The sequence below is a fragment of the Enoplosus armatus genome, chromosome 3 (genome assembly GCF_043641665.1).
Source record: "Enoplosus armatus isolate fEnoArm2 chromosome 3, fEnoArm2.hap1, whole genome shotgun sequence".
Classification (NCBI taxonomy): Eukaryota; Metazoa; Chordata; class Actinopteri; order Centrarchiformes; family Enoplosidae; genus Enoplosus; species Enoplosus armatus.
Genome location: NC_092182.1, coordinates 16,798,696 through 16,920,591, shown reverse-complemented (window position 1 = coordinate 16,920,591; position 121,896 = coordinate 16,798,696). Strand labels below are relative to the sequence as shown.

The window sequence follows — 121,896 nt, the reverse complement described above, 5'->3', positions numbered from 1 at the left end:
CAGTTAGAATACAACTGCAGCCAAGCAGAGGCTTCTAATTGGCCAGGCCACCTGCCAATCCATTTGGATTCTGCTTCCCGCGTTCGAAGCAGTTCTCACAATACATTACATTATGCAGCCTATATTTAGGTGTCAACAACCACTGCAGGCATGTGAAAACAAGTCACAGTGACCTCCACTATCAGTATGCCCGTACAGTAAGACAAACAGAGTTTCTCACGTTCATGTTTTAATGACAAGTGACATAATGAAAGCTGTCAAAATAATGAGCAGGCAATTTGTGGAAAAACTACAATGAAACAAAAATCAATTTAATCTCATTTGGAAAGCCCCTGCAGTGATTATCCATATTGTGTTTCAGTGTTGAAGAACAAAAGGGTGCCTTTCATTGCCAACTAAGAAAGACAAAGGAAGACAATACGCTATCAGAAGAGAAACACCCTTGTGTCCCCTAGGGAGAATGATTTATCACTAGTGACTGACTCCTTGTGCCAGCTACATTGGATTAGCTGTCTCAGTAGTGCCATACTTATATGGTGGGCAGTGCTGCTTGCAGGATGTAAGTGAACAGGGCTACAGTCAGTCTTTCATAACAAGAGGAGCCTTGACTTGAGCTGCAACCTCAGCCCCCATAAGTTCCTCTACAATCGTCAGGGCAAACTCGAAACTGGTTCCTGGCCCACGGCTGGTGATGTAATGTCCATCCTTCTGTACTCGAGCCTCTGAATATTTATAGTGGTCTAAAAAAAGACAAAGAGCAATACCATAAGGATAATCACAATACAAGAGCTTCAAACTATGGATTGAAAGCCACACGTGTCAGACATCACACTGCACTATAAGCACTTTCACATAGACAATCTATCACCATTTCAGCTGACCCAGTTCTAGTATGTTCTGTCAAATTCCTGCATCCGCTTTCACCTGAGTGGTGTGCTCTCCTCTGCTGCATAGTGACATGATTTTCTATAGGCAAGAAAGAGCTAGTACAGCACCATCTGCTGCCCTTTACAAATAATTACATCTGAGTTAAAGCTGCAAATGTCAAAGCCACTAGCTGTACATTTCAACACATTTTCTACCCTTGTGTTTGCATGAAGTGCTTTCTTTTTTCTTTTTCTTTTTTTACCTCCAGCCATCATCTTCTCCTTCATGGCTGGATGTGTAGTGACTGTGCTGCCGTAACCGATGCCATGTGCCAGAAGTGCAGTGGGACCTGCAGAAGGGCAAAGCTGTTTAAGGTTCATTTAACAGCTTCCTGTTATAGAATGACACTTATGAACTTCTGTTGCTTGTGTCAGTCAAGGTTTTCATCTTTATACATTTAAAAAGGATACCGAGTCAAGGGTAAAATACTGTATCCTTGAATCACTTCCCTCAAGCTGAACACAAAATATGAAAATCATACAGCCAAAGAAAAATTCTGCACTTAGCATTAGGAATTACAGTAAGTGCTATAAGTACAAAATGTTTGATGACAACACTATGTCCTAAAGGTTTCCTCAGCTGTACCATTGTTTCTAAGAATACACACATACAGTATACAGTTTCAGCCTCTCTCCAAAGACTCTGCACCACATTGAAAAGAGAGAAAAAAGGAGAGGCTGAAGACGTTGAGTGCTGCTGCATTAACTTTGGCAATGTCGTAGCACTGCAGTGAGCTCATCCAAAAACTGTTAATAAATAGAAAGTTATTGATTATGCTCCTTGGCTGCCTTCCCATGCAGTCTAAAGATTACACTTTCCCCTGGCAGTACAGCAGACTGCCAGTTAAAGCCAAGCTACTCCTGTTACAGCCAGTCCCCACCCAGAGGACGCCAGTCTGGGAGAGAGAGACCTTCTGAGAACCAGAGTCAGACAGTGAGGCAGGCGTGAAGAGAGGGGATGAAGGGGGATGATAACCATCTTTCTATCATCTGATGAATCCTAAAAATGATGTATCTATGTTTTGTGGACATGACCTTACATGCACGTAACACATATTAGCTCAAAAAGAGAAATATCCAATTTTTACACATTATTTTGGTGGTTGATGGGTTTTCCCATCAAGTCCATTTTGAATGGACCTTTTTCACATGTCAAGATAATAACTTTCATGTTAAGGCAGAATAATAAGTCTTGCAACTGGCCCTCTTGCTGGCAGGTTCATTAAACTGTATATTCCTGTGAGGATTTCAGTCATTTTCTAGGACACCCTTCAATCCACTTTGCCGCATTGGTCCCCGTCCCTATTCAAAATGTCCTTCCAGTGTCCTTTCTCAGCATACGAAGGCTGTCAAATAAAATGTCAGTGCTTGTGGATTCACTCAGGGACAGTTATTAATCAAACCCTCACACTTTCATTCCAAATGCCAAAAAGGGGTCACACATGACCATACATTAATGAACCATGGCGTCTGTTAACAGCCTATATTTTTCAAAATGTGGTTAAGCTATGTGATAAACTCTTTTAAGGGCACATCCAGTTACTAAAATACCATCCACTGGATCCACTGCCATGTGCATAAAAAACTGCACCTTTTTTCTGTCCAAGATCTTTTAATTCTAGTTGCGAGCAAATCCAAATCCCATTTACCGGCACAACATTAGCTTGGTGTGTTTAAAACCACAACATCATATCTTTAGAGTTGTTTCTAGTTAAAAATGTTTACAGGTCACATGGTAGCATAGTGCATGGTTTATTAATTTACAACACTGGATAGTCAAACTGGTTTGATTTGATATGGAAAATGACTGAGTACATTTATTGCTCAGTTACTTATGAAGATGCCATTTTAGAAAGCAATAAATTGCACCGTGTAGGTTGGGTAATTTACATCTATTTGATTAAAAGCAACAACATGATGGTAAAATTTGAGGTCATGTCATATTTAAACTTTACCCTATGGAAGGGCATCACCATTAGAGGTTGGTCCTGTAGAACTATGACTTTGGTTTGTTTTCACAAACTGTACCTGCACAGATGGCTGCAATCAGGCCTTTCCTGCCATCTTGATCCTTCAGCACCTCCTTCACAGCAGGAGACTGCAAGAGAGCATGGAAACCAGGTGCACAGTGAGTCACTTGCAGGCCATGTGACTGCACAGTGTATATGCTGACTATGGTATAATCATTGAAACAAACTGGCAATGTTTTAAACACAAAAATAACCCGTCACTGTTCCAATACAAACACAGATTTATTAAACAAAAAAACAGTAACAGTAATATTTAAACTAAACAAGGTCTTTGCCAGATCTCATCTATCTGATGAATTTGATTAAAATATTGACTTCCATAATGTCAAGTAGTTCTTACTTTTTGAGAACATTAAGAGTGAGCAGATATTCCTCTATGCCACCCCAGTAGCACAGAGGGATAGAGACAGTCCTTATTATCACTCTTCTTATTATTATTCTATTGTTAGATATTGTTAGTATGTCTATGGTCATTTAGTAATGCTATAGCTGGTCACTGATTGTGCATTTCTTGCCATATAATAGAGAATATGTCAATTCTTTTCTTGTATTCTCAATTCTGAAGCCCCAAAATGTATTCTTAAAACACATGCAAGTACATCCAATGACACCAAAAATAAATGAAATATGAACTCTTAAATATAAATAATGGTGACATATTCTTATATTGCTTTTAGAGTAAATTATTTTAGAGGTGTAGCCTATCCCAGCATGCACCAGACAAGAGGCAGTCATTAATTAATTAACATTTAACTTAAAAATAAAATAGCTTCAAATCACATCCACTCAACTAAATATTAAGCAAAATATAAACGCATAACGCTCACAACGTCACAAATATTTATACAAAATGACAAGTTAAAAAACATGTTTTCTCAATCAACGTCTTACTATGAGGAATGGGGTCCTACATTAATACATTTTCTGCCATAGGAGAAGAACATTAAGAACATTTTTGTTTTTTCACATCAAAGATTTCTGTCTTTCTGTTTCTGTTTTTCTCTGTGCTCTTTTCACTGGTTTGAAGTGGGTGGGGCTCAGCTGGAAGAAGGTGATGTCACATTCTTCCACACACCAATCAAGATTTAGCCAAATTTGAATCAGAATCTGATGACAGCTGGAGAGGCAGGTAAAGTTTTTGAGAGGTAAACAATATTATACACAAGGATGTTTTTCCCCCCAAACTTCCAAATTAACTTTGCTGATTATTTAGTCAGTATTTAATGTTATGGAGAGATATTATGTACATATATAAAATTTGAAATCAGGTTTCCAGGCAAATTCAGACAATTCATGTTCCTGATATTGTTATTTAATTAAAATAACATTTAATTTGGCTTGTTTTGTTCTTTATTTCCACAATATTATTAATTGATGTAAGAATGTATTATTTATGTGGAGGTTGCAGGCATTCTTTTCTGCTTCCAAAAGGGGACATAGTGATCCACTGGGCGAGTCAACGCAGCTATCCCCGGCTTTTGAGGCAGTAATGGAAACACGCGTCATCTAGGCTTGGCACGGAAAAACCCTACATGTGGTTGGTCCCTAGCAGATCAGAACATGAAGAGATTGAGCCATTTACATGCAGTTTGTCTGAGTAGTTCTCACCTCTGCCAGATTCTGGGCCCCTGGCATTCCTCCTGGCAGAAGCACCACATCATATGGGCCCTAGGAGACAAACCATGACAGATAACGAGAGACTGCAAGGTTTGAAATTGCAGGATATAATGCAAAAGGGTTTGATTAAAGGAAATACATGTTCACGATTCAAATATGCTGATTGATTTTCAAATCAAATCGTATATATTACAAAACATTAAATATGGCTTTGACTGGCTTTAGGCTACAGTTTCAAGATGTAATGAAAGTGTTAGTAGATGGAGCCCAACCTGTTTGCTAGCATCCTCCAGGCTAGCATCAGGGCAAATGACGACGTTTCTGCTGCACTGGACTGGCTCTTTGCCCGTCAGTCCTGCAACCGTCACTGCAATCTTCAAGTTTGGATAGGTAATATAAAAAGCACAGCATTAGCGTAATGGCACGACATGGCATCCTGTCTGTATATGGCTGATGAAGACTTTTATTTTGAAAGCTATCAAATGGCGAAGACGTTGGACTTTGACATTTAACTTGGCCTCTTGTCTGCACTCACTTTAAAGGTTATGAGCGCGTCAACAGTTAACCAAACAGCATATTAGCTACAGCTTATAGTTTATTATTGTTAAATACAAACAAAGAACGGTCAAGTAGCTTTAGTAACTCTATTGCTCGTGTTAGTTAGCAAGCTCATTTATGTTAACGTTAACTAATAGCTCGTTACAAATGGCGCTTATTACTCAACGCTGTGATTTCCATCATTATCACAGTGACAGCATGTCTTGACGAATCATAATAGTGTTGTGGACTTACTGAAGGGGTGGCTAACGTTAATATAAATTCAGGCTAGCTAAATTATGTTGGTCTGTGGTATTATTAGCTAGCTCACTGCTAACATACAGCTAGTCAATAAGGCTGCAGACGAGTCACAAACCCCAGCTCTGCGCATGATGTCCACAGGAATAACAGTTTCCATCTCCTCTGCACCTTTAGACAGGATTACTAACGCCCTCTTGCCTGCCATGGTTAGCCTGCAGTTATGCTACTGCCAAGTGCAAAGACGCTAACTTCAGTGTGCAACTTCCAGCAGCAACTGGCACGCTTCGCAATGAGGTTTTGACAGAAGCAGGGTTGCCAGGCTGCGTCCGTGTATCCCCCTTTCAAAGACGGTGCTTCGTATCAAAAGTAAAAGTACTCATTCTGCAGTAAAAGGGTTCCTGTCAGTGTTTTACTATTTATGTTATGTTTTTGGATTAATGTTACTGCTGCATTAATGTGTATGAGGCATTTTAATTCTATAGTTGTTTATGGTTGTGCTATTTTTAACTTTTTTATATACTGTTGGGTAGTTTAATATACAGCAATGCATCATATTCTACAAGATCATCATATGTTTGCTGTCCTGTGAGAACTATGTATCTCTTACAAGTCCACTTTTCATGAGCTCAGAAAAACAGCTGTTTGCAGCTTTGTGACGATGCAGTTTCAAGCTAATCCAAGGTTGTTTTTTTTAAATAGTTTATTTATCTGAAGAAGTAGAAGAATTTTCTCAGCCCATAAAGGAACACTTAATCATTCAGCTAATGAAAAAAAATTAAAAAGTAAAAATTGTATAAAGTTGCATAAAATGGAAATACTCAAGTAAAGTGCCTCGAATTTGTTCTTAAGTACAGTACTTGTGTAGATGTACTTAGTTATATTCCACCACTGTGTACATCAATAACAACACATGTCAAGTATGATCCCTAACTAATAGTGTCAAGGCTTAAACCAATCTATAAACCAAGGACACATGAACTGCAGAACGAATACAAATGCACTTAGTGAGAGCAGAAAACGAATGCAATGTGCTTCTGCCCGCTGAGGGAAACAATAGTGGAAGCTCAACCATCCCGCTCAAATTGTCAGTTTGGAACTGTTAGGTTTATAAACGGGAACAACTTAGAACATGCAACTAATTTAAAAGTGGCTAAACTTGTTGAGTAGATGTTTTCTAGGCGAGGATGATTATTCAAACTTAATTAATTGAAAACAATAAGAATGATGATTATTTTTCATGAAAACATGCCCTGTCAATTTCAGTGTTCATTTTAATAAACCGTAAGCAAGGGACATCAGCATTAAAATGTTAAATGTTAACCAGTGTCAATATATGTGTACGTTAAAAAAATATCAGCACCTGTATACAAGCTACCACAACATAGCTTGCAGTCTAAAAATTGGAACCGCTTTTGTTTCCATTAAGACCACACGTATAAGATAAAAAGATTATTATTACTTTGTGGTATACCACATGAAACAAGAAGTTAGTGAGTCAGTCAGTGATAGTTAACCCACAAGCAGGCATCAAAGCAAGGTGCTTATAATGGTCTTTAATAACAGACAGTACATCCTTTCTTCCAGTAGGTGGAAGCATTAACCAAAGATTCTGGAGGGGACATCGAGGGAAGCTTGAGAAAGAAGTTTACATTAAACAGTGATGTTTCTACACTGTCTCGAATCCAAAGGAATAATGTTACTCACACATTATGGAGACTACACCAAAATGCTATTGTTAAAGAAATCCACGTACCCTGCCAGTTAATCACAGGCTTATCATCAGCTGTGAGGTGCAATTCAAAGAGCTAATTCAGTAACGTAATGAATGTGGTTATGCAAACAACACCAGGCAGCAGGTCACCAAGTTCACCAACTTCTTCGAGATCTGTCTGAGAACGTCTGCACCAAAACTCTTAAGACATTTAGGGAATCATATTCCAGTGTAAATCCTAGACTTAATGTCTGGGGCTTTAGTGTGCAGGCACCCATCCTAGTTAATGTGCCTCTGTGCATTCTGCTGCTGAGACTCACTTTCATATTTGTGCGACAAACTAGAGCCCAGTGAAACGGCAGATTAGACAAAAGCGTAGGGGGTGCTGGCAGCAGGTTGTTTATTGCGTGCCTGTGAGTGAATCCAAGAGGCAGCGGTGATTACCAACATATGCAGCTGAGGATCAACTGAACCAGACCCACGGTGGCACTCGAGCTAATTTCCATACATTAATTCACTTATGTACATTTACTAATTCCTTTCAGTATGTAATCATAAGGTGCAAGATCGCACTGAGGAACTGTTTCAAAGTGACTGTCGTAACGATGACAACTAAAGTCTGAGACAATGAAAACAGGTTCTAACTAATAACTGACAAAATAAAATGATATAACTGGGCTTCAACTTCTCATCTCAAGCAAGGTTCAATTTTAATTATAGTAAATTTCTATACAGAATAGATTAAAACAATGCCTGGTTAAATAATAAAAACACACTAAAGAATAACACAACTAACAAGGATTGTCAAGCCTGATATATATTATTCTTTTGTGCCAGAGATGATCATTGTCCAAAAAAACCCTCACATATATGAGCCACACAGCTGCACTTGATGACATGTTCCTTTATCACAATAACCATGGGCACTGTAGTTTATTCAGTCAGTCAGTCCCACATACACCGTCCTGCTGCCATGAATACTAATCCACATATTAATCCATGGCTGAAAATAGTCCCGAACATACTCACTGTTTTCTCCTGTTTAAGTAACATTTCCTAAAAACCACAGTGCCCAGCTCTTTTAGGAAATTACTTAGTCTTTTTTTAGTGAAACTTTGTATATTTGAGGCATGTTTTTAAAGTTTTACGTCTTCAGTAGGAAACAATGGTCTTAGGGCTGAGAGCCACAGAAAGAATAGGGAAGTTGGAAAGTATTGAGAAACAAACTAACACATTTGGTTTTGGTCTTTTCATAGGATTTGTTGACAATAAAAACATTTAAAATAATGCTAAACTTATCCTTTAAAAAGTCTAAAACACTGCAGAATGTTTAGCTAATATACAAACTGGGATGGTCCATAATGGCATAGTAGAAAATGATCATTCAGTGTGTATACCTACAGTGTTATGCATGTTCTTGGGGTATGTGAGATTGGCCTGTGGAGTAAAAGGTTGCACGTCAATGGATTCCTTTGCGTATTATTATTTCTCCCATGCGCCCTCATGCCTGCACCACCAGGCCTTGCTCTGCTTTATCTGGCCTTTCACAGAGGTCTGCTCGAAAACCTGAAGGGCTTCTGGAATCAAACCTCCAGGGGGACGAGAATGCAGAAACTTTATTTTTTATAAGACGGGGACAGAGGAAAAAGAAAATCCTCAAACTGAAATGAGGGAATTCCACAAATTACCATTTGTCACAAAGTAATCCTGTTACTATTGCAAAGAATATGGAGCGGTGTAAACATGGAAATAGACTGCTAATATGGATGTAGCTTACAAGCAGAGGCTCTGTTCCGTTGAGATATACAGCTGCAAACCCTGTTTCAGATCCCCAGTAAGGAAGAGTGCCACAAAATTTAAAGTGGTTACAGAAAATTTGCTTCTACGGGGAGAGATTAAAATTTTCAGATGTTTTTCTTTATGTATTCTTTGCATTGCTACATTTCAACTCATTTTGGTCCCACCCTTCGCTAACTGGTTACTCGTCCCCGTGATCTAATGGCAGCACTCAGGGCTTACATTGCTGCAGTCAGAAAACTGATGAATATTTAGAAGCATTTTATCTTCCCATCTGTGCACAGGCTTTATCTTGTGTCTGTTTCACACATTGTAAGCCACTGAGTGCATGGAGTGAGTGACAAGCATATAATCTTGATTGCATCTTGATGCTATTACCTTATGCTGCCAAGCGCTCAGGTGACAGCTGGGAGACAGTGAGGAGATCTGGGGTAGAAAAGGTGACATTGGATTTTGTGCACCTGTGTCAGCGGCCCTATGCAGACACAAGATGGCGCCAGTTGAGTGAGTTCAACTTTGAGTATGACGGTTCAAAAGAAAGGCCAACTGTGTGAGAATATTTTCAACAATAATCTCTGCAAATAATAACAGGAAAATAATACAAAACAAATGTTGACTTTGTAAGGCTATAACAAAGGCAATCCTTTGTCCAATCATCAAATGTTTATATAGTATATATATACAGTACACTATATTGCTAACTAAACAGATAAACTGAACAAAGATACATCTGGATGTATGTCTTAACATCCATTAAAAAATTTGCGTTAAATGCTTTTAGAATTATCCAAAATGAGATTCCTACAAATTCAACGCATGACAAATTGTTTTCAACTACAGAGGCAGTATTACAAATTAAGGCAGCACATTAATGTGTTGTTTAGACTATTGAGTGTGTGTAACAACATGAACCAGAATTGCCTCACAGTCATTTCTGGTTGCAATAATCTCCTATCCTCAAATTATGCCCCCACCCATACTATTTTACAAGGGGGGAGCAAAAGTGACTCTCCTTTTTCTTTATTCTCCCCCTCTGTCTCAGCGAGTATCAGTCTGTTTTGCTCTCAGCTTGCCTCTATTAGATGCCTTAATGCTGTACAGCGTGGCCTATCTTCAAACAGGAATGCTGATGATACTACCCCTGCAGCAGTGCTCCCCCCCCCCCCCCCCTCCCAGCCCCAGCCCCGGCCTGCTCCTCTACACAGAGGGCAATAAAGACACAAGGAGGATTAGTGTTGTGTGCCTAACAAAGTGGTTGCCAGAGAGTGAGAGGGCCATGCCCATGGGCTCAACCACAACCCTGCTCAGCTCCACTCGGCTCTGTCGAGGTCCCCCCCTGCTTGGGCTTCCCTAAGGTCCGCTCTCTCTCAGGGAGCTCTGTGGATGTGTGATAGACTCTGAGTGGGTGAATTCATGTTGATGCAAAAGAGGCAGAGGACGCAGACAGATAATCCATGGCTTAAGCAGTGCTGTAGTAACTTTCCCCCCTTAAACAAGGGAACATATGTGCAAACAGTTAAATTTAATTCAATCACATACTCGCGCTGTGCATATTTTTCACTAAAGACTTTCCCACACTGGACTCAGACAAAAAGTTCCAACTTTCTGACTAGTAGGCGCTTGAAAATTACCACCAATAAACCCACGATCATGTAGTTTAGCCTACACAGCAACCTGATGGTCCAATACAAGGGTAGTACAGTGTCTTGTACTGTGTTGATTTATCCCACTCACCGTCCAGTGGAGAAAACATGGTTTGATTCAGAGTATAGTCTGGATAAAGGCCTTACAGTATGTTTATGGATATCTCTCCCACTATAACCAGTGTGCTTATACAAATAGAACACCATATAATTGTACAAGTCTGATAAACAGAGGGTCCGTGGTCTTGTAAATGTTGTCACATTAGATAGGAGTGTTACATCTGAGATTACTGTGGAGGAACATGTCTGTGGGTACAGGCCTGTGAGGACAGTAGCCTCTGGTTTGATGGAGAGCCGTGTACAGGACAGGACAGGTGAACCAAACAGCTGCTACCCCCGTTTTTCCTTAAAAACCCCAGCGTGACAGATCAGGCCATGGCTCTCACACATAACGGCCCGCTTTTCACACGGTAGCTGTCTCAGGCCACGTTACACACGTCTTTTAGACGGTCCATTTTGTGCGTTGGGTAATGAAATTTACGCTGGAGACCCCAGAATATGCAGACATATGGTGGCTATTAATGCTCCTTTCTCCCTTTTCAGCTGCAGCTCTCTGCCAAACAGTATGGTCTCTTACCGCCTGTCTGTTTTGGGTCCTCTTCACTCCTCAAGCTGTTTGCCTTTTACCTCTGTCACGCCAACCGGGATTCACGCAGCAGCATGAACTGCTGTGTGCAGAAGAAAGGCCAAGTTCTGTTAATACTTGGCTAAGTTTACATGTTCATTCACACTTGATTATGGGGGAAGCCCTGAGTTCTGAATGGTTTCAGCATGTCAGAGAGGCACAATGAGGAAAGAGCTCTCCCTTTAACGGTAGATACGTAAATGGGAATCCAATGCTTAACAAAAATATTGTAATATTAATTTAAACTACCTTTGCTCAGGGATGTATATAAAAAAAGAACAGAACAGAACAACATAGTTTATAGGATTTTAAGAAAAAAGAAAAACTTCACAAAATACACTTAAATACTGAATGCTGCTGATGGAGAATGGTGTCTGAACTTATCATAGAACAGTTTTATTGCTATGTGGTATTACTTCATATGTTTACAACTCAGAATAATTCATGGTGCAAGGTTTTTTTCCCACTCCGGCCTCTGAATTGATGGCAGCAGTACGCTTCATTCTTTGAACAATGTACCGAAGCCACTCCAAAAACTGATGGTAAAACATCCTTTTTCCATTCCTTGGTAATGGAAATGGATGCTCAATAGTCCCCCTCTGCAAAGTATTATGGAGGTAAAGAGGCATGCAGGTGTAGTCTATTTTTACCTGCATAAGCCTTTATAGATTAACACAGTTTACCAGTCCCTGCTCAGCTTCCCGTACACTCTCCTAACTCTGAAATTAACCGGATTCTACTCACTTAATCTCCCACTTTTTATATGAATGCATACTGCATTATCTGACTCAATGTCTGAGACGTTTCCAAACAATTTTCCTTTAAAACTTCTTCAAATTGGTATGAAAACATTCCCACGAAAATGATGGCTTCTTTATTGTTGTCGAAGAGGATATTTGCAGCTCGGAGTGTAATTTTTCAGGGTTTTGGAGGAGACAAACTACCTATAAATAAATCCTATGCAATCTCAATTATGTCTGTTTTTTTTTCTCCTCTCACCATTCCCACACTTTTGATTTCCACTTTAAAAGCAGAGTGATATATCCCTATGATTGGAAATGTTCAATGCACTTCTGGAAGTGGGTGCACTGTCCTGTGCAGATAAGGTTGCGAATGCACGATCTGTCTCTCTGAAATAGAAGCCTGACAAACAGTGCTGTCTCTCCCAGACACAGTGGGAGAGGAGTGCGCTCGGATGGAAGTCTTTGAGACCAGCCTTTTTAATATCGGCGCCGCTGTAACATCAGTAAGGTGACATTTCGGCAGCACCATCAAGATCCAACAGTGGCCATGCTGCTTCGACAATCAATTATCCATGCATAACATCCCACCAGTGTGTGCGACATGAATCAGTCCTGGACCAGGCTTCTCCTCTGCCTTGATTCTCAAGAAAAGAGAGACCTTTCATTCGACCCTTAAGAAAGAGAGAAATGCTCTGTGTGCTGATAAGGGTGTGAAGAGAGGAAAGTAATAAAAAAAAAACCCGGGTAAATCAGGGCTGATATTTATTTGCATTATCTTGAAAGGAGCTCAAATTGGTTTCATTCCAGTGACTGTGTATTGTGAACCAGAGAGCACAATGACCATCTCCAAGCAGAAGCCAACGTTATGACTGAACGGGCAGAATGCATTCTTTGTGTTGCTTAGTGGACTACAGGGATGAATGCATATTATCTGTTGCCCAAGGAGAAGGAAATACATTTCACAGCACATATTGCTCATATCAGTTTTTGAGACCTGTTTAGTTGTTATATGATTGTTATCAAGGTAGTGGCTGTATGTAATTTACTTTCCTCAAATAACTGACATGAATGACATCTCCTCAGCAGGCCGTGAGATCTTCCTGTACTTCTTCTTCGGCTCAAAATATGTTGTTCTTCATAGAACGAATGGAGGGCATCCGAGGGAGAAAATAAATTCTTGTGTATACATCTTCAGGCCCTTTAGGCCAAAAAGCACTGGCACTGTAACATAATGCTTTATCATTGCTTATAGTGATGTGTGTCACATCTGCATGTTTTTAATGGTAGCAAATGGATGTTTAAGGGTGTGTTGCTGTCTTGCAAGAAGCTTGTGGTAAAAAGTGGGATTTCTTTTTGCTCCACAACATATAGATCTTGTGGCAATCAGATCATACTGAGTTCTAAGTTCAGCCTGCGTACAACATGTATGATAACTGTGGTAAGTATAAGATTTCGGGTGCTGAAACCTCACACTAAGAGAAGTCAGAGTCAGAGGACCCAGTTTGGCGCAGCAGTCTACTCCCTGAACCCAGAAGCCTCCTCCAGTGTTTGACAAACAGCACCATTCCCCCGCTCGCCTTCATTTCCATCTGTATGCTATCACTTGGCTGTCAGCGGCCGGATTGGCCTGTAGTTCGCAGGATGAAAGGGAGAGAGATCCTGTTGAGTGAATAATCTTGCCAGTTTACAGAAGAGAGTGGATGTCAACTTGACAGACTGTGAGTAGCACACAGATTTGGGATTCATGGGCAATCCCATAGTCCCTTTAAGTCCGGACGTGTGAATGTGAAATCAATAGTACATCCATACAACAGTTTGTTTGCTGGACCCTGGAACGCTTTGTTATGAAAATAAGAGTCATGGATCTTCACCTTACGGATTGAACACACAGAATAGGGGACTATAAACATGGGCTTTCAGCATGAAAATCCTGATCTTTTTTTTTCTTTTTTACTGTAAATGAAAGCATGCTCTATTCAAATACGTCTATTTATCAACACAATGCAATTTAAAAACATGAAACCAGTACGAATGATCGAGTACAGTGTTAGTGTTAATATGAAATCCCTCTTGTGTAAAATTCCTAATTATATTCTCTGTGAGTGGGTTAATTTTAATTACCATATTCACCTGTGATGCTTCAAATCAAAAGTGTCACATCCTGAAGGTAAAGCTCGCCATTTGAAACATCTCCTCAGGACTCTATACATGCCACATACAAACCACTTCAACCTCAGACGCTATGTCACCATGATATGTATCATAGGAGACATTCAATAGACTCCAATGGCACCTTTGTAGACGTGTGCATGTGCATCACCGTGTACATATAACATAGCTGTCTGGGTTGGCACCGCCATCATGCCCTGCTGTTTATTTGATATGCAAAGGAGTGCTGTGGAGCAGCTCCACGGTCTCTGCTAAAGTACTTTACTCCTCACATAACCCAAAGTGGCAGCAGCAGCATCAGGATGAGCTCCAAGAGCGAGGTGGCTCCCTCTCAGTAATTTATAATGCACTTAACTCCTCTACCCTGTTGATTGTCTGCATTACCAAGAATCAAACACGAGGCAAAACAAATAAAAAATGCCACTTTTTATTCTGGTTTAACACCGTCGAAAGCACAAGTCTTTCATTACGTTCCCGCTCATTCACATCAGGGTCTGTGTGGAACACAAACAGGGATTACGGTGGCAAAGGAAAACCACTTCAAACTGCTTCCATAAACACCATCAAAAGAATGGCATCTTGAAAAGCCTGGGAGAGAAAAGAGCAAAGAGGGGGACAATAAACACAAATGTGTCAGTTTAAGTGTTGGTTTTAAATTCAGTAGTTTGGAAAAATATCCAAAATATCATTATTGAAAACACTACAGCACTGTTAGATTTGAGAAACAGACACTGCAGGGACTCTAACCACACCCTTACGGCAAGCCCCAGCCTTCCCAGAATACCATGCTGCTGCCTCAAGCCTGGAGTCATATGGACAGCCCATCGCTCGGGGTGGAGACCATTATTAAATGTGCTCTGTGGAGGGCCTGCAGGTAGCTCCCAGGATCAGACACAGGGAGAGCAAGAGGGGGGCTGTTTGGCTTAAGTGTTTTTTATTAGGATAGATGGAGACCTAAGCTCCATAACAGAGCTTCAGCCCTTTCTCCCAGACAGGGGCCCACTTTCCCTTCTCACTCCACACAGGCACATATCAAAACACCGGCCCCTCACAGACATGCCGCTCAAAAATGGCATGTTCTCCTTTTTTTCCCCACTTGGCTCAGCTTTCTCCCTGTCTAAATACAAATGTTCTATGATGGAATTCTGCAATTTCCTTTATCATCATGCAACAAGCCCATTTCTTGACTGTTAAACCCATAATTATTGTCACTGAAAACAAAACTGCACCGGGAGGATTGACAGGGAGACCGTGGGTGTCCTTGCATGTGTGTGCAGTGTAAAATTAATGACGCACTTAGGAGAACTTGTGAGACTCTGCTGGAGATCTTATTGTGCGTCTAAGCTGAAAAAAAATAATACTGTGGGCTACTCAGCCCCAAATGTGAGATTTGGCTCCACCCCTGCTCTATATTTTTCACACAATGCTGCAGCACATATTAGAGCCAGCTGGCCCGATGACATAACTTCCTCCTCCGGTTGTAACGATACGACGACATGTGTAAGCCTGCTTTTACACTGCCCATCACTGACACCAGAACACCATGAACATCTGCTCCGAACAAGGACAGTAAGTCGGGCAAGAAGACTGCCTGCAAACGCCTCCATCCCTTAATTTGATGACCAGGAGCGGTTGTTAAAAAAAATCTCTTTGATAGAAGAACTTTATGTGAACTTCACAATATGTTAAAGGCAGTGCACGTGGAAATGTTACAGTAGTTTTATATGCGTTAACCAATTGTGTTATGAGAAACAGGATTTCTTTGTCTTTCTAAAAAGTGTAATCAAAGGTATGAGCAAATGTTTTATAGAAGGGTTTTACCTTGTCTTGACCCCGCTGTTGTCATCAGAGGAATGCTGTGAACCCTGAAAAAAAAAACGTTCCCATCTGGCTTGCCATCACTCCAAATGCTGCTGTTATACGGGTGGGAACTACAACGGTCTCGCACTGGGCACAGAGGAGGAAGAAAAGAAGGAGGAATGGTAGGAGAGAGGGATGGATTCACTTGAAAGATCCAGCTGTTAGGCCATCCGAACCCTGGGAAAGTCTGATGCTGTTTTTAATGTATGGGTGATCACCTCGCCAGCACATCAGCCCGACTTATAAAGCCTCCTAAAAAATGTAGGGAACAGGTGGACGGAGAAGTTTGGCAAAGAGTGAAAGAGGCCGAATGCCAGGTCAGTTCTCTCTGCCAACATTATGTGTTGCTTTGAACCCCAACCCCTCTTTTTTCACCTCCTGCAATGCAATAAATCACTTTTATTTTGTTAATTTCTCCACTTACTTTTTTAACATCTATTAAATCACAGTCCCTTCACACATTTATTTCTCCACCTTTAATGGACAGATCTCTCTACATTTTACCACACGCTCTGTATGTTGTATGCAGTGGTTTGTGTCAGTGTCGGCAGCTAAATATGAAAAACTCATTCCAAAGCTTTAATGTGGTGCAATGCGGGTGAGGACTGTACAGCAGTGTGTATATTGACTTCTCTGTTTCTGTAATGTTTCATTGAATAAAACAAACAGCCAGCCCCTCAATCCAGTTTTATCCATAACCTCTGAAATGAGACTTTATGTTTCATACAAACGGCATCTCGGTTACATCAATAATCCTGCAAATGAAATCGATTTCCCCTCCCGCTCTTCCAATTCTGATCACAGCTGGGTTCCCCATATGGAGTATTAATGGGGTGGAGCACCCCGAGCCTGATCTAAAGCTGGAGAATTCTGGGCACACCACAACATCAAATCCCACTGTAATTACCTTCATGCAAACACAGGGGCCCTCTCCGACACAATATGGGTTGAAGATTGGGATTTGTGTGCATTGTTTTTGATGCTGGAATTGATCTTGAAAATTGTTTGGTGCAATTTACCAAGATGCTTAAGAAAATTGAAGAGCACTGACTGTGCGGCATACAAATGTCGTGTTGTGATGAGCACAATATACAGGCTCTAGGTGGCTCATCTACATTTTTGACAGCAATGACTTTCTGGTACAATACAACAATAGCCGAGCATTGTGTTTTCCATAAATTCAAATTACAGAGATCATGGATCTTGACAATCGTCACTCATCTTTTTACTTAACAAGAAATTCTCCAAATCGAAGATGAAACCAATTTTACCCATGCAGATGGCTAAGCAGCTGGTTCTTCTCAATTAGCTTACACATGTATTTGAGCCCAATTTTGGCATAGCAAATAAAATGCCATTTTGTCACTAGATTATGCTATCTGACATAAGGCTATTGTCTTAATTCCCTTAGGCTGTGGTGGAGAAAAATCACTGAACATACAGAGGGCCAGGCTATATCCTGTCTTACAGACGTCTCCCTATCCCATCATGCACACCCCAGCCTTCTCTCTCCAGCAGGTGGGGGTGGTCATGCACCACGCAACACGGTTATGGGTTTAAGTCTGAAATCTACATACTGAAATGACTTCAGCTCTCTCGCACAATGCCAAACTTGCTGGAAGTCTGATGAGTTTATTTCATCAATTCCAGAAATGCTGCAGAGAGAGAGAGAGAGAGAGAGGGGAGGGGAGAGAGACAGACAGACAGAGAGAGATGGACAGAGTGAGAGGAGAGAGTCAATTTCTACATACAATAGCCTGTGTCCATCATCCTCTGAGTATGTGTGTGTGCATGTGTAAATGTGCACTTACATCCCCTCTGCATACATAGATGTGTGGAAGTAAGTTTGATGTGGATCCTCTCTGCCCTCTGAGTAGCACAGTGACTGCTGTCCATCTGCTCCAGGGTCTCAGGTGTGTGTTATCTCTTCCTGTGCCCCTGGGAACTTTCAACAGATATGCCAGTCAGCCTGGGCTGAACTGCTCTTGTAAATTACTCACTAAACAGCCCTGCCCTGGATTCTGCATTCGGGGGAAAATCAATTATTTGACCCCCCCTTACATTTCACAGTCCATTTTCAGCATGCTGGGGCCAATTACACCCAGCAGAAAGACTACTCTTTATGTCATTCCCACGATGACCTCCATCTTGCAGCTCCACACGGAGCACTGTTAATGCACCAACTACAAGCACTTGTGCCACGAAGGAGCGTGCTAATGCACTGGTTACCCACACTTTAGCCACACCAAGCACACAAATACAGCAGCTGAGAGGCAGTACCACGGCCTCACACTGCCAGCTGTAGTGTCTCTCAACTGGGAGGTGATCATCCCGTGTCCAGTGCACTGAGCGAACGCCACTGACGGTTTGACAGCCCTAATGAAAGCTGATTACCAGGAGGCATCTATTAATTTGTCCTTAATCATGACAAAGAGAGTCTGTGGCTAACAGCTGTGAAATGGCAGCCGCCGCGCGGAAATGAGGCTCAGGGAAAGGCCGGGGACAAGGGGTTAGGCCCTGCGCTGTCATTAACTGCCTGCCATTGTGAGTGCTCGCTCAGAGCTTAGCTACAGGTAACTCAATAAGATAACACGGACAGCGCTCTGCACTGGTCTTTGTGAAAAGCTATTGCTGTGAATCCTGGGCGGCTGAGCAAAGAATAGGAGGATATTGGTTTGCATGCTCCGAGCAGGAGCTCTTATGATCCAGGTGAGAAGCTGACAGTAACAGGTTTAAGCTCTGTTCCTTCATCTGCTGCAGGGGTGCTGAGGGAAAAGTCAATCACGGACTGAACAGGTTGCTGAATAAGGAACTGAGCTGGCTTTTCAAAGAGACACAGTGCAACAAATGTGTGCTCAATAAAGCCCTAATTTTAGATTTTTAGAATATGAAGACGTAAATGACAAATCTGTCTTGTGTTTGAAATTGACCAAAAATAAAGCAAAAACAAATACTGACTCCAATATACACAAATTTCATGCAGCGAGGGCACATCGTAATGAAATCATCATATTTGAATATTTACAGCTGTGTCAAATTCTGGATGTAGCTTCTTTGGTGGATTGGTGGAGTGCTTTTCAGAGGAGGAAGCCCCTCATGTAAGTCTAAATGATCTGCCTGGCCAGAGTGGCTAATGTGCCCCTTAGGAAGCATTGGGAGGGGACGTAATTACAGTGGCTGTCACAAGGTCTGTGATATAACAATATGAGTATTTAACTCATACAGTGATTTATCATGAGACTAATGATCTTTGAATTTCTCTTCTGCTGGTAAGCACAATAAAACACAAACACATGCTTTTGTGTGTAAAACAACACCACACATCAACCACAAACACACTCACATGGAACCAGTAATAGCTGATACTAGTGGAGTATTTTACTGGCCGGTTCCACCTCATCTCCAGACGACCATTGGAGGGCCTCCTGCTAACAGTCTGCAGCCTTCCTGTACATGACACCTGTTAGCTGTGAAAGCACACTTTTTGCTATAATATACACTTCCTCTCTTTGGCCAAAACTACATTAATTCAAAGTTAAAGTTTGCCTTTTGTTGTATCAGACTGTTTTCACTGGAAATCACACTGCAGTGGAGATATTTCTCGTTCCTGAGACAAACAATCAACAGAAAGTCTAACAGAAATACAGTACGCTGTTCATGTCTGACAGACCCACTTGGATTCCTCTTGGATCAGACTCACCACCAGTAGGATGTTAGTTCATCTTAGTTGTGGCAATCAATCAAAAATGGACTGAGTTTGATTTGCTGTTTTCATTTCCCTCTGCTGTTAGCTGATGTCTTCATCCACTGGACACTCAGCTTGACCAAATGTCCATGCATCACTAATGTTAAATAATCTGAATAATCCACTTAATTAGTGTACTACAACACAGGCAGATTTGTGCAGTGATGTTAAATCTGTTCTGCTTTGGGAGAGGTTTGGTCTTACATTGTTCCTGTTCTTGATTATTGTTGCCTTTTTTCTGCATCATGTCTAATCACAACTAGCCAGATACGGTTTGACCAATTGGATGCAGCCAAAGACTCACGTTCCCAACATGTATACACACAAAAAAGGAACAGATTTGACCCCAGTTCACAAATGTGGAGAAATCTGCACAAGATAAGTGCCTACCTATGATTTGTGAAATCCTCACTGCTGTTGTTCTACTCCTTTTCAACATGAATGGCAGTGAGTGGTGCTTAGTTGAAAAAAAAGACACACAAGAGGTGAACAATTTCACTTTTTGAGATCAATTCATTTAGAACACAATTTTACGGTTGGGATTGTGTGAAATGATGAATTTTGATTACATACACCTTTGTGTTGTGTCGCTGCCACTGTAAACCTGCAAACCACATTAAATGTCTTTAATGTCGGGGTTTGATATTTAGGTGTAGATATATAGACATTATGTAGACACTATATGATAACATTGCAAATTATTATTAAATTATAAAAAAATAAATAAATTGAAATTTACATGCAGGAAAACGCATCACTCTGCAAATCTGATTTAAATCTAATCTAATTCTTGGATTAAATTATTACTCATGTGAATTCTCTGCTTTAAAAACATTCGTTCTGAGAGGGCAAAGACTGCCGGGCTCGGATGTAACATGACAAACAAGGCAGAACATTTCGTTTGGCTTCGTATGAATTAATCAGTGGAAATGGGCAGACATGTTGAGCAAACAGTCATTTAAGACTCTGCTGAGACACTGATGGAAGCCATGATTCAATTAGATACTGAGCTCTTAAAGATGCAACAAGTCTTTCAGCTCGGGAGGGAGGACAACAACCACAGCTGGCTTCAACAGAAACCCACAACTGTGGCTGACGCTCACACTTCTGTAAAGCTCCAGAGGACGGGTTCAATCAGATGAGAAGTGAAAACAACTGCAAAAAATAATAACATTGGGAAATATTGTGTATTCAGGTCAGACTTTATTTTTGTATGCAAATTAATTGTGTTGGAAATAGTATTTATCATTTAGAGGAGCCAGGAGGAGAAAAATCTGTTAGACCTTGTACACATGTGGAACTCGGTCACTTGGCCCATGTGTGTAACTACTTTACCTCTTTTTTAATTTATTGTACATGAGTACATTTTACATCTGTGAAGCACATTTTGTAGCTCCTTTGCACTGCAGAAACTGGCATTAAAGCTGTGTGATCATATAAAGGAAATAAGACAGTTGTTGTCTATATTGTTGGTTGGCAAGTTAATCACGAAAATAATACCAGAATATTGTTCTTCTAAAATATCATATTTATAATTACACTCATATTGTATAAAATGTACAATATTGACCTCAAATTAAAGCTTAAATTCAACATTGTCTGTGTGTTTCTTCTTAAAGTAACTCAGCAACATTTACTCAGACTGTAATATACAACTCTTATAATCAATTTCTATCAATATTTTTAGTAATTTTACTTAAATGAAACCTCTGCAAAATGTATTTTGCCTGAGCAGGATACAAAGTGGTTTATTCCCCTAATTCACAAATATTTGCATGTGTGTAAACCTGCAGATTTTACGAGCTACAAAAATATAAAAGTCATAATTATATATATATATATAAATAGAATTGTGACAGAATAATAAAACAACCACTATGCTTTACTATTATTGAGTACATGCATCTGATGAATACTTAAATAGTATAACATCTTCATCACCCCCCCCCCCCCCCCATCAGGTAAAGCCTGCTTTCGACTATATTAATCAGGCAACTGCAAAAGCATTCTTACTGCTGAAGTGCTCATTTGCATAACCTATAAGCCAGTGGGTGAATGTACGTGATCAAGTGACGCATTAAAAGAGAACTCATATCTCAATTGAAACAACACAAAGTAGATTTGTACCAGACATGACGTATCTTTCTAAAAGTCTGTTAATGTTTGATTAGAATTTGATTATTATATATTATTATCTTTGAATCTGAAGTGACTGAATGATGGAATGCCGCATGGTGAGTTTTTCTGTGTTTTTGTTTGGCATTTGGCGGGTGTTGTCACTTTAGGGTTGGGGCAGCAGGGAGTTGAGAGGCACCGCGAGCCTCATGCTGAGTCCCCTGGTGCTGCCCCTCTCTCATCCATGAGAAGAGTCTCCTCTCCCCTGCTAAGTTTGCAAAGTCCAATTTTCAGCTAATATGGAGGTCGCAACAGCAGGCGCAGAGGGCGTAGTAGGACATAATGGCTATGGGATTGTAAATATTGGTTTTAGAGAGACACAATTGGAGGGCAAGCGGAGAGAAATTTCCATAGAGTATGTGCGAGCACCATTGGAGGCCTTGGTGCGGCAGAATAGATTTTCCATTCTAGTGTGTCACATTAGATTTTCGGAGGTGCTCAGTGGCAGGTACATGTCATTAGTAACACTTTAGCACAGTAATGAACCTTTTTATTTATCCGGTGCTTCTCTCATGAATGAATAAGGAGCTGCTCCCCAACTGTGCCCAGCCGTGAGGAGCAGACAGAGGAGGCAGAGAGAGAGAGAGGGGGAGAGAGAGAGAGAGAGAGAGAGAGAGAGAGAGAGAGAGAGAGCGAGAGAGAAAGAGAGAGAGAGAGAGAGAGAGAGCGAGAGAGAAAGAGAGAGCGAGCCTTGAGCATTATGAAGTCGAAAGGGGAACGTGGAGCCCTGGGGAATGCTGAGGAGGGTTAAATGATCATTATTGTGACACTCACATGCACACACATATGCATCAGTGAACAAAAGAGCATACACACACATGCACACGCACACACACATGCACACTCCCCACCTCCGCTCCCTGGGGTCCTGATCTGACACTCTATTTACACACACATTTACACAGTCTACTCCCTCCTTTATAAAGCTGACAGGTACTTAAGCGGTACATTACTCTGAGGAGCTCAAGCCTCACGGCGGTGTAACCAAACTGTCCATTCACTGCTAGCCTTGTCTCAGTGTTCATTCAATAATGGCCTCGGAGAAATGCACCAGTAACGAGCGCTTGTAACTGGGCAGGCCGGCCCGGGAGTCTGACGCTAAGCATCAGGAGACTTTTAAGATGGCCCCGGCTCATTGAGTGGAAAAGAAAAAATCTGTCAGGGTTCAGTAGCTTGTGGAGAAACTGAGAGCCTCAGCTGACTTTAAGCCACATGGGAGCTCAGCTCTCCAGACCTGCCGACACCAGTAGAGTTTCTGCATTAGAAATCAATAGTACAGGTTTATCAGAGTCTTGACATCACCGAAAACCAATCAGTGAGAGTCTGTCTTCGGTCAGTGACTTAACCATCATTATACAGGTGGTAAACCTCAATCTTAGCGCCTCCTCCTCGGCTCCTCTCAGCTCCCTGCCTGGTGCAGTGAAGCGGTTAGAGTGGCAATGGCTGGCGTGGTCAGGGCCCCATGTCACCCCCAGCATCCTCAGTGTTCATTTCCCTTTCATCTTGAGTGTGAAATCGCTGCCGGTGCAGCACTGACCTCAGCATTAAGAGGTCAACTATTGAAATCTGATGTGCGCCTCTCTGGCTGAGGGACTTCAACAGATGGAGGGAAAGAGAAGGAAGGTAAGAAATGGAAGGAGAAAGGAGAATCATGTGAACAAGTCGTCCATTATAGCATGAAGTCTTTAAAAGTTACTTTGTGGAGTGAGAAATTATTATTTATCTTGGTTTGTTTCAATTTTGGAAGATTTCTTTCAAAGGAGATCAAGATTTTAAAAATAAACACGAGAGTAGATGAAGTTAAGATTGCAAATTCATCACTGCCTGAGACTGCAGTGGATATAAGAGAAGTGAGGTAAAGGTTTGATTATGAATTTGAATATTACAATGAAAGTCTGTGTTCAAGGTCATGTTCAATATGTGGACATACCTACCACTCATGCACTACTCATAAATAAGTAGTTTGTAACAGTTCACGCGTTACATCTCCATTTCTTTTTCTAGAAACGTCATGTTTTACTTTCATGTTTTTCCTCACAGTTAAGGACACTGATATCTCTGAGCAGAGAAACTCCCAAAAACTCAGAACTTTGCAGCTTTTGGCAGCTTTCTACAAAATACATGCCAGAACTTCCTGTCTCTATGTGTTTCAAACATAAGGTTCTGCATTTAAAGTCAATTCGACACCTCATCTCAGTGTGAATCCCCTCCGAAAGCATATGTGATATGAAGCGTCAGAGAAGTTTGAGGTCTTGTCTCATATTTCCCATCGGCTACACTTTCATCCCTCTCTCTGCAGCAGACCACCCCTAGCAACCCTGCCCAAATAAGGTGTTCTGCCTTCAGTACTCTCCTCTCTGAAGAATCTGAAGAGTTCAGAATCTGCCGAAACTTTGGATCTCAAACACAAACATCTTTTATTCAAAGGGTGTCTGTAATCACAAATAAATAGCATTTCTAGCGATGTGCACAAGGCACAAGAGAGAGAGAGGAGCCTATCTCAGGAGCAGATAACTAGTAGATATGATTCCTTAGATAAGGAGCAGTAATTTGGCTTTTAGAGATAGCTCCGGGGGCCGCTGTGCTGAGCTGCGCTGATTTACTGTGTGTATGGGAGGTTGTTTTTTTCCACATTTTTATCTCTCCTGTTGAAGAGCTTTTCATCTCTGATGATTTTCTCTCTTTTATATGTATTTCCCCCAGAAGGTGAGATCACAAACCCACAGAAGGCAGAGTGGCATGTTTTAAAGCGATGGACAAAATACAAATATTTGAAAATGTATTTCATGGTAATTATGTCAGGTTTCATGGCCTTGGCACAGTACTGAGGCACAGCCTGGATGCCTTAATTTGTATAGAAACTGTAATCATTTGTTCATTTCAAGGTGAAAATTGCATTTTTTAATTTAAATTGTATCCTGCGTGATAGGCTATTATCTAGAAAAATTGTCGCTGTGTATGGCGGTCTATGCCCTGCCGTCACGCCTGTTTAGAGCCCACCTCTCCTGAGAAAGGGCTTATATGTGAATCTCCTGACTGAATGCACCCAGCTTGTTCTTCACTTAGGGCCGCCACTGCACTCATTTCCATTTTTGTTATTAATATTAATTAGTTTGAGAGCACAGCTCAGATTTTAAATGTAAATCAAGCTTGGCTTCACAGTGATTTTTATCTCGCTCCGATTTCTTAGATTTACAACTTTACTCGGACTTTTTTCTTCTCCTTTTCGTTTAAAAAAAACATGCTTTAAGGGAGGTGTGTGTGTGTGTGTGTGTGTGTGTGTGTTTATGTATGTGCACACTTGTATTTGCAATATTGGACAACTAAGTCAAGTTATATCTTGATGATGAAGTGCAATATAGGTAAAATATTTTATAATTGGGACACAGTTTGTGACAAATCTGACGACTCTAAGCTATGACAATACCCCATTTGAGCTCTTGCTTTTTACTTATACATGACAGATTGTCTATCTATAATACCTGAGAGGGGTAACCATGAAATCCAAAATACCTCAAATGTTCTGAAAATAAGATTTTCTCCCTATGCAAAACACACAGTTGGGATGAGATATATGCACACCAAGCTGTGCGTCTGTGTCTGTGTCAGTGGGATCCTTGAGGTGACGAGCACAAAGCTGAGGCTCAGGTACACGGCGTATGCTGGCATAATTACAGGATTTGGAGGATTATTATACTGTAAGTGCTTTCATGGCGACAGCTGGGAGCTTTTTACTCCCCGTGACACATAATCTCAAAGAATAAAACCAAGACCCCCAGAGCATCTCTTAATCATTTCTTAGCATACCTGCACACGGCTCTGAACTCTTTTTCTGAAGACAGATTTGTAAAATTAGAATATAATTATCATATCTGGTATAAATCATTCTAAAGTCATGTTTTCAAACACATATTTTCTTTAAAATGGAGACCTATTTTTCCTCACTGAAGGCCCTCGCTGGTCGTTTATGTTCTTCGTCTTCATGGCTTTCCTGACTCTTTAGCAGCAGGTTATTTATCACAGCATGGCCAGGTTCAGGAGCCTGGTCCTAAATTAGATCTGAATCAGAGCCTGTATTCCATGGCTCAATCTGAAAGTGAGTATGACCAGGCTGAGGCTGGGACTTCTCTATCGCTGCCTCCCGAGCGATAGGGCCTCCTGGTCTCTACAGTTAGGCTCAGGAGTTTCATTTCCATCCCTGTGATCTAAACAAACCCATTACCGCCAGCCATTTATGCACAGGGGCAGTACGCAAGCCCCAGGCCTGAGGACACAGCCCACGGCTAAGCTACCGTGGCACAGAGCCACCTTCAATGGCCGTGTGTCCATATAGAGAGGGGAGAGGAGGAACGGAGAGCCCGGGCCTCTGCACTTTATCTAAACCACTCCAGAGAGGCGAGTGGAATCGGCTCTTGTGGGCTCTGTTTATCCTCTGCTCCTGTAGTCAATCAATTAGGGGATCAAAGGAGGAGATGAGGGAAGTGTCACAAAGCTCTCCCACACACCACCGCCTGAGCTGCCACCTCGTCCAGTCTGAGTGACAGCAGACCGGAGGGAGACAAAACTCTCAGGCCGGCACCTCAGGAGACAAGCTGGAGCAAAGGGGACAACCATAGCACATGCCAAGGTCTAATCTGGACAACCAGAACACAAACTTTTAAAGGAATATATGAGGGATGACACACAGCCGGCAAAGAGCCACCTAACAATGCATATTAAATATGCTGAGAGGACCCACCGAAGTCTCCTCAGAGTGAACTCATATACAAAATGTTGTAACTGATCATATTCCTGCCTTATTGACATGTGTCTCCAGATCCCAATAACACTGTTTCTTCTTCTTCTTTTTAAATGTGTGTTTTGTAATTAGACACTGAGGAGAATTTCCATTTGCATCAAATGTAACTGAGCCTCGATGATATAATGTGGTGATAACACTGCAGTTTGTAGCTGATTTGAATCTGTAAATCGAAAGGGAATACTAAATATTCTGCGTCTATTTATACTCGCTGAGCTGTTCAAAGCTCTCAAATATTTAACAAAGTATGAAATATGAATGATAGTTACCTCATGATAACACAGTCTAAATAGAAGTTTATTCAGATGAATACTTATTTAGCATCAAATTTATCTCCTAATACAATTTGATGTTAATGATGTTAATACTTGATTAGTGATGCCTTTAATTAGTTTCATTTAATTGCAAATGAACTGTAAAGTATTGGTTATTATTTTGTGGTATATAAAATGGAAACATATCTCTCACAACTTGGCATGATTAGCTTGTCTTTAGCGATTTACACAAGACTATGTGTAGACATTTTATAGACCGCAGACACATCCAACATGTTTGAGACGTGTTTAAAATCAGTCGGGACTGAATGAACATACCTGAGGCGTGTTTGACAGACCTCCAGGGGTGCTGATGGTAAAAAACTGAATGAGCTCGACTGTTCTGACGTGTCATATAAAGCACAGCGGATGCTTCCACACCACACCGGTTAGTTCCCCTGCATTCGCACCATACCACAGAGATTTGCAGACAACATTCCCCGGCCAGCAGTGGGAGAGAGGAGAGCACTGCTGGTCAGTGGGCAGAATGAATGACTTCCTACAGCTGCAACCAGACACGCTCTCAGTCTGTGTCTCTGCGTCTGGGACGTCTGAGCTCTCATCACTCCCTTATCACATCACACCAGCACTAGAACAGGCACTGCTGGCCTGCTGGCTCCACTACTCGAACACACGTGGAGGACACACACACACTCATACATCCATGCACGGGCAATGTGCATATACTTATGTATGCATATATATATATATATATATATATATACAGCATGTGCACAGGTGCACTCATGAACTTCACACTGGGGCTGCAACCAGCAATTATTTACATTATTGATTCATCTGCTGACCTATTTTCCCCTTTTTTAATTATTACATTTTTACTGTGATTATGTCAAGGTGCCATGGTGATGTCATCACACTGCATTTTTTATCCGACCAACAGACCAAAACTCAAAAATATTGAAATCAGAATGATATACAACAGTGAAAAGCAGCAAATTCTCAGTTGTGAGAAGTTGAATAATAATTTCAGTTTTTTTGTTTAAAAAATGATTTAAATGATCAATTGATTATAAAAAATAATAATCACACTACTATTACACACGTATATGCATGGTAAAACTACCTCAAATAAAAATTGAATATGTTTAAAAGAAACATGCAAAACAGTCACAACACACAATAAAAAAGACAAATGGCGGAATCAGTTTTGGATCTTTAATTGATAACAGTTACGCCAGTGTTACAGTAAACACACCAACAGGCTGAAGGTAGTAAATACCAGTACAAGTTTCCCACTACTCTAATACTTCATACAGCAGAATAAATTATACCATGATAATATACACACATGCGGAACAGAAAAAGGAGTAAAGCAAAGCACAGATGTCAGAAAGCAACTAAACAGGTTAGGGGTCAAACAGACGGGAGCGGGGGTAAGGAGTTGTGTGCTTTAAATATCCAAATGTTTATTGACGCAAGTGTTAGAAATGGGTTTGATACACTAAAGACGATTCTAAAATTCTTCCTTTTCAAAATATACACGAGTGAGGCGTCTAAGCGGAGCAGCTGGAACTGCTGCGATTCAGTGCGGAGTCAGCGTTACTTTGACTTCTTCCTCCTGAAGTCTTATTGGTCCACAAATCAAATGTGACTCAATTCAGATTCCCAGAGCAGAGAGGCTGTCTTCACCAGCTTCATCATCATCATCGTCGTTGTCGTGCTGAACCGTTGGTAGATTCCCACACAGAAAGTCTTGGGGGTTCAGGTCCATGGTCCAGTCAAGTCTGGTCTGCATTAATAACCAGTCTGTAAGATCAGATCAAAATGCTCTGACACATTTTCAAATATACAATGGTCCAGTGGTCCGGGGGAGTCTATCTGTGTCACCAAGCTTCCACTTTCCATTGAGCTCAGTTTGATCCTCTTTTATACAATTTTAATTGGAACATTTTTAATGGAATTTTATATTTTACTAATTTATACAAATTCATTCCTACTTGGGCCCAAAAACAGAAAGAAAACTTTTGGTCAAAAGAAGTAAACCAGTTAAATACAATTAAAACAAAACCAACAGAAAACAAGCCAGTTAAGGAAACTCAAATCAAACATTTACTTCCACAGATCCCTCGCTGTCCTACCACTCAACATAGTTTTGTTTTAGTATAAAACATACTCTTTATAAACAAACAATACACAATCTGCTCCAGCTACTGTACAGTTTTCAGTTTTTAAAAGGCGACTGAGGACCAAATCCTGACTTGAGATATAAGTGAACAGTTCTGTGTGCACCGTCATCACACTGGTGCCAAGGAGGGAAAAAAAAAAATCACACACATCTCAAGGGAACAGCTGGTCCTGGATCGTGTCAAAAGTCAACTATGAGTGCTACACAAATGTCTCATATCCACTATTCTTTAATTTTTTTTGTACATTTCTGTGAGTACGTCAAAGAGGAGGATTAGAGGGGGCTCCGGTCCAAACCAGAGAGGGGGGCCAATCAGTGGTGTTACCTGTGCCCTTTCACAACTGACTGGATTATATGATTTTCCAGAGTGCATGTGAATGGCACAGCTTGTGTACTCTTTAATCTCATAACAGAAAGCGCTGGAATGCTTATAGTATATTCGTAGATGGAGCCTGTGGAATGTTTTGAAGAATGCTTATTTAGTCCGAGAGTGGAAACCAACTGAAGGTGCATTTACAAAATGTGCTAATTACTCTATAAAAACAGAAATACTGGCTAGCAATGGAAAGGGTCACTGTGAATTAGCTTTGACATTATTTTTTGTGTGATGTAATCTGCTTTACACTGTTAAAGTCACTCAGGGTTCCCTGGCAGATGGGATTTGGGAGGAGTAGGGGGGGGGGTTGAGTTAGCCCTCCTTGGCAAGGTCCATATTTCTAAACAAAATACATTAATTTCCCCAATCCTGTTTTTGCAAACAATGCCCCCCTCCCCATGGACCGCAGCTAAGGATGGGATGGAGGTTAGAAGGGGAAAGCTATTGGCCGCCAAAATGCTGCTTTAATTCCCTGCAGAATCCATCCAGCCAGACTTCCCACAGAGTGGCCAAGTTCTTTAGGAATGTCAAGATGAATATGAAAGTGGGAAGGTCAAATCGCTCACGAACATTAGAGCTCAGGGAACAGGCAGAGGAACAGCAGCTTGGAAAACAATCATCCTCTCTTGTGTGACTGTGCCGACACGCAAAAAACATGCACACGCAACAGACACTCACTCCCAAATCGTCTCAGTCATCCACACTGTGTTTTACACACCAACATCTAACAGAGAAAAGAGATACGAATGGAATCAAAGAACAACATAAATCACATTAACCATAATCATATAACAGCAACAATAATCTTAACAATATCAAAAAGGAACAAGAATAAGAGTCGTTCAAATGATATTGGCTTTGTTAACTACTATGAACAGCAAGGTCAAAGTACATGTTGTTGATGGCTCTAAATGTGTGCTGGACTGCAGCCATGACAAACAGGAACCCGGGCCAAGGCGGCCGACCATCCTCGGGTGTTCTGGGGTCCTGTCTGGCCTTCTGAGCAAAACAAAACAGGGTTTGGGGCTGGGGGAAGGAGTACAAGGAGCAGGCAGAGACGCCCGAAGATTGAGAAAGAGAGGGTGCAGAGCCGCCTGGTGGTTGACAATGGCGTGAAAAGTTTAGTTCCATTCCCCGGAGTGCCTTGTCACACCCGCAAGCGTCACTTTCTCGGGTACACAGCGAGGCCGCGTGTCTGTGCGCTGATGTCATGGCCGGGCTGCAGAGCGAGCAGCAGAGAGGCGAGCTGGAGTTGGAGTCCAGACTTGATGGAGCATGGAGGAGGGTGGCAGAGGGCGGAGGAGAGTGGTGCAGGGTGTGTACCCGAGGGCTTTAGTAGGCCTGTCCCGTCTCCACCTGCAGCAGTCCCAGCACGGCCGAGTGGTCTCCAAGTTTCATCCTCCTCTGGGTGGACAAGCTCACGTTCTTAGCCAGGTAGTCTACTGCAGCTACACAGAAACAAAAAGACAGAGAAAAAAAAAAAAAAAAGCACACACGTCAGACAGGTGGTGGATTCCTGAGACATATGTCCTATTCACTCTCATTTCATTCCTCTGATTAAGGCTGAAATAAGTTGTGGCAGAAGCGAGTGAGTCAAATGAAAAACAATTCACAGAGAGAGAGTGAAAGATAAAAACCCCTCCCCTGTCCCTTGTCTGAGGTTGGCACGCTGCTGGCACGGAGCATGTGCATCCTGGTAAAGTCTCCATGCTGTCACTCAGACGGGTCCCCGTGTGTGTTCTGTGTGCCAGTCTTCATTACACTTGGCATCTCTGATTTCATGCCCTCCACACTCCACATGGCCGATCATTTTCATCCTCAGACAGCAGCTCTCTCCTCTCTCCTCCATTCATTACCCATCTACTGTGCTCAATCACCATCTTAATTAACCTCACATCAGCTCACATCCGCACTGCCATCAGTTTCTTGCTGCTGACAAAACGCTGGTGCGCACACACACAAAATGTGACGGATAGGCACGCGCTCACGTGCATTCACGCACCACAACACAAACACATTTAGGACAAACCAGCAGATGCACAACATGCCAGATCACTACTAGAAGCTGCATATAAATACAAACAAATGTGGGCTAGCTGGCGCTGGCTAGCTTGTTGGGAAAGTGTGCTTCATTTTACCTCTTATGAATGGCTGTGACAGCATCAGTCAATTATGCTAATCTAATAAAGCAAACTCTTTCCTGCCCTGAGGGTGTGTGTATATGTGTGTGTGTGTGTTTGTGTGTGTGATGGAGAACAGAGAAAGAGGGAGAGAGAGCGAGGTGGGCAAGAGGACACTGTGGCCCCTGAGGGTGTGCCGTGCTTTGAAGTGGCCCTCTCCTCTTTCCCATCCAAGTGGAGTGGGGTGTGACTAAGGCAGCTCTCTAGGAGGATGGTGGTGGTGTTGGTGGTGGTGTAAGGGTGGGGGGCTCTTTATCAAGAGCACGTGTCTGCCTCCACCAACCAGGGTGCAAAGGTCAGGAGGCTCTCTTGCCTGGGAGTTGGGCATCACTTCACAGGCTTTTTAAATCTAATCAACTTGAGAGGAGGATATAAAAGAATGACCTGCTCTCGTTTGGACACATAAAAAGACAAAAGCACTTGTTCATAAAGGTATTCAAGCTAAGCACAAATATTCAGGATGTTAATGTTAAAGCAGGGTTTACTCACTCTGGCCGTACTGGCTATACTGGTAGCCTGCAGTGACGGGGTCCACGCTGTAGCTGGTGGCGCTGTAGGTGGGAGGGCAGTATGACTGGGAGGAAGCCAGGCTGTCCACACTCTTGATGGTGTCAGAGCGCTGGCTGCAGCTGGCTGAGATGGGGTTGGAGCTCTCCAGGCTGCTGTGCAGGGGGGAAATGGAAAAGTCGTGCTGGGGCTGGGAGGGTACAGCGCTGGGGTTGCTCAGGATACTCATCACCTGGGGGGTGGAGAAGGGGGAACGGAGGATGTTAGAAATTTGGAAAATTGAGGATCAAAGCATTGACAGAGTTGAGGGAAAGTACTTCTTTCCTGCAAATATAGAGCCATCCTAGCACTTCACGGTAAATATGCCAATAGAAATAGACCATTTCAACTTTGAAATAGGGAAAGGGAAAAACTTCCCCATCTTTTTTTTTTAAAGAGCAGGGGAAAGGATACAAGGAGGGTGATGAGGTTAGAAAAAAGAGAAAGGGAACAAGAGAGACTGTTTCCATTAGCTGGCACTGGCAGTAAGTGTTCTGCTGTGGGACAGAAGGGTCCCAGGGTGATAATAGACCCACCATCCGTGCCAGACAGCCCCTGTCCCGGAGCCTGAGGCCTGAGCCCGAGCCTACAGCACAACAAGCACCAAGGGAGTCCCTAATCCCTCGCCCCTAGCCTACCCATCTCATGAATAGTAATGGAGTTGGAACTGGTAAATGATCCCCTCAGATCCCCACACAAAGTAGGCTCCACAAACCTTACTGAGGGGCCCGCTGATACTGCAGGTTGAGGCTCGCCTGAATATCACAGTGTGTATATTATTCATAGCGCATAAAAGCTTCCAATTCAATATTCTAGATTAATGTAATAGCATGTGACATTCGTCAGAAGAAGGTCTCAAAATATGTTAAAATGGAAGAGATTACCTCTAGTGCTACTCCAGTCTGAAGCACAGCAGCCCAGAACACTGTGAAGAATTTTGTTTTCTTATGCCGCGAGTTTCTTTAAGTGAAAAAGGAAAGTGGAGTGTGTGTGTGTGTGTGTGTGTGGGAGGGGGTGGTAAAAAGGGAATTGTCCCACACATGCTTCCCTCCTATAGCAGGGAAGCCTTCCCTTCAACATCAGGTTCATGTTGAGTTTTGCTATGCTGAAATGGCCTTTGGCCCCTTGGCTGCTAAACCAATTAGCCCATCATGGAGGTGGTTACAGGGGTGATGCACACACAGACATATGTTTGCATGCATGCACACACACATATGCTGCAAACATAGAGGCAATGCACGGGCAAGCCAAACAGTCCACAAATGATGCACTAAGCCAGGAATATCCCACAGAGGGAAAATTAACCACATTCTGCAAATTAATCATATCTTTAGAAAAGGCCTCCCAGGAAATATAAAGCACTCGAAGCACATCAGAAACATAAAGTCTGGTTAGTCATTTCCACATGTTAATTCTATCAGTATGGAAACCCCCACCCTGTCCCCTCCACATCTGTGGACAAAGCATGTGACATGTATCCATAAGAGGGAGATTCATGGCCCTCTTCATGCTGGACACATGTGATGCTCCCTCACATATGGAGCCGAGCTGCGGACTGTGAGGAGGATAAGAGGAGTATATGTCCTGATGGTTTGTGGTGGCTGAAAGTGAAGGGGGAGAGCTTGTTAAGTGTCCTGAGAAAGACAGCTGGAGGGCATGAGTCCATTTTAGTCATTGGTTAATTGAAGCTTGATTACATCGCTCCCTTATGAAATAGAATAGCCAACAATTGGCCCGAATATTATTCATGGCCATAAAAGTTCTTCAAAAGAAAATGACTTCTTATCATTGACATTGTGGCAGTTTTGCTATTTTAGTGGATTAGGATGGATCGGCCACTTTAGAGTCTAACAAGTGTTGTCATGTGTGAGGATGTCGCCATCCTTCAGTCGTCCTTCCCAAAAGAGGATTCTTAATGATTTGAGTTTCGCTAGAGGGGAGAAGGTAAGCTCTTCAGGAGTAGTCAAGTTGTCATTAGCTGTGTATCAGTTAGACTTTGTGTTCGCAAAAAAATCAATGCTGTTTTCACCATTGTCCTCTCAATCTGATGAAGGCACAGATAGAGGCGAACTTATCTTTCAAGTGTCATGCTGGACTGTGTTGGAGTCACTTCAGCCTCTCAGTTATTCGTGGGTCAGTTTTAATTGCATGGCTTTGTCACTTTGATGTCCCCATAAAGTTCTCTCACTTCACATTCAGGGGTTAAGTGATACTTAGTCACATATGCTCGTAAAAAAAACATCTGCTGCTGGATACCTTCACATATTTCTGTCGCTGCATGCTGTGTAAAACAAAACTTCATAGATATTAAATTCTGGCACAAAGTATTCCTGCTGGCAGCGCTATTCTCCTCAAACTCGTAGCCAGTGAATTTACTCTCAGAGAGGAATAGGAAGCTTTTTGTCAGATTTTTATATATATAACATGAACACAGCTTGACAGACATTAATGGAATATGGTTTTGGATTAACAAGCTTTTTGTTGATGCAATATTTGATGGAGTTTTACTGAATGGGGTCTGGTGCAGCAGGATGTTACTCAAGTTTTAAATTATACATCTCAGTATACACACAGGTGCATTAAACAGGACTTGTGGAGTTTGAATTAGTGTAAAATTTAAGAGCTGAGAAAAATAAATCTTAACAACCACATTATTTTTCCTAACATACTCTTTACACTCTTGCAGAGAAGACTTCCTCCCTGCTTCTCTCCACCCCCCACCTCCCTCTCTTTCCTTGCATACAGCGTCCTCAGCAGCCCAGAGTTCGTTTGTTGTTTGACGTTGTGTGAGTGCTGGTTTGGGAGATAATGTGAGCCAGGACCTAGTTTAAAGGACAATGCTCCAGGGCGTTCCCTGCCTCTCTCAACCACCCCCCCACTCCCCCACCCTCTCCTTCTCCTCTTTCCGCTCCCTCTCTACAGATAGATTACTTTATAAATAATAATAAAAAAGTAATTAATTCTCTCAACTTCTGAGCCTTCCAGCCTGTGGCGAAGTGAATGGGGAAGTGTAAATTGATACAATGTGCATCCTTTCAGATAAATAAATAGCGCACTTGAGACACAAAAAGAGGCCCTTTCATACTTCCCTAATTTCTTCAACAGTCAAATTACATTTTTTTTTGTCTGCGTGAATGTTTGACGAGATGTTCTTTGTTGGATTTGTTTCCAGAATAAAACAAATGTGACAGAGACAGAGCTGAGAGAAACACTGAGTGATGGAAGAAAAAATAAAAACAAAAAGAAGGGGGAAAAAAGTCAGCAAAGAAATAAAGTGCAGATGTGCTGCAATGCAATACAATTAAAACTTGTTGGTGTTATTGCACTTTGACAATTTAGTTTTAAAATGTTGTGCAATATTGAAAGGTGCAGCATTTATGTCTTTTTATACTTAACAGTATGGACTTAATGTGCATCAAATCTGTGGCAAATCTGAGAAAAACGATATCGCGACTGTTCAAGCACCTGAAAATAATAAGTGGGCATATGAACTGGACTAAAACAACACAAATTCAGAAATGTAAAGAGAGGAAATGGAGCAGTGAAAATATGATAGCCTATAGAAAGAGGGCGAGTGGGGCAGGAGAGAGAAGAGAAAGTGATATAGAGTGAGTGAGAGGAAAGTGGAGGCTTTGGGAAGTACAAAGACTCCTGTAGGACTGCGCTGGCCTGAGGGCTAGCCTGCCTGGAGAGCTGATAGGAGCCCCTTCTGTTCCATTCCCGGCGCCAGCGCCAACACACCCCACTCCACAAATACTCTTAATCTGCGCAAGACTGGATTAGTTCCTCTGTCACCGATAGCTCCCTGTTCTGCCCAAATCAAAATGCCCCCAAGATGTACCTTTAAGTTAGGCAGAGGTCACCAGGGCAGACAGGGAAAAAATGAGCACTCCAAATGTCTGTAAGTTATCTGAGTGGTGCAGAATAGCATCTTGCACCTTAGCAGATCTGCCTGGCTGATACTCGCTCCAGCCGAGAATGATTAAAGATCCACAGTGATGACACTGAATTTCAGATCAATATTTGAAGGCCAGTCCTGAGGCTGTGATTACAGGAAGAGAATAGTGTTTAAGTCTGTGACCAGGAGTCACACAGATCGAGTGTCTGGAAAGTGTCTGACTTTGAGAATAAACAAAATATTAAATAAAGACTCTTAAAAGAAAAAAAATATATATATATAGAAAAAATCTAGATATTTTCTTTGCGAAAATAAACCTTATTTTTCTTATTGTTTAAAATCCTCATTTAAAAAATCTGAATCACCTGATAACCTCAAACTACAAACATGAAGGAAGTAAATAACAAATGAAAATATCAGGGACCCCCCCACCAAGTCAGTCGACTCCTGCTCCCACAATGTTCCACCCTTCCCCCATCCCTCACATGAGAGGGCCGGCCCAGCGGGCAGTAAGGCCCCTCATCTGAGCAGACAAAATGACTATTTAAAAATAACAGTGATTGCATAAATTGAATTAAAGCGTTTTGGTCACGGTAGAGGTGGCGCGAGGGGTGGCGTGGGGCCGCAGCAGACAGCCGGGATGGTGGCAGGCAGCAGATGACGGGCTCTGGCCTGCATGCCACTGCGTTAATTGGCCGCGGCACATTAATAAAAACTGAAAAGTGTCTTCCACAAGCACCATAGGATGAAGAGACAGAAGCAGAGTGAGAGGTAGAATGGGAGGAAGGGCGATGAGGAGGAGGGGAGGGGGGTTGGGGCTGGAGGGAGAGAAACGGGCCTTTGAAGAATGTGGTACATATGGGGGGTTGGGGTGGGGTGCTAATTGTGTTCAATTAATTGGCTGATTGGCACTGACAGAATCTGGGCATTGACAAGGCAGGCACAGATGAGGATGATTAGTGGGCACTGGAACAAGCTGTCACTCCTCACAACATGTTAGCCATCCTGCGCCTGTGCCTCTTCTCTCTGCGCTCCATGAGGCTGTTCATGCATACAAAAAGGAGGCTGAAACAAACACAAATGGAATATTCATTTTAGGGTTGTCCGCAACTCTTCACTCTCTCTCTTTGCAGATTTTTATTAAACTAAACTCTCCAGCCCACTTTAGCTCATGCTAGCCTAAATGTTCAAGAAAGCACAGCTGCTCACGCTGGAGGAAGGTCCCCCCTCCCTCCTAAACGCCCCACAGTATAAGCTATAAACTTGGCCCCGCGCTAACCAGAGGTTAATATGCCGTCTATTGGACTGCAATTGGAGAACGTGTGGGGAGCAATCCTCTATTCTCTGCTAGTGATATGCTTGAGTAACTATGGGATGGATTCAGCAACTGGGAACAAGAGAGGCCCCTTCAAAACGCGCGCGCGCACACACACACACACACACACATATGTGCACACACACACACACACACACACACACCCACACATACACACAGTCTTCAACTCTCCGCACCTTGCACCAACGCCTCTTCTAAATTAAACGGCAGATTTTCTGATTCCAGGAGAGTGGTTTCAGCGAGGCAGGGCCTGTGTGCGTGTGTGAGGGAGCAGCACCACAAGGAAAGCGAGGCGGATCGAGGGAGGGAAGGAGAAAAAGAGGGGGAGGAAGAAGAGGAGGAGGTGGTAGTGGAGGGTAGGGTGGGGGTTGTTTGCTAAAAACAGCAGGGGCCAGGTCTAGTGAAAAATGTCAGGTCAAATTGTTCTTGACAGTGTTAATATCTGCACCTCATAGCCATAATTACATGTAAATAAATAGTGAAATAGCTCTCAGCTGGAGACTGAGAGGGGAGAGCTGCTGCAGGAGACGACCAGCTGAGGACCTGACCACCTCCCATATTCTCATCTTATTGTCAGGAGGAAGAAAGGAGGAGCGAGAAAGAGACACGTGCAATGAAGCATGCTGGCAATAGATACTCATATTTCTAGCCTTTTTGTTTTGTTTAGTTTTTTTTTTACAAAGGCTAAGAAAACTGTGAGTGTTAGATCAACTTTGCAAAGGGGGTCACAAGTCCACAGTGAAGTGAAGCAGGGACCAAGGAACGAATGAGGGACATACAGAAAGGGAAGGGGGGCAGAGTTAGAAAACGTGGGTAAGAGAAAAAGTCAGAAAGAGTATTAATCACAGCTATGCACCTGTCAGAGTGGCATCTGGAACTAAAGGGAACCACATGCAGCCAGACAACATCCCAAGACCTCCGGCTAGCAGGACAGGTTCACAGCAAACCAGCCCTCCTTCTTCCTCCGGCCGGCCCATAACCCCCTGCACCCTGACCCCTGACCCTGAAGAGTCACCCAGCGTATGCCCCCACAGACACTTCACCTGCCCTGCAGCCTGCTATTACTGGCTGCATTTAATTATTATTATTACTATTACTATTACTGTTATTATTATTATTTCGATACAAGTCACCTTCAAATTGTGTATGCGGCAGGAAATCTCCGCAGATGAGCATGTGACACAGTGTGTGTCTGTGTGTAATAGGTATTTTAGATAGGATCGATGACTGTGCCTACACTTTAATAAAGGCAGTACCACTCTCCACCTTATAGGCATTTCAACTGCGTGGGACACACAGCATGTGAATCAGTCTCAGTCATTTTCCTCCTTAAATCCCCATCTTCTAGGATTTACTGAAATTCATATTGGCTGCCTCTGCAAGATAAATGTAAATCACATTCCCTTATATTTACTATTTATCAGGATGCAGCAGCTCACTTTCAGCAGGAAATATCTCTCACCCGCACACAAACACCCTTGCATTTAAATAGCATTTTTATTGTCCGCCATAGCCTTTCATCTGGGCGTAGGGAGAAGAGCTGCCTCTCCAGGGGAGAGAGTTGGAGCAAGAGAGGAAGGTGGGGAGAGAGAGGGAGAGAGAGCAAAGCACTATTGGCAAGGCATCGTGGGATGACAAAAAGCCAAATGGAGGGAAGGAAGGTTGGTAGGTGAAAAATAGATTATGAATACATAAAGCTCCGACCAAAAATATTTTGGAATGAAAGAGAAAATGGCTTCACTTGGGTGCTCGTGAGACCTAAAAGACGGAGTGAGCAACAAATGGCTCAGGTACACAGCCGACTACTGTCTCAGCTACTAGCAAATGAGGCCCACATGAAAAGCTGCAGCCATGACCAAGATGAGCTCTATGAGTGGCACTCTGGTTCTGTAAAGTGTCCTAAAGCGTTGAGTTTAGACTGAGAAACATTGCTAGTAGTTATGTCATACTTCATAAAAGCTACAGTCCGTGCAGATTTAAGTCTTTGCAAGCTGCAGAAACAAACCAAGGTACATTATCTTACAGAAGACGAATGCCAACGCGACACAACGACGACGACGATGTGTGCAGAGGTACATTTCTGGTGTCACAGGCACAGAATCTTTCCTCAGAGTTCAAAAGTGTTGCAAAATAGCAGCAAACACTAATAATCTGTGCAGAAACAGTATAGCCAGTGGATATGATTTACAGTCCCTGGATTTTCTTGGCAGCTGCCAACAGCAGGTCTCTTTTTTCTGAAAGCCTCTTACATCTTTTTTTATACTTGCCAAATTGAAACAGTATTTGTTTTAATGGGAGTTCTAATTAACCAGTATGTATTCCCCCTCTTGCTCTGCGAGTGGCTGAGCTATGAATGCAGGCTATGTGCTCATCCCCTTTGATTTGTTGTCAGTGGAGCCTGCCAGCTGACACAGTGCCCGGTGAGAGGCTTAATGCCCAAGTTTTAATAATGTGGGGGACTACATGAATCTCCCCCTCTCATTGGTATTCAGGTGCAGAATGTCTTGTTAGAAGTCAGGGAGGGAGGCGGAATGAAGCCAGAGCTCCAGATTGTTCCGTACATTTTCCCCTCTCCATTTTTTTTTTTTTTTTTTTTTTTTTTTTTGGCAACGGCAGAGCTTGCTTCTTAAAAATAATTCATCCCGTTTTTAAAAGAAGCGTCTGCGCTAGCTAATGGAAGAGCAGCAGCACAGTTTGGAGTCTCCCCTGGCTTATCTCTCTCAGACAGTTGTGGGGAGTCGCTGGTGAGCATGGTGTCAGCGTGCGTGGTACGGTGCAGCGCCGCGCGGGCAGGCAGGCCTGGGGACACAGATCAAAGGGAGGCAGGGGTGAGAGCCGCTCTGCCTCTGATCCCGTGTACGTGTGTGTGTGTGTGTGTGTGTGGAGGCCCGGCCCACTCACACAGCCCAAAGGCCCTCCTCAGATACACACTCACACACACACACATCCTTGTCATTCCAAAACACACAACACTTTCATAAAACTGCAAAACAGAAAAAAAAGTTACCCACAAAACTTTGAGAACTTCTGTCATCAAAACAGAAATAAAATCTCTGTCCACCACACCTTTGGCTTCCCACTCTCCCTATCATGTCTCCCTGTCATGCAGAATAACCTGCGAACATCATGCAGCACCACTGCAAAGCATTCAACAGTGCACTTCCCTCTTTTCTTCTTTTTATTCCCTGATGTCATTACTTCCAGATATTTCTCTGAGGAGTGAAACCCAAGCTCTCTGAGCCACTGAGCTCCTCCTGCATGGCTTCAGCTCTCCAGTCAATGCAGTTGTTTTCTTTTCTCTCCCAGCAGGTGTCCCTGTCATGCAATAATGAGGAATTCAGCCCAAATGTCTCCCCACAAATGCAATGCCCATGAACACCGCTTCAAAGAATAATTTGAAAAGTATCTAAAAGGCTCTTTAGAGTTTCCTATTACCAGGCTTTGTTGAGAGAAGCACAACCTCTTCAGTCAAAGGAAAGCTGTCTGTCCAAAACAAATATTGCTTATTATTGTTGCTTAACAGTATGCAAAATTCAAATTTGAAGCATCATGATGGCCATTTAAAAGGTCGAGACAATGGCCCATTTCAAATGAAATATTAAAAATGAAAAACATCACAATGAAAAAGCAGACATAAGCTTCTTCAGGTAAAGATAGAAAAATACTGGAATGCCTGTCCTCCGTGCCCTTGCCTTTCCTTCTTCCCAACACCTGCTGTGCCGCTAAATGAAACAAGACCAACAACAAAACACACTTCTGGTTTCATACCTTTTGCCCAGCCATGCACAGCTTCACTCTCACCACCCCTAATATTGCTGCCTCCCTCAACCAGCCAAACACGTTGTATATCCCACAATGACAGCAACCAGTTTGAGTGTGGATGGCTTTTCCACCGCCTGTAATGGGAAAATGTATGCTGTCGGGATAGGTTATAGGATTGGGATGGACGCGAGCTCCTGTCGGGACTGCTGAACGCTGCAGGATTCCATTACAGACTTGGCACCTCGCCACCGCAGCCCATTTACTGGGAATCAGAGAATTTTTGTCAATCTTTACAGCAACAGCTAGGCCATCAATGCCAGACACTTGAAGAAATAGCTTGCACATACCAATGCACAAGCATATCTCCTGCAAACAGATGCCGTCTGTAACTTACAATATCAAATTCTCATTTCCATCTCGATAGAGAGTCTCTTTGTGTTGCTTTTTTTCCATTACAGGGAAGGGAAAACAGGAGAGCCAAAACATGCTGTAAATCATGAAAGATAAACTGCAAGGTCCGATGTGTGGCGATAAAAGCTGAAACTGATTTGCCGTTTGAGTGAAATTTGTTTAAATGCAAAGACAAAACAAGGTCTGACATGGACAAGGTGAACTTAATGTTTATTGTGTGAGTTTTCTGTGTTGAGAGTTTAATGTGGATAGCTGCAGCGAGAGAGAGAGAGAGAGAGAGAGAGAGAGGGAGAGAGAGGGAGAGGGAGAGGGAGAGGGAGAGGGAGAGAAAGAGAGAGAGAGGGAGAGAGAGATGGGGGCTGCCCAGCCCAGCAGGAAGCTGCACCACAGAGTGAACTCTGATTCTGCTGTCAGTGGGAACATTCATCTCCATGCTGAGAGACTGATAGGAATGCCACACAGCATTCTGCATGCATTCAATACATTTCAATTCTGTGCAGTGCAAACATGGTGTGGCACATCAAAACATCCACACCACATGTTTATGCCCTTCTAAAAAAAATGAAAATACCAAATACACAATTTAAGTTCTAAATAACTAAATGTTAAATGCTAAATAAAATACATTTCAGGTGGGTTTTAAAAAAACACTTTAATCAAACCCACTTGATAGAGTAATTGAATAGTGAAAATCCATGCTGTACAGTTGCCCAAAGGCTCCTGTCCTAATCCTCACTATGACAGGAAATGTTTAATATCCCAACACATTCTTGAATGCCTGTGAAGAGAGGGAGAGAAAGCGACAGTGTGCCCCATGCCAGTATTAGAGAGAGCCATTAATGAAAAAAAAAAACCGACTCCATGTTCCTGGTGTTTTTCTGCAGGTTTGCAGTGAGAGCATTAGCAGTTAAAGCCCCTGTGCCACGATTAACAATCAAACACGCTGTGAGCCTCCATGTTATCCTCCGTCGCTCCAGCAGGAGAGAAAATCTCTTTTTTGTCACAAAATCCTTAATTCTTTCTTCTCTGAAGAAAGAGGGTAATACCAAGAATGTTTCCAATCTGCTTTGAGAAATATTTGAAGAAAAAAAAAACTCCCAATAAAACACGTGTGAACGACGGGGTAATTGTGGACAAATGCAGCATTGAAATTCATTTTCAACTCTTTACACACCATTTCAATCTTATTTTCTGCCTGTTAACCACATCTTGTTGGTGAGGGTGGGCAAGACTGGCCAGTATTGATGGGTAATTGTGTATAATTCACTCCGTACACACGATTTTCATCAATACAAATCATTTTTTTTCATTCTGTGCTACTTAAAGCTCAACCCTTACCATAGAGTCGCATTTAAACGCTCATTAATGGAGCTGTCCAAAGGGGTTAAATCCAGCGCTTTTCAGAAGAAGAGGCAAACAAACCCGCACATTTAGTATCACACAAGATATTTTAGGGGCTTCTATAGATTTAAACTGCAATTAGGAAACCCATGATCTTAAGTAGCCTGGGTGATGTTCTCCTTTATCGTGACAGGACTGCACAAGAGCATGTGAAGTGGCCAAAATCTCACATGTGGAAGAGCACACCGCCTCTGTCGCTCTGTACATTGAGCTGCCTGGAAATCATGCAGTAAAGCGATGATGGAAAATCACTCATAGCACTGGAGTCTTCCAGCTGCAGACAATTACGTGAAGAAGATTATGGGTCTACATTTATAAGCTTTAGCTAATTATTTCATCTGCATGTGTTCTCACTGCGCCGTGCAGGATTTAGATGTCCCAGGAAAGTCGAAAACCGCTGTTTGGAGCAGCTTGAGTACTCGCGGTACTATCAAGATGAATTTTAATTTGTTGATGTTAATCCAATTGTTTTACAAATGTAGCAATTTAGAGTAGCTAAAATAAATCCAGGGCTTTGGTAGGCGAACATAAAAGCCCACACTGGCAGTTATTTTGCTGAACATGCTGTTTCTGAATTTTAATTTCAGTCCAATACAATTACATATTCTGAGCAGTGAGAAGGGGAGGAGGAGGAGGAGGAGGAGGAGGAGGAGGAGGGGAGGTGGTAGACTGAAGAATGTGAACGCTACCTATATGTGGAAACATTATATGTACATGCAGATATACTGAGGTTAAACCTGCCGGACTGACCTGTGGGGAGAGCCCGTTGCCGACAGAGTTCATGTGGTTGCTCGATGCTGAAGGGCTCATGAAGGTGTCGGAGTAGCTGGAGAAGCTGTGGCGGTTGGATGAGAGGCCATAAGCAGAGCTGCTGTCAGCACCCAGACCTCCCTGGTGCATGGAGGATGGAGGCAGGGGTTGGGGTCTGTGCAATGTGCTGCCCTCTGACACCAAGAACAACACAAACAGTGGGCAGGTAAGAGAGAGTCGAAGGAAAAAAGACATGAAAAGCTAAACAAGAATCCTCAAACAGCAACCTCAAATTTTAAGTTATATATATTATATATTAAGTCCTTCTTGCAAGTTCTCTACCATATAAAAATGTCCCCTTATACATTCAAATTGTTGCAAAGGACAGAAGTGACCTGTACAAGAAAAGAAGTGAAGGCTTGTTTCTGTTCCACTGTGACAAAGATGTGATTGTAAACATAACTACTTGCTGCATGGTTCTTATATGCTGCACATGGTTCATACATAATTTATAATGTTATTAAAAAGAGCATAAAATATAGATGGCATACCGCAAATAAACGGGACTAATGTAATCTTTACCAAAATTAGATTAGACTCTAGAGTTCAGAGCATACTGTACGTTTCGGATTGGAAATATTTTGAGAGACTGCGTGCAGAAGTGTCGGCCTTACCCTGCGATAGTGTGGTGCTGGGGTAGCTGGAATCTGGTAGCTGGTATGTGGGTAAAGTTGGCATCCCTGTGGGTGGGAATCCTCCAGGAAGCAGGTGGTTGAAAGCCGCGAGCTGATTGGCCCCGGCCTGTTTACGCCACCGAGCTCGCCTGTTGCTAAACCACACCTGAAAAGAAGAATACACACAACTTTCAATCAAAGCACATTTCACATTATTTTTTTGTTACAAATTTTTAGCTTTGGATGTTGAGCTCCTGCAGGTTCCAAGTTGGTTTTGTTTTATTTTTCATTCACTTAAACTCAATTTATGCTTCTTCTGTGAGCATTTGACAGTCGAGTCTCTCCATCCACCTGTGATTAATCTGCCAGTTAGTGTGAGTGATGGTGCTGATGGTAGTTGAGAGTCTGCTGTCCCTGTGGGAGCTGCCATAGAGGCTCAGTGGTCCGTCCCTGTTGTTCTTAAGGGGCTGAAGATGTGATCTGTGTAAACAGGCTGCCCTAAGCCCCCTTCAGAGGGAAGAAGTCATTTAAAGGTCAGACGTGGGCCACTAGCCTCCACATCACACACCTCAAGTATGTTTGTGAAGCTATAGGATGCTTTGAGAGAGGCCATCACTTTTGTAGAGGCACATTAACTGATATACTGCTGTGGTGCTGTTTTAATGTGGTTGTTTTTAAAGCTTTAAAAGTCAGTTTGAAGAGAAAGAAAGTGTTTCAACTTTGGAGTCAAGACGCAGAGCTCTGAGGCTGCAAATAGCAAAAATGCTCACAAAATGAGCAGCACCCAATTCCCTGAATGAAAGGGGGAAAAAATAGGACTCTTTTGAACCGCAAAGATTTACACATTTTAAAAAGGCTTCTGCTTCAACAAAACATGAATATAATCAGGCCCTTTTGTAAAGAGCCAGCAACCTGTTCCATTTAACCAAGACAAGGCCCGGGCTTCACTGTGTGCTAAGGGTTGAAGGACATTGATCTATGCCTCGCACAGGCAATTCATCAGAGTTTAATACACTGTCAGCGCAGTTCATCTACTGTTGTGTTTCAAACGGCCCGGGCTATTGTGAGGGCACATGAAAGAAGGGGACAAAAGCCCCTCCATACGCCACGGAGAACAGTGGACACAAAGAAGGGGCGTCCCTTTTAAACAGGTCTTAAAGAGGGACACTTTCAAGGGGACTTACACAGCGACATACTCGCTGCTTTTCGGGGGCTGCCTCTTTTTGTACACACAAACATACATATAAACTCGTATAGGCCTACAAGGGATCTCAGCCCAACGGAGATCTTAATTTGAATGTGGTTCTTTTCCCACACAGTCACTGCCTCTGCAAAGACCAGGTGATTTCTTTTTGCCTATAGCTCGGTTTCGTCTTACTAGAAAGAAAACGGGTGCAACAGGCGATGACTGTGTCGGGTAAACCTCAATTAAACCAACAGGAAATCTTTATCTCAAGCCCGATCGCTTCTAAAGACCCCTTTGAATCCCTCAATCAGCTATTCCAAAACAAATGTGGTGAGTGGCTCCAGTGAAATTTCTGCTATTGGGATGTAGTGGAGCGTGGTCCAAGGTCTGAACTAAGCTCCTACTGGGCCAGACAAACAGCTGCCTGGCCCAGGGGAGGGGGCACGGGGGGCACACCCCTTTCTTCCACACACTCCCCATCACCCCACCCCGCAGTGCCACTTCACCTCCGACCCCATCCACTCACCCCACCCCTCTTTTATGTTCACTTTAACTTCCTTCCCCCGTTGTCATCCAAGCTTAGGAAGGAGGTGTTCCATCATGGCAGACAAAACTCTTAAACGGTGAAGTCCGCTGTCTGCTTTCACAGTTTTCCTCTTCTGTTGTATTGTGTTGCAGTTTCACTTCCTTTTCCCGCAATCTCCCGTTCCTAACTTTACTAATGTTTCCACTGCAAACGTACATTTATTTGCAGACGCTCCACCACAATATATGATTCCATGGTTCTTACTATTGAATATAAATAGTTATAATTTCCCCAGTTTGCTAATAAAATCCACCTAAATACAGAGCTTGTTCTGTGTTTACACCTTCATGGACTTTGTTTTGAAAATGGCTTATATGAGACTTGTCATGTGTCACTCATTGGCTGTTATTATGTCACTTCTTTCAGCCAGTAAATCTGTCCAATTAATATTACATTTATATGCCACTTAATTGTTTATTTTTTACTGCATGACGATTGTGGTTTTGGTTAAATGTTAATAAAGTAAACACTTTGTGTCTCGTGCTTGAAGTCGCCGTTGATTCTTTCAGCCAAAGACCCCGATCTTTCCTCAACCCAGACCGAGTGCTGAAACTGGATAAACGTAACTATAAAAAGGTTTAACCATGCTTTAGTTGCTTCAAGCAGATACTGTAAGGAAGACAAATGAAATAATAAGTCAGTAAACATTTGGCTGATACCTTCAGCATCAACATTTTGCGGCTAGGCAGACACATTCATTAAGAATGTAATCTAAGGTGCGTTGTGTTTCTTTCAAAATGTATTTGCCGTTGAACATCAGTCAGTGATGGGTATCCACATGATTTATGGGAATTTGCAGTATTCTCAGGCTTTGAACAGGCGTGATCAATGTTAATACACTAAACTTACCTAAACTAACATACAGGCCGCAGCTCTACTGAGTTCGTGTGCAGTGTGTCCATCTCAATGTATGGGACAAGTGAGGAGAACAGCCACTGACTGACTGAGTGACTTTCTCCAACAATCGTCAGGCCGTCAGCACAGACTGGGATAAACATGTACCCAAGTGGCGATGCACATGCGCACATAGTGCACGTTACGAGCACACTCTCATACGTACACACATTCGCTCTCACACAGACTCACACACAGCCTGAAGCTGAGGATTTGAGGCTGCGCTCTGGAACCTGATCACAAAGTCACCTTGGACCACAGATTCTCCTCTGCTCTCTCCCCAATCCGGTTTAATTCTCTGCAGCACAGAGAGCTGCAGCGCTCCATCATGTCTCCCCTATCTACCTACAAGTGTGCCGCCGAATTCATGTGGCTCACTTCTGTTTCGTTTTCACGGACTAAAAGGTTTCTCTGGATCCGGTGCACTTGGATGTGTCTGCGCTGCATCTCTGAATGGTTATGGAGAAAGTTATGGGAGGCGGGGAGGATGGAAGAGCAGTAACACTTAAAGGCGTCAAGCTTAGCCCTTAGCTTGTGAAACAAAAGAGGAAGGCTTGGAGGAAGAAGGAAGGGTGAAGGTTATTGTAGAGCAGAAATAGAAGAGGGTCTAGTTGCAAACCTCAAACCTGCAATCGGATAACAAACCCACAATAGGCAGCAGCCATGACAATCACAGTTTTAGTCCCCAGTTCAAGTTCGGTGGCTTGCATCGCTTCATTGCCTTAAATCTTTCATTCACTCTCCGCCAACAGAATCGATTCCTAGCGATCAAGTGGCATCTTTGCATTTTCTTATCGCTTGATCAGAGATAATACACACTCCGAACATTGTCAACGTGTGACACTGCGCTGCAGTAAAAAACCTCATTCTGTTGTCTCTCTTAAATAGGATCACTCATATTTCAGAATTCCCCCCCGTTCAGACAATCCTCCATGAATTATTTTGTCAAAGACGAGCACTGAATATGTGACGCCTTTCAGGAGCCAATTTGCAACATTCGGTAGATGAATACCAAGAGCCGAGATAATGACAAAACAAAATGTGCTGCTGACTTCATATCCACAAAAACACAGAGGGGTGATGCAACCAGCCTCAACATACAAATCCTCTTCTGTCTCATACCACGCAATGCCCCCCCCCCCCCCCCCCTTCCTCACACCTCCTCCTCCTCTCTCCTTCCCCTCTTCTTTCCCCCCTGTCTCTCTCTCTCTCTCTCTCTCTCTCTCTGATTCCCTCCCTGCTTGCCTTCCAGACTGGCACTATGCTAATTAAAGTAGCTAGGAGTGTGAATTTGAGAGGAGAGTGGGATTAGCTTGATAAGTATCAGGAGTACAGAAGCACTGTACCAAAGTCATTTAAATTCTAATAATAAGAAACTGTTAGAACATTCACACTGATGCATTGCAACAATTTCTCCCCTACAATCTACACAAATCCTATTTATTCCTTTATGAAACATAAACCCATACTGGCGGGAATACAGCTGCCTGTTGGGTTTGCTTGTCGCCACTCAGCTCCATTGTGATTTCCTCTCTTGCCGCTGGTACTTATAACAATCAGGAAACTGTGTAGTACCTCTTGATACCTCCCTATGGGATTATATTTCCACTCGCTATGTTGAAAACTTGTTTGAAAGCATCAGCGTGAGTTTGAATTTGCCTGCACTGGTCTGTCACATGGAGCTGTGAAGGCCAGTGCACAGCGTCCACACAGGTCTTCTGCCTGTGCTCATTGTGTGCATGAACAGGCCGGCACAAGCCACAGATAAAGAGAGAAACTTTTTTACCAAATTGATTTGCACGCTTCGTAAAAAGCAATGCTTATACCTTATTAGATTCCACTAAGTATAATAGCTACATGCAGAATGTTTATTGGTAATGAAAGAGGATCTATGTGACAGATTTGGTAAGGCGAGCCGGAGGCAGCATGCTGAGATGATGAGCCTCAGCCGAGACTCAGGAGTCACTCTCTTAAAAACCTCAGTCTAAATAGGGGAGAATGTAATTTGCTTCATCTGTGAGCGCTGATTTACAGCGGCCTGCAGCCTATTGCCTGCACCCCGTCTCCTCTGTGCTACCCCCACGTAGTCCAGCACTCCAAGGGAACGGACACAAATGATGCTCTCTTCTCTAATAGCTCATGGAATGGCTTTGCTGCCTGCTCCTGTTAAAACTGAGGGGTTATCAGATGGAAAGTGGCAGCACACACTGCATCAGCGGAGCACATACTGAAGGTAGACTTGGCAGTATCCCCTCCCACTGAGGCAGCCTGGAACTAATTGCTGAGAGATACGGATCATATCCCACAATTTGTCAGTTGGGGTGATAAAACCATCGCGGGGCTCGCGGTGGTGGAGGAGCGCTGGTAGCTCTGCTGAAAGGGGCAGCGGGGCTGATAAAGATGGATGGTGAAAGGGTCTTAAAATGGCAGGCGAGGGCAGACACAAGGGAGTTAGCTCTGTTTATGAGTTTAGGTTGTGAGTCAGCGCTAAGCCAAACACTCATCACTTCCACAAGAATCTAGCAGTTTAATTTACAACACAGCTTTGGGCTGCGGCGGTTGAGTGCCATGTTTGTGCCTCGCGAGTGCCGTTTACCTCTGCATCCAATGGGGAAAAAAAACTGCTCTCCACATTATCACCACGTTTAATGACAAATGGATGACAGCGAACCATGACGGCGGACACATATTCAAGTTAAAATATGAGTCTGTGGGAGCACCAACACCCCCTGCCTATAGTTTCTTTCTCAGCCCCAAACACCGGTTAGTCTGTGAACGACATCTGGAAGATGCGTCATTGCAGCTGTGTTGGAGAAGCTTTTCTCTCAGGCCAAAGGGTCTCCTCTCTCCTGCCCTGTGATGGGCCTTTTGGGCACCTATGTGAAAGCCCAGCTGGTGGACATTTTCAGAATGCTGTGATACAAACAACAGCCACATGCACACACCATTAAATTCACATTTAAACTTAATTCTCCCAGATTTAGTTTATCTTTACTATCTAATTCTTCATTAAAAGGGTTAAAAGTTGATGTTTGTGTGGTGTGGTTTCTAGTCATTCAGAATCTGTTTGAAAAACAATGTTTCCTTTGAGATGCATTTGGACAAATGCTATGACAAAACTATTAGATTCATAAAAAAAGTTATTTTTATAGACAAAATCTTTCTTCATACACGCTTAGCAAACTGCAGCGCATGTTTTCAGCCCCCTCTTTGCAACCTTCTCAGAAAATTAAGTTTGAGTTGACCTTTTGAGACTTTCAAAGTCTTTAAGAATTAGATTATGAGGAAAACAGCATTAACAAATTGAGCCATGACTCAAATTCCTCAGGTTTGGTTTTCACATGACATCATTTAAGTCTATTATCTAACAGCAAAGACACAGCAGTCACTCCGTCTTCTTTCTTCTCTCACTTTCATGTTTAGATTTTCTCGTCAGGCTCCATAAATACACAGATGCTAATAAAAGAATGGATTTGGTTCCCAAACCTGAGGTGTTACTGTCCTCCATGATGACTTTGAATTGCACTCGACTGATGGATTTGTACATGGCATTTACTATAAGCTTTAAAAATAAAGCAAAATATGTGGTTTGCACAATTATGTGGCTTTATTAAACCATATTAGATTGTTGGAACTCACTCTACTTTCTAGATATTCATTATTAGAATGTGTTTTTAGATTTGCCTTTTATACTCTTAAAAAAAAACTAAACTATTTGAAAAGTAAACTAATATATTGTCTTATAACAGCCATGAGATTTTTCCTCCCTTGAGTGAGGCATTAAGCACTCAGACATGCAGGACATCCTCGCATGTTGGGGGGTTTCAAGATGGACAAAGACATGTGTGGAATTAGTTACCCCAACTGCATGTTTGTAGTGTGATGAACAGTTAGCATGCGGTGAGGAGTTTGGGGGGTTCAGAGGGAGTGTGAATGACTGTGGTAAGAGGAGAGGGGTGCCCCCCTTTTTTTTTTTTTTTTTTTACTAGCGGCTGATTGATTAATGTTGTTGTCGGGGCACAAGGTCCCTAGAGAGGAACCCTGTGTGATATGTGAAGAGTTTTACAAGCAGCGGCAAGCTTGAAAGTGATGGGCTGAGATCCTGGCCAAAGGCCGAAATGAGAAATCCATCAGGAATGCATTCCCTTTCTCCCCTCTCTTCTTTTTTTCCTCCCTCTCTCCGTCTTTGGAAGAACAGCTGCTGCTATAACTCTACTGTACATATCTTCCTTCAATCTCACACTGAACCGCAGGGCACCCAGGCTGTCAGACAGGTTCCCGGGTCTGAGGTGTGAAGAAGGGAGAGTCTCTGTCAAACATCTCGAACATGACGGCTAATGGTGAGCAGCAAACTCCCTTACATGCACAGCGCAACACGGTAAAAAGGGCGACGTGCTCCTGACAGATGAGTAAATCACTGCTGTGGGTAAAATAAGGGCAATGTTTGTACATTTTCAGAGGGAGCGCCTTCAAGCATGAGTTCAGTCAAGTGTGATGGTGTGTTTAGGCGAATTATGGTATTTGCTGTTCAGGCAGCGCAGATCGCTGTGAGGCCTGCACAAGGTGAAACACAGCGTGAGCCTCGTTTTCTTAATGATTCTCAGCACTAAGCTGCTATTGATGTTGGCAGGTGGAGTTTTTACAGTTAGCATAACGTGCAATTACATGTTTAAAACACAGGTTGACCCAAAATACGAAAAAACATATTTCCTCACACACCTCTCACCATGCAGACAGTTTCAGTTTTAGTGAGATATCTGTCTCTGAGATTCTCCACACCAATACAATGATGATGAGTTGAATTTAATCTCAGATGCTCAAGACACTGAAAAATGACATTTGAGAGCAATCTGTCTTTCCAGAAACAACATCTTTGTTATTTATCATGATTTCACTGGAACTTTCTACCAAAGAAATAGTCTCTAAAAAGTTGACCTTGTGTTCTTTCTTTGAAAGAGATATGTTGAATTACATATGCAAATTCCTCCATTTGTATTGGAGTGGAAGCAGAAATGTCAGGGACGGATGTTTCAAAACCTTTCTGCATAGCTAGGTAGCACCAAATGTAGGTATATCTTTTAATAATTTGGGAGAACCAACGTGCAGGCATACCACAGCACAATGCTCGCTCACTGGTACTGTCATTGGTGTGTCTAACCTGTACTCTCGCCTCTGTGAGTTTTGTCCTCTGAGCCAGCTCCTCTCTGGTGTAGATATCTGGGTAATGTGTCCTTTCGAAAGCCTTCTCCAGCTCCTCCAGCTGCTCAGCGGTGAAGGTGGTGCGACTGCGTCTCTGCTTCCTCTTAAGGGGCAAGTCAGGCTCCGAATCTACATCTGAACCCTCGTCCGTGCGGTTACCTGGGGTGAAAAGGTAAAGACAGAGGGCCATCTGTGTGATCATGGAATGAAAACAAGTAAAGGAGTCTTTTGTGTGAACGAACTGAGGGGTGTTTTGGAGAAAATAGCATCAAATGTGAGCTGAAACTGATCAAGAAGAAGCTCTAACAGCATTATCTGCATTTTGGAGCCTCTTTTGTTGCTCAAGAGAGCAGGACTGGCAACACAGAGGATTCAAATGACAGCCTCTCCTCTCTCAATATACAACTGGGAGAATATTATCTTAATCTGTGGATATTTATTTAATATAGAAGAGGCCCTGATACACAATCCTGTCTCTGCGAGGGGCCCCAGAGGCTGTGAAGGCAGAGGGCTGAGGGGGGAGCGGGGGTGTCGGTGGGTAGAGGGGTTAATCTGCACAGGCCACCTTGCTGCTCCTCACCCTGCTTTTCTCTCTCATTGGCCCAGGGCACACTGCTCGTACACAGCACAGCCAAAGTGTATAAAATAGAACACAATATCACACCAAAACCATTCAGTCCCATGTGTTTCCATCCGCTGTCATTAAATGAATTAGAACATATTTTACATTACTTTTTAGGCATTCAACTAAGCTGAATTTTTGCTCGAGGAATATAGATACAGCACAAAGCTGTACAATCCGGGCCGACAGGGAAATTTTTGACAGCAAATACGCATTACCATTGCACATTACCATTATAACTGAATTTAGAAAATTGCATCATTTTCACCTCCTCTGCATGTCTATTCAAACTACATGGCCCTTTTCATTTCATGTCATAAAATTCATATTTTCATAATTTCCTCATTGAGACATTGACAAGGCAGCGTGATGTGCCAGTGTTGCTCCAGGCCTAGTTGGATTGCATCATGCTCAGTCCAGAAAGTGTGGGAGAGGGAAAATAAAGGGAGATATTGAAGAAGAGGGTGTATGAAGAGATTTCTGCTTCTGACAGAGGCCCTTTCGCTATTCAGCTCAAACGAAAAACTATAATGCTCACCTGAATGTCTCGCCTGAGTGAGTTCCTACCGTCTAATTCATTGTTTTTACAGCCACGATCACTGTTTATAGCTCACTCCAGTCACATCTTTCAACATAAGTGGACAAAAGAATACTCAAACCTAGCCTCCAAATAACAACTGTGAGAACAAAAGAGCAACAGAGCTGGCGGAGTCTCAAGGCCAGCTCCAGAGTTTAATTAAACAAGGAATTATGGGATTATATGGAGACTATCATTACAGGCCACTCTATGAGTCTTCTACGAACATTTTTTGTCCCCCTGAGCTCATGCTCAATGATTCTCTGCGGATTACATGTGGCTGCAGGACATGAGGCCGCATTCATTAAATCAATTCTTCAGTCTTATCCTTTTTAATAAAGATTGATTCTTGAAGCACAGGCTCACTCCGCTGCAGAACACCCTTGAACATACAAAGTTGAATATGTACATACACCACATATCCCTTTGTTGGTTTTCATGAGGATGCGTATATCCATTTGCCCGGTAACTTGCCATGACGACACTTGAGACCAGCACAGCAGTCTGCAGATCACTTTCCAAAGTCACCCCTGTGTCCTACAGGGAGACGTGGGGGCCAGAGTAGACACATACTCAAGGGGCTCTGAGAAAGACACTAAAGTCTTCTCCTCCTCAGATTATTTTCTTTTCCTCCCCTTTGTTTGAGGCGCTTTCACAGACTTTATTTTGCAAGTAAACCGCCGTGGCAATCTGTGTCACATTTAGCATGCTATCAGGCTAATGACTGATAAACCTCAGCAGACAATAGCTTGTACTGCTGCTCTCCATTAAGCCCTGCAGAGCCAACACATCTGCTCTTGTACATGAACCAGAAGCACAAGGTCAACAGCCCTGCCTGTAATGAGTAAGGGAAAATGGAAAATGGCACACGCTGCATGGGGCCAACTGGGATTGGAGGTTGGATGTAAACCTCATCTATATGCCGACTACATTTGGCGAATAGAAGACAGAAAAAGTATTAAAACACATGGCTGCTCTCCACATTGATGTCAGACAGAGCCTGACACTGATTTCTGGTTAACATGCAGTCGTGTTACAAAAGAGCAGATGACTTAGAAACTGGCCTGAATACATATCAGTATACACAAGCAGGCATAAAGACACAAAACATTTTCAGTCTGTTTTCTTGACAAAAGCACTTTAAAATCTTAATTTCATGTCTATTTTCCCCCTCACACATGTGCCAATGTTAACAATCATAGACTCAGCTAACAAAAATCCCTGCAGGGCTGTCGAGGTCAATTCCTTAATGGTCCGCTCGGCACAAAAAGGTAAATTCTGATTATACTTTTGTATAATACGACTGCGGTAATTCCATTCACAGGTCCATGGGATATTGATGAACCACTCATGCCTTGTCTCATTACTTATTGTCCAATTAGAATCTAATTACGTGCCATCCAGTGGGCATGATTACTGCCGTGTACTCTCCTCCAGGGGCCCTCTGAGGCCCCCCTGATATTGATTTAAAATTGCACCCATTATAAAAAGGAATTAATCAGGTTCACACATTGCTTTGTGTAGGTAAGCGCTTGATTAAGATTAAGAATAATGCTGGGTTTTGTTTGAATAAAAGCTACCTTAACCTAGATTGTAATGAATGTCATGACTTATGAAAGAGATGGAAGGGAATCAATGACTGACCTCTAATACAACTGTTCTACATATAATTGATAAAACATAAAGGTGATGATGTTGTTCACGCCGCATAGGACAGACCGTAGAGATGGGAAAGACTTGTGAGCATTAACGTCATCAGACAACTCAAGAGTTGTATGATTACAGAGTTAGTTGGGTGAGGGTATAAAATACTTTGCACCGACAATATAACCTTATATTCATTAAATATGAGTTTAATTACATATTTTAGCAGATGTGAGGCGTCCATATTTGTTTGATGTTCAGGCACTTAGTCAGAAATATCGGAGGTTTCAGAAAAATACGAGTTTCCGTTGATGTGAACGTGAGTTAATCAACAAAGATACAAGGTTGTGTCCCAAATGCATACGACATTTAAAAAAGTCGTAAGTATAGAAAGATATCAACTACTTTTTGTTTTATGCTAACAGGAAATGACCTGTCCCTGTCCACCTGCCAACTTCACAAAGAGACAACAAACTGTTTTACAAAAAAAATTAATACTTATTTTTTGTTTTCTGAGGTGTTTCTGGAGCCGTTTCACCACCATGAACAATTAGTTAGAGCAGCTTCTCTTGTGCACGGCTTTGTGGAAGAATAGTGTGCATCAATAGCACACTAAGAAAGTAAGTAGGTTTTATTTATTTAGTATGTATATTTTAGTTTTGTCCGTTTTCCAGTGTGAACACGCTACAAACCACAAACCTGTTTAAAATTAGGATGAATTTGGGAAACAGCTAATGAGCGATCATTCTGTCTCTCCATCTTTATCAAATTCAAACACTGTTTCAGAACTTCACACACAAAAAAAGTTATGTTTTAATCATTGTTGTGCTGGAAAACTCTAATATATCTACAATGATTAACAAATGGTTAACCCTGTTTTAATTAATGTGCTTGATTACATACTAGAAATTATCCCTAAAGACGTGGAGAACCAGCAAAGTCTTTCACCCTGGTATGACTTTGCTTTGATGACGCTTTAATTCTGACCAGACCTTTTAGATAAAACACAGTTCTTGCTCTTGAAGGACTGCTAGTTAATAGTTTAAGGTCACTATGAGGTTTAAAGCCTGCTCTCTCCCCTGATGCTCCTCTGCTGACCCTGCAGACAGACTCCTCAGACTGCAGACAGATGGGATCCTCATCATCACCCTGGTTCCTCAAAAAAACCCTTCTCCCTTCCTCATATTGACCCCCCCCCTCCTTCAGCCTTCCTTCTCTTCTTCAAACAAAATCCACTATGAAAACAAACAAAATAACAAAAAAGAAAGAAGCAATACTGGCAATACGTTTTGCAAACGATGAAATAAAGAGAAATCCCTGTCTCTTTGTGCAAATAAAATCTAATAATGATATTAGAAACATTAACAAAAAACACGCCTTTGCAGTGGTGCAGGTGTTGTTATCCCTCATCTCTAGCTCACCTGTGAGCAGCATTAGCTTGAAGTTAAGTAGCGCTCATGCCAGTCAGACTGTCTCTGATATCATAACCCATGGCCTCAATATCAGCCATACCTTTGCAAACTATCCAAGACAGAGGGACAAAAACAGACAGGGCTTTGGCAGTGCAGCATTAGCTCATAATGGCTCATTTTGAAAAGCATATTAGTTCCAGCATAATTACAATCAGGCCTCACGCTCTGTGTTTTGCAGGCATTCACAGGACCAGCCTCTGAGCACCGAGTCACACCAGTTGACTGTGACTGACAGCAGATTTAGTTTAAAATGGTGTTTTTTCCTCCCTCTTTTTTTCCCACAGGACAAAAATAACACCACGTCTTTTCTCCCTATTTATGTTGACTTGTTTATTTTGTGCCTACCTTTTGTCGTAGTTGATACTGCAATTATACTTTTTGTCAGTCAGAGGGGGTGAATATCAAAAGGCCTAATTATGCAAACAGGCCTGTGATAAGAGGCATCTGCCTGAGATGGGATCTGCTATCTCTGACATGCATCTGTCTCTGTGCTGTCTTTGCGGCTCCAGGCCTGCATATAAACAGCCCTGCCTGTCCCCAGGACTGCATGTGATTCAACCACCAACACTGGAGTGGAGGGATGTTTCGGGGGCGGGGGGGATCGTGCAGCAACATCAAATAACTAACAACTTCCCAATTTGCATTTCTCTGAGAATGGTGCTGCTTAATGCACTTGCCTGTTCATCCCAAAGGGGTTGCCAAGTTAAAGGAGGCATGTGATTCAAGGCATTTACCGAAGGATGTATCTGAGATAGGAACCTTATGTGAATACAAGATAGACGACAGCGATAACCAGAATGGTTTAAAGACAAATTCTCTATGAATAATCTTTTCCTGTAGTTATCTCCCTGTGAGTAAAAAACAAAAACAAAACTATAAAAAAGTGAGCATAGCCTCAGCACGCTTGGCATTTAGTCATATAAATTAGATTAAAATAGTCACATCAACATACCAAACAATTTGTAAGAAGACTGCATATGTGGCAAAATCAGGTTAACTGTTTACTTGGTTTGGTAACATGTCAAAATGCAATCAATTTCCTCTGGTTGTCAGGTTGACCTTCTCTGGGCCGTAATTTGACATTTCACTGAAATTGAATCTGGATGAGATGTGTAACAATACATGAGGATATTAAAACTCCACCGTCTATCTTAAATAAAATCATTCCCAGCTCACCTTTATGGACAGATGTCATTGGATTCAGCTTTGTCTCATGCCTATCATGTCAATTACCAGTTTATAGCAGGTGGCTGAGGGCCATGGGCACTTCTCCCCAAAATCTATTTCAAGAGGTGAGATCGGCCGAGTGAGAAAGGTCGTAGAAGTGAACAAGAGCTCTACCATTGGCAGACAACTTGTGCAGCAATAACCCACGCTTTGGTTTTACTTTTTTACAGAAGAAGTAGCTGTGAAAAACTTCAAACACACAAACAAACGATGAAAATAGAAAAGGCAGTCTTGCTTTTGCAACCCCTGACTGCCAGTGTCAGAGTTTTAGGCTCTTTTTTACGTCGACATTCCTCGGGAAAATTCCAATACTTTTCTTCCCTTGTCTCTTGGACAGAATCACATTCTTTAGAAAAGGAGTAGGGGGCTTGAAAAAGAGGAGAAAAAGGCAAGGGAGGAAGAAAGATGGGAGGCTCTATAATCTTTGGCTCTCACAACAAACAATTAGCCCCCTTTTCTCTGTTTGAGGTGGGGAGAAAGTGGGAGGGGGGGAAGGGGGGTGCAAGAGAAAGCAGAGGAGACAGAGAGGGAGAAGCAGCGAGAGCGATGCTCTTTTATGGCTCTTGTCATATGGATGAAGGCGCGGCGCGTCCATGAGAGCGCACGCTCACCTTCAACAACAGGGCGTCCACTGGGCCTCCCGGCCTTTTCAGCCCAGAGAGACGAGCTCCTCAGGGGGCCATTAGAGCATGAATAGGGGCCTGACAGCCCTGTGCAGCTCCGCAGGGCATCCATAAATGCTGACATATTGACTCCCCATGCCTCTGCGCCGCTGAGTGTGAAAGCGTGAAGGGCTTGAAGGGTGGGATTCTTTTTCTTTAATATACTACTGACTAAAAGTAGGATATTAGCGACAATATGATTGTTTTTATATTTTACTAAACTGTTGTTTTCCAGAGTACTGTTTAGGTTTACTTTAAATTTTTAATATATATAATATATATAATATTTTTGTTTTGAAAGACTTCTTTTGGTGTACATGTTAGGGAAAATGTACTTCTAACATCACCATCTCATCATTCACATAATGAAAAATCCTACATTTTCTGAGCATATATATAAGTTACCATATAATTTCCTACTGTGGCAGTTTTTAGAAAAAACGACAGATTAGAAAGGATCTAATGGAACCACATGGACCCATAAAGACTTCAGAGGATACAAAAAGTGAACCTAGTCGTGACGACTGTTGCCACCTTCCCTACTTAGACTGAGCTTTGCACCGAGTTTCCTCTTCTGTCGAGCAGAATGTCACCGCCTGAGCTCGAGTCTTTGCTAATTGAGGTCACAGCGAAAGTAATGAAATTAACAGAGAGCACAAGAAAGTAAAAAGGAGCCCATGGGGGTCTCTGCCAAATGGCACTGGAGCCAGAGCCTCGGTCCCCCAGCAAAAAGCTCTAAAAACCTACGCAGGAAATCAAACAGTAACGTCTCAGGGCTATGAGCCGAGGTCTCCTGGAGGAACAAATCATTTTCTCAACAAAGCCAAAGAGAGATTACTGGGCACAGTATAGGAATGCACAGCGGACATTTTTATGCGCCCAAGGGAAGTTTCCTAATTTTCTGGACAAGGCTGGGCAGCAAATATTGTGGAAAAGTTTGTACGACATAGAGGACACTAGGAAGGAGAGGAGAGTTGTGAAGAATGATGTAAACTTTAATAAAAACTCAGAGATTCAGGTCAATAAAAGCCCAAACAAACTAAGCAAATATTTAATTAATGGGCGTTATCCTTACAGGAAACACTACTGTTTTTAGAGCTATGGCCTTTTGGCTGCTGATCTATATGTTTGAATATTACTTTATTGTTGCACATCCTGACACTGAGTTGTCTCTGTAATTGTAAAATAAAAACAATATATTTGGTTTTGAAACCTCAGAAAAAAAAATCATTAAATACATAACAAAAATACTACTATACATTGTATTATAGTGCAAGTAAACAAACTGTTGTAGAGTTCCTTTATATTCAACAATTTAATGACTATTTCCTGTAAAGGGCTTTTTCTCTGGGCACACTGAAGCATTACAGTGCTTGGCATTAATTTCTCAGATCCCTCCATACTGAGGGGTTGTAATGTGGCACAGTAGCAAAGCTTTTTATACTGAGACTACATATTCCCCAAGGAGAGAATGACTGACGATGCAGAAATAAGCCCATTAGTTGAAAATAGGGGACAACATTAGAAGTTGTTATTTTGTCGGCAAGGACAGGAGCTCCACCCCACTGTTTGGACAACCGCTTACACATTTTAACTTGGTGGGGAAAAAACACATTTCTGATTTGCAACACTTAGGGAACATGTTTATTGTCTTTGTGGTTATGAAAAAAAAAGAAACACGCACAATTAAAACAAATGAATATTTCAGTGGTGAAGCAGATCAAGAGCATAAAATGTGAAATGTTCTGGCCCTAAGTAGCATAGGCTAATGGCGATTTTTAAACTAGCAGACCATGGTCAATGTTTCTCATTCATCACTGAGGGAGAGCACGGGCGCACTGTGCTAAACGTAATTACTGTTGCACATTATGTGGGCTATTCCTGTATTGTAATAAAATTAGCCAGAAATGCTTTTTGTCTTTTCTAATGCAGCTCCATGGTAACCAGTGGACGGTCATAATGCAACACACTGTCCCGATCTGTGCCAGCTGTCAGAGTTTGACAACCTTAGGTGGCAAGGCGAATTGGAGGAAACTACATTTCTTTCAATAAATTATGTGGCTCTGACCTGCACAATTTAACATGGACATAATAATGTCCTGATGTACTTTATACTCATTTTGGTGATCCTTCAGCTTTATTGTTTGGCAGAATAACAATGGTTTAATCACCGAGACAGAGGTCCCGGTTATTATTACCCTATCCATCTTAAAACTGATGTCAGATTACCTCAGACAGGCAGAAAATTCAATTGAACTACATACTTTACACTATATTTCTCAAATCTTAAGTGTGGGCTTTTACATAAAATTTAAAAGACATTTAGCCACATGTGCAGTCTTCTTACAACATTTAGGGGTGCTAGACTAAATTCGACCATTTTTACTGATTCATTGATGATCAATGCAAAACTATATTAAATGTGAGCCTAAACATTGTAGGACATTTGTGGAATATCCACAAAAGCTCGCTTTCACAGTATTTAAAAAGCATATTATCAAATTTAACACAGAAAACAAAAAAGACAGTGTTCAGTCCAAGTGAGCCACAAATACAAGAGGGTACTGATTTCTCTGCTGGAAGATTTGGCTGAAATCGAAGAGGCAACTGCACGCCAATACTCGTATCATGACTGATAAGGCCTGAATAAATATACCAAAGAATTACTGGTGGACCTTTCACAAATGAACTGGCTTTTGTCATTATCTGTCAGCCAGCAACAACATTTATGTTGTTTGGTAGATAACTTATTAAGCAAAATGACTATGATTTATGGAATTACATGGTTAATTAAATACTGCTTCAAGCTGAAATTACTCTGTAAACTGTCTGTCCCCTTTGGCAATTCACCTAGTCGAGACAGAAACAAAAACACTGACACAACAGAAGGTTTTCCCTACAGTCTTCAACATAGAGTCTGATCTGTCCATGTTTGAGGCTTGTTCTCTGTGTTGTGCGATGTCCTTAATGTCATGAATGCTCAGGATCATTTTATTGCTCGTTGACACTGTTATTGGTGCTTTCTGACAACAGCCGACATTGTCTGTAGAGGTCATGAGGTCAGTTAATTACACTTGTTTATTGCAGCAAAAATGATGGCAGCTTCTCTAATGATGTGAACAACTGCACCAGGAGGTTTGTTTTAGCGGATGTTACCTGAATTGAACTGGTTTTGGGGTTTTTTTGTGGGTTTTTTTCTTTCTGGAGTCCAGGAGGAAAGAAGCCAAGAGGACATCTCAAAGCAATTAAATGAGATTTCTGTCTGATAACTACAGGTTTTTCCATTAAAACCTTTGAAACTAATCTCCCCCCGCTGAGAACACTTGTCTCTCCTCGTGGCATGGCCAGGAATCAGCAGTGAGAGATAAATAAATGGCCTTTGAAAAAAACATTGGCCCTCTTGTCAAGACACATATCCACTCGAGAGCAGCAACAGTCCACATGTCAACTCATTCTCTTCCCATTTCCTCTGCTCTCTTTGCTGAGACACTCCTGTCTAATGAAGTAGAGGCACTGCAATCCCACAGGGCCGAGGAGAGCTCTGTCATCCCTGAGTGTTGTTTTCCCTTCGGACAGCCCAGTCCACCATCGAAGGTAATACTCACCAATCAGGATTCATTACAACGCCACATCTATGAATGAAACTGCCCACCGCAAGCAAACTAACACACAACTGCCCGGGAGAAGAAATAGGCCTCCCAGAGACCCCCCTCCAAACTAAATTGGATTGCCAATACGGCCCACAGACGTTTGAGAAGTCGAGAAAAACAATGGAGCAGAAAATAAATACTCCAAAGCCAAAATGATGACTCCACTTGGTAAACTAACACAGTATTGATCGTCTTCTTCTTTTTTTTTTTTGTTTGTTTAGAAAAGCCTCATCCCTGCTAATAGCTGTCTCAGAGTGTAATCTCTCCCTTGTCCTCCCCCTCCTCTCCTCCTCCTCCACATTCCCTATTATGTGGCTCCTTTCAGCACGCCTCAAATAGTTTAGGTTCAGTGTCGCACTGGGGTACGGGGCATGGGACTGGGGACCAATTGTTTGCTAATGTTGACACCTGCCAGAGCAGGCTTGGCCTATTTGGGGCCCGCCAAGCCGCAAACTGGATGCTCCCCCTCTTTAGCGAGATTAAGTGTGGGTTGCTGGGGTCACAAATCACTGGACTCCCTCTGATGTTGTGAGGCACAGAGCCAGAGACTGAGAGGACTAAAAGAGAAAGCTGGAGAGGGAGGGACAGAGGAGGGAAGAGGGATAAAGAGTGACAGTCTATTGTTTACTGAAAAGGAGGGGAATAATGTATCGTCTTGAGTGCGCGTAAACCAGTGTGCCCCATTCAAAAAAATATATCAACAGTGAATCCACGTCGCCAAAGCACACAGCGGTTTTTCCGCCTTGCTTTCTGTCTCCTCTTGGGTGCATGAACGATCAGGAGAATATTTGAGAGCTTTTTGTTTGAAAATTCTGCATTAACAGGAAAGACCAATTGTCACACTCTGCTCTTGGTCTTCACATAACAGCTTGTGCAATTTCCACACCCAAAATATAGCATTAGTAGCAGGATGCAAGGTATATTAAACCATCTGCTTTTATGACGATTCACAGGACAGACTTTTGGGGCTTGAATATCAACAAATATGATGTTCTTCAAGAATAAATAAACATGAAGATATAACATGATTTCTTCAGAGAAAAGTCAAAGAAAGTGCTAGTTTACCCAGACATATATATCTTCTTTTAAGTTATTTTTTAAGCGCACATATAGTGCAAAGCCCAAGGGAAAACCAGCGTGGCCATGACAGACAGTGCCCAGCTCCTCCTCCTCCTCCCCCTTCCTTTGCAGATGTACATTAATGCAAAAAAAAAAAAGGCAGAGGTCTGAGCTGCAGCAGAAGCACCCTCTCTCCCTTTAAAACTGCTGCTGTCCAGCCTGATCGTGTCAGTTTGAAGGCCCCTATTCAAAAGTATTCATGCATCTGCCTTTGAGGCACAATAGCAGCTAGTTTATAAACTGTCTGCCCAGGCACCCAAAGGCTTTAGTTCTTATTGTTTTCGGCCCCTTAATAAACTTTTTGGAGGAGTTCATCAACTTGCCTGAATAGCCCATGCAGCAAGTCTCAAGACAGAAAATAACAGAAGGGCCTTTTCTCCTCCCTCTTCTTTCTCTCGTCCTTTTCTAGTGGCTGTTCATCTAACAATGGTGAGAGTAGGCTGTCAGACATCACAGAGCCTTTTTTTTGTAGCAATACAAGAAAAAAAATTCAATAAAAAAAGAGAGAACGCGGCCTCTTAAAATGGGAATGGAAGACGATTGTATTTGCACAGAAGGTATAGGCTAACGCAAGCAGCACAATAAGTTCAAACGTTGTTTACAAAATTAAAATATTTATAAAAGTATATAAAAACAGAGAGCATTTGTAAGGCATTGGAGCCCTTATTGCAACAAAAATAACACTAATAGTTAGCAGAAATTATACATGAAAATATGTGGATTTAAAATTTTAGATTAAAATACTGTTGAAGGTGAGAAAACAGAGAAAATGAATATGAAGATAGTAGTTTTCTTTTCTGTTCTACAAATTCAAAGATTGCCTGACACCTGTTAGACTGGCAGCACAGAAATGACGGGATGCAATAAAATGTAATTTTGGCTGTAAGCCATTAATCCACTGTTACACCTTTAAACTCTGTGGAAAAAAAAAATGAGCCAAACTTAAAAGTCTTTAATAGATGTCTGCTGTAATTAATTTCATACCTAATTAAAACAAGGCTATACAGTCCGTGCAGGCTGGCCTGTTTAGCTCGCTGGATGGCCATAATTGAAGTAATAGCGGAAAAAAAGCCTGCTTAGAAAATAAAAGCCCGCAGCGGTCCAATTCAACAACTTCACCATGCATCCCTCACCCCCCTCCTCCACCATCTGACCCAAAAAGGCCTTATTGGCTGCCCCGGACCAACCACCTACTGTTTCCCACCGATGCACTCGGTGCGTTTTAACACCCTAATTAGATGTGACAAGTTCAACGAGCTGGTTACAGAGGAGGAAAAGCTGGTCAGGTTATGATTTCCGAGTCAGACTCACAGGGGAATCTCTGGACAGCTGATTCCTGTCAGCCTCATTCATCTTCTTCCAGCCAATTAAACATCACTGCTAACAAAGCGGCGGCAATTTGGGGGGGAACACATTAAACGCCTGAAGTGGAAATGTAAATGTTTGAGGTTAATGTCAGTGGGCTGGTAACATAATAATAATAATAATAATAATAATAATAATAATAATAATAGCATAAATGGCACAACATACACAAAATATAATCTTGATTATTATTGTTATTGTTATTATTAATAATAATACATATTTACATTATAATAGACTGGATAGTCTGTAGTGTACAGTGTACAATATCTGAAGCTGAGGTTGGAGTTGTTGATTGCTATATAAAATAATAGGGTAATATTTCCTAGAATATTAACGGTCAACACTACAAATATTTGCCAAAATATTAACCCTATTTCAACAAAAACACTATATATTCCACGGAATTAATTCACCTCTAGAAACATTATGAAATCAGAATAAACTGACATTTTAGCTATCTAAGATAACTTTTGATGAATTACACCAAGAACAAATCATAAAAGAACAACAAAAGAAAAGTTACTCTTAATTCAGCGACCTAAAAGTTGTGTCACTAATACCCTCACCTGTTGACATGCACGTGCGTGTGTGTGTGTGTGTGTGTGTGTGTGTGTGTGTGAGAGAGAGAGAGAGACAGAGAGAGAGAGAGAGAGAGAGAGAGAGAGAGAGAGGAGGAAAGTCAAACTTAAGCAAAGAAAGAAAAAAAAGATGAGAAATCAAGATTTTCTATTTATTTTGGACCACAGCCCTGCAGGCACAGCGCAGGATCCCGGAGCCCCAGAGTGAAAATTGGCGGAATAAAACACAGACAGAAATGAGAGACGCGCTGAAGCACCCTACTGTTGTGACAGGATACCTGGAGGGCAACGCTTCCTCTTTAATTTGTCTCGTATGGTTTGAGACCCCCAACCAGACATCCAGTCCTCAGAGTCTGCGTAAGCCTACTGAATTTAATTCTCGATGGTGAAATTATATGCTATAATTAAATATCATATCATATTTAAAAAAAAATGCTCGGTGTCATAGAGGCATCTTATCAACTTGGTCTTACTCGGCTTCGTCGTTGTTATCACATTAATAGTAACAACATCTAAAATGGGCCTATCAGCATTTGTGGGGGGAAATGCAGGCTAAACAAAGGGCACCTATGGGCTTACAGTTTATATTCTGATATTTCAGAGCAGGAAATGTTAACCTTGAAATGCTACTATCTGCGCCTAACAATGTGTGATCATAACCCCATAAATGAGGGGAGAAATTGAATCCTTTTAAGTTATTAAGCAGGAAAGGATTATAAACTCGTCTTTATAAATGAGCTAGAAATCCCCATGTCTTCCTCTGTACACTTTTAAATTTCCCACAAGAAAGCTGGAGAGGAAAGATTGCCCCTTTTCAAGAGCCCCACAAGAGATGGAAAAACCATTTTTGTGCCCAGATAGGGAGTCGTCCCACATGGTAAGCGCCACTTTAATTAATAGACAGCCTTGAGAGGTATCACTGTCAGCCTGGATAATGGCGGCAGAGCCAGTGTTTGTGCTTCCATGAATATTTCTGATGTGATCAAAGTCAAATGCCAGCACAGAATGAATTTAAGCCTACTCCATTTTTTTTATTTCGCCTAATGCTGCCGACACTTAAAGCTGCTGCCACTGAAGCGTCTCTCCAGCATGGTAGGCCTACAAGCTTAAAACTGATGCATTACTCATTACTCACAAGCAATGGGCTTCGTGTTATTATGTTGCACGGTTTGCTCATGTTACCTTGCTGGAACCAATGGGCTAATTTGTTACACTGGTAGTAGCTCTTCGCCATAAAATATCGCGATATTTCATTAACAACAAATGATGCCATCATTTTTGAATAAAAAATATATTCTGAATAAAAAAAAAAATGCATACACACGTATATTAGAAGCCTTAACAAAATGAAGTGTGTTAACAAAAACTACGATTTTAGCTCATTACTGAAGCTAGAATTAAAACTCCTTACCCTACTTTAGGCCTGCTGACCAACTAAGCTAACTAGCATTGCTGAGCAGCTGTTAAAGGCTATATGACACTCTCAAGTCCCGGAGACATGTCATCCTGCCACTGTTTATTACATCAATCATACGAGGCAGACGACAGGTAGCTAGATATCACCTGTGCCAACGAAACATCATCTGAACACTGAAAACATAACAAAAAGAAAAAAAAAATCTCCTTTAAATTCGGAGATGGTAGGGCAACCTGATGTCTTGAAAACTAAAAGATTTGAGTCAAGCGTCCTAAAATTAGCCAATGAAGTTGACATTGTTTAGTGTTTATAGGCTAGAAAAAAAAGAAGAAGAAAAAGAAAAAATATACTATATAATATTCAATATGCCCGATATTTTGCCACCTTTAAAAAAATGTATTAATTTACTTCAAATGAACGCATCCTCAAGATATTAATAATAATGCTAATAATAATATTAATTTTGATTATTATATTATTATTATCGATCATGTCGTGTCTTTCGGCTCCTGCCCCCTCTATGAGAAACGAAGGCCTACCGATGTAAATTCCAGTGAAATGTGGCTTGAGTGGCTGCGGGGACAGGGGAGGTTAATCCGAGTTTAATGCAGTGAAGCACAGCGCAGGGTCTGGGCTATGATGGGTATGTTATCTCTGCCCAACATTTGGGTCTCCCTCAATTTCCACCCAGCCAAATAGCTGCGAGAAAGTGCAGATGGAGTCACTCTCAATGCCTGAGGAAAAAACGTTATTAATAGCTAAATAACTTCCCCATACTTTCACTGAATCTCTCTCACACACTGTTCCAGATGGATTTGTTTGAAGTGGTCTCTCGCTTCATTCCCCTGTCCTTCTCATTCAGCACGGCTTTAGACCCGAAATATAGCTACATTATATTACCATACACTTAGAGACTGGGCGTGCGTGCGCAAAAGTGTGTGTCTGTGTGTGTGTTAGGGAGTGCGTGAGCCCATTGTGTGTGCGTGGAAAAGCGTGGAGGGGGCAGCTTTTCACACTGTGCACCACTATAGGCCGAGTTTATCGTTAATAACAGCAGAAATTATTCTTTTTGTGTCTGTTTGTTTCTGTAGGAAAACACCGTTGTACCTGAGAGAGGAGGATGAACCTGAAAACACGATTTATTTTGCGTTATTGTTTGACGTATGACGTAAATGATGAAACCCGCACAGGTAACTTACAGCACACACTGGGACAGAAATGGAAAAAGGGAAATCTAGAGACAGTTATTGTCAGTGTAGGTCACACTGTGCGCCTCATAGTCCGTACATTTTACTGAATATAATGGCAGCCTCCTCTTAGCCAATCCTAACCTGGATCTCTGGTCTGTCTGACTTCCTCACACCTCTGCGCTGCTCTGTCACTTCCCCTCCCTGATGCGCAGAAATAATCCCACCTGGCATCTGTTTAATTAGTTTGAGGACCTCAGGTAATCCTGCGATTTGCTGAAGTGTCCATCGCCTGTCGCCACCTCATCTGACGGTCAGGCTGGTTGCGTTAGTGTGGCAGATGGACGCCGGACAGCTGATTCACCTTCTCTTTCCGAGCGCAAAACAAAAAGGATGCCCAAGTTTGCACAGCTGCAGCTCAGCCTTTCAACCAATTTCTTGCGCGTAATTCAACTTTGGCACAGCATTTTATGGGATGTACAAACAGGACGGAGGGTGGACCAGACGATTAATGATTATCAGAATAAAAAAGGGGCCAACACAGCAGCGTGAGAAGGTGGAACTATTTTCGGTGCACACACCGAGTTTAGCTTCCACTACATCCCTCTGAGAATTAACTGCATCCAACAAAATAAAATGTACAATATTGTAATATGGTTAGCAGTTTAAATACACGTTTAATAAAGCTAGATTAGAGCTGGGATAAATCCGTGATGTAACCTCTGAGAAAATCAAATACACAGGCCTAATAAACAAATAGATAAATAAATAAAGTCTTAAAATCTGGATAAGTAAACGAAAAAAAAAAAATCTCATGAATTTTGTGCCCTGGGCGAGCCACTGTGAGCTCCGCTCTGAGATGAAAGTGAAAAGAAATAAAAGGCTCTATTTAATCTGCTTTAAAACCCCTCTCCACATAAGGGCTGTGCTTCAAACTCGGAGAGTGAGGGGCTGATTGGGGATAAATACATTTCTTACCATGCCTGCGAGCTATTACACCCGGCATGAACACAGCCACCTATTCAGCAACCATCGTTTCCAGTGCTTACTCTAATAAGTATTAACATTATTAGATGCCATCCGGATGCCGGTAGTCTAAACTGCATTACGCAGAGGGTGCGTCTCTTTTTATAGCAACGTAATTGAGTCCCAATTTAAAACACAAGCCGCGTTAAGGAAAAAAAATAGAAGCAGGAACATTAATGTGAATATTTTGAACCAACAGTAGAAAGTCAATAATAACGCGATGATAATGTAGTTAACACTTTACAAGTCAAACGATCACATTACTCAGAAAACGTGTCCTCAGTTTTACTCGGCTGCAGTGCGTAACGAGCAGACTCGCGCTCCAAAAAAAAGATGTTGGTCATTTATAGCCAGCAGGGTTAACAGACCATCTGGAGATATTTGCAACAAAATTGTGACATTTTTCTCATAACATTAATGCGCGGTGTGACAGAAAAAAGAGACCGTTTTCACGCTATCAACTGATTCTTCTCCAACGGGCCATTATATAAAATTACAAAACTATCTACCAGCGGGGCGTACTGAATAATTCATCTCCTTTTATGTCTCTCCGTGCCCTTTGTCCAAACTTTTCTCTCTCTTTTACCCGATTTTTGAATGAGAAAGGACGGGCCCATACTCTCCTTTTCGCTGCCCTGCTCTCCAGGATTTGCTTTTGTACCTCGGACTCTTCACTTTAGAAAACGCGTCAATGGAGGGGAGGTTTCTGCTCGTGAAGTTCATCTTCAAGTTTGACCAAAAAAAAAAAAAATTTTGGCAGTGTCTTTTTGAGGAAAAAAAATAATAAAATGGAGGCTTTTGTGAACTCTTATCTAAAGCCCATTCACTCATGTTTGATCATCAAAAAAAGGGGGCCAACCTTTATATCGTTTGGAAGCTGTGCATTTCTGTGAAGCACTAAACATAATGGCACAATAAAATTAGAAGTTTGTCTTGCAAAATGTCAAACAACTCCACTTCTCCTCTTATTACACAACTTGAAAATAATGTTCTCATTTAAAGTCTAACTGCTTGTAATGTCCTATTTATACATCTCACGTGTAATATGTTATTAAAATGCTTAAATGTGACAGAAATGCTACAAAAAATGTTATATACCACAGGAGACACCAATACATTTTAAGGCTATTATGAGCTTGTAAATACTATTGACAAACGCTGACAGCGAATACCTGCATCAAAGCTTTATTCTCTCCCTCCTCGCAGCATCACTAATAGAGCAAATAATAATATGAACATTGATTTCCACTTTAACTGACAAGTGGTGAAATGTCAGCGAACTGACATCGATTGTGAAACGGGTCAACTGTCAGCTGTCGTTTAGAGGTCGTTAAATGAAGTGAATGAATGAGGAGGAATTCGCTACACAAATTAATTTTCTGCAGTTAAATACCTTCTGCCAAGGCTCTCATAAATAATTGAGTGAATGAACAACTGCTGGCTCGGAGTTAAAAGCAGGAATAAATTCTCTGCGTTTAGCTGCAGCTCGGATGTGGGACAATTTCCCAAGAGGACGTGAAGTAGGAAGTCTATTTAAAACAATTGCTTCCTGCTTACAAGGCTGTGATTTACTCTACATAATAATAATAATAATAATAATAATAATAATAATGATAAGAATGATGATAATTAGTTATTTCAGACATATACAAAAGGGCCATATACTTTCTGCTGTTAACTTACATTTATCACCGAGGATGCCATCGATGCTATGCTTTGTTTTCTTTTCTCCATCTTCATCCTTCTTATCACAGTCATCCTCGTCATCTTTTTTGCCAAATCGGGCCCTCAAAACGCGGCTGATGGAGCTCACTAATGGCAACAAAAAGGTAAATGGGTGATTAGCCCTAAAACCCATAAAAGAACCATAGTAATCCTATCATACATTTTCTTTTTAGAAGGATACCATACAAAAAAAAAAATAGCACAGGAAAAGTTTTACATGAAGCAGCTGCGTTGAGAAAATGTTTAAAATAAAAATTCTATGTTAAAAAGGAGTAAAATTACACTATAAATGCAATAATAAAAATTAACTATTGAGCACCAAAGGTATATTTCCCCAGCAGGGTGATTTTTTTTTCTGGGTCAACAGCTGTAGGTGAGCTTCCTGCCACACTCAGTTTATTATCAGTAACTGGGGCTCAAAACATGTTGGATTCAAAGTGATGTTCAGAAGTGTTGCTGCAGTGTTCGCTCGTAATAAGAAAAAAAAAAAGTGCAGCTTACCAGATGAAGCCTCACCTGAAGGAACTGTGCTTCTGTCGCACACCCCGTCCTTCAGCAGCTTATCCCGGATCTCCCAGCTGAACATACCCGGGTTTTCTCTCTTGTACTCCTCGATCCGCTTCTCCACGTCAGGAGTTGCCACCTGCTTTAGGTTTGGAAAATGGTGTAAAGGCAGGAAAAAAGACAAAAGAGAGGGAGGAGAAAAAAAAAGAGGGAATTTCAGACAGTTTTAATTAAGGGGGATTTTTAAAGATGGAGAAAAACGGTGAAACTATAAAACATACAAAACAAATATTCAAAATAAAAGACAAAACTACACGTTTTATGTATTCTTAATAGGAATATTATAGACCAGTGCCAGTGAACGACACTATAAACTAAATATTTAAAATCGATGTGTCCCCATATATTAGGCTATATTATATATAATAACAAAAATACTGTAATGGAAAAATGTAAAATATGAACGTTATTTATGATCAAATATTCAAATATTCTGTATCATCAATCACTACTGAGCACCACAGAGAACAAAAAATAATATTATAGGAATTGACTTCTCAGTGTTTTTAATTTTCTTTTTATAAATGTTTTCACGTTTTTTTTGATCGATAATGTAAAATATTGGACATTTATTCAAATATTTAGGAAGAACAAAATATCAGCTGCAAAGTTTGTTATGACCAGAAATGATCCTACAGGTGGGCTGTAATGTGAATGTAATTACATTTTAGGAGACATCAATCACTGGTTAGATACGGCACATTATTATTATTATTATCATTATTATTATTATTATTATTACTACTATTATTATTATTATTTCTTTTAAACATCCAAAGACATCCAAAAAACAGAGGCACTCCTCCAGGCTGTTATAATGACACAACATGCAGTTTTGAGCCCACTCAGGTGTCGTGCACCTCGTGACGCCCAGCCTCGCGCTGCAGTGACCCGTTCATGGATCCCACTCACCCTGGGCTTGCTGCCTCCGATGGCCCCCGGACGGATCGATCCGGTCTCCTGGTATCTGCAGAGGATCTTGGAGACACAACCGTGGGAAACTCGCAGTTGTCGCGAGATTACACAGGGTCGGATGCCGTGGTGGGCCATCTCCACTATCTTGTGTCGGATGTGATTTGGCAGTGGCCTCCCGTTGATGAACACACCGCCGAGCTGGTTCACCCTACCCTGGCCCAGAGGGGTGGATACTGCGCCACAATAAACAATAAAAGTCTCAAAAAACAACAACAAAATAAACAACAACAACACATCCGGTTCTGTAAAGCTTTAAAATGCTCACCCTCAAGCTTGGCTATAGATGAAGCTAATGTAGCCTCTGTTATAGTCAAATAGTGGCATGTTTGCTATGTTGCTGACTTTTAATGGGACGCAGCTTACGCACATTATCATATTATACATTTTCAAGAGAGCGTCGTGCCAAATTCATCCAGCGTCAGTCTGGCTGACAGGATGTATCCGGGGCCACTTCACGATCCAATTTCACATTCAAGAGACACTAAAGAGGCTGACACTTCCCACCTTGATTATTCCTAGTCATGCTGTACAAATATTGATGTGATCCTTTGAGTCATCTCTCTGCTGTGTGTATTATTGCCATTTCCAGCAGCAGGACACTTGAGCAAATCCCGGAGCTCGAGTAACTTGCGAGCTACGTGGTTTTTGTACATTTCAGTCCGGAGCACTTGAGCACGAACAGGGTGTAATGGGAAAACTGTTTCCATAAATGCATGCAAATACAAAATGATCTTTTTTCCGCCCATATGTTCAGACGACTCGAGTGTGGGCATTGAAGTTTTAAGAAAATTACCAATTAGATTGCTTTTTGTGTGTGTGTGTGTGTGTGTGTGTGTGTGTGTGTGTGACAATCGAAATAAGAAATATTCTTTCAAATGTACCAGAAAAAGAAGCATCCGTTTATTCTGTCAACTTAAGTGTTATGAAGGTAGATTTCTTGTCAGATTGGCTTTAATTCTAGCACTAAGAATAATTAAAAATACAACATTGTCTAAGCTTAGTGTTATTATTAATACAATTTCTCTGTAATTTGACAGTCAAAGCATCCAGCACATACAACAAATACATAAATTAGAAAATAAAAATCGCAATTAACACAAAAAATCAGGTAGATTCTGTGTAATAAGCAGGAATTACTGAGAGAAGATCTGTCTCTGTTACAAATAAACACAGACTGAACTGTAAATTCACAGACAAAAACAATATCAGGCTGAATCAAAACACGTGCATATAAGCTATTTTAAAAGGTTGCGGGTGGATTTTCAAAGCACTCTGCTGCCACTATAATTCACTTTTGATTCAGGTTGTTAACTTTAATCATCGGTCCTATTTGTTCCCCCACCCTTTTTTATTTCCCAGCATGTTTGTCGGTAAAAAAAAACTGTGCCCTGCGCGACTGACAGACTTCAGCACTGACGACTTTTGTCACCGCACAGGTTCAAACATCAGACACATGCTGTCATTGTCTCTTACCTTCCAGGGGGAATCCGGTTCGCGGGTAGTTCTGGCCTGGCGCAGGGCGCATCATCCGAGGCATTGTTCCTGGTAAAGTAGCCATCATGTAGCTACTCAGACAAACAACAGAACGGACTCGAACCGGCTACTCTCACAAAGTCCAAGTCAAAAAAAAACAAAAAACCGGAATGTCTTCAAAATGTAAAAAAAAAAAAAGAGATGCTCAGTCTCGCTGTCAAATCCCAAATCCCAGGCGGAGAAACTGGACAAGCCCTTCTTCCACCGGGGGAAATAAAAAGTGGTGCTCTCCTCTGCTGCGATCAACGTGCCAAAATAGAAAATAAAAAATAACAGCAGCTACGAATAAAATCTGCAAAATACAGTATGTGTGTCTGAGTTGTGAAAAAATGCACTGTTATTCTTTTCCCTTGGTGTAGTTTGGGTTCAGTATAATGTCTGCTGGCTGGTTGGAAGTAGTTTAAGTGGCCAACTTTCGTGCTTGTCGTAGGAGGAGACAGCCGAGCGCTCCCATAGGCTCCCTGGCCTTTCTTTTATGGATGAAAGAGAGTGGGTTTAGCCAGCAGCCGACCGACCAATCAGAGCGACACATTCCACTTTTAATTCACTGCTGCCTCCCTCATACAGGACTCCATACACCAAAAAAAAAAAACAACAGTTCAAAATGTTATTAAATCTAAATGTTATTCTAAATCCTGTCTTTTCTAAATGCTTTGCTCTGCTTCAATGACATTCAGCTGTCCAAACCTGTGGAATATTAATGCTTTTAAAATGAGGATTTTTCTTTCTTTCTTTCTTTGATCGATCAGGAGAAAGTCAAGAAAATGAAAAATATACAGCCCATAAACTGTTTCTATAGCAACAACACCAGAGCCAAAGAAATTCAAACTGAAATAAGTTCGTTTAAAAAAAGAACACGTAATTGCAAGTTGTTAAAAATGGTTTATTGTTCGTATTATCTGCAGATAAAGAATTACAATGCGATATGAAATATCATATTTGGAAGAAGAATGAATTCAGTAAAATCATCCTTTTTTCGATAAAACATCAAGCGCCTATATCAAATGAATAATGTATTCTTCTACAGATGCACCGGTGCGCACGCAGAGCCTCGCTTGGATAAAAATCACGGCCCAAAAAGAAGTGAGTCAGGACTTGATGATGTGGAGACTGAACGGACAAAATGCTGCGCAAAAGCAGAAGGTTAGACCATGAGATGCTTTCAGCTTGTTAACCTTTCAATTAAAGCAAATGTGCGCAGCATGAACATCTAAATGGCTCCTATAGCTTTTGTGGTAATTACAACATTTGGATCGACCCGCTATTGATGACAACAGGTTGACTTGCCCTCGAGTACGCGCAGGAGTAATTGCTTAAAGATAATTGTTAAAAAAAAAAAAAAGCGCTACTATTAAAGTCGCATAAAAAGAGCACATATGGCAGAAAAGAAGAGGTGCGTGTGTCAACTCTGTGGGCCCACCGTGCATATAAAATTGTGTGACAATTGCCGTGGAAAACACTCCTGGTGGAAGGCAATTTCACAAATAATTTTAGCAACAATTAGGGAGTGTGGAGGGGTGAAATGGCGATTTCACATGCAGATGTGCCGGTGGGAAGGATCTGGTACCCTGCCGAATAGCTATGACCCTCACTCTCCCGCTTTGGTTTGCTTCACATGGGACAGAGGAGCACAAAGAGACCGCCTCACCCTCCTGGGAAGGCGCAAAGAGCACTGGATTAAGTCAAGCATCAATCATGTGAAAGCCAAACAATAGCAAATTTCTCTTCTGGAAAGCGTGTTCTTTTACAAACATTTCACCTCTCAGTCTCTCTCTCTCTCTCTGAAGCTACAACAGGTATGTTTCTGAAATCACACAGACACGCAAATAAAGCTAATAATCCCCAAGTATCCCTGCAAATATCAGTGCTGCACCACCGTCAGGTCTTACCTCTGTTATCCTGCTCATTATTAGCCTGGTATTCATTTGCTATGCAGCTGTTGATAATTACACCCAAAGAGAAAAGAGTTTGCAGTGTGCGGAGAAATTCATTTACATTGTTATGAATTTAAATGTGATGCTGTTCAGTTTGTAATATTTTTGCAAACATAAAGACACAGGTGTTTTTTCACTTGTAGGACTGAAATATGTCTCCTGCAGTATATCCTCTACTCTGGTGTTTGTGTTCATTTTTGAGGTATTTCAAGAATATTGATCTACTGTGCTGTTAAGTTCCATCCAAATACAGAATTAAGTAGGCTTTCCTGTCGATCTGTTGCCAGATTGTCATTTAGTTAATTTATCGCACTTTATTGTGCTGTTGTTTGTTTGTTTGTGTTTTTCTTGATGTGACACCACATTCAAGGACATTTTCAAACAGACTGCAGATGATGAATTTAAAATCATGATGCCTGCTTAAATGTGCTTAAATGTATGGTACCTTCGGTTTGCAGTGAACTTAATCCAGCAGTGTTGAATATAGAAAAACTGGTTATTACAGCCTCCTCATTACACATTTTGGGAGTCTATTAGTCGGTTTTACTTTGATTAGACCTTCAGGAACAAAAACTAAGACTCAACATGGCAGCAGAAACAGCTGATTTTTAATCTTCTAAAGGCCTGTAGTTGTCTGTATTTTTTAAACTGAGTTTTTTGAGTATTTTATGTTTAGGATTACAGTATTTTCATACTGCTGTGGCACCATGTCCACTAGTGGGCGACTACTGTTTCACTTTTTCCATCATCATGTTAGAAAAGGGACAAATGCCACTTTGGGCCACCTTTATGTAATCTGTGTGCTGCTCTAAACAACAGTTTTGTAATCCTGACGTATGTATGAATGCATGATGTTTCTGTATTATCTGACCACAAATGCCATCTGAATCACACTCGTCCTCGTCACACCCTAAACTCCATTTAGCCTGGCAGTTTCTGCAGGGTTCGGCTCAGCGTCTGGCTCGTATAAGTAACTCTGTCACTTAAGTTTCCTTTCAGCTGCAGCAGACAGAAAAACACTTCCTCTCTCTTATGATACTGTCTCCAATCTTATCTTGATCAGGGCCGCTCTTCAAACACTTCCCTACATAGCCTCTCATTATTTGTGTTATGGCAATTACCAAAGTTTCTTTTTTGCTTGTAGGTGAACCCCCCCCCCCACACACACACTCTCCCTCCTTCTCCTCCTATCTACATGTATTTTCTCTATACACAACATTTAGCTATTCACATTGAGGAGCACAAAGACAAAACACCTTTGATGAGAGGCATCGCCAATTCAGGCTTTATCTTCGTCTAAGCTGAACAAAGACGAGAAGTACAGACATTATGTCAACATAAACATTATTGTTTTTTACTGTATTTAAATTTTAACAGTGCTTTTGTTTTCCAGTGAGTGAGGGTTGAGTCTTGAATGCAACAAAACAGCACTTTTTGTCTTTCATGAATTGCGTGCAGAATAGATTATGTTTTTTCTGAAAGATGTCAGAGCTGATAGACCTCCTGTTTGCATACTGTAAATAAACTCCATAAAAGAAAAAGGAAAAACCTTTTAAAAACAGGTATAATACATAATCTGGAGCTTTTTTCCATCCTGTGGGTATATTAATGCTGAAGGCAAGTTCCGTTGTTTGTTGACAATATGGCAGACGCTTTAAAAAGCGCAATCTTACATCTGCACTAGCACTCAATGCATGAATCATAAGCTGCCCTTTCTGTCCCATGATGGCTGGCCAGGACTCTGCTCTATGCAAAATCTACCTGCGAGAAAATAAAACAGTGGTCATCATGATGAACTGCCACCCAAAAATGTCAAGGACAAACTTTCTGAGTGCATTAAGCCCAAAAAAAATAGTGAACAATTGACTGTGTTTTACCATCATCTTCTGTCCATTCATAGCTTATCTCCACTGCCAGGCTCAAGGCTCTGGAGACCCTTTCTTGATGTCGCGGCACGCTGCTTCAACAGTGACAAGGTCTGCACTTCCACCACAGCCTTGCTAACTTGTTGAGACATTTTCACATCTGCTCAGAATTATCCAAATGTGTAATCACTTCCTTGTGGGAATTATTTGATCACGATAGAGGGAGAGCGTATAAAATGCGCTCTAAGGAGGAGACTGGTGAAAAGCTTACTCTGTGTTGTAACTTTAATTAAAGAAAGCTGATTTGAGATACTCATCTCATTATGTGTGGCGCAGGGAGGAGCTCTGAACAGGCATGTAGGGTCTGACAAGGTGATGTTTGGTTAATAAGGAGAGCAAGGACGCAGGCATTCCTCACACTCATTTGGAACAAGTTAGCCATACATGTGAACCTTGCTTGAACTCCCACTGTTCAGCAGTCTACTCCTAGCTGGATCTGTATTTATACATGTATATATATATATATATATATATATATATATATATACACACACACAGAGACACAGGAAGCACAGAGGTAATAAAATAAAGCCAGCAAAGGTGAGGTAGAGAACAGAGAACCCTGTTTCATACAACCATAAAGACTATACAGTATGTAGTTCAGCATTACTTTTTCAAATGGTCCTCTAGAGAAGCTGGGGCTCCAGACCCTGAATCTGAGGGGTCAAGTGAACTGAAGGGAGATATCGGTCTAATTTTTTCTTTCTATGTTCATAGAAACATTCTGAAAACTTTTACCTCTTCAGACCTCAAAAACCCTTCAAAAGAAACAAATCAGACGAGAGAAAATCACTCTTTGGTTGATCTGCTCACAACTAGTAGAAACTGTCTCATTTTGAAATACCCAAAATCAAAAAGCTTGGGAGCAATTGCTTTAGAACACAAGACATCCCACGACAACCTTACCCTTTCCTACATCACCATTCACACACAATGTGTGGTAGGGGAAGTGGGAAAACAACATATGTTATGTTGATGTCTGGGTCTGGCGTCTGAGTTATGAGTCACGGAGACATCCATAACTCAACCGGTGATCAAACACAGCCAAAGGCCACTTAGAGAGGGCAGCTCTCTCTTGAATTCCAAGGAGATCAGAGGTATCAGAGGGAGGACCAACCGGACAAGGAAAAAACCCAAACGATGGTACAACTGTGGTAAAAAATGAGAAGACAACTCAGTCGTATCAGGCCAAGGTGGGAGCGAGGACAGAGTGAATGTTGCCTCCTCGGCTCTGCAGAGAGAAAAAAACAACTCTGTGGAAACAAGCGAGGTGTGCGGGTGACATCACACAAACAGGCGGACTCAGCTGGATGGGTGCAGGTGGGTGCAGGGGTGGCAGCGGCGCGCTGGGGGTTGATCTATGGCAGAGTGGGTGACATCCTGTCGCTGCTCATTATAGTGTGAATTCTGTGTATCCGCAATAACACCTTCACTTGGCACAAGCGGCACAAGCATAGTGATGAAGCTGGTGACACTAGAGAGATAGAGGTCTGGAGGAAAGAAAGAGAGTGAAAATGTAGTTTGATCACGAGGGAACAGGAACAGAGAGACGATGGACAATGCACTGCACAAAGACAGACAATCTGAAGTCTTCAAGTGAGAGCGATCTCACACTTTGAAGCCAGGAAGTAACGGGGAACACATGAGTTGAAAATACGAGGCGCATGACAAAGCAATGATGAAGACTGTTGTCTCCTTGGCGTCTCAGGAAGTGCAACAGTGCTCCTTTATCCTCCTCACACAATATGTTAAGAAACCTGTTGTCTGTGTATCCCAAGGCTCTTATCACCCTACAGCAGAGCTCACCTGTCCCCTTCTGTTTAACGCAACAGAAAACCAATAAAGCACCTCTCTCTGTTTCACTGTCACATGAAATCACACTTTCACTTCGACACCAGTTTGTTCAGTGTTTGTTTATGCAAGGATGGCGTTGGTCGTGAGAGTTTTAACGCGATGCCTGCTACTCCGAGTTGTGCATAAACAAGGTACCATGTCACAGCCAACCACTGATCTCGTGTCTTTGATGATTCGCCTCAGACCGGCACAAACGCATTGAGATAATGCAATATTTTAAATGGTGTATAACTTGTCATGGCCGCCTACGATGTCCCTAAGATAAGGCAGCTTCTGGTTTAGTGTCAGTTTCCTAAGAGAGGGGCATCATTACAGTTACACAAGGAGTAATCTCTGCGTCGCTACTGGGTGTTCAATAAACAGGTTGCACTAACACCTAAATGTGAAAGATCACAGATGAACAGATTTCCCTGAAGCGTGCATGAACATGACTGAGACTAAATCAGTGAACGAGCATTTTGGAAGAATTTGTCCCCGATGATATTTTGTCGCTCTGCTCAAAATCCCTTCAAAGATTTGACTAGAAAATAACCAGTAGGCTTTTTCTATTAATTGGAACATTTTTTTTATTGGTCAAACTAAACTAAAATCTACTTTTAAGTTTGTGAAAAGTAAACTGGTTTGTAAATTGAACATAAGGAAAATCAAGTGTGGCTGCCTGAACATTCCCCCGGTCCGCAGTCACAACCAGAAACACAGATTATTTACAATGTAAAAAAAAAAATACAGTTGTTCAAACTCCTTTTTACGTTGTAACAACACTGGACACTGAGAGTACACAGAAACCTTTAGTGAGTTTGGATGTGAAGGAATACTGTGGGTTGCTGGCATCATTTCATTACAGTGGCCAGTGTTACAATCCATTTTACACAACCAAGAATGCTCTGTGTGTGTGAGTGTGTGTGAGCGAGTGTGTGTGTGGCATGTGATAGGACCAAAATGCTTGGGTATCACGCTCTGATGTGCATGCCAAATCCACTTGTCCTCTCACACAACCTAACAGTGTGGCTCTGCTGTTTCAGCTCTGCCAGCAGAGGTCTGGGGAGAGCAGCGGCCCAGGAAGCAGGTCACGACCCGCTGAAGCAGAGATCACAATGTGATGTGCTGACTGAATTTCACCAAATATTACCTTTAACTAGCTGTATTTACCCTGTCTGCTCTCACTGACTGTTAATTGTTTCATAACATAAAAATGAAATAACATTTGAACCCCTATCCTATTATGTACCGTATAAATAGCTAAATGGCTATTGCACATGATGAAGTAAAAAGAGCACTCAGATAGTTTTGGGAACTCCTTTTGTACTTGCTGGACTGGAAGAAGAATTCAGAGCCTTTACTTAAGATCTTAAAAGTAATAATACCACAATATAAAAATACTTACAAGTACAAGTAAACAAGAAAAAGTCCTGCATTTTAAATGTAATCCAGAAGTATTATCAGCCAAATATACTTTAGGTATTAAATGTAAAAGTTCTGTCAGACATATCGCTGATGCATAAACCTGTAAGAAGCAATTTAATGTAATTTTTATATACTGTTGGGTAGTTTCATCTGTAACAGTGCTTCATATTTTATATACATCGATCATATGATTTATGCGTAAAATGAATGTGAATCTGTAATGTTGTGACAATCTTTCCCTCTGAAATGTAGTGCAGTTGAAGTATAAAGTATTAGAATGGGAATACTCAAGTAAAGTACAAGTACCTCAAAACTTTAAGTTAAAGTACACATTCCACCATTTGACTGTGACATTAGTTGCATGTGCCCCAGCTATCTTTCCCATAGTTAATAATCTATAATAAACCTCTCTGATAATGTTTTAAGAACTGCTAAATGGATCATTCAAAAATGTAATTCTCTAAGCTCACATTACCAGACAGGCACACTTGTTCTGCAAGTATAAACATGGAGTCGATGGTGACTATCCTGCAAGCTTTCTGTTTTCAAAATGTATTGTACCATTGGACTGTGTTTAAGCCATACACAAAGCTAACGCTGCTGAAGAGGTCGTGTTGTGCAAGGTGAAAATGATGGAAAACAACATTTCACTGTGTGATGGTGGAAACACAGCGTACACTTATTCTTTGTCAGAATTTGCTTTGGTAACTGTTACTGTTAACACAAATAAAAGCTTTTCAAAGTTACAGTACTAGTTATTTCAAATCATAGTATAAGGACTTTTATATGTATCTAAATTCACCACTTTGTTGACTGAGGCAAGCGACCACATGCCTCTCAATTCCTAAGAATACAGAACATTTTTGCTTTAATCAGACGCTGCAAGAGTAGACAAATCATAGAAAAAAAAGTAAGAGAAAAAGAAAAAGTCTCTTTGTTAATAAAGATAAAAGTAATGCCTCCATTTTGCATGCTATCACAATTAGTCTCACCACAACCATCTGAAAGATCCTTCCAGAGAAGGGAGATCACTTGACCCCCCATCTGTGACTGAATCCTGTCTTTCCATTAGGTGCTCTCCGCAACCATAACATCTATCTCTGCTCGAGCTGGACACAGATGCTTAAAAAACCAGAGGGCATCACAAAGAGCTCACAGACTAGAAGTCACACGGCGCCTGTGATTGAAAGGAACCATTATTCTGACTAACCGTGCTGAAGAATCTTATGCATATGTTTTTTTTTTCAAAAAATAAAACCTAAAACAACATAAAACTGATTTGTGGTTGGAAAATGTACAGGTTTGAAATACACGCACACTTACTTTAAGCTGCATGTCAATTGAGCGTCATAACTTTGCACCAGTTTAGACTAACACCTGCAATAAAGCATGAAAGTACTTCTCTATACTGACAAAATTAAAATGACATTTTCATGTGAAAAGCAAAATTCCTCTTCTGTTTTAGTCAGAGAAAAGAATCCAAGAAAAACAACACTTTAACATCCTATAATGTAGTTGTAAACAGATTTAAAGTCTTTTTAAGTGTTTATCTATGTATTTGTCGGCAACTTTAACTCCTCCTGTGAAGCATCCACAACTAGATGCTGGTATATAAACAGATAATGAATGACAATATAATATAACACAGTTGTAATTATATAAAATAGTTATACCTTTTGGAAATACTGTGCACTTATACATCCTTATATGTGTGTAGAACTACATTATAAATAATTTACAAAAAGTTTATATAATGCTTTGGAGATGGTTTTGGTCTTTATAGGACACAGACAATATGTATTTTCAATCTTGATCTCAATATGGAGGTTTTTAGTAGTGAAAAACAACAGAAAAGATAATCTACTTACCAAAAGGCAATCAGAAACCTTTGGCTGTCATTTAGTCTAAACGAACACTTTGTGGCCGGCTGTTTTCCCGTTAATCTACCTTAGAAAATGTGTTATTTGGTGCAGAAATTGTGGTCAGAGCTAAGTAGCATAAAATGGTTTAAGCCTTTCAAGAGGTTGGGGTGACACAGTGATTCAGTGGTTAACACAAGGACCCAGGTTTGATCCCTGGTGTTTTTTATGCGGTATTGCAATGTTCCACTTACAAGAAATCAAAACTCACTTCTGCTGTGTCTTTTACTTCCTGTTCAGGACCGAGACAGTTGGCCTCCCTTGTTGTGATCTGGTTCATGATGAGATCCGAGCATTGTGAATAGTGCATGTCACTGTTTGCGTGCCCTCCATGTTCATGTGGGTTTCAGAGGGGGTACTCCAATAGCTGCATTACACATTACACAGGCATGCAAGTGAACTGGATTGTCAACATGGCTCAACCTGTATGAATTAATGTCTACACAGTGTAAGTCCTGGGTCTTCTTACCTTTCATGTATATGCTTCAAGTGGCTCTAAATCTACTACAATCCTGAAAATCTTCTAAATATCTAAAAGCTTTCAAAGTTTAACAAAATACACCAAGCAATAAACCGACACTGTTCCAGACACTGCCAACCCCAACCCACATACAAAGAGAAAAAGGGTTCAATACACAAGAGGAGACACTACAAAGAGAGGTTTTCACAAAGATGATTACATTACAGTTACCACCAATAAAAGTTATCATGTCTCTAAGAAGGTATTGTACCCCTTTCTAGACTGTATGTGATCTTTTCAAGTGGGACACAGTTGTTTTTCTGAAACTAATGGAAGATTGAAACAATACAATATGCTTATAATATACTTTCTTGCAGAGGAAAATCTAAGATTGACACCACTCTCGTATTTGTCTGTTAAATAGATACAGCAAGCGGCTGGTTAGATTAGCTTAGCACAACAGCTTAGGAAAATGGCTAACCTGGCTCTGTGCAACACTAACAAAATCTGCCTACCGGAACCTCTTAAACTCACTAACTAGCACGTGTATGTGAGCAGGTGCCAGAAAACTAGGGCAGATTCCAGGAAGTTACTGGTTGCAGCCAAGAAATAGTCCAGCCCATAACGCCTGTAAAACAATGACTTGTCGTTTTTACACTTTGGTTCATGTATGGATTAAACAACAAGATATAACTTCATCATAACGACATTAGTGAGCTTTAGAGGTGCTAGTAGGCGGATTCTCTTACCATGGGACAGAGCCAGGCTAGCTGTTTTCAGTCTTTGTGCTAAGCTAAGCTTCATATTTAACTGACAGACAGAAGAGTGGTAGAAACCTTCTAACGCTCCACCAAAAAGTGAATTAACATCTTTCCCAAAATGTCAAAGTATTCCTTCAGTTCCTTTTATTTTTTATCAGTGTGTCACACATACTAATCATGCCAGAAAGTGTGAACTTAAATGCACAACCAGGTAAAAAAAACGCTCTCCTCAATTCCACATCTGAAACACAATTCAGGTTTGGATGTTTTGGGCATGAGGCAGAGTTAACGAAAGAAGCTGTAATGTAAAAACCTGTACCTAGAACTGATAGTAGCTGACACACTATCATTCTGCATCAGTCAATATTTCCTCTTCTTTCTAATTATTTGAACAAACATCTCAAGCACGTCACCTAAATGATTCAAAACAAAGCTATTTTGTGATTCTAAACTTGAGTTGGTTAATAAGGAAAGAGGCAATTTACCTGAAATCCTAACCCTATAAACAAACATTATAAACTTTGATAGAAAATACATGAGAGGTGTTTGTAAGAGCAAGCTCAGTGCTTAGAAGATATTAGTAGCATCTTCAACATAATCAAATTAAATTCAGACATCTCTGACAACAATGTCTGGAGCCGCCCTCTTCATTTAAAGCAGACTCCTCTTGCTTTTTCCAAGTAATATATCTGGTCATCTGAGCGTCTCTAACTGAACTGTCACAGATAATTAGAGGAGGAACAACTCGTCTTGGTATCCCAAAGAGCATGGGGTCCTCACGAGAGAGTGAGCCACAACTAGAATCAATGTCACCGTTCAGATAATCACGCATTGCTGATTCACCATGTAAGATGCATTTTGTTTGCTGCCAAACTGTGTAAGGCCTCCATTCATTTTCACATTTTTCCGCAGAAATAACGTGGTCAACTCAATAAGGATGCTTTCCTCTTGAAAATTCCAGCCCAGGTTGTTGAAAAGCAAATGTTTTGTGTTATGTTGTTCGTCTGGTTGCTGAAATTACTTGTGTGACAAACCAAACTGACAAAATGTTCAAATCTTTTTATACTAATATCCTTGTAATCTTGTTATTCTTTTCAGTTAAAGACGTGTGAGATGAGTGTTTGGATAGTGTGATACAAGACGTCAATTAGATTACTTTTACATGCAGTATAAGTATTTCTCATTTTGGTAATTAAAGCATTTTGTCTTTTTAGCATTTGTCATGTTTCCCTTGACAAACGGTAAAATGATTTGCAACAGCATCACAGTTGCAGTGCTGTATTAATAGTTCATAATTTAGATAAGTTAGTTAAACTACATTACAGAAGAAATTGTAACGTATAAAGTGGCAACCTTGTATATATCCTTTACTGAAAGCATTTCAAACACATTTGATCAAAAGGGGATTTAATCAATTAAATGAAAAATAAGTATTCTACAAATATTCTTCGGTAATGTCTCTTTTATCTGTTTGTGATCAGTTAAATGATCCTAACTGGCTTTATGTATGAAGAGTCACGCAGGGACAGTAGGATATTTTCAGAATTACAAACAAGGGCCCATCTCTTTTGTGTGTCTTCAGTGACCTCTCTCAGAAAACCATGTGTTTGTCACACACACACACACACAGACGCAAACACAGAAAAACAAGCTTTACACAACAGGAGTGTGAAATCACCATGTTCCAAGACTAGGGAGGGGGGTGGGGGTGGGGGCAGAAATCTCTGTGCTCTTGGACGACATCAGGCAAAGCAATGACCCCTGGATTCATGAACGCTCTCAGGAAATCAGTGTTTCATCTCTACTGGGATCAACAGTGTAAACTGATTTAAAACTCAATGCGTTGCTGATGTAGGACACACAACTCATGTAGAACAGAAATTACAGAAAGGAGAATGTGAACGATGACATGACTGGTAGCACAGTTGAAACCAGATAGCCTATAGTTATGAGTAACGGATCATAATATTTACAAAGTCATAATTGTAAATATAACAGCTGGTTTTGTCGCTTTTTTTGTCATGCTCAATATATTATCTTTGTACCAGCTCAATTACCTTTACTAAAACTAGAAATTTGATTATTCATGTGTTTGAAACATTGCATTCAGTTACCTTTGAGTACATTTACATATTCACATGTTGTAGGCATTTAGCTGCAGTCATAGCTAATGTATTTGACCACTGAGACTTACTATGAGTGCAACAGTATAATAAATGTAGCTGCTACACACTAATAAGGCACTGAAATCAGTGTTTTATTTATCACCGAAAGCAGTGGTTTTTAATTTTAAATACATTTACTGAAAATTGTACTTAAGTGATGTCATTTTACATTACTTCCACTATATTTAGGGTAATATTGTATATTGTATAAATATTGTACTTTTTAATCCACAACATTTATCTGACAGCTGTAGTTAGTGGTTTAAATTTTGACATACAAAACACAAGCTCTGTTTATAAAATACGACATAAATTAAACTACCCAATAGTATGTAAAATGCTGCTTACATGTTAATGCACCAATAACACAATAATGAATGTAGTAACAGAATATAATGTTAGCCTCAAATTAACACTTAAAAGGGGGGCAAGTCTGAGTAGGCTTACTTTTGATATTTTGATAAGTACAATTTGCTAATAATACTTCTGTACTTCCACTTTTTTTATTTACTTGTAACATATTATTTTACAGTGTGTTATTACTACTTTCAAGAATCTGTGTACTTCTACCACCTCTCACCACAAGTCAGACGATTCAATATAAAAACGTGAATGCAATGTCTGTCTATGTCTGATGGCATATTTTTTCTAATTTGAGGGACATTTTCAAGGCTGACGTAAATTCTTCAAAAATAGTTTAAGATGTGTGAAAATATTTCAGACTGAAACGCAAACGTTCACATTACAAACTTTACCATTCTTGTGCAGAACAAAGTGGCGTGGGTCTTCAGTTTCATGCGTTGCATTGGACAGCAGTGCAACAGCGACATCTAGCGTCACGGGGATGAAATGAGGCTGAGGCAGCTACGTAACGTCCGGTTTAAACATGGCCGCGCACTGACAAATGTCACATTACTGCTGCTGCTGAAAACATACAGTTATTAATGTTAGTTATATTACCTGAACGGCGAACAAAATAGGGCTACATCTGGGAACATTTTGCTGTACTCCGTTCAACATCCGCAGAGGTATTCCGCTCATTTTTGTTAATTATTTTTAAACCGCACGGAGACTACAAACAGGAGATTCTCTGCACTGTTAAAGTTAGCCGTTAGCCGAGCAACAGCTCCATAGCATGCTATTGAGATTTAAGGGCATGTTAGGGTTATCGGATATGTGGCAAATGTGTAATAGTATGAGACCCATTGCTGGCGTTGTTTAGAAAGAAAATGACTTATGTACACTTTGTTTTAAACTCTGGTGCCTTTTTGTCTGTTGCAGGATAATCCAGCTAACACCATGGTTCATTTATGTGAGTATGTAGTGTGAACAGACACATCCTACATGGTTTTGAGGTTTTTGTCTGGTGGCAGAGTTTTAACAAGACAAGTAAATCCAACATCTAGAACACGTGTAGGCACACGCTTCACATTCCTTTCGCAAGAGGCATTACATTTAGTTTGAGCAACCACGACAGCTTCCTCACGTAAACCGCTGTATCAAATAGTAAACACAATTAGGCTCCGAAATTGGCGTTTACTGTAGGCATATAAGTGCTGTAACGGCTATTAAAATGACTATAGGGCTAACAACTAACTTTTCATTAATGATTGATCAGTCGATTAATCACTTAATGTATGAAATGCCAAAAATAGTGCCCATGCCCATCACAATTTAAGAGACCTCAAGCTGATATCTTGCCTTGTCTTGTCTTGATTTGTCCTACCAATAGTTTAAAACATGATTATGTGTCTAAAACTTGATTACCTGGCTAATTGTTTTGACGCAGTATCAATATACAATATAAATATACAATCAGTTTCCAATTTAATAGGGACACCTAGCTAAAACTAATGTAGTCTAATACAACAGTCTTTCGATAAATTCCTTCGTGCCTTCGTGAAGCTTATAATTCGTTTTTGATTAAACTGAACATTGCAAAAGGTAGGATTTAGACTGCATTCGTTTTAGCTGGTGTTCATAATAAAGCTGAGTCATGTGTAGCACCTTTTATAGAGCAGATGTCACAAAGTGTTTCACATAAAAAAAATAGCAACAGACACGATATAAGATTAATACATGAAATAGAAATAACACTAACTGCTCTGCTAAGCAAGATGTTGATCTGCGGTGTACGCAAGATTTCATAATATGAAATATGCTTTACAGCGAAAGGCATAAGGTGGTTAAGGTGGGTTAATCAGTTTAACATGTACAAGAAACTCATTTTGTTTCACTTTGACAATATTTATTGTGTTCATTTCCTTCTGCAGCGTCACTCCTGCTAAAGAAGTACCACGGAGGTTACGTTGTCATCCGACTGGCTCTTGCAGGCCACAAGCAAGCTAACAGACCCTTTTATCGCATCGTGGCAGCTTACAACAAAAGGGCAAGAGATGGTAAATATATAGAGCAGCTGGGTTCCTACGACCCTCTCCCGAACATCTACAATGAGAAGCTTGTCAGCTGCAACTTCGACCGAATCAAGTACTGGATTGGCTGTGGCGCACACCCTACAAAGCCTGTGGCCAAACTTCTAGGTGTGTATTCACTGTTCTTTTAACGTGTGTATATATACCAGCATTGCTCAATTTTATTGTCAGAGCTGATCCAAAGGCTATGCTGCTCATACTGATTTGTTGAATCAAGGTCCGTGCATATTTATGCCTTTTTATGAGCACCTTTTAGGCAGTGCTCTTCCAGAGATATACTTATCTTGGGTATCGTTCGATATTATCTGCTGCCATAAACGAAGACTGTCTCAAGCACCTCACGCATGCCCTCTGGTTTGCAGGATTGTACAGATTAAATATGCCTTTTATGCCTGTAATGTGTTACTCATTTGGTTCTCAAGAAATCGACTACAAGAAATTCAAATGATAAGCTTGTAAGATGTAGTCTTTCTCTCTCCCCTCTCTCTTGCTGCAGGGTTGGCAGGATTTTTCCCTCTGCACCCCATGACAATCACAGAGGCAGAACGGCAAAGAGCGCAAACGGTGCTGACAGAAACAGCAACAGGAACAGAGGGTGGTCTGGAGGAGGGACAGAAGGAGGCTGAAGTGTGAGATTTAAAGCAGGGGACTGTGTGAGACTGTCCACTACAAAAGGATGTCAGTTATTTGGAGACAACTGATCGAGTTGTTTCCCAACTTGATGGGTGGACTGCTCGTAGCAACATCAGATATGGCATATTGTAGTTGCTTTGGTAGCAGTTTTGAACAGTTCCTATTAAAACTGATTATTGATAAAAAATATTGTATTATACATACATGTTATGTTTGCGAGTGGAGTGCCATAACAGGCAGTTGTTTGTGTTTCCTGTTTTATGTGACTTAAATAAAGTATTTCAATATTATTGCATTTGTTTAAGGTTCATTTGCAGATTTCTTCTATTATCCTCTGTCTAACTCTGACCTTTACAGACGTCACGTAATGTTTGAATACTTTTTGGAATCATGATACAGTAAATTATGCGTTTACTGTTTCATAGGAAACCGCCTAGAGACGTGTTGTCCCATTACAGAGTCCAAATCATTGGAATTTAGCATAACTTAGTCAGCAATGTTTTGTTTTGTTGCGTGGCATTTCAGAAATGATTTTCTAAAAAGCAAACAAGGGTGTGGAGAGCTTTCCCCAAACCTCTTGTGGATTCAAGATCAAGGGAAATATTTGTGGTTAACAGCTCACAGCTCATTTATTCCAGGTGCTATTGAGACTGTTTATTAACCTTGGTGGGATCATGTTTAACAGTCTATTTATAGCATGATTATTCAATTCAAATGACTATATTGTCAATATGTTGCTCAATGTAACATTTCTTAAGTTAGAGTCATGTGACCTTCATCATGCCCAGCTGCCACAGCATGTCAAAATTGGATTGAAGTAAATGTCAAGAGCAAAGCAAATAATATACTATTTGCCAGATTTATTGAACAACTAATTCAATAAGTGTGTATGAAGAGCAAAACAATACTAATATTACTAATATTTTAATAACATTCTATAATAACTATTTTTGTAGTTAGATTTACAGGATGAATAATTTATTGGTTGTTGATTTTACACAAGATCTGTAACAAAGGTACAGAGTACCACACCACTGATGAATAAAATAGAGTTACAGTACAAACCTATGCTACCTCAATGCTGTAAGACACTAAACATACTGTATATATCAATAATAACTCAGGAAACACAAAACAAGGGGCGACTCCACTGGTTACAAAAAGAAATTAAATTATGTAGAAGTTTATGAGAAAATGATCCTACTTCTCACTTGATTTATTACCTCAGTAAACATTTTCCTAATGAGTTCTCAATCGCTTTTCAACAGGTCGTGATGTTCATGATAGTTATGTTGCGTAGACCTATTTTATAGGCCATATGATCAACATCTTGGTTTGTAATGTTTTTGCATTTTTTGGGGAAAATAAAAGCCCAGGTTTTCAACTGTTTCCTTGTTGCCTCACTGCTTGATCCCTAACAGTGCCAAAGAATCCATATAATGACACAAAACGAACAAAACTGTTTTGGAAAAAATAGACTATGCACTATATCTTACTATATAATTAAGATATTCAAATAAAATGCAGTTTCACTCTTAGTGAGCATTTTGGTTCATACACTATGCTTGACCCCTAGCCAGCAGCAGTTACTGTAGAACAATGCCAGCAATTGCATGACAAGTGTATATTCAATATCACTGGTCCCATAATAGGTGTTTTCTTCCTAGAAATACACCCACCCAAATCCCACCTCACCCACTCACGCCTTAGTCCTTGTCCACTTCAATGTCACCATGGTCTGGACCTTTTTAAACAAACATGTGCAGGGTGTGAGTGTACTTCAGGGAACTTCATAAATTGCTGCAGCATGCCACAATACATAAAAAGTTTGCCTAGGGAGGGCACTACTAGTTGATTATTGATGACACACTGCGTAGATATCATACTGACAAATGTTTATATGGCAGACAACTGCCAACAGGGTGAAACTTAACTGCCAAATCACAGGCAATTATTAGGGGAGATTCCTGGACAATAATCTAAATTATTGTACTTTGCCGAAGAGACATTGCAGCAGCAAGTATTTCAGCTTTACATCTTTTGGACGATTACCTGAATGCAGAGGAAAATGAAAAAGTGGATTCATTTGGGATCCTGTAATTGGAGAAGACTTTCTACTATTCTTATAATCCTTACTTTTGTGGTCATCGTGCTCATTGGAATCTGTTGTTTGTCTGTGTTGTTTGCACAAAAAAGAGGTAAGTCTGTGATTTGTGTAAATCTTTATTGCTTGACGAGGTGAGCCATGCTCTTATCAGTTTACTTAAGAATTATTTTGATTGTAACTCTCTTAACACTGATACCAATAGACAGTATATATATTGCCATTACATTTTGACATGATTCATTTTTGTCAAGAAAAAAACAAAACGGATCCACACACTATACTTAAAGTTATATTTGGAACATTAATGTTCTCAAAAATGTGAATGTTATTTTAGTCAGTCATTTATTAGTTATCTTTATTTACAAGTCAACACTTTTATTGGATGCATTTTAGAAAGCTTATTCAAAAATCTGTGTAACATTCAAATCATTACTTAACTGTTCAAAATTCAAAGGAAATCGTTATTCCTACAAGTTCTCTCAGTTTCATTTTTTTTAACTACCAAACGTAATCTCAGGCTTGGACTGTCATTTTGTCATGGGTGCAACCTAACTTCCATAAAAGCAATACAGTTCACATGAAAAGCAAATAACTGATACTGACTGTAGATTGGCATGTTCAGTTAATATTTGAAGAAATTGAATGGTGTAAGAATACAAACATTAACATTAGATATGTGCCAGAGATAAGTGAAATATAGCCTATTCAATGAAGGAGGAAGTGATTTTAATTTTATACGACCTTAGTTATTATTTTAATAAGATTGAGTGTAGAAGCCAGCCTCTAAATTACTGAAGATACACAAAATTAAAACTGACAAAAAATGCTTGATTACCAAGATTATATCATGACTGTTAATTTTGCAGACAGAATTGACAAAGACTTTAGGTATAGTTTCAAGTAAACATTGTTAAAACAACAACAATACATGAGAAAGTGCCAAATTCATATTAACTGAAAACTGTGATGCTAAATACTCTGAGGTGCTCCGACAAATAAATTTATCATGCAAAAATGATGTCTTGTTCAACAGGAAATCCAAGTGCAAAACAAGATCAACCTGTAGAAAAATGGAGAAAACCAAAGATAGCGGACAACCATGAAGGAAAGAATCTGTTATATCGAGACACGAATGAATTATCAGACATTTTACAAAATGCAACAGTGTTTAATGAAACAGACCACCAATATATGACTCAATCACTAGAATTGCAGCAAATCATGACTAACAATGTACCTACTGAATTTCAAAAAACAAATGAAAGTTCACAATCTACACTCACTCCAATGACTACTCATTTCACTCAAACAACTCCTGAACACGAGACTGAAACAACACCATCAAGTACCAGCACAACTCAGGTTCCATTAACAAGCGAGGAAACATCTACAACAATGATGTCCTCACCCACAGAGCAACAATCCACAGAGCAACAATCCACGTTGCCTACGATGGTAACACCCACAGGAACAACTGAATTGACTGCCTCAACCTCAATGTTCACCACAACTGGAGTAACAATAACCCCCAACACTGATCATCCCACAACAACCATCAGTTCTTCCACAAATATAGAGGTCTCACCAAGTTCACAATCTACCATCTCTCCAATGACTATTCATTTCACTCAAACAACTCCTGAAGAAGAGACTGAAACAACACCATCAAGTACCAGCACAACTCAGGTTCGATTAACAAGCCAGGAAACATCTACAACAGTGATGTCCTCAGCCACAGGGCAACAATCCACATCGGCTACGACAGTAACACCCACAGGAACAACTGAATTGACAGCCTCAACCTCAATGTTCACCACAACTGGAGTAACAATAACCACCCACACTGATCATCATACAACAACCATCAGTTCATCCACAAATACAGAGGTCTCACCAAGTTCACAATCTACCATCACTCCAATGACTACTCATTTCACTCAAACAACTCCTGAACACATAATTGAAACAACACCATCAAGTACCAGCACAACTGAGCTTCCACTAACAAGCCAGGAAACATCTACAACAATGATGTCCTCACCAACAGAGCAACAATCCAACTCGGCTACGATGGTAACACCCACAGGAACAACTGAATTGACTGCCTCAACCTCAATGATCTCCACAACTGGAGTAAAAATAACCACCAACACTGATCATCCCACAACAACCATCAGTTCTTCCACAAATACAGAGGTCTCACCAAGTTCACAATCTACAATCACTCCAATGACTACTCATTTCACTCAAAAAACTCCTGTAGACGAGACTGAAACAACACCATCAAGTACCAGCACAACTCAGGTTCCATTAACAAGCCAGGAAACATCTACAACAATGATGTCCTCACCAACAGAGCAACAATCCACCTCGGCTACGATGTTAACACCCACAGGAACAACTGAATTGACAGCCTCAACCTCAATGTTCACCACAACTGGAGTAACAATATCCACCAACACTGATCATCCCACAACAACCATCAGTTCTTCCACAAATACAGAGGTCTCACCAAGTTCACAATCTACAATCACTCCAATGACTACTCATTTCACTCAAACAACTCCTGAACACATAAGTGAAACAACACCATCAACTACCAGAACAACTGAGCTTCCATTAACAAGCCAGGAAACATCTACAACAATGATGTCCTCACCAACAGAGCAACAATCCACCTCGGCTACGATGTTAACACCCACAGGAACAACTGAACAGACAGCCTCAACCTCAATGTTGACCACAACTGGAGTAACAATATCCACCAACACTGATCATCCCACAACAACCATCAGTTCTTCCACAAATACAGAGGTCTCACCAAGTTCACAATCTACAATCACTCCAATGACTACTCATTTCACTCAAACAACTCCTGAACACATAAGTGAAACAACACCATCAACTACCAGAACAACTGAGCTTCCATTAACAAGCCAGGAAACATCTACAACAATGATGTCCTCACCAACAGAGCAACAATCCACCTCGGCTACGATGTTAACACCCACAGGAACAACTGAACAGACAGCCTCAACCTCAATGTTGACCACAACTGGAGTAACAATATCCACCAACACTGATCATCCCACAACAACCATCAGTTCATCCACAAATACAGAGGTCTCACCAAGTTCACAATCTACACTGACTCTAATGACTACTCATTTCACTCAAACAACTCCTGAAGACCAGACTGAAACAACACCATCAAGTACCAGCACAACTCAGGTTCCATTAACAAGCCAGGAAACATCTACAACAATGATGTCCTCACCAACAGAGCAACAATCCACCTCAGCTACGATGTTAATACCCACAGGAACAACTGAATTGACAGCCTCAACCTCAATGTTCACCACAACTGGAGTAACAATATCCACCAACACTGATCATCCCACAACAACCATCAGTTCTTCCACAAATGCAGAGGTCTCACCAAGTTCACAATCTACAATCAATCCAATGACTACTCATTTCACTCAAACAACTCCTGAACACATAACAGAAACAACACCATCAAGAACCAGCACAACTGAGCTTCCACTAACAAGCCAGGAAACATCTACAACAATGATGTCCCCAGCCACAGAGCAACAGTCCACATCGGCTACGATAGTAACACCCACAGGAACAACTGAATTGACAGCCTCAACCTCAATGTTGACCACAACTGGAGTAACAATAACCACCCACACTGATCATCCCACAACAACCATCAGTTCTTCCACAGAAACAGAGGTCTCACCAAGTTCACAATCTACACTCACTCCAATGACTACTCATTTCACTCAAACAACTGCTGAACACATACCTGAAACAACACCATCAAGTACCAACACAACTCAGGTTCCATTGACAAGCCAGGAAACATCTACAACAATGATGTCCTCACCAACAGAGCTACAATCTACATCGGCTGCGATGGTAACACCCACAGGAACAACTGAATTGACATCCTCAATCTCAATGTTCACCACAACTGGAGTAACAATATCTAGCAACACTGATCATCCCACAACAACCATCAGTTCTTCCACAAATACAGATGTCTCACCAAGTTCACAATCTACCATCACTCCAATGACTACTCATTTCACTCAAACAACTCCTGAAGACGAGACTGAAACAACACCATCAAGTACAACTACAACTCTGGTTCCTTTAACAAGCCAGGAAACATCTACAACAATTATGTCCTCAGCCACAGAGCAACAATCCACAGAGCAACAATCCACCTCGGCTACGATGGTAACACCCACAGGAACAACTGAATTGACTGCCTCAACCTCAATGTTCTCCACAACTGGAGTAACAATAATCATCAACACTGATCATCCCACAACAACCATCAGTTCTTCCACAAATACAGAGGTCTCACCAAGTTCACAATCTACACTGACTCTAATGACTACTCATTTCACTCAAACAACTCCTGAAGACGAGACTGAAACAACACCATCAAGTACCAGCACAACTCAGGTTCCATTAACAAGCCAGGAAACATCTACAACAATGATGTCCTCACCAACAGAGCAACAATCCACCTCGGCTACGATGTTAACACCCACAGGAACAACTGAATTGACAGCCTCAACCTCAATGTTCACCACAACTGGAGTAACAATATCCACCAACACTGATCATCCCACAACAACCATCAGTTCTTCCACAAATACAGAGGTCTCACCAAGTTCACAATCTCCAATCACTCCAATGACTACTCATTTCACTCAAACAACTCCTGAACACATAAGTGAAACAACACCATCAACTACCAGCACAACTGAGCTTCCATTAACAAGCCAGGAAACATCTACAACAATGATGTCCTCACCAACAGAGCAACGATCCACCTCGGCTACGATGTTAACACCCACAGGAACAACTGAACTGACAGCCTCAACCTCAATGTTGACCACAACTGGAGTAACAATAACCACCCACACTGATCATCCCACAACAACCATCAGTTCTTCCACAGATACAGAGGTCTCACCAAGTTCACAATCTACACTCACTCCAATGACTACTCATTTCACTCAAACAACTCCTGAACACATAACTGAAACAACACCATCAAGTACCAGCACAACTGAGCTTCCACTAACAAGCCAGGAAACATCTACAACAATGATGTCCTCACCAACAGAGCAACAATCCACCTCGGCTACGATGTTAACACCCACAGGAACAACTGAATTGACAGCCTCAACCTCAATGTTCACCACAACTGGAGTAACAATATCCACCAACACTGATCATCCCACAACAACCATCAGTTCTTCCACAAATACAGAGGTCTCACCAAGTTCACAATCTCCAATCACTCCAATGACTACTCATTTCACTCAAACAACTCCTGAACACATAAGTGAAACAACACCATCAACTACCAGCACAACTGAGCTTCCATTAACAAGCCAGGAAACATCTACAACAATGATGTCCTCACCAACAGAGCAACAATCCACCTCGGCTACGATGTTAACACCCACAGGAACAACTGAACTGACAGCCTCAACCTCAATGTTGACCACAACTGGAGTAACAATAACCACCCACACTGATCATCCCACAACAACCATCAGTTCTTCCACAGATACAGAGGTCTCACCAAGTTCACAATCTCCAATCACTCCAATGACTACTCATTTCACTCAAACAACTCCTGAACACATAAGTGAAACAACACCATCAACTACCAGCACAACTGAGCTTCCATTAACAAGCCAGGAAACATCTACAACAATGATGTCCTCACCAACAGAGCAACAATCCACCTCGGCTACGATAGTAACACCCACAGGAACAACTGAATTGACAGCCTCAACCTCAATGTTGACCACAACTGGAGTAACAATAACCACCAACACTGATCATCCCACAACAACGATCAGTTCTTCCACAAATACAGAGGTCTCACCAAGTTCACGGTCTACAATCAGTACAATGACTACTGATTTCACTCAAACAACTGCTGAACACATACCTGAAACAACACCATCAAGTACCAACACAACTCAGGTTCCATTGACAAGCCAGGAAACATCTACAACAATGATGTCCTCACCAACAGAGCTACAATCTACATCGGCTGCGATGGTAACACCCACAGGAACAACTGAATTGACATCCTCAATCTCAATGTTCACCACAACCGGAGTAACAATATCTAGCAACACTGATCATCCCACAACAACCATCAGTTCTTCCACAAATACAGATGTCTCACCAAGTTCACAATCTACCATCACTCCAATGACTACTCATTTCACTCAAACAACTCCTGAAGATGAGACTGAAACAACACCATCAAGTACAACTACAACTCTGGTTCCTTTAACAAGCCAGGAAACATCTACAACAATTATGTCCTCAGCCACAGAGCAACAATCCACAGAGCAACAATCCACCTCGGCTACGATGGTAACACCCACAGGAACAACTGAATTGACTGCCTCAACCTCAATGTTCTCCACAACTGGAGTAACAATAATCATCAACACTGATCATCCCACAACAACCATCAGTTCTTCCACAAATACAGAGGTCTCACCAAGTTCACAATCTACACTGACTCTAATGACTACTCATTTCACTCAAACAACTCCTGAAGACGAGACTGAAACAACACCATCAACTACCAGCACAACTGAGCTTCCATTAACAAGCCAGGAAACATCTACAACAATGATGTCCTCACCAACAGAGCAACAATCCACCTCGGCTACGATGTTAACACCCACAGGAACAACTGAACTGACAGCCTCAACCTCAATGTTGACCACAACTGGAGTAACAATAACCACCCACACTGATCATCCCACAACAACCATCAGTTCGTCCTCAAATACAGAGGTCTCACCAGGTTCACAATCTACACTGACTCTAATGACTACTCATTTCACTCAAACAACTCCTGAAGACGAGACTGAAACAACACCATCAAGTACCAGCACAACTCAGGTTCCATTAACAAGCAAGGAAACATCTACAACAATGATGTCCTCACCAACAGAGCAACAATCCACCTCAGCTACGATGTTAATACCCACAGGAACAACTGAATTGACAGCCTCAAACTCAATGTTCACCACAACTGGAGTAACAATATCCACCAACACTGATCATCCCACAACAACCATCAGTTCTTCCACAAATGCAGAGGTCTCACCAAGTTCACAATCTACAATCAATCCAATGACTACTCATTTCACTCAAACAACTCCTGAACACATAACTGAAACAACACCATCAAGTACCAGCACAACTCAGGTTCCATTAACAAGCCAGGAAACATCTACAACAATGATGTCCTCACCAACAGAGCAACAATCCACCTCGGCTACGATAGTAACACGCACAGGAACAACTGAATTGACAGCCTCAACCTCAATGTTGACCACAACTGGAGTAACAATAACCGCCAACACTGATCATCCCACAACAACAATCAGTTCTTCCACAAATACAGAGGTCTCACCAAGTTCACGGTCTACAATCAGTCCAATGACTACTGATTTCACTCAAACAACTCCTGAACACATACCTGAAACAACACCATCAAGTACCAACACAACTCAGGTTCCATTGACAAGCGAGGAAACATCTACCACAATGATGTCCTCACCAACAGAGCTACAATCTACATCGGCTGCGATGGTAACACCCACAGGAACAACTGAATTGACAGCCTCAATCTCAATGTTCACCACAACTGGAGTAACAATGTCTAGCAACACTGATCATCCCACAACAACCATCAGTTCTTCCACAAATACAGATGTCTCACCAAGTTCACAATCTACCATCACTCCAATGACTACTCATTTCACTCAAACAACTCCTGAAGACGAGACTGAAACAACACCATCAAGTACCACTACAACTCTGGTTCCATTAACAAGCCAGGAAACATCTACAACAATTATGTCCTCAGCCACAGAGCAACAATCCACAGAGCAACAATCCACCTCGGCTACGATGGTAACACCCACAGGAACAACTGAATTGACTGCCTCAACCTCAATGTTCTCCACAACTGGAGTAACAATAATCACCCACACTGATCATCCCACAACAACCATCAGTTCTTCCAAAAATACAGAGGTCTCACCAAGTTCACAATCTACACTGACTCTAATGACTACTCATTTCACTCAAACAACTCCTGAAGACGAGACTGAAACAACACCATCAAGTACCAGCACGACTCAGGTTCCATTAACAAGCCAGGAAACATCTACAACAATGATGTCCTCACCAACAGAGCAACAATCCACCTCAGCTACGATGTTAACACCCACAGGAACAACTGAATTGACAGCCTCAACCTCAGTGTTCTCCACAACTGGAGTAACAATATCCACCAACACTGATCATCCCACAACAACCATCAGTTCTTCCACAAATGCAGAGGTCTCACCAAGTTCACAATCTACAATCACTCCAATGACTACTCGTTTCACTCAAACAACTCCTGAACACATAACTGAAACAACACCATCAAGTAACAGCACAACTGAGCTTCCACTAACAAGCCAGGAAACATCTACAACAATGATGTCCTCACCAACAGAGCAACAATCCACCTCGGCTACGATAGTAACACCCACAGGAACAACTGAATTGACAACCTCAACCTCAATGTTCACCACAACTGGAGTAACAATATCTACCAACACTGATCATCCCACAACAACCATCATTTCTTCCACAAATACAGATGTCTCACCAAGTTCACAATCTACCATCACTCCAATGACTACTCATTTCACTCAAACAACTCCTGAAGACCAGACTGAAACAACACCATCAAGTACCAGCACAACTCAGGTTCCATTAACAAGCCAGGAAACATCTACAACAATGATGTCCTCACCAACAGAGCAACAATCCACCTCGGCTACGATGTTAACACCCACAGGAACAACTGAATTGACAGCCTCAACCTCAATGTTCACCACAACTGGAGTAACAATATCCACCAACACTGATCATCCCACAACAACCATGAGTTCTTCCACAAATACAGAGGTCTCACCAAGTTCACAATCTACCATCACTCCAATGACTACTCATTTCACTCAAACAACTCCTGAAGACGAGACTGAAACAACACCATCAAGTACCACTACAACTCTGGTTCCATTAACAAGCCAGGAAACATCTACAACAATTATGTCCTCAGCCACAGAGCAACAATCCACAGAGCAACAATCCACCTCGGCTACGATGGTAACACCCACAGGAACAACTGAATTGACTGCCTCAACCTCAATGTTCTCCACAACTGGAGTAACAATAATCACCCACACGGATCATCCCACAACAACCATCAGTTCTTCCACAAATACAGAGGTCTCACCAAGTTCACAATCTACACTGACTCTAATGACTACTCATTTCACTCAAACAACTCCTGAAGACGAGACTGAAACAACACCATCAAGTACCAGCACGACTCAGGTTCCATTAACAAGCCAGGAAACATCTACAACAATGATGTCCTCACCAACAGAGCAACAATCCACCTCAGCTACGATGTTAACACCCACAGGAACAACTGAATTGACAGCCTCAACCTCAGTGTTCTCCACAACTGGAGTAACAATATCCACCAACACTGATCATCCCACAACAACCATCAGTTCTTCCACAAATGCAGAGGTCTCACCAAGTTCACAATCTACAATCACTCCAATGACTACTCGTTTCACTCAAACAACTCCTGAACACATAACTGAAACAACACCATCAAGTACCAGCACAACTGAGCTTCCACTAACAAGCCAGGAAACATCTACAACAATGATGTCCTCACCAACAGAGCAACAATCCACCTCGGCTACGATAGTAACACCCACAGGAACAACTGAATTGACAGCCTCAACCTCAATGTTCACCACAACTGGAGTAACAATATCTACCAACACTGATCATCCCACAACAACCATCATTTCTTCCACAAATACAGATGTCTCACCAAGTTCACAATCTACCATCACTCCAATGACTACTCATTTCACTCAAACAACTCCTGAAGACCAGACTGAAATAACACCATCAAGTACCAGCACAACTCAGGTTCCATTAACAAGCCAGGAAACATCTACAACAATGATGTCCTCACCAACAGAGCAACAATCCACCTCGGCTACGATAGTAACATCCACAGGAACAACTGAATTGACAGCCTCAACCTCAATGTTCACCACAACTGGAGTAACAATATCTACCAACACTGATCATCCCACAACAACCATCATTTCTTCCACAAATACAGATGTCTCACCAAGTTCACAATCTACCATCACTCCAATGACTACTCATTTCACTCAAACAACTCCTGAAGACGAGACTGAAACAACACCATCAAGTACCACTACAACTCTGGTTCCATTAACAAGCCAGGAAACATCTACAACAATTATGTCCTCAGCCACAGAGCAACAATCCACAGAGCAACAATCCACCTCGGCTACGATGGTAACACCCACAGGAACAACTGAATTGACTGCCTCAACCTCAATGTTCTCAACAACTGGAGTAACAATAATCACCCACACTGATCATCCCACAACAACCATCAGTTCTTCCACAAATACAGAGGTCTCACCAAGTTCACAATCTACACTGACTCTAATGACTACTCATTTCACTCAAACAACTCCTGAAGACGAGACTGAAACAACACCATCAAGTACCAGCACGACTCAGGTTCCATTAACAAGCCAGGAAACATCTACAACAATGATGTCCTCACCAACAGAGCAACAATCCACCTCAGCTACGATGTTAACACCCACAGGAACAACTGAATTGACAGCCTCAACCTCAGTGTTCTCCACAACTGGAGTAACAATATCCACCAACACTGATCATCCCACAACAACCATCAGTTCTTCCACAAATACAGAGGTCTCACCAAGTTCACAATCTCCAATCACTCCAATGACTACTCATTTCACTCAAACAACTCCTGAACACATAAGTGAAACAACACCATCAACTACCAGCACAACTGAGCTTCCATTAACAAGCCAGGAAACATCTACAACAATGATGTCCTCACCAACAGAGCAACAATCCACCTCGGCTACGATGTTAACACCCACAGGAACAACTGAACTGACAGCCTCAACCTCAATGTTGACCACAACTGGAGTAACAATAACCACCCACACTGATCATCCCAAAACAACCATCAGTTCTTCCACAGATACAGAGGTCTCACCAAGTTCACAATCTACACTCACTCCAATGACTACTCATTTCACTCAAACAACTCCTGAACACATAACTGAAACAACACCATCAAGTACCAGCACAACTGAGCTTCCACTAACAAGCCAGGAAACATCTACAACAATGATGTCCTCACCAACAGAGCAACAATCCACCTCGGCTACGATGTTAACACCCACAGGAACAACTGAATTGACAGCCTCAACCTCAATGTTCACCACAACTGGAGTAACAATATCCACCAACACTGATCATCCCACAACAACCATCAGTTCTTCCACAAATACAGAGGTCTCACCAAGTTCACAATCTCCAATCACTCCAATGACTACTCATTTCACTCAAACAACTCCTGAACACATAAGTGAAACAACACCATCAACTACCATCACAACTGAGCTTCCATTAACAAGCCAGGAAACATCTACAACAATGATGTCCTCACCAACAGAGCAACAATCCACCTCGGCTACGATGTTAACACCCACAGGAACAACTGAACTGACAGCCTCAACCTCAATGTTGACCACAACTGGAGTAACAATAACCACCCACACTGATCATCCCACAACAACCATCAGTTCTTCCACAGATACAGAGGTCTCACCAAGTTCACAATCTACACTCACTCCAATGACTACTCATTTCACTCAAACAACTCCTGAACACATAACTGAAACAACACCATCAAGTACCAGCACAACTGAGCTTCCACTAACAAGCCAGGAAACATCTACAACAATGATGTCCTCACCAACAGAGCAACAATCCACCTCGGCTACGATAGTAAAACCCACAGGAACAACTGAATTGACAGCCTCAACCTCAATGTTGACCACAACTGGAGTAACAATAACCACCAACACTGATCATCCCACAACAACGATCAGTTCTTCCACAAATACAGAGGTCTCACCAAGTTCACGGTCTACAATCAGTACAATGACTACTGATTTCACTCAAACAACTGCTGAACACATACCTGAAACAACACCATCAAGTACCAACACAACTCAGGTTCCATTGACAAGCCAGGAAACATCTACAACAATGATGTCCTCACCAACAGAGCTACAATCTACATCGGCTGCGATGGTAACACCCACAGGAACAACTGAATTGACATCCTCAATCTCAATGTTCACCACAACTGGAGTAACAATATCTAGCAACACTGATCATCCCACAACAACCATCAGTTCTTCCACAAATACAGATGTCTCACCAAGTTCACAATCTACCATCACTCCAATGACTACTCATTTCACTCAAACAACTCCTGAAGACGAGACTGAAACAACACCATCAAGTACAACTACAACTCTGGTTCCTTTAACAAGCCAGGAAACATCTACAACAATTATGTCCTCAGCCACAGAGCAACAATCCACAGAGCAACAATCCACCTCGGCTACGATGGTAACACCCACAGGAACAACTGAATTGACTGCCTCAACCTCAATGTTCTCAACAACTGGAGTAACAATAATCATCAACACTGATCATCCCACAACAACCATCAGTTCTTCCACAAATACAGAGGTCTCACCAAGTTCACAATCTACACTGACTCTAATGACTACTCATTTCACTCAAACAACTCCTGAAGACGAGACTGAAACAACACCATCAACTACCAGCACAACTGAGCTTCCATTAACAAGCCAGGAAACATCTACAACAATGATGTCCTCACCAACAGAGCAACAATCCACCTCGGCTACGATGTTAACACCCACAGGAACAACTGAACTGACAGCCTCAACCTCAATGTTGACCACAACTGGAGTAACAATATCCACCAACACTGATCATCCCACAACAACCATCAGTTCTTCCACAAATACAGAGGTCTCACCAAGTTCACAATCTACACTGACTCTAATGACTACTCATTTCACTCAAATAACTCCTGAAGACGAGACTGAAACAACACCATCAAGTACCAGCACAACTCAGGTTCCATTAACAAGCCAGGAAACATCTACAACAATGATGTCCTCACCAACAGAGCAACAATCCACCTCGGCTACGATGTTAACACCCACAGGAACAACTGAACTGACAGCCTCAACCTCAATGTTTACCACAACTGGAGTAACAATAACCACCCACACTGATCATCCCACAACAACCATCAGTTCTTCCACAGATACAGAGGTCTCACCAAGTTCACAATCTACACTCACTCCAATGACTACTCATTTCACTCAAACAACTCCTGAACACATAACTGAAACAACACCATCAAGTACCAGCACAACTGAGCTTCCACTAACAAGCAAGGAAACATCTACAACAATGATGTCCTCAACAACAGAGCAACAATCCACCTCGGCTACGATAGTAACACCCACAGGAACAACTGAATTGACAGCCTCAACCTCAATGTTCACCACAACTGGAGTAACAATAACCACCCACACTGATCATCCCACAACAACCATCAGTTCGTCCTCAAATACAGAGGTCTCACCAGGTTCACAATCTACACTGACTCTAATGACTACTCATTTCACTCAAACAACTCCTGAAGACGAGACTGAAACAACACCATCAAGTACCAGCACAACTCAGGTTCCATTAACAAGCAAGGAAACATCTACAACAATGATGTCCTCACCAACAGAGCAACAATCCACCTCAGCTACGATGTTAATACCCACAGGAACAACTGAATTGACAGCCTCAACCTCAATGTTCACCACAACTGGAGTAACAATATCCACCAACACTGATCATCCCACAACAACCATCAGTTCTTCCACAAATGCAGAGGTCTCACCAAGTTCACAATCTACAATCAATCCAATGACTACTCATTTCACTCAAACAACTCCTGAACACATAACTGAAACAACACCATCAAGTACCAGCACAACTCAGGTTCCATTAACAAGCCAGGAAACATCTACAACAATGATGTCCTCACCAACAGAGCAACAATCCACCTCGGCTACGATAGTAACACGCACAGGAACAACTGAATTGACAACCTCAACCTCAATGTTGACTACAACTGGAGTAACAATAACCGCCAACACTGATCATCCCACAACAACAATCAGTTCTTCCACAAATACAGAGGTCTCACCAAGTTCACGGTATACAATCAGTCCAATGACTACTGATTTCACTCAAACAACTCCTGAACACATACCTGAAACAACACCATCAAGTACCAACACAACTCAGGTTCCATTGACAAGCGAGGAAACATCTACCACAATGATGTCCTCACCAACAGAGCTACAATCTACATCGGCTGCGATGGTAACACCCACAGGAACAACTGAATTGACAGCCTCAATCTCAATGTTCACCACAACTGGAGTAACAATGTCTAGCAACACTGATCATCCCACAACAACCATCATTTCTTCCACAAATACAGATGTCTCACCAAGTTCACAATCTACCATCACTCCAATGACTACTCATTTCACTCAAACAACTCCTGAAGACGAGACTGAAACAACACCATCAAGTACCACTACAACTCTGGTTCCATTAACAAGCCAGGAAACATCTACAACAATTATGTCCTCAGCCACAGAGCAACAATCCACAGAGCAACAATCCACCTCGGCTACGATGGTAACACCCACAGGAACAACTGAATTGACTGCCTCAACCTCAATGTTCTCCACAACTGGAGTAACAATAATCACCCACACTGATCATCCCACAACAACCATCAGTTCTTCCACAAATACAGAGGTCTCACCAAGTTCACAATCTACACTGACTCTAATGACTACTCATTTCACTCAAACAACTCCTGAAGACGAGACTGAAACAACACCATCAAGTACCAGCACGACTCAGGTTCCATTAACAAGCCAGGAAACATCTACAACAATGATGTCCTCACCAACAGAGCAACAATCCACCTCAGCTACGATGTTAACACCCACAGGAACAACTGAATTGACAGCCTCAACCTCAGTGTTCTCCACAACTGGAGTAACAATATCCACCAACACTGATCATCCCACAACAACCATCAGTTCTTCCACAAATGCAGAGGTCTCACCAAGTTCACAATCTACAATCACTCCAATGACTACTCGTTTCACTCAAACAACTCCTGAACACATAACTGAAACAACACCATCAAGTACCAGCACAACTGAGCTTCCACTAACAAGCCAGGAAACATCTACAACAATGATGTCCTCACCAACAGAGCAACAATCCACCTCGGCTACGATAGTAACACCCACAGGAACAACTGAATTGACAGCCTCAACCTCAATGTTCACCACAACTGGAGTAACAATATCTACCAACACTGATCATCCCACAACAACCATCATTTCTTCCACAAATACAGATGTCTCACCAAGTTCACAATCTACCATCACTCCAATGACTACTCATTTCACTCAAACAACTCCTGAAGACCAGACTGAAACAACACCATCAAGTACCAGCACAACTCAGGTTCCATTAACAAGCCAGGAAACATCTACAACAATGATGTCCTCACCAACAGAGCAACAATCCACCTCGGCTACGATGTTAACACCCACAGGAACAACTGAATTGACAGCCTCAACCTCAATGTTCACCACAACTGGAGTAACAATATCCACCAACACTGATCATCCCACAACAACCATGAGTTCTTCCACAAATACAGAGGTCTCACCAAGTTCACAATCTACCATCACTCCAATGACTACTCATTTCACTCAAACAACTCCTGAAGACGAGACTGAAACAACACCATCAAGTACCACTACAACTCTGGTTCCATTAACAAGCCAGGAAACATCTACAACAATTATGTCCTCAGCCACAGAGCAACAATCCACAGAGCAACAATCCACCTCGGCTACGATGGTAACACCCACAGGAACAACTGAATTGACTGCCTCAACCTCAATGTTCTCCACAACTGGAGTAACAATAATCACCCACACTGATCATCCCACAACAACCATCAGTTCTTCCACAAATACAGAGGTCTCACCAAGTTCACAATCTACACTGACTCTAATGACTACTCATTTCACTCAAACAACTCCTGAAGACGAGACTGAAACAACACCATCAAGTACCAGCACGACTCAGGTTCCATTAACAAGCCAGGAAACATCTACAACAATGATGTCCTCACCAACAGAGCAACAATCCACCTCAGCTACGATGTTAACACCCACAGGAACAACTGAATTGACAGCCTCAACCTCAGTGTTCTCCACAACTGGAGTAACAATATCCACCAACACTGATCATCCCACAACAACCATCAGTTCTTCCACAAATGCAGAGGTCTCACCAAGTTCACAATCTACAATCACTCCAATGACTACTCGTTTCACTCAAACAACTCCTGAACACATAACTGAAACAACACCATCAAGTACCAGCACAACTGAGCTTCCACTAACAAGCCAGGAAACATCTACAACAATGATGTCCTCACCAACAGAGCAACAATCCACCTCGGCTACGATAGTAACACCCACAGGAACAACTGAATTGACAGCCTCAACCTCAATGTTCACCACAACTGGAGTAACAATATCTACCAACACTGATCATCCCACAACAACCATCATTTCTTCCACAGATACAGATGTCTCACCAAGTTCACAATCTACCATCACTCCAATGACTACTCATTTCACTCAAACAACTCCTGAAGACCAGACTGAAACAACACCATCAAGTACCAGCACAACTCAGGTTCCATTAACAAGCCAGGAAACATCTACAACAATGATGTCCTCACCAACAGAGCAACAATCCACCTCGGCTACGATAGTAACACCCACAGGAACAACTGAATTGACAGCCTCAACCTCAATGTTCACCACAACTGGAGTAACAATATCTACCAACACTGATCATCCCACAACAACCATCATTTCTTCCACAAATACAGATGTCTCACCAAGTTCACAATCTACCATCACTCCAATGACTACTCATTTCACTCAAACAACTCCTGAAGACGAGACTGAAACAACACCATCAAGTACCACTACAACTCTGGTTCCATTAACAAGCCAGGTAACATCTACAACAATTATGTCCTCAGCCACAGAGCAACAATCCACAGAGCAACAATCCACCTCGGCTACGATGGTAACACCCACAGGAACAACTGAATTGACTGCCTCAACCTCAATGTTCTCAACAACTGGAGTAACAATAATCACCCACACTGATCATCCCACAACAACCATCAGTTCTTCCACAAATACAGAGGTCTCACCAAGTTCACAATCTACACTGACTCTAATGACTACTCATTTCACTCAAACAACTCCTGAAGACGAGACTGAAACAACACCATCAAGTACCAGCACGACTCAGGTTCCATTAACAAGCCAGGAAACATCTACAACAATGATGTCCTCACCAACAGAGCAACAATCCACCTCAGCTACGATGTTAACACCCACAGGAACAACTGAATTGACAGCCTCAACCTCAGTGTTCTCCACAACTGGAGTAACAATATCCACCAACACTGATCATCCCACAACAACCATCAGTTCTTCCACAAATGCAGAGGTCTCACCAAGTTCACAATCTACAATCACTCCAATGACTACTCGTTTCACTCAAACAACTCCTGAACACATAACTGAAACAACACCATCAAGTACCAGCACAACTGAGCTTCCACTAACAAGCCAGGAAACATCTACAACAATGATGTCCTCACCAACAGAGCAACAATCCACCTCGGCTACGATAGTAACACCCACAGGAACAACTGAATTGACAGCCTCAACCTCAATGTTCACCACAACTGGAGTAACAATATCTACCAACACTGATCATCCCACAACAACCATCATTTCTTCCACAAATACAGATGTCTCACCAACTTCACAATCTACCATCACTCCAATGACTACTCATTTCACTCAAACAACTCCTGAAGACCAGACTGAAACAACACCATCAAGTACCAGCACAACTCAGGTTCCATTAACAAGCCAGGAAACATCTACAACAATGATGTCCTCACCAACAGAGCAACAATCCACCTCGGCTACGATGTTAACACCCACAGGAACAACTGAATTGACAGCCTCAACCTCAATGTTCACCACAACTGGAGTAACAATATCCACCAACACTGATCATCCCACAACAACCATGAGTTCTTCCACAAATACAGAGGTCTCACCAAGTTCACAATCTACACTCACTCCAATGACTACTCATTTCACTCAAACAACTCCTGAACACATAACTGAAACAACACCATCAAGTACCAGCACAACTGAGCTTCCACTAACAAGCCAGGAAACATCTACAACAATGATGTCCTCACCAACAGAGCAACAATCCACCTCGGCTACGATAGTAACACCCACAGGAACAACTGAATTGACAGCCTCAACCTCAATGTTCACCACAACTGGAGTAACAATATCTACCAACACTGATCATCCCACAACAACCATCAGTTCTTCCACAAATACAGATGTCTCACCAAGTTCACAATCTACCATCACTCCAATGACTACTCATTTCACTCAAACAACTCCTGAAGACGAGACTGAAACAACACCATCAAGTACCAGCACAACTCAGGTTCCATTAACAAGCCAGGAAACATCTACAACAATGATGTCCTCACCAACAGAGCAACAATCCACCTCGGATACAATAGTAACACCCACAGGAACAACTGAATTGACAGCCTCAACCTCAATGTTGACAACAACTGGATTAACAATAACCACCAACACTGATCATCCCACAACAACCATCATTTCGTCCTCAAATACAGAGGTCTCACCAAGTTCACAATCTACACTGACTCTAATGACTACTCATTTCACTCAAACAACTCCTGAAGACGAGACTGAAACAACACCATCAAGTACCAGCACAACTCAGGTTCCATTAACAAGCAAGGAAACATCTACAACAATGATGTCCTCACCAACAGAGCAACAATCCACCTCAGCTACGATGTTAATACCCACAGGAACAACTGAATTGACAGCCTCAACCTCAATGTTCACCACAACTGGAGTAACAATATCCACCAACACTGATCATCCCACAACAACCATCAGTTCTTCCACAAATGCAGAGGTCTCACCAAGTTCACAATCTACACTCACTCCAATGACTACTCATTTCACTCAAACAACTCCTGAACACATAACTGAAACAACACCATCAAGTACCAGCACAACTGAGCTTCCACTAACAAGCCAGGAAACATCTACAACAATGATGTCCTCAACAACAGAGCAACAATCCACCTCGGCTACGATAGTAACACCCACAGGAACAACTGAATTGACAGCCTCAACCTCAATGTTGACCACAACTGGAGTAACAATAACCACCAACACTGATCATCCCACAACAACGATCAGTTCTTCCACAAATACAGAGGTCTCACCAAGTTCACGGTCTACAATCAGTCCAATGACTACTGATTTCACTCAAACAACTCCTGAACACATACCTGAAACAACACGATCATGTACCAACACAACTCAGGTTCCATTGACAAGCCAGGAAACATCTACCACAATGATGTCCTCACCAACAGAGCTACAATCTACATCGGCTGCGATGGTAACACCCACAGGAACAACTGAATTGACAGCCTCAACCTCAATGTTCACCACAACTGGAGTAACAATATCTAGCAACACTGATCATCCCACAACAACCATCAGTTCTTCCACAAATACAGATGTCTCACCAAGTTCACAATCTACCATCACTCCAATGACTACTCATTTCTCTCAAACAACTCCTGAAGACGAGACTGAAACAACACCATCAAGTACCACTACAACTCTGGTTCCATTAACAAGCCAGGAAACATCTACAACAATGATGTCCTCTGCCACAGAGCACCAATCCACAGAGCAACAATCCACCTCGGCTACGATGGTAACACCCACAGGAACAACTGAATTGACTGCCTCAACCTCAATGTTCTCCACAACTGGAGTAACAATAACCACCAACACTGATCATCCCACAACAACCATTAGTTCTTCCACAGATACAGAGGTCTCACCAAGTTCACAATCTACACTGACTCTAATGACTACTCATTTCACTCAAACAACTCCTGAAGACGAGACTGAAACAACACCATCAAGTACCAGCACAACTGAGCTTCCACTAACAAGCCAGGAAACATCTACAACAATGATGTCCTCACCAACAGAGCAACAATCCACCTCAGCTACGATGTTAACACCCACAGGAACAACTGAATTGACAGCCTCAACCTCAATGTTGACCACAACTGGAGTAACAATAACCACCCACACTGATCATCCCACAACAACCATCAGTTCGTCCTCAAATACAGAGGTCTCACCAGGTTCACAATCTACACTGACTCTAATGACTACTCATTTCACTCAAACAACTCCTGAAGACGAGACTGAAACAACACCATCAAGTACCAGCACAACTGAGCTTCCACTAACAAGCCAGGAAACATCTACAACAATGATGTCCTCACCAACAGAGCAACAATCCACCTCAGCTACGATGGTAACACCCACAGGAACAACTGAATTGACAGCCTCAACCTCAATGTTGACCACAACTGGAGTAACAATAACCACCCACACTGATCATCCCACAACAACCATCAGTTCGTCCTCAAATACAGAGGTCTCACCAGGTTCACAATCTACACTGACTCTAATGACTACTCATTTCACTCAAACAACTCCTGAAGACGAGACTGAAACAACACCATCAAGTACCAGCAAAACTCAGGTTCCATTAACAAGCAAGGAAACATCTACAACAATGATGTCCTCACCAACAGAGCAACAATCCACCTCAGCTACGATGTTAATACCCACAGGAACAACTGAATTGACAGCCTCAACCTCAATGTTCACCACAACTGGAGTAACAATATCCACCAACACTGATCATCCCACAACAACCATCAGTTCTTCCACAAATGCAGAGGTCTCACCAAGTTCACAATCTACAATCAATCCAATGACTACTCATTTCACTCAAACAACTCCTGAACACATAACAGAAACAACACCATCAAGTACCAGCACAACTCAGGTTCCATTAACAAGCCAGGAAACATCTACAACAATGATGTCCTCACCAACAGAACAACAATCCACCTCGGCTACGATAGTAACACGCACAGGAACAACTGAATTGACAGCCTCAACCTCAATGTTGACCACAACTGGAGTAACAATAACCGCCAACACTGATCATCCCACAACAACAATCAGTTCTTCCACAAATACAGAGGTCTCACCAAGTTCACGGTCTACAATCAGTCCAATGACTACTGATTTCACTCAAACAACTCCTGAACACATACCTGAAACAACACCATCAAGTACCAACACAACTCAGGTTCCATTGACAAGCGAGGAAACATCTACCACAATGATGTCCTCACCAACAGAGGTACAATCTACATCGGCTGCGATGGTAACACCCACAGGAACAACTGAATTGACAGCCTCAATCTCAATGTTCACCACAACTGGAGTAACAATATCTAGCAACACTGATCATCCCACAACAACCATCAGTTCTTCCACAAATACAGATGTCTCACCAAGTTCACAATCTACCATCACTCCAATGACTACTCATTTCACTCAAACAACTCCTGAAGACGAGACTGAAACAACACCATCAAGTACCACTACAACTCTGGTTCCATTAACAAGCCAGGAAACATCTACAACAATTATGTCCTCAGCCACAGAGCAACAATCCACAGAGCAACAATCCACCTCGGCTACGATGGTAACACCCACAGGAACAACTGAATTGACTGCCTCAACCTCAATGTTCTCCACAACTGGAGTAACAATAATCACCAACACTGATCATCCCACAACAACCATCAGTTCTTCCACAAATACAGAGGTCTCACCAAGTTCACAATCTACACTGACTCTAATGACTACTCATTTCACTCAAACAACTCCTGAAGACGAGACTGAAACAACACCATCAAGTACCAGCACAACTCAGGTTCCATTAACAAGCCAGGAAACATCTACAACAATGATGTCCTCACCAACAGAGCAACAATCCACCTCAGCTACGATGTTAACACCCACAGGAACAACTGAATTGACAGCCTCAACCTCAATGTTCTCCACAACTGGAGTAACAATATCCACCAACACTGATCATCCCACAACAACCATCAGTTCTTCCACAAATGCAGAGGTCTCACCAAGTTCACAATCTACAATCACTCCAATGACTACTCGTTTCACTCAAACAACTCCTGAACACATAACTGAAACAACACCATCAAGTACCAGCACAACTGAGCTTCCACTAACAAGCCAGGAAACATCTACAACAATGATGTCCTCACCAACAGAGCAACAATCCACCTCGGCTACGATAGTAACACCCACAGGAACAACTGAATTGACAGCCTCAACCTCAATGTTCACCACAACTGGAGTAACAATATCTACCAACACTGATCATCCCACAACAACCATCATTTCTTCCACAAATACAGATGTCTCACCAAGTTCACAATCTACCATCACTCCAATGACTACTCATTTCACTCAAACAACTCCTGAAGACCAGACTGAAACAACACCATCAAGTACCAGCACAACTCAGGTTCCATTAACAAGCCAGGAAACATCTACAACAATGATGTCCTCACCAACAGAGCAACAATCCACCTCGGCTACGATGTTAACACCCACAGGAACAACTGAATTGACAGCCTCAACCTCAATGTTCACCACAACTGGAGTAACAATATCTACCAACACTGATCATCCCACAACAACCATCATTTCTTCCACAAATACAGATGTTTCACCAAGTTCACAATCTACCATCACTCCAATGACTACTCATTTCACTCAAACAACTCCTGAAGACGAGACTGAAACAACACCATCAAGTACCACTACAACTCTGGTTCCATTAACAAGCCAGGTAACATCTACAACAATTATGTCCTCAGCCACAGAGCAACAATCCACAGAGCAACAATCCACCTCGGCTACGATGGTAACACCCACAGGAACAACTGAATTGACTGCCTCAACCTCAATGTTCTCAACAACTGGAGTAACAATAATCACCCACACTGATCATCCCACAACAACCATCAGTTCTTCCACAAATACAGAGGTCTCACCAAGTTCACAATCTACACTGACTCTAATGACTACTCATTTCACTCAAACAACTCCTGAAGACGAGACTGAAACAACACCATCAAGTACCAGCACGACTCAGGTTCCATTAACAAGCCAGGAAACATCTACAACAATGATGTCCTCACCAACAGAGCAACAATCCACCTCAGCTACGATGTTAACACCCACAGGAACAACTGAATTGACAGCCTCAACCTCAGTGTTCTCCACAACTGGAGTAACAATATCCACCAACACTGATCATCCCACAACAACCATCAGTTCTTCCACAAATGCAGAGGTCTCACCAAGTTCACAATCTACAATCACTCCAATGACTACTCGTTTCACTCAAACAACTCCTGAACACATAACTGAAACAACACCATCAAGTACCAGCACAACTGAGCTTCCACTAACAAGCCAGGAAACATCTACAACAATGATGTCCTCACCAACAGAGCAACAATCCACCTCGGCTACGATAGTAACACCCACAGGAACAACTGAATTGACAGCCTCAACCTCAATGTTCACCACAACTGGAGTAACAATATCTACCAACACTGATCATCCCACAACAACCATCATTTCTTCCACAAATACAGATGTCTCACCAACTTCACAATCTACCATCACTCCAATGACTACTCATTTCACTCAAACAACTCCTGAAGACCAGACTGAAACAACACCATCAAGTACCAGCACAACTCAGGTTCCATTAACAAGCCAGGAAACATCTACAACAATGATGTCCTCACCAACAGAGCAACAATCCACCTCGGCTACGATGTTAACACCCACAGGAACAACTGAATTGACAGCCTCAACCTCAATGTTCACCACAACTGGAGTAACAATATCCACCAACACTGATCATCCCACAACAACCATGAGTTCTTCCACAAATACAGAGGTCTCACCAAGTTCACAATCTACACTCACTCCAATGACTACTCATTTCACTCAAACAACTCCTGAACACATAACTGAAACAACACCATCAAGTACCAGCACAACTGAGCTTCCACTAACAAGCCAGGAAACATCTACAACAATGATGTCCTCACCAACAGAGCAACAATCCACCTCGGCTACGATAGTAACACCCACAGGAACAACTGAATTGACAGCCTCAACCTCAATGTTCACCACAACTGGAGTAACAATATCTACCAACACTGATCATCCCACAACAACCATCAGTTCTTCCACAAATACAGATGTCTCACCAAGTTCACAATCTACCATCACTCCAATGACTACTCATTTCACTCAAACAACTCCTGAAGACGAGACTGAAACAACACCATCAAGTACCAGCACAACTCAGGTTCCATTAACAAGCCAGGAAACATCTACAACAATGATGTCCTCACCAACAGAGCAACAATCCACCTCGGATACAATAGTAACACCCACAGGAACAACTGAATTGACAGCCTCAACCTCAATGTTGACCACAACTGGAGTAACAATAACCACCAACACTGATCATCCCACAACAACCATCATTTCGTCCTCAAATACAGAGGTCTCACCAAGTTCACAATCTACACTGACTCTAATGACTACTCATTTCACTCAAACAACTCCTGAAGACGAGACTGAAACAACACCATCAAGTACCAGCACAACTCAGGTTCCATTAACAAGCAAGGAAACATCTACAACAATGATGTCCTCACCAACAGAGCAACAATCCACCTCAGCTACGATGTTAATACCCACAGGAACAACTGAATTGACAGCCTCAACCTCAATGTTCACCACAACTGGAGTAACAATATCCACCAACACTGATCATCCCACAACAACCATCAGTTCTTCCACAAATGCAGAGGTCTCACCAAGTTCACAATCTACACTCACTCCAATGACTACTCATTTCACTCAAACAACTCCTGAACACATAACTGAAACAACACCATCAAGTACCAGCACAACTGAGCTTCCACTAACAAGCCAGGAAACATCTACAACAATGATGTCCTCAACAACAGAGCAACAATCCACCTCGGCTACGATAGTAACACCCACAGGAACAACTGAATTGACAGCCTCAACCTCAATGTTGACCACAACTGGAGTAACAATAACCACCAACACTGATCATCCCACAACAACGATCAGTTCTTCCACAAATACAGAGGTCTCACCAAGTTCACGGTCTACAATCAGTCCAATGACTACTGATTTCACTCAAACAACTCCTGAACACATACCTGAAACAACACGATCAAGTACCAACACAACTCAGGTTCCATTGACAAGCCAGGAAACATCTACCACAATGATGTCCCCACCAACAGAGCTACAATCTACATCGGCTGCGATGGTAACACCCACAGGAACAACTGAATTGACAGCCTCAACCTCAATGTTCACCACAACTGGAGTAACAATATCTAGCAACACTGATCATCCCACAACAACCATCAGTTCTTCCACAAATACAGATGTCTCACCAAGTTCACAATCTACCATCACTCCAATGACTACTCATTTCTCTCAAACAACTCCTGAAGACGAGACTGAAACAACACCATCAAGTACCACTACAACTCTGGTTCCATTAACAAGCCAGGAAACATCTACAACAATGATGTCCTCTGCCACAGAGCACCAATCCACAGAGCAACAATCCACCTCGGCTACGATGGTAACACCCACAGGAACAACTGAATTGACTGCCTCAACCTCAATGTTCTCCACAACTGGAGTAACAATAACCACCAACACTGATCATCCCACAACAACCATTAGTTCTTCCACAGATACAGAGGTCTCACCAAGTTCACAATCTACACTGACTCTAATGACTACTCATTTCACTCAAACAACTCCTGAAGACGAGACTGAAACAACACCATCAAGTACCAGCACAACTGAGCTTCCACTAACAAGCCAGGAAACATCTACAACAATGATGTCCTCACCAACAGAGCAACAATCCACCTCAGCTACGATGTTAACACCCACAGGAACAACTGAATTGACAGCCTCAACCTCAATGTTGACCACAACTGGAGTAACAATAACCACCCACACTGATCATCCCACAACAACCATCAGTTCGTCCTCAAATACAGAGGTCTCACCAGGTTCACAATCTACACTGACTCTAATGACTACTCATTTCACTCAAACAACTCCTGAAGACGAGACTGAAACAACACCATCAAGTACCAGCACAACTGAGCTTCCACTAACAAGCCAGGAAACATCTACAACAATGATGTCCTCACCAACAGAGCAACAATCCACCTCAGCTACGATGGTAACACCCACAGGAACAACTGAATTGACAGCCTCAACCTCAATGTTGACCACAACTGGAGTAACAATAACCACCCACACTGATCATCCCACAACAACCATCAGTTCGTCCTCAAATACAGAGGTCTCACCAGGTTCACAATCTACACTGACTCTAATGACTACTCATTTCACTCAAACAACTCCTGAAGACGAGACTGAAACAACACCATCAAGTACCAGCAAAACTCAGGTTCCATTAACAAGCAAGGAAACATCTACAACAATGATGTCCTCACCAACAGAGCAACAATCCACCTCAGCTACGATGTTAATACCCACAGGAACAACTGAATTGACAGCCTCAACCTCAATGTTCACCACAACTGGAGTAACAATATCCACCAACACTGATCATCCCACAACAACCATCAGTTCTTCCACAAATGCAGAGGTCTCACCAAGTTCACAATCTACAATCAATCCAATGACTACTCATTTCACTCAAACAACTCCTGAACACATAACAGAAACAACACCATCAAGTACCAGCACAACTCAGGTTCCATTAACAAGCCAGGAAACATCTACAACAATGATGTCCTCACCAACAGAACAACAATCCACCTCGGCTACGATAGTAACACGCACAGGAACAACTGAATTGACAGCCTCAACCTCAATGTTGACCACAACTGGAGTAACAATAACCGCCAACACTGATCATCCCACAACAACAATCAGTTCTTCCACAAATACAGAGGTCTCACCAAGTTCACGGTCTACAATCAGTCCAATGACTACTGATTTCACTCAAACAACTCCTGAACACATACCTGAAACAACACCATCAAGTACCAACACAACTCAGGTTCCATTGACAAGCGAGGAAACATCTACCACAATGATGTCCTCACCAACAGAGGTACAATCTACATCGGCTGCGATGGTAACACCCACAGGAACAACTGAATTGACAGCCTCAATCTCAATGTTCACCACAACTGGAGTAACAATATCTAGCAACACTGATCATCCCACAACAACCATCAGTTCTTCCACAAATACAGATGTCTCACCAAGTTCACAATCTACCATCACTCCAATGACTACTCATTTCACTCAAACAACTCCTGAAGACGAGACTGAAACAACACCATCAAGTACCACTACAACTCTGGTTCCATTAACAAGCCAGGAAACATCTACAACAATTATGTCCTCAGCCACAGAGCAACAATCCACAGAGCAACAATCCACCTCGGCTACGATGGTAACACCCACAGGAACAACTGAATTGACTGCCTCAACCTCAATGTTCTCCACAACTGGAGTAACAATAATCACCAACACTGATCATCCCACAACAACCATCAGTTCTTCCACAAATACAGAGGTCTCACCAAGTTCACAATCTACACTGACTCTAATGACTACTCATTTCACTCAAACAACTCCTGAAGACGAGACTGAAACAACACCATCAAGTACCAGCACAACTCAGGTTCCATTAACAAGCCAGGAAACATCTACAACAATGATGTCCTCACCAACAGAGCAACAATCCACCTCAGCTACGATGTTAACACCCACAGGAACAACTGAATTGACAGCCTCAACCTCAATGTTCTCCACAACTGGAGTAACAATATCCACCAACACTGATCATCCCACAACAACCATCAGTTCTTCCACAAATGCAGAGGTCTCACCAAGTTCACAATCTACAATCACTCCAATGACTACTCATTTCACTCAAACAACTCCTGAACACATAACTGAAACAACACCATCAAGTACCAGCACAACTGAGCTTCCACTAACAAGCCAGGAAACATCTACAACAATGATGTCCTCACCAACAGAGCAACAATCCACCTCGGCTACGATAGTAACACCCACAGGAACAACTGAATTGACAGCCTCAACCTCAATGTTCACCACAACTGGAGTAACAATATCTACCAACACTGATCATCCCACAACAACCATCATTTCTTCCACAAATACAGATGTCTCACCAACTTCACAATCTACCATCACTCCAATGACTACTCATTTCACTCAAACAACTCCTGAAGACCAGACTGAAACAACACCATCAAGTACCAGCACAACTCAGGTTCCATTAACAAGCCAGGAAACATCTACAACAATGATGTCCTCACCAACAGAGCAACAATCCACCTCGGCTACGATGTTAACACCCACAGGAACAACTGAATTGACAGCCTCAACCTCAATGTTCACCACAACTGGAGTAACAATATCCACCAACACTGATCATCCCACAACAACCATCAGTTCTTCCACAAATGCAGAGGTCTCACCAAGTTCACAATCTACAATCACTCCAATGACTACTCATTTCACTCAAACAACTCCTGAACACATAACTGAAACAACACCATCAAGTACCAGCACAACTGAGCTTCCACTAACAAGCCAGGAAACATCTACAACAATGATGTCCTCACCAACAGAGCAACAATCCACCTCGGCTACGATAGTAACACCCACAGGAACAACTGAATTGACAGCCTCAACCTCAATGTTCACCACAACTGGAGTAACAATATCTACCAACACTGATCATCCCACAACAACCATCATTTCTTCCACAAATACAGATGTCTCACCAAGTTCACAATCTACCATCACTCCAATGACTACTCATTTCACTCAAACAACTCCTGAAGACGAGACTGAAACAACACCATCAAGTACCAGCACAACTCAGGTTCCATTAACAAGCCAGGAAACATCTACAACAATGATGTCCTCACCAACAGAGCAACAATCCACCTCGGCTACGATGTTAACACCCACAAGAACAACTCAATTGACAGCCTCAACCTCAATGTTCACCACAACTGGAGTAACAATATCCACCAACACTGATCATCCCACAACAACCATGAGTTCTTCCACAAATACAGAGGTCTCACCAAGTTCACAATCTACAATCACTCCAATGACTACTCATTTCACTCAAACAACTCCTGAACACATAAGTGAAACAACACCATCAACTACCAGAACAACTGAGCTTCCATTAACAAGCCAGGAAACATCTACAACAATGATGTCCTCACCAACAGAGCAACAATCCACCTCGGCTACGATGTTAACACCCACAGGAACAACTGAACTGACAGCCTCAACCTCAATGTTGACCACAACTGGAGTAACAATATCCACCAACACTGATCATCCCACAACAACGATCAGTTCTTCCACAAATACAGAGGTCTCACCAAGTTCACGGTCTACAATCAGTCCAATGACTACTGATTTCACTCAAACAACTCCTGAACACATACCTGAAACAACACCATCAAGTACCAACACAACTCAGGTTCCATTGACAAGCCAGGAAACATCTACCACAATGATGTCCTCACCAACAGAGCTACAATCTACATCGGCTGCGATGGTAACACCCACAGGAACAACTGAATTGACAGCCTCAACCTCAATGTTCACCACAACTGGAGTAACAATATCTAGCAACACTGATCATCCCACAACAACCATCAGTTCTTCCACAAATACAGATGTCTCACCAAGTTCACAATCTACCATCACTTCAATGACTACTCATTTCTCTCAAACAACTCCTGAAGACGAGACTGAAACAACACCATCAAGTACCAGCACAACTCAGGTTCCATTAACAAGCCAGGAAACATCTACAACAATGATGTCCTCAGCCACAGAGCACCAATCCACAGAGCAACAATCCACCTCGGCTACTATGGTAACACCCACAGGAACAACTGAATTGACTGCCTCAACCTCAATGTTCTCCACAACTGCAGTAACAATAACCACCAACACTGATCATCCCACAACAACCATTAGTTCTTCCACAGATACAGAGGTCTCACCAAGTTCACAATCTACACTGACTCTAATGACTACTCATTTCACTCAAACAACT

At 41.7% G+C, this 121,896-nt stretch overlaps 4 protein-coding genes across 9 annotated transcripts in view; 2 read left to right on the top strand and 2 right to left on the bottom strand.

Annotated features, from left to right (window-relative positions):
- Positions 1-211: 211 nt before the first annotated feature.
- park7 (parkinson protein 7) lies at positions 212-5,654 on the bottom strand. Its single transcript, XM_070902779.1, has 6 exons — positions 5,487-5,654; positions 4,846-4,947; positions 4,565-4,624; positions 2,955-3,024; positions 1,130-1,216; positions 212-740 (listed from the first exon to the last, which is right to left on the bottom strand). The coding sequence occupies exons 1-6, from the start codon at positions 5,574-5,576 to the stop codon at positions 580-582; spliced, it is 570 nt and encodes a 189-aa protein (XP_070758880.1). The 5' UTR covers positions 5,577-5,654; the 3' UTR covers positions 212-579.
- A 25,211-nt stretch (positions 5,655-30,865) lies between these two features.
- On the bottom strand, positions 30,866-73,730 carry pax7a (paired box 7a). 5 transcript variants are annotated; one of them, XM_070902890.1, is made up of 9 exons: positions 73,643-73,730; positions 72,107-72,342; positions 71,132-71,276; positions 70,589-70,717; positions 52,316-52,515; positions 44,492-44,657; positions 43,818-44,011; positions 32,203-32,452; positions 30,866-30,981 (listed from the first exon to the last, which is right to left on the bottom strand). In XM_070902890.1, the coding sequence occupies exons 1-9, from the start codon at positions 73,728-73,730 to the stop codon at positions 30,866-30,868; spliced, it is 1,524 nt and encodes a 507-aa protein (XP_070758991.1). The 5 variants fall into 5 exon arrangements, with proteins under 5 accessions (XP_070758991.1, XP_070758992.1, XP_070758993.1 ...); XM_070902891.1 differs by having other exon boundaries at positions 43,818-44,009; positions 44,487-44,657; positions 73,643-73,727; XM_070902892.1 differs by having other exon boundaries at positions 43,818-44,009; positions 44,487-44,657; positions 71,147-71,276; positions 73,643-73,727.
- Positions 73,731-87,022: 13,292 nt separating this feature from the next.
- On the top strand, positions 87,023-89,457 carry mrps16 (mitochondrial ribosomal protein S16). 2 transcript variants are annotated; one of them, XM_070903122.1, is made up of 4 exons: positions 87,023-87,152; positions 87,406-87,436; positions 88,398-88,664; positions 89,053-89,457. In XM_070903122.1, the coding sequence occupies exons 2-4, from the start codon at positions 87,424-87,426 to the stop codon at positions 89,187-89,189; spliced, it is 417 nt and encodes a 138-aa protein (XP_070759223.1). In that variant the 5' UTR covers positions 87,023-87,152; positions 87,406-87,423; the 3' UTR covers positions 89,190-89,457. The 2 variants fall into 2 exon arrangements, with proteins under 2 accessions (XP_070759223.1, XP_070759224.1); XM_070903123.1 differs by lacking the exon at positions 89,053-89,457 and having other exon boundaries at positions 88,398-88,687.
- A 19,761-nt stretch (positions 89,458-109,218) lies between these two features.
- The window catches only part of LOC139282308 (mucin-2-like), a 13,795-nt gene continuing 1,117 nt past the window's right edge, over positions 109,219-121,896 (top strand). Inside the window, exons 1-3 of the mRNA XM_070901927.1 lie at positions 109,219-110,112; positions 115,102-116,028; positions 119,767-120,693. Of these exons, the coding sequence (XP_070758028.1) occupies positions 109,219-110,112; positions 115,102-116,028; positions 119,767-120,693 (2,748 nt within the window). The remainder of the gene's footprint in view (positions 110,113-115,101; positions 116,029-119,766; positions 120,694-121,896) is intronic.

What these genes read in the sequence shown, in the direction of transcription:
- park7 (XM_070902779.1), bottom strand. Translation starts at nt 5,576, where the DNA reads ATGGCAGGCAAGAGGGCGTTAGTAATCCTGTCTAAAGGTGCAGAGGAG. An exon ending in GGGCCCAGAATCTGGCAGAG is followed by an intron (nt 3,025 to 4,564) that starts GTGAGAACTACT and finishes GCTCTCTTGCAG; the next exon opens with TCTCCTGCTGTGAAGGAGGT. An exon ending in GATTGCAGCCATCTGTGCAG is followed by an intron (nt 1,217 to 2,954) that starts GTACAGTTTGTG and finishes GCCCTTCTGCAG; the next exon opens with GTCCCACTGCACTTCTGGCA.
- pax7a (XM_070902890.1), bottom strand. Translation starts at nt 73,730, where the DNA reads ATGATGGCTACTTTACCAGGAACAATGCCTCGGATGATGCGCCCTGCG. An exon ending in AACCGGATTCCCCCTGGAAG is followed by an intron (nt 72,343 to 73,642) that starts GTAAGAGACAAT and finishes ATTGTGGCGCAG; the next exon opens with TATCCACCCCTCTGGGCCAG. An exon ending in GCAACGGGCTCTCCCCACAG is followed by an intron (nt 32,453 to 43,817) that starts GTCAGTCCGGCA and finishes TCCACCCCCCAG; the next exon opens with GTGATGAGTATCCTGAGCAA.
- mrps16 (XM_070903122.1), top strand. An exon ending in GCCTGTGGCCAAACTTCTAG is followed by an intron (nt 88,665 to 89,052) that starts GTGTGTATTCAC and finishes CTCTTGCTGCAG; the next exon opens with GGTTGGCAGGATTTTTCCCT.